General features: G+C 40.0%; 1 protein-coding gene across 1 annotated transcript; it reads right to left on the bottom strand.

Annotated features, from left to right (window-relative positions):
- Positions 1–29,977: 29,977 nt before the first annotated feature.
- LOC126163127 (probable methylmalonate-semialdehyde dehydrogenase [acylating], mitochondrial) lies at positions 29,978–93,139 on the bottom strand. The gene is made up of 10 exons (XM_049920052.1): positions 92,982–93,139; positions 91,599–91,736; positions 91,328–91,477; positions 91,146–91,224; positions 90,315–90,682; positions 85,398–85,644; positions 74,779–74,960; positions 69,159–69,338; positions 44,534–44,632; positions 29,978–31,653 (listed from the first exon to the last, which is right to left on the bottom strand). The coding sequence occupies exons 1-10, from the start codon at positions 93,015–93,017 to the stop codon at positions 31,552–31,554; spliced, it is 1,581 nt and encodes a 526-aa protein (XP_049776009.1). The 5' UTR covers positions 93,018–93,139; the 3' UTR covers positions 29,978–31,551.
- Positions 93,140–144,179: the final 51,040 nt, after the last annotated feature.

Below are 144,179 nucleotides of genomic sequence, written 5' to 3'. Positions count from 1 at the left end.
TATGTATTTAATGAAAGAAACATAATGTAACCTTCTGTTATACATCATTACAAAGAGTATTTAAAAAGGTTTTTTTTTCACTCAAAAACAAGTTCAGAGATGTTCAATATGGCCCCCTCCAGACACTCGAGCAATATCAACCAGATACTCCAACTCGTTCCACACTCTCTGTAGCATATCAGGCGTAACAGTTTGGATAGCTGCTGTTATTTCTCGTTTCAAATCATCAATGGTGGCTGGGAGAGGTGGCCGAAACACCATATCCTTAACATACTCCCATAAGAAAAAATCGCAGGGGGTAAGATCAGGGCTTGTTGGAGGCCAGTGATGAAGTGCTGTCACGGGCTGCCTGGCGGCCGATCCATCGCCTTGGGTAGTTGACGTTCAGGTTTCATAACTAACCTTTTTCGTAGGACTCTCCATACAGTTGATTGTGGAATTAGCAGCTCTCTGCTATCTCTGCGAGTCGATTTTCCTGGGCTGCGAACAAATGCTTGCTAGATGCGTGCTACATTTTCATCACTCGTTCTCGGCCGTCCAGAACTTTTCCCTTTGCACAAACACCCATTCTCTGTAAACTGTTTATACTAACGTTTAATACACCACCTATCAGGTGGTTTAACACCATACTTCGTTCGAAATGCACGCTGAACAACTGTCGTCGATTCACTTCTGCCGTACTCAATAACACAAAAAGGTTTCTGTTGAGTGGTCGCCATCTTAGCATCAACTGATGCTGACGCCTAGTCAACAGCGCCTCAAGCGAACAAATGTACAACTAAATGAAACTTTATAGCTCCCTTAATTCGCCGACATAGTGCTTAGCTCTGCCTTTTGTCATTGCAGAGTTTTAAATTCCTAAAGTTGTGGTATTCTTTTTGAATCACCCTGTACATGCTGTACCATGCTGAAAATGATTTCCATGTGCCTCAACACGTGTGTATGTGCTGTGCCATGTTCTGTCTCACACGGTCACATCAGCCAGGCTGCACCCAATAGTATCAAAGTGAGTACGAATATGTTGCTCCAGTGTCTTCACATATGTAGTGGGCTCTGCGTACACAATACTTTTGAGATAGCTCCATGTAATCTTACCCTCCCACACATCACTATTAAAATTCTCTTTCTCTGCACAAGTTTTGAAAGCTTCTTGAAGCATAACATATATCAAAGAAAAACTTATTACTTATTTTCATTTTCTCTTGTTGGCTCCAGTTCTTGCATCTAGAGTTCCATTCTTCCAGCTGAAATTTTGACTTGCTGGGTTCCAGATGACTAAGTAACTGATGAAGTACTATCTGCTGCTATGAGTTACTTTTTTCATCCCAATCTTTTATATCACACTGACTTCACAATGTCCATTTTCATACAACCATCAATTACATTGTTGTTGACAAGTATTTCCATCAGAGGCATGCCAACTACTTCCAACATTCTGCGGTACTCACAATATTCCAAAGAGTTTACAAAGCAAAAGAGTTTACATACTTTCTTGACAAAAGAAGAATCTTCAAGTTATGTCATCATTCTATGAATGAATCTAGAAATAAATTTAATAATTTGCATTAGATTGGGCAATTAATAATATGAATTTTAAGTATGCCAGGTATTTCATAATTTCAAATACTTCCAAAAGAAGAGTAATTTTGGCTGTACAGATAGAGTGTAACATATTAATTTCTTTTCATACATTTTAGTCTGAAATATAATACATTGTATACAAAATCATATGAAATTATTTTAGTTAAACAGCTGAGATAATGTCCACCTACACAAGAATCGATGGAATAAATGGTGTTGGTTATTTCTATGTAAAAAAAGTAATGTTAGAAAAGGGTGTCCCATTACAATATCCCCCTCACGAAATTTGGAAGCAGTGTGTTTACAATATTTTGTGGCAGACTATAAGCTTTGCCAGACAGTGTACAAAATGATGCCTAGGATAGAATATAGATATATAGAAGTATCTGATACATAAGATGTTACAGAAAAAACAAGAGAAATATCTACCATACAAGAAGTAATCAATACATATATCAGGATATGTCATTTAGGTTTTCATATCTGTGGAACATACTGTCACAGACAATTGATACAAAGTCAAAACTTCAACATTACACCACTAAACTATAGAAATAATTACAGAGACAATGTAAATTACTAGAATTATAAATTGTGAGTTTAATCCATACAATCAAACCTTCAAAATCTTCAAAAGAGAAGAGAAAAAATTTCAGAGCCTAAGTGTAGGATGAGTGAACCGACTCGAAAAACTTACAACATAGGGTACAGACCAGCAAAAATATACTCAATCGTGAGTAGGAGTCAATCGGCAACATAATCCAGAGTATTTAAGGATATGTTGACTTATGAAAGGGCAAAGTAATGGAAAAATATTAGGGCTTGAGTTTGCAATGTGGGGACCAACCCATGAATCCAAACCACACCGGGTACAAACCAGCACAAAATGTTTTGTCACAACAAAATGAATGAAGTTCATAATCATATCAATAAGTTCAATCATATGCAATGAGTAATTGTAAGAAGCATCTAGCTTCAATCAATGGTTGTACACTTTACTTGAATACACACACACACACACACACACACACACACACACAAAGTTGTGATGAGCAGGGGTACCGAAAACAGAGCTAAGTACGAATCTGTCCACAATTCACATTCCAATCAGATAAAATATTGCTATACTCAGAATAAATGCAGGTAAACAGTGTCATAAATTAGCTTTGAATGATGACACAATCCAGTAGCTTGAAAACCAAAATCAGAGTATGAAATCAGACATGTGTACATCTTGACATACTGTTTATACTAGTAGATGTCTTCCACACTATTTGCTAATTGTCCATACAAACTAACATATGTACATAAAAGCCTAGAACATTCATTTACATATGATAAAAATGTACATACTCATTTATAGTTACATAATGTATTGGAAAGTCAATCCCCCTACTTGAAAAAAACATGCATCTATGCAGAATAACGCTGTCTTTAGCTGAGGTGGCTGACAATTCACAAATATCATACACAACACAGATGAAGTTGACAGATGCTTGAATACGTTATCCAGCACCTATGATTAGTAAGTCGACTGATCCGACAGGTTACAGCCATACAGCAGTGTGGGGAGTGGATCCGCCCATATCTTTCAGTTTCCTCCTTAGAGTTCTCATCACATGCTCCAATGGGTAGGTAACTTTCTGTCTAGCATTCACATCAAATCCTGAAACATTGTTTTGCATACTAAACATTCTGTACAAAACCTCATTCACACCACACAAGGTATGCTCTCCTTAGTCATTTTACAAAGTCAGTTATGTAGGATTTATGTCAGGTGAGATTAAAAAGTGTTCACATATGAACATTAATAAACAGAGTTAAATGCAATAAAAATGGATGAAAAGGTGTTACACACAATCTGTGTTACACACACTATCTGTGTGTAACACCTTTTAGTCCATTTTTATTGCATTTAACTCTGTTTATTAATGTTTCATATGTGAACACTTTTTAATCTCACCTGACATAAATCCTACATAAATGACTTTGTAAAATGACTACGGAGAGCATACCTTGTGTGATGTGAATGAGGTTTTGTACAGAATGTTTAGTATGCAAAACAATGTTTCAGGATTTGATGTGAATGCTAGACAGGAAGTTACCTATCTGTTGGAGCATGTGATGAGAACTCTAAGGAGGAAACTGAAAGATGTGGGTGGATCCATTCCCCACACTGCTGTATGGCTGTACCCTGCCGGACCGGTCGACTTACAAATCATAGGTGCTGGGTAACATACTCAAGCATCTGTCAACTTCATCCGTGTTGTGTCAGATATTTGTGAATTGTCAGCCATGTCTGCTGAAGACAGTGATTTTTTTTTTTTTTTTTTTCAAGTTCAGGGATTGATGTGCTATTCCTAATTTTTGCAGTACAAATAATGAATGTGATATGTGATTTATTCATCTCATTGCCTACAATTTTCAAATCATTTGATTTGATGTACAGGAGACATGTCAAGGTTTACAAAAGAAACTTTTTTTGCTTTTTAAAAAGAAATACAGAAGTTTACATTATATTTTACAATTCTAAGTTACAGCTACACATGTACATAAAATAATACATATAATACAATCCCTGTGTTCAGACTGTGAAGCTGCCCTCAATGAATTCATTGACAGAATAATAACAGTTTTCCACCAGAAGAGTAAAGAGCAATCTTTTCAGCGAACCAAGCTCCATCTTAAATATATTACTGCCTTTTATTTTATTGAAAAATTTTAACCCCATATACTCTGGTGGTTGGGCATAAAGTTTTAAACGATGTGTTGGAAGTATGAAGTTATCTCTGTGGCGAGTGCTGTAGTTGTGGTCAAAACAGAAAGTGTCTCGTGTATGTTGATTTTTATATATGTAAAGTGAGGGGATATATAGTATTTTTAAATTTTTTAACAGTGGTTAACAGGATTCCCATTTTTTTTGCAACACACATGTTCCTAATTACTTTCTTTTGTAATACTAGGAGCCTAGTGACATTTGCTTAATTTTCCTAGAAGATTATGCCATAACGAATAACTGACTCAAAGTAGCAGCGATAAACTACCTTTCTGGTATCCATGTTTGTGGCACCTGACAAAATACACATTGCAAATGCTAAGCTGTTCAGTTTATTTGCTAAGTAATCAATGTGTACCTTCCAATTTAAATTTTTGTCCCATTTCAAAACTGTAATAAGATCTACTCATCTACGGTAGTCTCATGGCAAATATGTATCAAATTCTAAAGCACGTATCTATTACAGAACACAACTATAAAGTGTATCATAGATTTTAACTCAGTCAGTAGATAATACAGAACTTTAAAAATCACATCATCTTACATACTAAATTCCAGACAAACAAAACACAATTATATAGTTTTATGAATCTACAAATAGATTTAAAACCAGTCAATGGATAAGACAGAACTCAAGAAACTACATGATCTTACATACTACATTCATGGCAAACAAAACACTATTACATAGTGAATATTTTCTTCTATACTAAGGATCATTATGCATTCATCTTCATAGGTCTTGTCCTCTATACTAAATGTTAAAAGCACTTAATATTTTACTAACTTGCTTTGCTTACCAGTAGCTCCTCTTATCTTTAAACATGCAATGGAGATTTCCACAAAATTCTTTCTATACTTAATCTTGTCTCTAAACTGTTCAGTTGTTGTTGTTGTGGTCTTCAGTCCTGAGACTGGTTTGATGCAGCTCTCCATGATACTCTATCCTGTGCAAGCTTCTTCATCTCCCAGTATCTACTGCAACCTACATCCTTCTGAATCTGCTTAGTGTATTCATCTCTTGGTCTCCCTCTACGATTTTTACCCTCCACACTGCCCTCCAATGCTAAATTTGTGATCCCTTGATGCCTCAAAACATGTCCTACCAACCGATCCCTTCTTCTAGTTAAGTTGTGCCACAAACTTCTCTTCTCCCCAATCCTATTCAATACCTCCTCATTAGTTACGTGATCTACCCACCTTATCTTCAGCATTCTTCTGTAGCACCACATTTCGAAAGCTTCTATTCTCTTCTTGTCCAAACTAGTTATCGTCCATGTTTCACTTCCATAAATGGCTACACTCCATACAAATACTTTCAGAAACGACTTCCTGGCACTTAAATCTATACTCGATGTTAACAAATTCCTCTTCTTGAGAAACACTTTCCTTGCCATTGCCAGTCTACATTTTATATCCTCTCTACTTCGACCATCATCGGTTATTTTACTCCCTAAATAGCAAAACTCCTTTACTACTTTAAGTGTCTCATTTCCTAATCTAATTCCCTCAGCATCACCCAACTTAATTCGACTACATTCCATTATCCTCGTTTTGCTTTTGTTGATGTTCATCTTATATACTCCTTTCAAGACACTGTCCATTCCGTTCAACTGCTCTTCCAAGTCCTTTTCTGTCTCAGACAGAATTACAATGTCATCGGCGAACCTCAAAGTTTTTACTTCTTCTCCATGAATTTTAATACCTACTCCGAATTTTTCTTTTGTTTCCTTTACTGCTTGCTCAATATACAGATTGAATAACATCGGGGAGAGGCTACAACCCTGTCTTACTCCTTTCCCAACCACTGCTTCCCTTTCATGCCCCTCGACTCTTATAACTGTTCAGATATACCACAAAGTGGGCTACCTGTTTCAATCAATCAGTTACCTTCCCACTGATCAGTCTTAATCTTAATGTAAGGCCATCCAAAATCTGAATCATCATCTTTGTTACTTGCCACTTCATGTAAGAGATCACTTTCAATTTTATCAAATGCTACATCTACACTGTTTTTGCAGGGTTTTATCAACTTTACTTGTATCACAGCATTACTTTGCTTACTTGTGTTGTCAGGTAAAGATTGAACACACTGAATGGATTCCATAGCATAACTAACATCACTTACTACAGAAGGAACACAAAATATATTACTGTCAAAATTACATTTCCTGCTTAGATCTTCTTTCACTTCATTCCACAAACATGGATACAAATTTTGACTAAACACAGCTAACTTATTACAGAATGCACATTTATCTATATTAGCATCAATCTGGTCCCATACAAATTTCAAAAACTTTTTGTCTTTGTTCTCTAAGGGTACAGATAACTCACCTTTACTGTTTGGATCATTACTCTGCATGACATTGAGGAAAAACTCCTTTGACTGGACCAGTATTCCATGACTCCCACTTACATAATCACAAACATCACTTACCTTATCTGTATTCACAAATAACTCTGAAACTTCATTATTTATAACTTCACAAAAACCAGTTACTCATCATCATCATCATCACATTCTTCCAAAATTACTTCATCAACAACATCATTAACAACACAAGTCTCTTCTCCATCAAAGGCACACATGTCACCTACATTCATTTGCAATAATCTAGCAATCTCAGACTTACCAACCTCAGCCATTTCACAGCTCTCATTCACTTCATCAAAAATACCACCTAGTTTAGATCCAATACAGTCATCACCTGTTTTACATACATCAATAACACTGTTTCAGACCAAGAGAAGAAATCATTAGTACACACTACATCAAAATTCACATTACTCTCACATTCTGGTTTGTGATTAGCATCTCGTGGGTTTGATTCCCGGCGGGGTTCGGGATTTTCCCTGCCTCGAGATGGCTGGGTGTTGTGCAATCTTCATCATCATTTATCACCATTACGTTTGCAGGAAGGCAATGGCAAACCACCTCCGCTAAGACCTTGCCTAGTTGGCACTGTGGGTCTCCCCTATGCTCCTCGGAGTATGTGAGCTCATCATAATCACCTACATCAATATAATTAAACACAGTATTCCAAAATTTTGATCAAAATATAAATGAGAAATCTGATGTTCCTTCTGTCCAACTTCAGATATCTGTGCCACTTTATTTATACAGTTATTATTGTCTAATTGCAGGTGCAAATTGGGGGTCCTGTAGTTGTTGTGTTTCCACGCCCCAAAACAGATTGCTAATGAGAAAAAGTTTCATAAAGGTTTGAAATTATGTGTAAAGTTTGTTGCAAATCACAAAGTTCTCTCTACCTCAAATAATGGATGACTAAAGTAAGGGTATATGGCATCTCCTGGGTTACAGTGCTTCTTGACCTTCACCCCCATCACTTCTATAGGTAGGTGGCCCTTTCCAGACAATAAGTAATATGCACCAAATTTGGTTGAAATCAATTCATTGGTTTAGGAGACATGGAATGTACATATACACATATGTAATATGTACACCTGTTTTTATAATACGTATGGATACAGTATACAGATTAAGTGTCCGTACATCTTTGTTTTATGTTAATGTATTCCTTGACTCGTTCCCTGTACCTGAAGGTTCTTCTTCTTCATTGAATCTATGGTACATGATGAATAGATATATACAGCACTATACTAAATGCACACATTCCTAGAAATGTCTTTCTCAAATTAAGATCATATTTTAGTTAGTTATTTTCATGCCCATGGGTCATTTTGCATGATAAATTTTAACAATGTGGGATGAGGCATCGCAAATTACTTTGTAAATGTGGCTACATGATGCTGAGCATTTATAAGACTACTTTTCTTGTTTTAAAATATAGAGACGTGAGTTAGTAATCTCTATGTACCACCTCTTTACACATGATGATAATAGATATTCTTCCATGGAATAGAAAAAGTTGTCAAGGAGAAACTTTTTGTTTCTTTTCACATTTTATTTTACTGTCTGTCAGACATTTTATATCATTATGTAAGTGATCAAAAATTTTTGTTGCAGCATTGCGCCTCCATTTTCATGCCAAAGACAACCTTATCGTGGAGTAATGAATGTCACTTTTTCTTCTGGTATTGTAATTATGTACACCATTGTTCCTTTTGAACTGTAGTGGATTATTTACAACAAACTTCCTGATGGAATAAGTATACTGTGAAGTAGTAGTCAGGAACCCAACTCCTTAAATGGATGTCTACAAGATGATCTTGGGTGAGCTCTACATATTATTCTTACAGCACATTTTTGACCAATGAAGACTTTCTTTCTTAAAGATGAGTTACCGCAGCACAGCATATGACATTATTGAGTGAAAATATGACAAGTTACTGATTTTTCTCTCCCCAAGATTTGCAGTGATCCTAAGTGCAAATGTGGCTAAACTAAGTTGTTTTGGGAGTTCCAAAACGTGATTTTTTACAGTTCAAATTCTCATAGGTATGTACACCTACTAATGTTGCAGTTTCCACCCTATTTATTATATCATCACTATGTGTTACATTTATCACTTGTGTAGTACCCCTAGATGTGAAGAACTGAATATGTTGTGTCTTTTTAAAACTGAGGGTGAGACCATTCACAGAAGACCTGTCACTGATACTTTTAAGAACACTGTTAACCATTTCTCATGTTTTTGTATGTATGCTTGGATTGCTTACAATACTGATGTCCCATGCAAAAAGAACTAATTCCTCTCGTTCTATGTTAGATGGAAGATATTTTACATATATGAGTAACATCCTTGCTACCCTCCCTGTTTACCTTTCCCTGTTGCTTCATAACCTGGGTTGTGAGTAACTGAATCCACATTCCCGTCTTCCCTTTTTTCCCCTCTCTCCTCCCTGATGAAGGAACAAAGTTCCGAAAGCTAGGAATGCAAATTTTCTGTTCTGTTTTGTGTTATCTATCGGCTGTACTGAGCTGAGGTAAGTACTGGCCAGCCCCTCTATCTCTTTGCTAGTATTTGTTTCACATCTTTATATGAGATTTTCCATTAATCGTTTTTAACAATAGTGAAACTAAGACTGAATCTTGGGGGACCCCACACGTAATTCCTCCCCAGTTAGAATTATGTCTGCAGACTATATTGGTTGAATTACTAAGTATAACTAAGTACCTGTAAGTACAACACTGGTAAAGGTCCTGTTTGCCTATGCTGCTCTGCTTCTTATACACCCCTCACTTTGCCCAGCATGTATTGTTTTGTTTCCAAAGTAGCGTAATTACACGATTTCACCTACTAGATGGTCCCCTATTTTGAATTGAAGTTTATTGCTAATATTACTTAATTACTTTTGTCCTCCTTTCACTTACTTACTATCTATATCGTATGGTCAGTAGACTCTGTATTCCAGTAAACAGGTGATGTAATTCATATTCATTTTCAGAGAGGACAGTAACATCATCAGTAAATCTTATCATTTATATCCTTTCATCCTGAATTTATGTCATTACTTTTTTGATGTTAATGTTACTATCCTGGTTACTGAGTGGATGACTTTCATCAGAATGTCCAGTGGTACGTCTTCAACATTATAGATTCTACACCATGAACAGCCATGAATTCGTCATGCATATGGAACACTTGCACACATGCATAGCTCTCTCCCCTGGCTGCACATTTCCCCCAACTGCTACAACATGCTGAGGGGAAAGAGGGGAACTCTGTGAACACACCACATTCAGATGGGGATATAATTACACTGCCTGCAGATTGAGTTCTTGACAACACTGATCACAAACAAAACAAATTTTTAATATTATTTAATTATTTTTGCCATGCTGAAGACATAATTTTTATATGGTACAGACTTTTGGCGTATGGAAAGATGCAGACAATTTCACAGATATTTGCACTCGTGTTGCCATGTAATCATGACTTATTTAATTTTGTAATCAAAAACAGCTTTTGACACACACATTGGTCAAAATATTTTATCATGTTCACAGTCTCATTATGGAGATGTGGAAACTCTTCATGAGAGAAACAATGTAGACCTCCTTGACAGTTTTAACATATGAGAATTTGCATTTTAAACAGGAATTACACTGCAAATCAACAAGTTCCATCTGTACATGCACAGGGGCACTTTCAACTGAAATGTCAAATGCTCTCAAAAACAGATATAAGACTGGCAGTGTTCTCAAAACGTTTAGGAAACTATTCCTTGTAATTCTATCAAGGCAACAATGAATTTACAAAAATCACATCTTTTTTAATGCCAGTGAGATTAGGGAAACTGATGGTGTTTTTTGTCATAATTTGTCCATTGCACAGTGTGATTTTCTTTTTTTAATTGCATCCCAAATGAACCAGAAATAAGTTGTTTTTGACCTTGCAGTGTCTTACTATAGGCACTATGTAGTCATGAACACTTAAAATGCACCTGCAATCCATTACAGATACTCTAATTTTCATTTTTACTTTCATTTTTCCATTAGAAATTCAATAATAGTGAATCTAAACTCAAAAACTAATTCCACGGATCTTGACATAACAAATGTACTTTGAGGTAATATATACCATCTCCATACTCTTCTTCCCGGCGGGGTCAGGGATTTTCACCTGCCTCGAGATGACTGGGTGTTTGTGTTGTCCTCATAATTTCATCATCATTCATGAAAGAGGTGAGATTGGGCTGAGCAAAGGTTGGGAATTTGTACGGGCGCTGATAACCATGCAGTTGAGTGCCCCACAAACCAGACATCATCATCATCATCATCACCCATACCCTTCATTCAAACCAATTAAAAACTATTGCAACTGATAATGTAATGATGTGTGCAACTTCAGTACATTTATTAGTCATACCACCAATTTTATCAATTGCTCCATGCTTGCAAATACAGACAAGGTACAGAACATTGAATCCCATACAAATCATCTGTCAATAGTAATTTTCTGCACTTTCACCAACTAAATTCTTCCTGCATGGTGTTATGTCATTCCACAGCAAATTTGTGATACCCATCGATTACATAACCACATAATAAATACTTCTGTTCTGTCATTCCCATTCAACTTTAAACACTTGTGAAAACAGACAACTAGGTTGTCTCTTTTTGTGCAAACAGCCACTAGGCCTATGAACTTTCTTTATACTGTGAACAAAAAGTGAAGGATAAACATCACTGACACAACTATTCTGCCAAACTGAAGAACTTTGTTTGAATCAAACAATGCCGCTCCGCAGTGTTAAATAAAAACTTCAAGCTCTACCAAGTACTTCTGAGAAGAAACAAGCAAAATCACGACAGGTCAAGCCTCAGCCTGCACACATGTATCCCATTGCGCTCTTGTGCAGGTTTTCATGCCATGGCTGACTCTGTTCTACACATTAACTTGAATAATCATCTGTTTGCCACTTCTGCCAATGATTTAGAAATTTTGATGGCCTGTTATCCATCTCTTCTGCCTTCTTTTACCACAGTTCTTCCAAAACCCTGACTCTTATTATACTGGAAACTACTTGTTTTCCACATCAGTATCCATTTCTTCTTCTATCATGTCAACAGACAGATCTTGCTCCTACTATTGGCCTCCACCTACCTGGTCTGTCTTAATGTATTTAACAGCATAATTTCTTTAGTGTTCTTAACATAAATACTTTTGCTTTTAGTTTCACCAGAAGCTTGTTTCTACAGGGGTTGGACAAATATATGAAAGACCAAAAACACAACACATTACACCCCCCCTCCCCCCTGTGCCCAATATAATGTAGGAAAACCATTGGCATTTACAACTGCTCCCAGTCTCTTAGAATGGATAAATATGGGACTCACATGGTTTTCAAGGGAATCTTATACCACTCTTTCTACAAATTAGTGACAAGTTCTGATATTGATGATGGAGCTGATTAGTGATCATGCAACCTTCTCCCCAAAGCAATCACAAAGGCTCAATAATACTGAGATCCGATGCCTGTGGTGGCCAGGGGAGATGCAGCAGTTCATCCTTGTGTTCACAAGACCAGCCTTGGATGATGTGAGCTGCATGAACAGAGGCTCCGTTGTTTTGGAACACAGCATCACAATTGGGGAAAAAACATTTTATCATGGGATGGACCTCATCAGCCAAAATGGCCACATAATCCTTTGAAGCACTGTGACCTTGCAGAGTAACCATGGCACCCACGGAATACCAAGATTTGGCTGCCCAAATCACCACCAAACCCTCACTATGACTCATGCTTGGGCTAACAGAAGTTGAAAACAGTGTGAAACAAGACTCATCTGACCAATTACTTTTTTCCTCAGCTCCATTGTCCAGGGTTTATGGCTTGGGCACCATGTTTCCCTGTTACAGGCATTTGCATGGCTGATGAGTGGCTTTGCAATTTCAGCTCACAGTGCAATTCCCTGCTTATGGAACCCCCTTCATGTTGTTTTGTTGCCAACAGTGTACACGAGTAAAACAATCAGTTCTGCAGTGACATTTGCAGCTGTCATCCTCTTATTTTTTGTCACAAACCTCTTCAGAGACTGTCTGTCATGATCACTCAACACACATTTTTGTCCATGTTGTGGCTTAGTGATGTTTTTCCACTTTCCCTGTACGTGGTATAAATCTTTGATACAGTGCTTCTTGAAACACTTGGGCTTCCTTGTTTACACAAGTACCCACCATATGAATAGCAACGATTTGCCCACATTTGAAGTAATTTATCTCTGATATAATGCACCCACAACTACACATCACTACTCTGACCACAACTGATGCTTACAATGTACTGAGGACACTGGGTAGGTGCTATTCATGGCCAAATACAAGGAACCTGTTTGTTTAGCTAGCATCAGCATTTATGTTTATGCGCGCATTTCTCATGACATTTCCATATTGTTGTCCAAACCCTGTGCATTCTGACTCTGTCTTTCTAACAACTGTTTCCTTTCTGATTTCTTCACATTTTCCCCCCAAAAATTTTCCTTGGTTTCCCTGCATTTCCTACTGATTTCATTCCTAAATGACTTATATTGCTGTATTCCTTTCATTTCCTGAACATTTTTGTAATTCCTCGTTTCACTTAAGTCTTTCTTCTTTTGCCCAAGGTTTTATTCCTGTATCTTCCTTGTACCAATATATTTTCTGTCCAACCTCTGTGACTGACCATCTTAGAGATGTTCATTTCTCTTCAACTTAACTGCTTATTGTGGTACTCTTTATCACAATACTAGATCAAAAATCAGGCATTGCCCAGGTGTTCATTTTGCCAATTTTATATTAGAAATGAAAACCAAAATGAACTGTGTTTTTAGTGCAGTATCAAAAAAACTTTCATTTACATTATAACGAAGCAGGTGGATTTTCCCCCTGTTATGTTTTGCTTCCTCCCAGAATTTTTGTTTTCTTTGCAAATATCTCCAAGATTATCACTTATATGGCATGTGCACAGTACCAAAAAACTAAAAAATATTAACTCAGGACTTAGCCAACTTGACTTTATCAACAAGTACATTTATTTAATTAATCAGACTCTATTAGTATAATTAAATTACCTATAAACTGTGCAACTGCAAAATACAAGTAATATAAAACTTAGTTATCATTGCATATACCCAGTTGCTAATCTTCAGATAAAGTAGATCAAAAATATATATAGATAAGTGAAGCATTTATTCAACTAATGCTGGAAGTATATTAGTAACTTTTGCCTTCATTTAGTTTTAGAGTAAACAGCATTAATATCAAAAACATTGTTACTGGAATAGAAAACTATGGTTTGGCAAACTAGACAGCACAATTCAATAGCAATTGTTTTATCTAAAACTCTTCAGTCAAACAGATTGTAACCTGTACAAAGATAGCAAATAACAATATCTGAGAACAGTGTTAATTACTGTAAACCTATGAAAGAAACATCCGAGGACCCATTTTAGTAAGTCTATGGAAGTGTATCATGTGAGCAAGATCTGTGCCTGACATTGTCGCACAATGTACTGCAGCTGAGTTATAACACAATTACAACTTGTATAGTGTGCCAGGTTTTATCTAAAATTCATGTCTGAGAGTTTACACAATGACTGTTTTTCAATGATTGACTGTGAACTCACAATCTCATGTACTGTGTTAAGTTTTCAACAATTCATTCTGTTGACTGTGACAATAGGATCAGATTGTGCAAAGCATTATTTCTGAATTATAATTGCTGTGCACAGTGTGTTCATTTTGATAACACTACATCCTTGGAAGGACAGTGTAACTATTCAACAATTATCATGATTTACGGGGAGAGATGCCACCCATTCCACATCAAACGGTCCCTTCCCTACAGCCTAGGTCTTCGTGGCAAACGAATCTGCTCCAGTCCGGAATCCTTGAACCATTACACCAACAACCTGAAAACAGCTTTCGCATCCCGCAACTACCCTCCCGACCTGGTACAGAAGCAAATAACCAGAGCCACTTCCTCACCTCCTCAAACCCGGAACCTCCCACAGAAGAACCCCAAAAGTGCCCCACTTGTGACAGGATACTTTCCAGGACTGGATCAGACTCTGAATGTGGCTCTCCAGCAGGGATACGACTTCCTCAAATCCTGCCCTGAAATGAGATCCATCCTTCATGAAATCCTTCCCACTCCACCAAAAGTGTCTTTCCGCCGTCCACCTAACCTTCGTAACCTCTTAGTTCATCCCTATGAAATCCCCAAACCACCTTCCCTACCCTCTGGCTCCTACCCTTGTAACCGCCACCGGTGTAAAACCTGTCCCATGCACCCTCCCACCACCACCTACTCCAGTCCTGTAACCCGGAAGGCGTACACGATCAAAGGCAGAGCCACGTGTGAAAGCACCCACGTGATTTACCAACTGACCTGCCTACACTGTGAAGCCTTCTATGTGGGAATGACCAGCAACAAACTGTCCATTCGCATGAATGGACACAGGCAGACAGTGTTTGTTGGTAATGAGGATCACCCTGTGGCTAAACATGCCTTGGTGCACGGCCAGCACATCTTGGCACAGTGTTACACTGTCCGGGTTATCTGGATACTTCCCACTAACACCAACCTGTCAGAGCTCCGGAGATGGGAACTTGCCCTTCAGCATATCCTCTCTTCTCGCTATCCGCCAGGCCTCAATCTCTGCTAATTTCTAATTTCAATTTGCCGCCGCTCATACCTCACCTGTCTTTCAACAACATCTTTGCCTCTGTACTTCCGCCTCGACTGACATCTCTGCCCAAACTCTTTGCCTTTACAAATGTCTGCTTGTGTCTGTGTACGTGCGGATGGACATATGTGTGTGTGTGTGTGCGAGTGTATACCTGTCCTTTTTTCCCCCTAAGGTAAGTCTTTCCGCTCCCGGGATTGGAATGACTCCTTACCCTCTTCCTTAAAACCCACATCCTTTCGTCTTTTTCTCCCCTTCCCTCTTTCCTGACGAAGCAACTGTTTGTTGCGAAAGCTTGAATTTTGTGTGTATGTTTGTGTGTCTATCGACCTGCCAGCACTTTTGTTTGGTAAGTCTCATCATCTTTGTTTTTAGATATATTATCATGATTTACTACACACATGTAAAATTTTGGGTCACTACAGTGTCACGTCACTCCAATTAAACAGTTTCAATACAGAACATCAATTGAGTGTAGTCTGTGGCTTACCTTTTATGTGTGCATAAATTATAGTAAATGAGACTTGAGCTGGCCATAAACCATAGGTGAGTCAACATCAAAGTGTTATTAAAAGTATTTGAACTGTAAACTTGTATAGACTATATCATTTGAAATAGCTTACTTGTGACAATCACTTTTCAGCCAGATCTGACTGAGGCACAACTACTGATGGCATGTTTATACAAGTAAATACGATAATGTTATAACGTGTTCATGAAAACACCTTTGAAATTATGAGACAGATGCACCAAGAAATATGCATAATGTACAAATGTACAAGTATAGTATCCAAATTAAGAAACATAGCTTCTGTATGGGCGCAGCTGCTTCACATGTCTGCAACGCAATTTTGGAAATATTTCTAAGGCAACACCTCTTCATAGCTGTATAGATGGGTACAGCCATTTGCGCTTCACAGTTGAAAACTGTCGATAGCACTGCCACATGTCAGAGATTTCCCTAAGTTGACTAGACTGTAGGAGTGTCTTAGTAGTAAAGAATAAATGTATTAAAGCTTCATGCATGGCAATGCATTTTTCATGCATCTCAATGTTTATTACATCATATCTCTTTAACTACAACTTGTACAGTAATATTTTTGTGTACGTTCAATCAGTGGGATATGTGCATACTGTCTGCAAAATGTGTTGTGAATAGCTTTAGTAGCAAAGTAGTAATAAATTTAAATGTCATGCATTATGCAGCAGTTTTTCATGCATATCATTGATTAGGATGTCATATCTCCTGAACTATGGTAGGTAGATGGTTCTTATCCTGACAGCCATTGTTGCCTGACAGTAAGGGACATGTGTACTCTGGCCATCACCACCTTTTTATAACCCTAAATTGATTTATTAATTTTGAAATAAGTTTAAATTTGGGCAGCTCATCACATTTTCACAGCACATGGCACACTGAGATAGTGACACACTGCCCAGAGATGTAACAATGGTAGAATTTAATTAAACAGTTTTTATAGTACTCATTTGATACTGTCCTTTATTGTTGAAAGTTGTAGGCTCATATACCATACAGTGCATATTTTGTCTTGATGCTGAACATTGCTGAGACTGTGTGTATTATGTTTGTGGCCACCTGTGGTACTTCAAATGATGCCATGGAAGTGTCACGGTCATGCTCAAAGGAATGTTTTACTACTACTGCAGGAATAGAACCGTCTTCTAGTCCTTCTACTCATTCTGTATCCTCAGGTCTCCTCTTGATCTGCTTGTGATGTCACTTTTGGTTTATTCATCTCTTAGTGAACATATGTAACTTTTTATAGCAGAGATGTTATTTAGTTTGCTGATTATTCTTACATTTTAACTTTATACCTACCATATAAAGTGCTTCAGTCCAAGTAATTGTACACGTAAAGCAAGCATTTGAGTCAAGTGTTTGCTTGGGGATGCATAATAAAAACTAGGTTTTGGCTGTAAACATTGGTACACGAAGTACCCTCTGCCACACACTATGAGGTGGTTGTGAAATACAAATATTGTGTAAGGAATTTTTTTAAATCTTGTAACAGATTAATGATACTAAGAGTAATGATACTAAGCACTATAACTTGTTTCCTGCAAAACTATCCAAAACATATGAAGACATGCTACCCTCTTCCTATTGCACTACATATAAAATTCATGGAATGCATATGTGGAATAATCCTCCTCAAAAGACAAGCATATTACAAAAGCAATTTGCTGAAGCAACTTCATTCAGCTGGGAAAAAAACATCAGCGGAGGAGACATAAAAAGTGGTAGAATCAAGTAATAAATGCTTCTGGAGTCTCTACGCATTTTGGAAATAAAAGTCACAATCTCGAATTTTCAGCCTTCTCTGTTTATTGACACTGTCTAAGTAATTAATCTGCACAAATCCTCAATGTAAATATGCCTTCATGGTACAAAAAATTTGATATCTCAAAAAAAATAAGTTTTTGAATACTTGCTGAGCATCTAAAATAGATGACTGCTTAGCATTTTACTTTATTTGATTCAATTTATTTTTAATTATTCTGAGTAATTTTTATGTATAATAAATACCACAGTCTGTGACATACATTCTTGTAAACACAGTTACCAGTGATTTGTCTTCTATGCAACTTCCAGAGTCAAAGTATCTTGCTATTCAGATACATTTTGTAATTCATGTACATGAAAACTGAACAGAGGTAAATAAACGAGGAAGCAACTAAGTAAGATTAACACAAATTAAATCAATCTAGCGTCCACATCTATACTCCACAAGCCACCTTGTGACTTGTGGCGGAGGTACCTAGTGTACCACTGTCACTTCTCCACTTCCCATTCTAACTGCAAATGGTTTAGAGAGAGGAAAATTGTTGCTAAGATTCTGTATAAGTTCAAATCTCTAATTTTACCTTCATGAGCTTTTCTCATAATGTGCACATGAGAAAGCAGTATACTGGTTGATTCTTCTAGGAATGTATGCTGTACTTGTGCTGACAGAACCCCTAAACATACATATCAAAAGTTCTATCTGCACCACTGACCTGCAGAGTGTAGTGTAACAGACCAAGGTTCACTTAGTGTAATACGTGATACATGTGCTTAGTAAACAACACAATACATTGAATCTGCTACTACTACTACTACTACTACTACTACTACTACTACTATTATTATTATTATTATTATTATTATTATTATTATTATCTTCTTTCCTTTCTCAGACCTTAGGTCTGGTTAAAAATGGAAAGTGACGCGGACCTTGATCAAGCGTGACTTCCTTTTAACTATACGGTATATGTTATATTGCATTTAGGAAATTTCGGGTGATTGAACATGTATCAATAATTATGTATTTCTGTAGTTGTATATATAAGTTTGGATGTAGCTGTATTGCATTGATGTACTGGTGGATATGGTGTGGTATGACTCCAGTTGTTGATAGTATAATTGGTATAATGTCAACTTTATCCTGATGCCACATGTCCTTGACTTCCTCAGCCAGTTGGATGTGTTTTTCAATTTTTTCTCCGGTTTTCTTTTGTATATTTGTTGTATTGGGTATGGATATTTCGATTAGTTGTGTTAATTTCTTCTTTTTATTGGTGAGTATGATGTCAGGTTTGTTATGTGGTGTTGTTTTATGTGTTATAATGGTTCTGTTTCAGTATAATTTGTATTCATCATTCTCCAGCACATTTTGTGGTGCATACCTGTATGTGGGAATGTGTTGTTTTATTAGTTTATGTTGTATGGCAAGTTGTTGTATTATTTTTGCTACATTGTCATGTCTTCTGGGGTATTCTGTATTTGCTAGTATTGTAAATCCGCTTGTGATGTGATCCACTGTTTCTATTTGTTGTTTGCAAAGTCTGCATTTATCTGTTGTGGTATTGGGATATTTAATAATATGCTTGCTGTAATAACTGGTGTTTATTGTTTGATCCTGTATTGCAATCATGAATCCTTCTGTCTCACTGTATATATTGCCTTTTCTTAGCTATGTGTTGGATGCATCTTGATCGATGTGTGGCTGTGTTAGATGATACGGGTGCTTGCCATGAAGCGTTTTCTTTTTCCAATTTACTTTCTTTGTATCTGTTGATGTTATGTGATCTAGAGGGTTGTAGAAGTAGTTATGAAATTGCAGTGGTGTAGCCGATGTATTTATATGCGTGATTGCTTAGTGTATTTTGCTAGTTTCTGCTCGTTCTTGAAAGAATTCTCTTAAATTGTCTACCTGTCCATAATATAGGTTTTTTATGTCGATGAATCCCCTTCCTCCTTCCTTTCTGCTTAATGTGAATCTTTCTGTTGCTGAATGTATGTGATGTATTCTATATTTGTGGCATTGTGATCGTGTAAGTGTATTGAGTGCTTCTAGGTCTGTGTTACTCCATTTCACTACTCCAAATGAGTAGGTCAATATTGGTATAGCATAAGTATTTATAGCTTTTGTCTTGTTTCTTGCTGTCAATTCTGTTTTCAGTATTTTGTTAGTCTTTTGTCTATATTTTTCTTTTAGTTCTTCTTTAATATTTGTATTATCTATTCCTATTTTTTGTCTGTATGCTAGATATTTATAGGCATCTGTTTTTTCCATTGCTTCTATGGAGTCACTGTGGTTATTCAATATGTAATCTTCTTGTTTAGTGTGTTTTCCCTTGACTATGCTATTTTTCTTACATTTGTCTGTTCCAAAAGCCATATTTATATCATTGCTGAATACTTCCGTTATCTTTAGTAATTGGTTGAGTTGTTGGTTGGTTGCTGCCAGTAGTTTTAGATCATCCATGTATAGCAAATGTGTGATTTTGTGTGGGTATGTTCCAGTAATATTATATCCATAATTTGTATTATTTAGCATTTTGGATAGTGGGTTCAGAGGAAGGCAGAACCAGAAAGGACTTAATGAGTCTCCTTGGTATATTCCACGCTTAATCTGTATTGGCTGTGATGTGATATTGTCTGAATTTGTTTGGATATTAAGTGTGGTTTTCCAGTTTTTCATTACTATGTTCAGGAACTGTATCAATTTAGGATCTACTTTGTACATTTCCAATATTTGTAGTAACCATGAGTGGGGTACACTATCAAAAGCTTTTTGGTAATCAATGTATGCGTAGTGTAGTGACCTTTGTTTAGTTTTAGCTTGATGTGTCACCTCTGCATCTAATATCAGTTGCTCTTTACATCCTCGTGCTCCTTTGCAACAGCCTTTTTGTTCTTCATTTATAATTTTGTTCTGTGTTGTATGTGTCATTAATTTCTGTGTAATGACTGAAGTTAATATTTTGTATATTGTTGGTAGGCATGTTATGGGGCAATATTTAGCTGGGTTTGCTGTGCCTGCTTGATCTTTAGGTTTCAGATAAGTTATTCCATGTGTAAGTGTATCAGGGTGTCTGCAATGTAACTGTTAAATAATTTAGTTAAATGTGAATGTGTTGAGGTGAATTTCTTTAGCCAGAAATTTGCTATTTTATCTTTTCCAGGGGATTTTCAATTGTGAGTAGAATTAATTGCTTGGGTGACTTCATGTTGCAAAATTATCACTTCAGGCATTTGTGGTATCATCTTCTATGCATCTGTTTCTGATTGTATCCACCGTGCATGCCTGTTATGCTGTACCGGGTTTGACCATATGTTGCTCCAGAAGTATTCCATGTCTGTTATGCTTGGTGGATTGTCTATTTTAATGTGCATGTTATCTATTGCCTGGTAAAATTTCTTTTGTTTTGTGTTGAATGTTTGGTTTTGTTTCCTTCTATTTTCACTTTTTTTGTATCTTCTAAGTCATTTGGCCAATGCTTGTAATTTTTACTTCTTTTCATCTAATTGCTCTATCGCTTCTTGTTGTGAGATTTTACCTAACCTTTTTCGTGTTTTGTCTGACATCTCATTTCTTATAAATTGTGTTAGCTGTCCGATGTCTTTCCTCAGTTTTTCTATTCTGGTCTGTAGCCTGTGTTGCCATGCCAGTTTTGTGAGTTTCTTCTGTGTGTTGGTTGGTTCTGATCTCTGCCTAGTGTGTATATTTAGTGTTATAAGAGGTGGAGCCCCTCCACGCCCACACCGGCATGATGGCCAACACAAAAGGTCTACTGCCATCTCTGCATAAGGGTTAGTATTCACTAAAGTGAGGTGTCGCAGGATGTGGGTACTGCGATGTTTGCGTACGTCTGGTTAGGATTAACCATTAATACGCGCTCATCTGGAGATAGATTGGTCGAAATCTGACGAAGGGTAGCGGTTTGAAGGGCAGAGGAAAAAAAGTGCCAAGGCAAGAGCCAAGGGAAAAAAACCTCTGCGAAAGTTAGGTCGGGCGGCAAGAGCAGTAGCGGTTATCTTGCTGCCTGCGATAGGTTGTGCAAGGATAGGCTTTGTTAGTAGTGGGTATCATGCATGTCGATACCTTGACGTTGTGCGCTTATGCTGCTCGGCGGCTGGCGCTGGGTGCTGGTACAGAGTCCTCGTTCAGCGTCCTGCAACCTGCAACATTTATGTTTGTTATCGGTCTTGTGTCCGATAGGTCATATACCGGAGGCACAGTGTGAGGGAGTGTTGGGAGATTGTTCGTGCGTCTGTGGGCGAGCTCGTCGGTGTCCCTACTGTGGCCTGTTGGTCGGCTCTAATAGCAGCTGGTAGTTGCCAGTCAGTATTGCTGATATGCAGGGGCTTACCGGCGTTTGTCGCTGTTTGCGTATGTTAGTTTACCATAGGTGGTTATGCCCTAGCTAGCAGTGTCTTTGGACGCTTGTGTTTCCACCTGTGGTTGTGATCGTAGTTTCCCAGAGTGAGGATGAAAGGATTGTTCGAGTGTCTCGTGTTCCTGTATAGTCGTGTGGCGTATTTCTTGAATACTTCCTTGAGGGTATCAAGGCGGTATTCATGGTGAAGATCCACGGTGCGTGTGTAGCGTGGAGCATTGCTAATGATTCGTAGCACTTTGTTCTGTATGATCTGCAGGCGGCGCAGTCACGTGGGAGCTGCATATCCCCAGACGGGAGCTGCGTACGTCATCAGAGGTCTAATCAGTGTCGTGTATAAGGACCTCGACACCCTCCTATTCAGTGTGCTTTCCCTGTTGAGCATTGGGTACAGCTGTTTGAGCCTTGCGTGCGCTCGGTTGGCAACGTATTCGATGTGGTCCCCCCATGTAAGTTTCCGGTCCAGCCAGACACCAAGGTATCTGACTTTCTCTCGGAAACGTATTGGGCGTGTATGTAGTGTTATCGGTCTACAGTGTTGGTGTTTGCGCAGTAGTTTCGGTCTGCGTGTGAACAGAACTGCTTCGCACTTGTCGACGTTTACTTTAATACGCCATCGCTCCAGCCAAGGCTCAGCTGTTCTGAGTGCTGTCTGTATTCGTGAGTTGATGTTCGACGGTTTCCAGTCTTGCGCGAGGATGGCGGTGTCATCCGCGTAGACGGCTAACGTCGTGTTTCGTGTCGCTGGGTAGTCATTAATGTACAGGTTAAACAAGATGGGCCCCAGGATGCTTCCCTGGGGTACTCCAGCTTGGATACCGTGTTGTGTTGATTGTTTATCCTGCACGTTAGTGTTGAAACATCTGTTCGTGAGATATGAGTGTATGAGACGTACGAGTCCGTCCGGGAAACCAGCTTCGCTTAGTTTGCGTATGAGTCCGTTGTACCAGAGACGATCGAAAGCCTTTTCGATGTCTAGGAACACGGCCCCTGTGGCTTTGTTCATGTTGTAGCCGTGTGTTATATGTTCGACTACGCGGAGGAGTTGTTGTGTTGTCGAGTGGTGATTCCTAAAACCGAATTGCTCCGGTCTTAGGGTGTCGTTGGCGATGCAATGCCTAGTGATACGTTTTAATATTACCTTCTCAACAATCTTGCTGACCGAGCACAGCAGACTGATGGGTCGGTAATTTTGTGGGAGGGAGTGGTCTTTCCCTGGCTTCCTGAACATCAGGACCTTGGCCGCCTTCCAAAAGTCAGGGAAGTGTTGGTGTGTCAGGATGGCATTCGTTAGGTGTGTGAGGTATTCTACAGCTTTATCCGTGAACTCCTGGAGGACACGGTTTTGAATGCCATCAGGCCCAGGGGCTTTTCTAGCGTTGGTGTGCTTGATAGCCCATGTGACTTCATTTGTGCTAGCACGTCTGATTTCGTCGCGCGAGGGCTGGGCTACAAGTCGTGTAACCTCCTGGTCCGTTTCAAGTGTGAATGCTGGGTCTGAAGGAACCAGATTCGGCATGAAGGACGCTGCGAGTGTTGTGGCCATAAGCTCTGCCTTCTCCGTCGCGGAGTAGGCTGGGCCGTCTGGTCCTTGTAACGTGGGAATGTAATGTTTCTCCCTGGTGAAGTGTCTGGCCAGCTGCCACACGCCAGGACGTGTGGTATCCAGCCGAGAGAGTTTCTGTCCCCATTGTTCGTTTCTGAATGTTTGGATTTTATTCCGTATTATGCCCTGGAGTCTGTTGACGTGCAGTTTATAGAACGGGCGCCTGGTACGCTGCCAGTATCTCCTGAGGCGGTTCCTCATTGAGATAAGGCCCAGGATTTCCTGGGTCAGGGCCGTCGAGTGTTGTCTTGGTGTTGTAAATGGAATGGCGTCAGTCATTGCGTCTTGGACGGCAGTTGTGAGAGCCTCCACAGCCTCATCGATTTGCTGTGTGTTGTTAATTTCGTGGGTGTCAGGAATGCGACTATCAAGCGTTTCCTTGAACAGTGTCCAGTTCGCACGCTTGTAGTTAAGCATCCTGCGTGGTTCGATGTCCTGCAGTGTCTCTTCCATGTGCAGTATTACAGGCATGTGGTCTGAGTGTATATTTAGTGTGGTGAGTGCTCCTATATAAACCAGTAGTTGTAACTCTTCCATAGTTGTATTTTCATTTATTTTGTTTTGTTGTTTATGATTGTGTTGATAGTTGTTGTTGTTTCGACTTGTGGGTTATTTGGTGGTCTATGCAAGAATGGTCTAATGTCTGTATTTGTGTCTTTGTATTCTATATATGTCAGCTGAAATTTTTCTTCTACATCTAACATGTGTGTCACTTCGTGTTCTATTTGTGCTTGTTCTGGTGGCTGTCTTAAGATTTCATTTTCATCTGATTGTTTAATTGATGCATGTTGTTCTTTGTTTGTTTGCTCTGGGATGTTTGAGTCAATTACTGTATTTTCTTCTTCTTCTGATTGCACATTATATTGTTCCAGTATTTGTTGTACTTGTTGGTTGATGTTTTCTAATTCTGAATGGGGTATCCTGTTATTTTTGATTATCACACGGATCTGATCAGCTAGTCGTTGTTCTGTTAAAAATTTTAATTCTGGGTATCTGGTAATAAATGATGTGTATACTTGTGATCTGTATCCAGTTGTGTTGGTTCCTAGGTTTGTTGCTTGGTAATAACAGAACATGAGGTGTCGATTAACTTCTACATCTACATCTACATCCATACTCCGCAAGCCACCTGACCATCTCATCCTCTGTCTTTGTTTTCCTTCTAGGGTGGTTGCAGGAAGCATATCCTGCAAAACACCTCTATTTGGATTTAAATCATTTTCCAGTTGGCTAGCAGTGTCGTTACCATTGTGGGCGGGCATAGGGTTCAATCGTCGCCCCGACCATGACGGCGCTTGTCCGAGGCTTCTTTAGTTCTGTCCTGAACCAAGTAATCACACTAACAGGGGGGTTAGCCCTATTAGTGGTTTGTTCTTTTCGTCGCCTTTTACAACTGGCAGAACATACCGGATGCCTATTCTTTTCCCGGGCCTCCATGGGAATTATTATTATTATTATTATTATTATTATTGACTTTTTTTCCTCAGACTTAAGTCTGGTTAAAAATGGAACGTGACGCGGACCTCGGTCAAGCGTGACTTCCTTGTAACTGTATGGTATATGTTATATTGCATTTAGGAACTTTCGGGTAATTGAACAAGTATCAATAATTACAGATTTTTGTAATTGTATATATATGTTTGGATGTAGCTGTATTGCATTGATGTACTGGTGAATATTGTGAGGTATGACTCCTGTAGTTGATAGTATAATTGGGATAATGTCGACTTTATCCTGATGCCACATGTCCTTGACTTCCTCAGCCAGTTGGATGTATTTTTCAATTTTTTCCCCTGTTTTCTTCCGTATATTTGTTGTGTTGGGTATGGATATTTCAATTAGTTGTGTTAATTTCTTCTTTTTATTGGTGAGTATGATGTCAGGTTTGTTATGTGGTGTTGTTTTATCTGTTATAATCGTTCTGTTCCAGTATAATTTGTATTCATCATTCTCCAGTACATTTTGTGGTGTGTACTTGTATGTGGGAACGTGTTGTTTTATTAGTTTATGTTTTATGGCAAGTTGTTGATGTATTATTTTTGCTACATTGTCATGTCTTCTGGGGTATTCTGTATTTGCTAGTATTGTACATCCGCTTGTGATGTGATCTACTGTTTCTATTTGTTGTTTGCAAAGTCTGCATTTATCTGTTGTGGTGTTGGGATCTTTAATAATATGCTTGCTGTAATATCTGGTGTTTATTGTTTGATCCTGTATTGCGATCATGAATCCTTCCGTCTCACTGTATATATTGCCTTTCCTTAGCCATGTGTTGGATGCGTCTTGATCGATGTGTGGCTGTGTCAGATGATACGGGTGCTTGCCATGAAGCGTTTTCTTTTTCCAATTTACTTTCTTTGTATCTGTTGATATTATGTGATCTGAAGGGTTGTAGAAGTGGTTATGAAATTGCAATGGTGTAGCTGATGTATTTATATGAGTGATTGCTTTGTGTATTTTGCTAGTTTCTGCTCGTTCTAGAAAGAATTTTCTTAAATTGTCTACCTGTCCATAATGTAGGTTTTTTATATCTATAAATCCCCTTCCACCTTCCTTTCTGCTTAATGTGAATCTTTCTGTTGCTGAATGTATGTGATGTATTCTATATTTGTGGCATTGTGATCGTGTAAGTGTATTGAGTGCTTCTAGGTCTGTGTCACTCCATTTCACTACTCCAAATGAGTAGGTCAATACTGGTATAGCATAAGTATTTATAGCTTTTGTCTTGTTTCTTGCTGTCAATTCTGTTTTCAGTATTTTTGTTAGTCTTTGTCTATATTTTTCTTTTAGTTCTTCTTTAATATTTGTATTATCTATTCCTATTTTTTGTCTGTATCCTAGGTATTTATAGGCATCTGTTTTTTCCATCGCTTCTATGCAGTCGCTGTGGTTATCCAATATGTAATCTTCTTGTTTAGTGTGTTTGCCCTTGACTATGCTATTTTTCTTGCATTTGTCTGTTCCAAAAGCCATATTTATATCATTGCTGAATACTTCTGTTATCTTTAGTAATTGGTTGAGTTGTTGATTTGTTGCTGCCAGTAGTTTTAGATCATCCATGTATAGCAAATGTGTGATTTTGTGTGGATATGTTCCAGTAATATTGTATCCATAATTTGTATTATTTAGCATGTTGGATAGTGGGTTCAGAGCAAGACAGAACCAGAAAGGACTTAATGAGTCTCCTTGGTATATTCCACGCTTAATCTGTATTGGCTGTGATGTGATGCTATCTGAATTTGTTTGGATATTAAGTGTGGTTTTCCAGTTTTTCATTACTGTGTTTAGAAAGTGTATCAATTTAGGATCTACTTTGTATATTTCCAAAATCTGTAGTAACCATGAGTGGGGTACACTATCAAAGGCTTTTTGGTAATCAATGTATGCGTAGTGTAGGGACCTTTGTTTAGTTTTAGCTTGATATGTCACCTCTGTATCAATTATCAGTTGCTCTTTACATCCTCGTGCTCCTTTGCAGCAGCCTTTTTGTTCTTCATTTATAATTTTGTTCTGTGTTGTATGTGTCATTAATTTCTGTGTGATGACTGAAGTTAATATTTTGTATATTGTTGGTAGGCATGTTATGGGGCGATATTTAGCTGGGTTTGCTGTGTCTGCTTGATCTTTAGGTTTCGGATAGGTTATTCCATGTGCAAGTGTATCAGGGAATGTGTATGGGTCTGCAATGTAACTGTTAAATAACTTAGTTAGATGTGAATGTGTTGAGGTGAACTACTTTAGCCAGTAATTTGCTATTTTATCATTTCCAGGGGCTTTCCAATTGTGTGTAGAATTAATTGCTCGGGTGACTTCATGTTGCAAAATTATCACTTCAGGCATTTGTGGTATCATCTTGTATGTGTCTGTTTCTGCTTGTATCCACCGTGCATGCCTGTTATGTTGTACCGGGTTTGACCATATGCTGCTCCAGAAGTGTTCCATGTCTGTTATGTTTGGTGGATTGTCTATTTTAATGTGTGTGTTATCCATTGTTTGGTAAAATCTCTTTTGGTTTGTGTTGAATGTTTGGTTTTGTTTCCTTCTATTTTCACTTTTTTTGTATCTTCTAAGTCGTTTGGCCAATGCTTGCAATTTCTGCTTTTTTTCATCTAATTGCTCTATTGCTTCTTGTTGTGAGATTTTACCTAACCTTTTTCGTTTTTTGTCTGATATTTCATTTCTTATAAATTGTGTTAGCTGTCCGATGTCTTTTCTCAGTTTTTCTATTCTGATCTGTAACCTGTGTTGCCATGCTGGTTTTGTGCATTTCTTCTGTGTGTTGGTTTGTTCTGATCTCTGCCTAGTGTGTATATTTAGTGTAGTGAGTGCTCCTATATAAACCAGTAGTTGTAACTCTTCCATAGTTGTGTTTTCATTTATTTTGTTGTGTATGATTGTGTTGATAGTTTTTATTGTTGTTTCGACTTGGGGGTTATTTGGCGGTCTATGCAAGAATGGTCTAATGTCTGTATTTGTGTCTTTGTATTCTATATATGTCAGCTGAAATTTCTCTTCTATATCTAACACGTGTGTCTCTTCGTGTTCTATTTGTGCTTGTTCTGGTGGCTGTCTTAAGATTTCGTTTTCCTCTGATTGTTTAATTGATGCGTGTTGGTCTTTGTTTGTTTGCTCTGGGATGTTTGAGTCCATTACTGTGTTTTCTTCTTCTTCTGATTGCACATTATTTTGTTCCAGTATTTGTTGTACTTGTTGTTTGATGTTTTCTAATTCTGACTGGGGTATCCTGTTATTTTTGATTATTACACGGATCTGATCAGCTAGTCGTTGTTCTGTTAAAAATTTTAATTCCGGGTATCTGGTAATAAATGTTGTGTATACTTGTGATCTGTATCCAGTTGTGTTGGTTCCTAGGTTTGTTGCTTGGTAATAACAGAACATGAGGTGTCGATTTACTTCATCTGACCATCTCATCCTCTGTCTTTGTTTTCCTTCTAGGGTGGTTGCAGGAAGCATATCCTGCAAAACACCTCTATTCGGATTTAAATCATTTTCCATGTGGCTAGCAGTGTCGTTACCATTGTGGGCGGGCATAGGGTTCAAGCGTCGTCCCCGACCATGACGGCGCTTGTCCGAGGCTTCTTTAGTTCTGTCCTGAACCAAGTAATCACACTAAAAGGGGGGTTAGCCCTATTAGTGGTTTGTTCTTTTCGTCGCCTTTTACGACTGGCAGAACATACCGGAGGCCTATTCTTTTCCCGGGCCTCCACGGGGGTTATTATTATTATTATTATTATTATTATTATTATTATTATTATTATTATTATTATTATTACTGTATGACTAAGGCTCACATTTATTTTCCATTAGTTAGTGTTGTTCAAAAGAATGTAATTCAACAAAATTGTGTCAAATTTGAAAGAATACTTATGTGATTTTTGTAGTACAGTTATGTTCATATGAAATTAATGACTAATTTTACTGTAATATTGTGATTAATTACTGAAACTGTAAACAGTTCAGTAGTTAATGATAATAACAAGATAATTAAGCTCTCTAGTGCCGATTTGGAAACATGGGAAGGTAATTGTTCAAAATTACTTTTTTTACTAAATTTTGCACAAAAAAAATCATGTTACATTAAAAATCTGACTGTAAATCATTTACCTTTCTTTTGTAAAATGTACTGTTATGCTTAAGTTTTTATGAACAAGTAATTTTTTGGTTTAACACTGATATGTGGGAATCAACAATGTATTTTTCACTAAAATAGTTATTTTTCCATGTAAGTGCCAGTGTTGGACCACAGCAGTTCTGTTTAGGTGTATTTGGTTTGTGTGAAGATGGTTGTTCAACATTTCACACTATGGGAAATTACATTTGAAATTTTCAGCAAACTGGAATAAAAAATTGCAAGTCTGTCATATGCATCCGGAATGAATAAATTGGAAGACATATAGAAGTACTGCTAGGATATTATTAAATGATCAAGAACCCTGGACCTGTTATTTCTACGTGAAAGGTAAGTATAAATATTATTTTTATTCTAGTGACACGTGATTAATTAATGGCTTGTAGTGATGATGTCTCAGTTGATATACCAACTAAATTAAGTGACAGTTTTGAGTTGAAACAATCACTTAGGTACTGTAGCTATGTTAGGAGAGCTATTGACTGATATGAGAGTGATCTGCATACAGAATGTTCTTCAAATGATGAATTACGCATATTTGTCTGGCAACATTTATACAACAGCATAAATATGACACTGTACTTCTCTTTATGGACATCCGTGAAATATTAGCAGGTCCACAAGTTCATCTTTATTTCTGTCAACAAGCAATACAGCTCTTTCCCACTCACACCAAACAAATGATACAACATAGAGCTCGCATGAAATGACCAAATTTGCATCTTTTGTTGTTTGGCTTTGGTGACCAACTAAATTGCGTACCTTGTTCAATACATATAATCCACATCTCTGTTTATGATTCAGCCTAAGACATCCAAGCCTCTTACTCTCAAGAGTGCCATAGAGTCACGACATCAGATGTGTGCTTACTTTACTGAAAGTCTCATAAGGCATGCTTTACAAGAACTAGAAGTTCAAGACATGAGCTGTCATTTTCCTCCCATTCGCTCAGTTTTTGCAGAAAGAAAATTCAAACAGTGTTCAAGATTAATTAGAATGTTTTGTAGCCCACAGTGTACTCTTTGACTTTTTGGTCATAGCTAAATCTGGAATGTTACAAGAGCATGCTGATTAATCATTAATACTAAGGCCTTTTTTTCTAACCTGTAAGTACTCAAATCTATACAAGTATAAGAAGAGAAGTAGCCTAAGTGCATCTGAAGATACACTTATGCCATGTAAGATCACTTTTAAACATTTTCATGAATGTCTGAGGTAAAGTCTGGACAAATTATTCAATCACTTGTACTTACTTCTTACGAGGAGTTTGCATTTTCTACAAAAATATATTTTTACAAATAAGTGTCACACACTCAAAATTCTTACATGGTTTGTCTGGATACATGAATATAATTACAGTGTCATACTAAATATGTAAATATGATGTACCAAAAATTACATGTTCTGTGGAAAATGTAGGCTAAATGACAAGCATTGAAAGCACTTTCTGTAGAAATTCTGTAATACATTTGGGAACATTATCTAAAACCATTTCATCTTACTTCATTCAATGGGCAGAAACCTCTTAAAAATAATGTTTACTTTTTTCTTACGGCAATAGCAAATTAGTCATTTCTGTAAATTACTTTAAAAATAATTCATTCTTTAACATATTTACAATGGAAGACTGGTTCTTCAGTCTTAAGTTTGCATGTGGAAGACTATTTACTTTTGAAGTTACATGTGCCTCTGAATGTTCATGGCATGTAAGATCATATTACAGTTAAAATCCATATACTTGAGGTAATGCCACTATTTTGAGATGAATTTGTCATATACAACTAGAAATAAGGACTATATGAATAGCCTAAGTAGTTTCATACACTCACAGAAGTTTTAACTTGAGAAGATAAACTTCTGTGAAATTTAACAATACAAATTAAGCGCTTAAAAGCACCGGGACAATATTAAGTCTAAGATAAATAATCAAACATTCACTTTACAGCTATTGATTTGTACATCAGTTTAGGTAAGAAATATTCTGTGGAATGAAATCTTTGTCACAAATATTCTGTGCAAAACTTAAATATATCTTGAAATTCTGAATGCTTAGGTAAAACCTTTCTAGTAGTGTGAAACAACAATGAGAATTCAGCTTCTAAATTAACAATTCTAGATTCACTGAAGCTGAAAATTATTTCAAGTAGAAATACTTTCTATCGCATGACTGGGAATGCAACAGAAGGCTTGCTGTGTGTGACATCACTCTGATGCCACAACTGGGTAACAGTCTTCACTTGCGTGTAGAAGTTGACACCCTGTTAAAAAACACATGAAATCAGTTGCATCCAGTCATAAAAACAATGATTTCTTGAACTTATTTCTTTTTTGCAAATTGATGTAAATAAAAACATTTCACTATTGTCTGAATGAATTCAGAACTATGCATACGAGGAGAACAAGGTTTAATGTTCCTGGATTACACAGAAGTGTAACTGATGTCAAATTAAATTGAGTTTGCTATGGTAGTACATATTTTGTGATAACTTAAAGATTCCGAATAATCTGTGGAATATTTTTGTTTATCACACTTTCTTTAAAACTGTTTATGTGTGTCATTCACTTGGAAAACTGTGTTATTGTGCTACCAAAAAAGATATGATCTGAAAAGAGAAATTCATCCCAGGTTGGCAAGGATTGACAAGGTATCTGCTTCTTAATTTTTGCATTTAAGAAATAGGTAGCTGAATTTAATTTTAATTCCACTTTTCTTTAAAATTAGCCACACGAAAGACATTCCAACACTGCAACTACTTATGTCAACACCAATAAAGTGTCTATGACAGACAATTAAAGCTGTATGAAACAGGTGCCAACAGGCACATCAAAGCATGAATATAGTGCATGCAAAATGAAGAATTAACTGTGAGAAAAGTTTAGGTACGATGGGTACCACATTTGTTGAATGTTAGCAAAAACAAGAATAATAAAGAATTTGAACAATCTTTTGTGTGCAGCTAAATAAGAAGGCAGTCCACACAAAAAGCTAAATAGAAAATAATGTACTGAAGTCGGAGGCTCCGTATAAAAAGAAGCAATAGTGTATTTCATCAGCTAGGGAGGTTATGGTAAGTGTTTCCTGGAATGGAAAAGAGAGTGACTTATAAATTTGCAAAGAGTAGCTGTTAAACACAAAGCATGTCTTCTGGGCCAGACAGGGAAAAAATTTTCGAAGAGGACTGGATGAAAAATGAAGTCATTTTCCATCACCTGTCCACAAAGGTGTTATGGCAGTTGGAAACTGAAGGATCTTAAGTGCGAATTATTGAAACGTCTACACTATTCATGTGATTCTGCATCTTCAAACTGTAACCATTCCCAGAAAATTGAGTCCTATATAGAGGTTATGGAAACTGTAGATAGATATTTCAGTATTCTCAGAATTGCACTGACAGAAGAGCCAAGTGCACTAAAATTTAAAGGGGTTATAATAATAAATCCAGCAAGACTGACAAATTTTTGCTGTAATATGTAAAACACTTTTTAAATTTCACTTTATGTATAAAGGAACTTGCAGTGCTGTAAGACGACTGTGTTTTTAATCTGGAACATAATGAGAAACAAATCAATATACAGAGCTCGTGGATCTTATTAATATACATCAAGCTATTCCACTCAAAACAGACTGAAGTAAATAATATGAATGATTAAATTAGTTATTCAAAACTTTCAGGTTGTTGTCTTCCATCCTATGAACATGATCTACAATAAGGTAAAAAGTAAGAACGGCAAAGAAACAGGTACTTACAATCATTACAAACAACAGCAAAATCAGGGATGACTTCGTCCATTCTCTCCTGACTTTGGGTTCTGGGCAACTTTACCTCTACCCCTTTAAGTAGTTATTAATGATTCTGCCAAAGGTTGCAGTATTTGTATCAGGCAACAAGTTTCGAACCTTGCAGGTTCGTTTTTAGCCTGCCCTACTGAGGCTACAAGAAACAGTATAGTCAGTGAACAGTGAATACAAAATGGCATTACAATAAGAAGTTCAGTTGTAACAGAAATTAATGATTTGCATGCAAATATATCAGCACTGACAGTGCAAAGGAAACAAAAGAAAAATTCGGAGTAGGTATTAAAATCCATGGAGAAGAAATAAAAACGTTGAGGTTCGCCGATGACATTGTAATTCTGTCAGAGACAGCAAAGGACTTGGAAGAGCAGTTGAACGGAATGGATGGTGTCTTGAAGGGAGGATATAAGATGAACATCAACAAAAGCAAAACGAGGATAATGGAATGTAGTCGAATTAAGTTGGGTGATGTTGAGGGTATTAGATTAGGAAATGAGACACTTAAAATAGTAAAGGAGTTTTGCTATTTGGGGAGCAAAATAACTGATGATGGTCGAAGTAGAGAGGATATAAAATGTAGGCGCAATGGCAAGGAAAGCGTTTCTGAAGAAGAGAAATTTGTTAACATCGAGTATAGATTTAAGTGTCAGGAAGTAATTTCTGAAAGTATTTGTATGGAGTGTAGCCATGTCTGGAAGTGAAACATGGACGGTAAATAGTTTGGACAAGAAAAGGATAGAAGCTTTCGAAATGTGGTGCTACAGAAGAATGCTGAAGATTAGATGGGTAGATCACATAACTAATGAGGAAGTATTGAATAGAATTGAGGAGAAGAAAAGTTTGTGGCACAACTTGACCAGAAGAAGGGATCGGTTGGTAGGACATGTTCTGAGGCATCAAGGGATCACCAATTTAGTATTGGAGGGCAGCTTGGAGGGTAAAAATCGTAGGGGGAGACCAAGAGATGAATACACTAAGCAGATTCAGAAGGATGTAGGTTGCAGTAGGTACTGGGAGATGAAGAAGCTTGCACAGGATAGAGTAGCATGGAGAGCTGCATCAAACCAGTCTCAGGACTGAAGACCACAACAACAACAACAACAACAACAACATTGCCTGATCTAATAATGAACATCAAAGTGGCAACACATGCTTCATAAATGTTTGCAGAATGAATGCCACAATTCCACATGCCTCTTACCAAGTCAAAATTAAACTGGAGGTTTAACATAAACAGCACCAAGAAACTTTCGATGGCACCTTTATTAAACAATCGCATTTGTTGCTCAATCACAAATTTCACTTTGTGCATGCAGGTAGTGGTCTTCCAAAAGTCTACAGACTTAAATGGTTTACATACATGAGACATTAAAACAATACATATCATTTGTTTAGCCAGTAAGTTTTTTTACAAAACAGTTAAATAGCCATACTAAAGCAGTGTCTCGTGGTACAGAATCATTATATCTCATCACATACGACCACCGTGTTATGTCTCAATGTGTGCATTCGTTCATGCGAGTCCTGTTGTCATAAATCACGGAGGATGAAACTCAAACATTTTACGTAATTCCAAACATTTTTGCATTACAGGTCATGCACATTTCATGAACAACCTTTTTCATATAGTGCTCCTATGATTACATCACCAGTCAGGTGCAAACATCATGACCTGATATCATTTGCCTATGTGATTGCCGTAAGCTTATTGACAACAGTGCATCCTAATTTAAGTTATACAATATAGCACTGAAGATGGTCACTCAGTGACAGAAAAATCGATTTTGCGATAGTAAAAAATATACGACCAATGCTGTCTCTTTTTTCAAGTATACCTGTTATCTGGTCGTAGTGCACAAGACAACATGGAGTCGCCAATCAATAAAATTTGCCAACTAGACGTACTAATCCAATTACAAGTGCACTTCAGTGCTATCCTACAAAACTGTGTTTAAAATTTAAACATCATGATCTAAAGTATTTGCTGGCTTGACGAGCATATCTAATTATGGATTACATTCAAAAGCTATGTTACCCACTACAAAGTGCTTTCATATGAGAGGCTGTGCTACATGTCATATGAGAGCACTTTGTTGTGGATATTGTATCATTTGGGTGTAATTTGTAATTAGATATGCATGTCAAACCAGAAAATATGTTAGATCATGATGTTTGAATTTCAAATGCTGTTTTGTGGGAGAGCATTTAAGTGCATCTGTAATTGGATTAACATGTCTGGTGGGCCAATAATGACAGGTCATGATGTTTGTATTTGACTGGTGGCGTAATCATAGGGACACTAATTGAAAAAGGTGGTTCATGCAGTGTGCATGACTAGTAATGCAAAATTGTTTGGAGTTACATAAAAGGCTTGAATATCTGTATGTCACTATTCATCCTCTGTGATTTATGACAACAGGACTCGCACAAATTTATATACAAGACGCCGTAATGATTCTGTGCCACAACGCACTGTTCTAGGAGGACTACCTAACTCTCTCCCTCTCCCTCTCTTTTACAAAGCGTATTGGCTAAACAAACAATATTTATTATTTTGAAATGTTTTATGTATGTAAACAATTTATGTATGCAGACTTCTGAAAGACGACCATCCATATGTATAACACAAAATTTGTAACGGAGCAACAAATGTGATTTGTTTCTTTGTATTTTATATTAAATGTAACCGGTTAATAAAGGCACTGCAACACCCCCTATTTTCATTTGATGCATCCATTGGCCATGGACGTGCACTTTAACATAAAGTGCTTGTCTTATGTTCAAATATTTAACAGGTACACATGACACTAGTACAGGGTTATTACAAATGATTGAAGCGATTTCACAGCTCTACAATAACTTTATTATTTGAGATATTTTCACAATGCTTTGCACACACATACAAAAATTCAAAAAGTTTTTTTCGGCATTCACAAATGTTCGATATGTGCCCCTTTAGTGATTCGGCAGACATCAAGCTGATAATCAAGTTCCTCCCACACTCGGCGCCGCATGTCCCCATCAATGAGTTCGAAAGCATCGTTGATGCGAACTCGCAGTTCTGGCACGTTTCTTGGTAGAGGAGGTTTAAACACTGAATCTTTCACATAACCCCACAGAAAGAAATCGCATGGGGTTAAGTCGGGAGAGCGTGGAGGCCATGACATGAATTGCTGATCATGATCTCCACCACGACCGATTCACTCGTTTTCCAATCTCCCGTTTAAGAAATGCCGAACATTATGATGGAAGTGCGGTGGAGCACCATCCTGTTGAAATATAAAGTCGGCGCTGTCGGACTCCAGTTCTGGCATGAGCCAATTTTCCGCGGGCTACACGTGAAACTTGCCCGCACGCGTTCAACCGTTTCTTCGCTCACGGCAGGCCGACCCGTTGATTTCCCCTTACAGAGGCATCCAGAAGCTTTAAACTGCGCATACCATCGTCGAATGGAGTTAGCAGTTGGTGGATCTTTGTTGAACTTCGTCCTGAAGTGTCGTTGCACTGTTATGACTGACTGATGTGAGTGCATTTCAAGCACGACATACGCTTTCTCGGCTCCTGTCGCCATTTTGTCTCACTGCGCTCTCGAATGCTCTGGCGGCAGAAATCTGAAGTGCGGCTTCAGCCGAACAAAACTTTATGAGTTTTTATACGTATCTGTAGTGTGTCGTGGCCATATGTCAATGAATGGAGCTACAGTGAATTTATGAAATCGCTTCAATCATTTGTAATAGCCCTGTATTTGTATTTGTGTAATGCTTGTCTATTTGTTGTTGTCATTCACTGTACTGACATCAGGTTTTATGAAGATGCTTAGACACATCCTCATTTAAAACTAAGCATGCCCACTGCCTGCGGATGGGTGCTTGCACGTGAAGCACGATGCTAGTGCCACTGAAATTCCTGGTGCTGTTGGCTATTTTGAGTTCCAGTTTGGTTTTGACTTGGTAAGAGGCATGTGTAGATTGTGGCATTCATTCTGCAAACATTTATAAAGTATGGGTTGCTAATTTGATCTTTCTTATTAAGATCAGACACTGTCAGTGGTCGGTCTGTTTGTATTCATATCATTAATTTCTGTTACATTGAACCTTGTATTGTGATACCACTACTGTATTCACTATTCACTTACAACCACATACTGCTTTTGGTAGCCTCAGTAGGCTAGACTTGAAAATGAACCTGTAAGGTTTGAAACTAGTCACCTAATGTAAGCACGGCAACTGTTGAGGGAATCTATAATAAACGCTATAAGGAATTTAATGAAGTAGCTGGTTCCCTGTCAACAAAGTGTTGAAATGGAGAACTCTGCTCCTTTTCCTAAACTTTACCAGGCCTTTTCCTTCATCACTCTTCCTTCCCTTTCAACCATTCTGCTAGAAGAAGAAGCCACTGGCTCCAAAAGCTTGTGAACTGTCATTCTTTTTGTAAGTGTGTTCTCCTGTTGCCGCTTGGTGAGTAGAATTTCATTGATCCAATTTCGTTATATTTTCAAAAAATGATTATTTCCATTGACTACTAAAATGTTTATCTACATTATATTTTCACAAAAATTTTTTGCCTCCAGAATGAATTTTTCACTGTGCAGCAGAGTGTGCACATTAAAACTATGTGCCAGACCAAGACTAACTCGGCAAAGGTCCTGAGTTTGAGTTTCAGTAAAGCACACACTTTTAATCTGTCAGGATATTTCAATTTTTATTGTTTATTTTTTCTTTTTAATGAATGTTACAGGAAAGATAAAACGATCTGCTTCAGACCAACTATTTCAGATAACAGTCACCAAAAACCTGCTATTGACAAAACACCTAATTTTGCATTCAGTCCTACTGATGTCAGTATAACTTTACCTTCCTCTGAGCTTTTAACTCACTTTTGAAACCATTTGTAACAGTAACACTGAAACCAATCCTCTGACCTATTTGATTCCCCACATCCATACATTCGTCAGTCACTGCCATGTTAAAATACATTAGGAAATGCCTAATGCAACCATTTATCTACCAAATCATCCAGTGAAAATATATTACATTTTATATGAATAGTAACTGTTCGCATTACGATCTCATAAATTCACTAGACATGAACACCTACATTTTTCTTTATTAAGGCCAAAGATGCCCCTCATGTGACACTACGGACTGACTCACATTGACAGTCCATACAAACAGAACTATGCACATATCATACTTTGTTTTTCTAATCATATATACCTACCCCCATGAACCATGGACCTTGCCATTGGTGGGTAGGCTTGCATGCCTCAACGATACAGATGGCCGTACTGTAGGTGCAACCACAACGGAGGGGTATCTGTTGAGAGGCCAGACAAACGTGTGGTTCCTGAAGAGGGGCAGCAGCCTTTTCAGTAGTTGCAGGGGCAACAGTCCGGATGATTGACTGATCTGGCCTTGTAACACTGACCAAAACGGCCTTGCTGTGCTGGTACTGCGAACGGTTGAAAGCAAGGGGAAACTACAGCCGTAATATTTCCCGAGGGCATGCAGCTTTACTGTATGGTTAAATAATGATGGCGTCCTCTTGGGTAAAATATTCCGGAGGTAAAATAGTCCCCCATTCGGATCTCCGGGCGGAGACTACTAAAGAGGATGTCATTATCAGGAGAAAGAAAACTGGTGTTCTACGGATCGGAGCGTGGAATGTCAGATCCCTTAATCGGGCAGGTAGGTTAGAAAATTTAAAAAGGGAAATGGATAGGTTAAAGTTAGATATAGTGGGAATTAGTGAAGTTCGGCGGCAGGAGGAACAAGACTTTTGGTCAGGTGAAAACAGGGTTATAAATACAAAATCAAATAGGGGTAATGCAGGAGTAGGTTTAATAATGAATAAAAAAATAGGAGCGCTGGTAAGCTACTACAAACAGCATAGTGAACACATTATTGTGGCCAAGATAGACACGAAGCCCATGCCTACTACAGTAGTTCAAGTTTATATGCCAACTGGCTCTGCAGATGACGAAGAAATTGAAGAAATGTATGATGAGATAAAAGAAATTATTCAGGTAGTGAAGGGAGATGAAAATTTAATAGTCATGGGTGACTGGAATTCGAGAGTAGCAAAAGGGAGAGAAGGAAACATAGCGGGTGAATATGGATTGGGGGAGACAAATGAAAGAGGAAACCGTCTGGTAGAATTTTGTACAAAGCATAACTTAATCATAGCTAACACTTGGTTCAAGAATCATGAAAGAAGGTTGTATACATGGAAGAACCCTGGAGATACTAGAAGGTATCAGACAGATTATATAATGGTAAGACAGAGATTTAGGAACCAGGTTTTAAATTGTAAGACATTTCCAGGGGCAGATGTGGACTCTGACAACAATCTATTGGTTATGAACTGTAAATTAAAACTGAAGAAACTGCAAAAAGGTGGGAATTTAAGGAGATGGGGCCTGGATAAACTGAAATAACCAGAGGTTGTGCAGAGTTTCAGGGAGAGCATAAGGGAACAATTGACAGGAATGGGGGAAAGAAATACAGTAGAAGAAGAATGGGTAGCTCTGAGGGATGAAGTAGTGAAGGCAGCAGAGGATCAAGTAGGTAAAAAGAGGAGGGCTAGTAGAAATCCTTGGGTAACAGAAGAAATATTGAATTTAATTGATGAAAGGAGGAAATATAAAAACGCAGTAAATGAAGCAGGCAAAAAGGAATACAAACGTCTCAAAAATGAGATTGACAGGAAGTACAAAATGGCTAAGCAGGGATGGCTAGAGGACAAATGTAAGGATGTAGAGGCTTATTTCACTAGGGGTGAGATAGATACTGCCTACAGGAAAATTAAAGAGACCTTTGGAGAAAAGAGAACCACTAGTATGAATATCAAGAGCTCAGATGGAAACCCAGTTCTAAGCAAAGAAGGGAAAGCAGGAAGGTGGAAGGAGTATACAGAGGGTCTATACAAGGGCGGTGTACTTGAGGACAATATTATGGAAATGGAAGAGGATGTAGATGAAGATGAAATGGGAGATACGGTACTGCGTGAAGAGTTTGACAGAGAGTGAAAGACCTGAGTCGAAACAAGGCCCCGAGAGTAGACAACCATTAGAACTACTGATGGCCTTGCGAGAGCCAGTCCTGACAAAACTCTACCATCTGGTGAGCAAGATGTATGAGACAGGAGAAATACCCTCAGACTTTAAGAAGAATATAATAATGCCAATCACAAAGAAAGCAGGTGTTGACAGATGTGAAAATTACCGAACTACCAGTTTAATGAGCCACAGCTGCAAAATACTTACGCAAATTCTTTACAGACAAATTGAAAAACTGGTAGAAGTCGACCTCGGGGAAGATCAGTTTGTTTTCCGTAGAAATGTTGGAACACGTGAGGCAATACTGACCTTACGACTTATCGTAGAAGATAGATTAAGGAAAGGCAAACCTACATTTCTAGCATTTGTAGACTTAGAGAAAGCTTTTGACAATGTTGACTGGAATACTCTCTTTCAAATTCTAAAGGTGGCAGGAGTAAAATACAGGGAGCGAAAGGCTATTTACAATTTGTACAGAAACCAGATGGCATTTATAAGAGTTGTGGGGCATGAAAGGGAAGCAGTGGTTGGGAAGGGACTGAGACAGGGTTGTAGCCTCTCCCCGATGTTATTCAATCCGTATATTGAGCAAGCAGTGAAGGAAACAAAATAAAAATTTGGAGTAGGTATTAAAATCCAGGGAGAAGAAATAAAAACTTTAAGGTTCGCCGATGACATTGTTATTCAATCAGTGACAGCAAAGGACTTGGAACAGCAGTTGAACGGAATGGACAGTGTCTTGAGAGGAGGATACAAGATGAAGATCAACAAAAGTAAAATGAGGATAATGGAATGTAGTCGAATTAAGTCGGGTGATGCTGAGGGAATTAGATTAGGAAATGAGACACTTAAAGTAGTAAAGGAGTTTTGCTATTTGGGGAGCAAAATTACTGATGATGGTCGAAGTAGAGAGGATATCAAATGTAGACTGGCAATGGCAAGGACAGCGTTTCTGAAGAAGAGAAATTTGTTAACATCGAGTATAGATTTAAGTGTCAGGAAGTCGTTTCTGAAAGTATTTGTATGGAGTGTAGCCATGTATGGAAGTGAAACATGGACAATAAATAGTTTGGACAAAAAGAGAATAGAAGCTTTTGAAATGTGGTGCTACAGAAGAATGTTGAAGATTAGGTGGGTAAATCACGTAACTAATGAGGAGGTATTGAATAGGATTGGGGAGAAGTGAAGTTTGTGGCACAACTTGACTAGAAGAAGGGATTGGTTGGTAGGACATGTCCTGAGGCATCAAGGGATCACAAATTTAACATTGGAGGGCAGCGTGGAGGGTAAAAATCGTAGAGGGAGACCAAGAGATGAATACACTAAGCAGATTCAGAAGGATGTAGGTTGCAGTAGGTACTGGGAGATGAAGGAGCTTGCACAGGATAGATTAGCATGGAGAGCTGCATCAAACCAGTCTCAGGACTGAAGACCACAACAACAACAGTAACAGTATCTTCTATCTGAAATGCTTATCACACATGTTTCTCTTCCCTCTGAGACTACACTCCACACAAATACTGCCAGGAAAGATTTCTCAACACTTGAATTTACGTTTAATGTTAATGAACTCCTGTTTTTCCTACAGCCAGTCTGCATCTTATATATCCCCTAATTCAGCCATCATCAGCCATTTTGCTGTCAAAATAACAGAACCTGTCTACTACTTTTACTATCTTATTTCCAAACATAATCCCAGAGAAACCCAATTCAACTGACTAAATTGCAGTTTTTTAATATTAATCAACTAATCTCTCTTCAAGACACCATGCATTCCATTCAACAGCTCTTCCGAAGTCCTTTGCTGTCTGACAGAACTCAAATATCTTTGGCAAACCTAAAAGTTTTTATTTCTTCTCCCTGAACTTCAATTTCTTCCCCAAAATTTTTCTCTGGCTACCTTTATTGCTTACTCAATACACAGATTGAATAACATCAAGGACAGGCGACAACCGTGTGTCACTCCCTTCAGCTACTGCTTCTCTTTCATGTCCTTTGACTAACAACTGCACTCTGGTTTTTGCACAAGCTGTATACAATCTTTTACTTCTTGTATTTTATCCCTGCAACCTTCAGATTTTCAAAGAGTGTATTTCAGCTTACATTGTAAAATTGTGAATTGTCAGTCAACTGTGTTTGGTTTTTCCGACATTTGTTTCTGGATCAATGAAGACTTTCTAAGTTCAATCACATACTGGTACCCACTAGAGGAACATCACATCTTCTGAATTTAAATGTTGACTGATTGATTGAGGTGGAGGGGTTATGGGAGTAAACTTCAAGATCAGTTCTGTGATTCAAAAGTTTGTGTAGGATAGAGGGGCCACTAAAAGTGGGTGGATCCAGTCAGAGGGGTCAAACTATAAAGCAAGGAAGTTAAAACACACACAGTAGAAAGCATAAAAGGGTAGGCCAGATCTAAAAAGTGGAAAACAGAGAGATAAAAGAGCAGACTCTGCATGGGGGAGTGGCCATGGCTCCCAGACCTACAAAACACTAAGAGAGGCCCCAACCACAGCCACTCCGCCCCTCCCCCAGAGTAAAGCAAAACCTTATAACTGAAAATAAAAGCAACCTTCACGTAGGAAACTGAGGACCAGTTCAACAGTGTTAGTTAGTTCACCTCTGTAGGACAGGTTTCCTGTTTACTGAATATAACCACACTGATCACAAATGAGACAACTTGTTAACACTGTGTAACCTCAAATCTAGCTGTAATAATAACCTCAGTTCAGTAAAGGAAGGAGTCCCACTGTTTCTCCAGATATGTAGCATCCAGCAAAAGCCTCTCAATTAGATACCATATAGTTAACAAACTGCAAAACTGTTCCAAGTACTCCCAGAAATTTTCTACCGGAGTTAGATCAGGTGAGTTTTTGGGCAGTTTAGATGTGAGAAGGTGTTTGCATTCAACAAACAAGGAATGTATGCACGCAGTCTTTGAACATGGATGTTTTCTTCAAACAAAGGAGTCCCCAAAAATCATGACACTGTAAAAAAAGGCAATAGTGGCACTAAGAATGTTGGAACAAACATCCTGTTCACTTTCATAGTAACCTGAACTAGTTTGCCTAATTAATGATATGAAAAACATCCCCAAAACATCACACAGATCCGCCACCACACTAAATTACACAACCTACACACTAAGGATTAAACCCTTCATCAGGCCTCTCTGTGTGCTCTATGCTTTGCATCATTTGAAAATAAGCAAAACTATGAGTCATTGGGTCATATGACAACCTCCAATCATTTACTGTCTAGTTTGTGTCGTTTAACACATTACTGATGTACAGGTCAGTATGCAACTGTGAGTATGGGCTTTTGTGAAGTAATCTACTAAAATTCTCATTGCATGAGGTTCTCTTTCGCATTGTTTGGGCCTGCATTTACTGACAGCAGCACTGAAACCACTGGTCGTTGACAATCATGGGTACTGTTATCTGGGCTCTAACCATTAAGGCCATTTTACAAACATTCTTCATATGCTATATTACACTGCCCTGAGTGGTCACTATTCCTTGTGTGACTGTCCACACTGATGTATCAACAAGTCAGGCTATTTCATTCACAGTGGCTTAACGAGCCCATGAAAACCCCTCTCTACCACGATATCATATTCATCTTTCTTCCTGAGTTGATTACATATGACTGACTGGTGCAAAGATATCACTTCAATGCCATGACTTGTGAAAGTGATGGATGATCACATGATCATCTGGTACCAGTTCTAAACCATTTACAACACTACTTAAAAACTGCTGACTAATATTTTGTCTAGTGAGCTTAGATTACAAAGAGGATGTGAAGTACTAAGGAAAACTGAATTCTAGAAAACAAACACCACTACAAAGTAACAGCTGCTGTAGTGACTTCACTGAGAAACTGTTACAGCTGTGATTAGCAAAAAGCTTAAAAATATGCAAGGGAAACTCTTTGAAAGCAAGTTCAGGTAAATTAGCATTCTGGCAACCAATACTATCAAATTAAATCATATTCTTATGGGGAATACTATACTCTTTCTTAATACAAGAACCTATCTTAAACAAGCTTTTTGTGTCTAAGCTATCATTTCCTCTATTCTACAGTTATCGTAGAGTATTTACTTCAGATACATTGAGATATCATTGAAAATTAACCACAGCCTTATCACAGCTATTTTTTGGGGAAAAAAACCTGTAAATGCTTAAATAAGACGCAATTATATTTTCAGCTGAAGTATGTACTAAATCTCAACTTCCATCAATAAATATTGACTGTTTAAAAACTTACAGTAATTACTTACCTGTTTACCATAGAAGTGTGCATCTCCAAGAAATGACCCTCTCGTACCAGTGAAGGAGAACATTGGCAGTGGGACAGGTATTGGTACATTGACACCAACCTGAAAAATCATTCAAGATTGAATCCATATTTTAAAATATATTAGACTGTATGCACACACACGCACTCTCTCTCTCTCTCTCTCTCTCTCTCTCTCTCTCTCTCTCTCTCTCTCTCTCTCCACACCCTCCCTCACCCAACAAAATAGATTTCAGAAGTGGCTTACTCATCACTTTAAAAAAGAGCCAACCATTAACAAAAAGCAACTCCTCCCTACCACTTTAGGAAAATTTCTGATAGAGAGCAACTAAAACTAGTAGGACAAATTATGTGTTCAGTACATTAAATAAAAGAGGCAATACTGTTTTATCTTGAGTGCAAACCTGAGGCATTTACCTCTGATCTTGATTACGTACAGTAACTTCAGGTGATGTTTAGACACCATAGCATGTTGATACAGGAGCTAGAACAAAATGGTGCAACTCATTTGTTTAGCATTCATTTTTGGCAGAAGCATAACTGTTGCCACTATGTCTGGGCAATCCAGGTGGCTTCTTCAAGGCATTAAAATTTATTATGGTTAACAGACAGGCTAACAAACGCACAATTCCTTTAGGCCCTGTGCCAGTTTTTCAATTTTACTGAGTTCAGCAATAGGTCAGTGCCACTAGACTTCAGTAGCATATGAGAATGTAACTGAGCAGCACTCTTCATTTCTAGAGGAACTTATGAAGTGGAATTTAGCATCTTCTTTACTTCCCTGAATTTCAGTTCTTGTGTCATTATTCCAGTGACCGGCAGAGAAGGTTGACAAGACTAGCGGTTCTCGTGGGGTTTCAGTGAAGCGCACAGTGTGCAGCAGTCGCCAGAACTGATCAGGGCCTCCTAGTTTTCTGCCAAGTAGAAGGCTTCAAACAGATGCTCACAAGGTTATGTGGCAAGCTTGTCTGCATTTTCTTAGGTGTGCACTTAACTTTAGTGTCATTAACAACACACTAAATTTGTGTTTACAGAGAGATTTTTCTGTAATATTCTGTAAAGAGGTACGCTTAAGACTTCACAATGTGACCTCCCTTTCTCTCTTTGCTCCATTTCTTTCACTGATCTTTTCTTTCTTCCTTCTTCGTACTGTGGCTACTATATCTCAGGTTTTTCAATGCAGAAATGTAGTGAGAAGTAGGCACATGTGTATGGTGGTTCACGATATCGTAGTGCTGTGAGGGGGCGTCACTCGTGCCTCTGGTTTGAGAAGACTGATGACTGAAGTACAAACATATCTCGAAAGAAAAACAGGTATGTGCTCACTTTTCTTTTAAAACTATAAATAGTAGTGTAGCTAATACCATCTATTGTACTACTAAACTGAATGAGCACGACAACATTGATGAAGTTTGAACCTCGAAAGAAGTTTATTAATACCAATTAGCTGAAATAAAAAAAAAAACTCTTCCAATCCAGAAGTCACTCACAATTAGAGCAATTAGTTTCTGATGTGTGTGTGGTGGTCATTGATACTTAAAAGAGCGTTTCAGTAATTCTATCACTGTCTGTTTACGAGTTGCTGAGCAACTTATCAACAAGCTGACTACGCACTGATCAATATTTGTCATATCCTGACAGTAAATCGCTTCTTACTTGCTTTAAGCATCGAGACGATTACTATGACGCTCATATACGTCTTTGATAGTTATTATCAAGCTAATGTCCATGAATTGTGGTTAATGTTACTGAATCCTAAACATGACGATAACACCCGATATCCAGCCACGTATCTTAAACTCCGTGCCAATATTTGAGAATTCATGCGCGATTTGTTTGCACCAAGGCGGGCCATGGTTCCCTAGAATAATTTTTAAATCAACTCCAGGTTGTAAATTAACAATTCTATGCCCATTCACGAAAGTTACAGAAGATCCGCACTCTATGACTACTTGATCATGCACTCGAGCAACATGGAAGTTTTTGTTCTTACAAAGAGAAAACATATCATGCATAATGCGACAACATGATTTGCTATGTCAAAACATATTTATATCTATCTCATTAAAACTCATTACCTAGTAAATGTTGTACATAATTAAATTCTTTACTCTGCAAATAATTAATAAAATTTAGAAATGAATTACATGTACAAAAGAAAATCTCAAGTTGCTATGACCTCATGGGTCACTACTTGTTTCGACTCCCCTACACACACGACACAAAGTAGATCAGACTATATTGGACATACTCATGTAATGCTAGAACACATTTCTCTTTAGAGAGCCAAATGTGTTTTATTTATTATTTCTCTGTCTATAAAACTATGCTCCATTTCACACTATAAGATCAGTAGTCCTACTTCTAAAGAAGTTTAACAGACTCTGTACACAGTGGAGAGGGTCTTCACATCATGAACTGCTTTACTAGGTACATATCTGTTCAGTGATGGTTAAATATTCTTCTAAACTTGAGCCACAGTTTCCAATATTCTCCTGCTCAGAGTTAAATGTTTTGAGATCCTCTTAAATATGTGGCACTACTGTCCCTTTACCTAGTTTATTTTACATTGTATATCTACTTGTATTAGTTGCCCTTTGTACTGTGATAATACTGTTGCTGAAACTGCTTAATGGTCAATGGTACAAGTTTCAATCTGAATTTTCTAATTGAGGACAGGTCTATGTATTGCCTAATGTACATTGCCTGATTAAAAAAAAAGTCAAGCACACAAAAGTGAAAAAGGAAATGAAATACAGCTCCACAGTCAGAGGGTATGTGAAGTTATTTCAGTGATTACAAACAAAGAACTAGGCAGTATCAGCCCGTTTACGACAATAACGTTGCAACCCCTCTGACACAGGTACGTTGGGGAGGTTGTCAGAACTGTAGTATCCTCTCTTGAGGCAAGCTGGCCCACAACCAGTGTAAATAGTTCTCAATATCTGAAGGGTATAGAGGAAAGACAATGGTACCCCTCAAATTTGAATTTTTCAAACCAAGTACAGTAAGACAAAGGTAACCCTGATCTACACTAGGTGATGTACCAAGTTCATCTTACTGATGACAGATGGCAGCACGATGTTGATTTGTTTCTGTGGGAATCCACATACGCTGGTGGGAAACAATGGTAACCCACAAATTCAAAATGGAGGCAACAGCAGATTGCAGTGAGGGAAGTTGTGACATTTTTGTGATTTTAAGTGAATTGTGTGGTAATTTGACTGTTTTGATGATGACGTTAATGATATAGATTTCAATTTAAATGAGGAGATGGAAGATTCTACTTACATTAATTCTACTGCAAGTCAATTAAGTTTTGTTTTCCCCATCATGTTGTTTTTTTGCTGGCTACCATTATCTTTGTGCTAGCTAGTTAGGCTACGTATTTTATTTCCATATTCAACTTTTTTACAGTACCTTGATATGAAGATAGAGTCAACAGGTCTTTTAATGCAACTATATTGTCCTCTGTAAATCTGGGATGTTTACATAAAGAAATATTCTCATATCTGTGGCCTACCAATTTATTCATCTTATCATTAATGAGGTTATTATCGGTTAACAGCACTTTTTTAATATTACACTATCTATACAAAAAATATTTTTTTAATAGAATGAAGAAGATCACAACAGAACTGACCCTGGGAATAAAGACGTCATAATGAAAACATCACAAAAAAGATAAAAGCTAGTAAACAAACAACAACAACAGAAGAAACTTTGAAAGAATGGTGGAATTGAATGTACTACAAAAGAAAGTACAGTGATCCAAGAGAGAAATTTAGTTGGAGCTTCCCGCAAAACATTCTAAAAAGTGTTTTGAATGGATTGAAGAGAAGCTTATACAGAGTATAAACAAGTCATTCTGAAACATTGGGGACTTCAATATACAAAATACTTTGTTTGGTTCCATGTGGCTAGAACCATAAAAAGAAGATATACAGGCAATGAAATTACAGTGTTATAAAAGATGGCAGCAGCACTGTTGTCTGTAAAGTTGCATTTTTAAGCATCCATGATTTGCAGCACAACAGAGATAGAATAGAAAAACTACCCAAATTTGTGAACAGGGGCTACTACTCCACCAGAAGATAGAAGAGGCAAACACAAGAACAGATCCCATGCCTACTCAAAGGAAGACGTGCAATCAATCAAAAAACATATTGAAGGTATTCCAAAATACAAATGTCTACAGCAGAAAAGATAATGGTGAAAAACTGTGTTTCGATGGAATATTCCATACAAAGTTGCTGCAACCATTATAAAGATGAATACTGTCCTGATATCAAAGTGAAGCCTGTATGCTTTGATAAATATTATTGAATTTTCATTCAAGATTTCAGTATTTCATTCAAACTACCAAAAGCAGATACTTACCCAAGATGCGATTCAAATGAAATTAAACTGATAGAAGCAAAAAACGACCAGAAAAAATTAAGGGAAATAAATATACAGAAAGAGTTACATCTCAGAAAATCCCAGGCGGGTGAAGATGATATAAAAGTGCAAACAGAGAAGGGGTGTTTCATAAAGACATTCATGTAATAACTTCTACAACAGGCATTGCCCACTCCTAACCTCTCTACAGGTCCAATGTTCTATAAGAGGAAACCGTGGACATAAAACTTCAGCGTTCATCCCTGTAATTCATTACCAGGTCATTTGTTTGTCTGGGATGACACAGCAGCATCAAGGGCTTCAAGGAAATAGGCAGCTGCTTACTGAAGTATTCTGAAGATCACAATATATGAGTGAATAAGTTGATTGCAATTTCAGGCAACTGCTCAGAGCAAAACAAAAACTGGAACATTGTGTTTGTTCGGACGCTGCTTATAGCAAAAGGCAGATTTTCCACCATTGAGAGCCACTTCCCACTTCCTGGACATTCCATGTTCCCAACTGTTCAATATTTTGCTGTTGTGGAACAGTATGTTTGCGGAGATGCAGTTTGTAAATGCCCCTCAAGATTAGGTGGAGATCGAAAAAGTGTGACCATGTTATGTCATCAGTAGATTTTGTATGAATCAGTGACATGAGATCTACATCTAATCAACAGAATATCTCAGTAAAATGGCACAAGATGTTACGCTGTACAGCTCCTCCTCGATGCAGATCATCCAGGAATCTCGTTCGTATCAAATACATTTCATGGGGAAGACTGGCAGAAAGTCATTTTACACAAACGAGATTGTCCTACAACCTTAGAAGGAACCAGTCTCCAAAAGAAGTATTCCGGGAAGTTCCAATTGACTCAAAGAAGAAACAAGATCTCATATCCACACTGAACTGGATACCACCTATTTATCACAAATTCTAAAAATCAATAAAAACTAAGAAGACACCGAAAAATTAGGATGAGTATGTAGATGCATCTGCAAATGAAATGTGAGGATTTTCAGCTGTCCTGTGTGTGTTGCACGAAAATAATGGTATGCCACATAATATGTTCACCACAGCTAGGAAAAGACAGCGTTTTTGACATTATTAAATCAAATTTTGTATTTTTTAGATTGATTTGTGTGCTTAAGATGTTGTGCAGTGACTACCAGTTGCATAAAAAAATATTAATAACTTATGTGTGAAATACTTTTTTAAACTTTTCCAATTGAATATCTCCATTCATAGCTAATGTGTGTTACCATTATATTTCCCCATACTTTTCGTCTTGTTACTGGCACTGGGATGGAGTTTATGTCCGAGCTGGCCCCACCCATCACACTGGGGATATCTGGGGTTCTGTGAATGAACACTGTCATCCAGAATGAGGTTTTCACTCTGCAGCGGAGTGTGCACTGATATGAAACTTCCTGGCAGATTAAAGCTGTGTGCCGGACTGAGACTCGAACTCAGGACCTTTCCCTTTCTGTCAGAAAGTTTCATGTTAGCACACACTTCGCTGCAGAGTGAAAATCTAATTTTGGAAACATCCCCCAGGCTGTGGCTAACCCATGTCTCTGCAATATCCTTTCTTCCAGCAGTGCTAGTTCTGCAAGGCTCACAGAAGAGCGGCTGTGAAGTTTGGAAGGTAGGAGACGAGGTACTGGCAGAATTGACACTGTGAGGATGGGTTGTGAGTCATGATTGGATAGCTCAGTTGGTAGAGCACTTGCCCAAAAAGCAAAGGTCCCGAGTTCGAGTCTCGGGCCAGCACACAGTTTTAATCTGCCAGGAAGTTTTATATCAAGACTGTCACATGAGAGGTAACATGAGGATGCATGATGTCCTTGGCATTATGTTGTGGCACTGGAGTTTTCTCAATCCCTATCAGCTGTGACCTAAAGTCAGACATGATGACTCCCCAAACCATGACATCAGAAGTGACATTGCTGCATCTCGCCAAAACATTGGAAGAATGGGGCTCTCAGCAGGTTACCATTATACTCACAGCCAATGGTCATTGAGAGTAGTGCAGAACAGCAGTTCATCACTGAACACCATGTGATGCTATTCATCAGCAGTACATTCTTCCCAGTCACAGCTCTACTCCAAACATAACCACTGGTGCTGTTGTGTGTATGGCAGCCTACGCATGGGATGGTAATTTCCTAGTTTAGCTGCTGCTAGTCTCTGACCAGTGATGTGGGATGACACAATTCTGCAAAGAATGCATTCTCTGTCTCTGATGGGAGGTGGTGGTGGTGGTTGTTGTTGTTGTTGTTGTTGTTGTTGTTGTTGTTGTCGTCTTCAGTCCTGATACCGGATTGATGCAGCTCTCCATGCTACTCTATCCTGTGCAAGCCTCTTCATCTCCCAGTACCTACTGCAGCCTACATCCTTCTGAATCTGCTTAGTGTATTCATCTCTTGGTCTCCCTCTACGATTTTTACCCTCCACACTGTCCTCCAATGCTAAATTTGTGATCCCTTGATGCCTCAGGACATGTCCTACCAACTGATCCCTTCTTCTAGTCAAGTTGTGCCACAAACTTCTCTTCTCCCCAATCCTATTCAATACCTCCTCTACCCACCTAATCTTCAACATTCTTCTGTAGCACCACATTTCGAAAGCTTCTATTCTATTTTCGTCCAAACTATTTATTGTCCATGTTTCACTTCCATACTTGGCTACACTCCATACAAATACTTTCAGAAATGACTTCCTGGCACTTAAATCTATACTCGATGTTAACGAATTTCTCTTCTTCAGAAACACTTTCCTCGCCATTGCCAGTCTACATTTGATATCCTCTCTACTTCGACAATCATCAGTTATTTTGCTCCCCAAATAGCAAAACTCCTTTACTACTTTAAGTGTCTCATATCCTAATCTAATTCCCGCAGCATCACGCGACTTAATTAGACTACATTCCATTATCCTCATTTTGTTTTTGTTGATGTTCATCTTATACCCTCCTTTCAAGACACTGTCCATTCCATTCAACTGCTCTTCCAAGTCCTTTGCTGTCTCTGACAATTACAGTGTCATCAACGAACCTCAAAGTTTTTATTTCTTCTCCATGGATTTTAATACCTACTCGGAACTTTTCTTTCGTTCCCTTTACTGCTTGCTCAATATACAGATTGGATGGCATCGGGGAGAGGCTACAACCCTGTCTCACTCCCTTCCCAACCACTGCTTCCCTTTCATGTCCCTCGACTCTTATAATTGCCATCTGCTTTCTCTACAAATTGTAAATAGCCTTTCTCTCCCTGTATTTTACCCCTGCCACCTCTGAAGGTGGTGATGGGAGGTACAGATGTGAAAGGGGGTGTGACGTGCTTAGTGCCCAACACAGTGATACTCCCTTGTGATGGTTGGACTTGGTCAACTGGAATCTTTATGACATGCATCTGAAACACCGCAAATTTTGATATTGCACAATTAGACCAGCCAGCCAAATGGAGACCCGAAGGAGGCCCCTTTCGAACACTGGTCAGGTGCTGCAAAAGCTGTTTCATGTGAGTATGTGGCACCTTCATGTCCTTCAGAGTGATCACTAAACATCTTACTGTTCACACCCCTTATACACCAAAACAGGTTTGCTAACAAAACTATACATGGATACTAATGCACCTCTTGTGGAATTATATTTTATAACCTTAACCAGATTTCAAAGAAAGAATTTTGTATGGGTTCAAAGGATGGCTTATCAGCCCCACCACTTACAAGCCTTATCATCCCAATCGTTTGTTGGATGATTACAGTCTCTTCCGATGATTGTAGTATGATAGGGGAACATACACACTACTAAACTGAGCTTTCCTCTGATTTTTTTTTTTTTTAATTTCGAAGTGAATTTGGTGGTTGATAAAAAGATATAATTACAAATGTATGCACATCCTTGTTACTGAGTGCTGATCAAATTATCTCACAGCTTTAATTTCAGTCCCAGAGAATTTGAATTGCTTATTGCATCTGATGTACCACCTCTGTAACCCACTTGCTTACCCTTTCTATAATTACTTATATTTATCCGAAGTTCTTATCCTGACAGTTCTGGATTTCAGCCAGCTTTCTGTACCAACTAAGTGAGTTCTGATGCATTTTAGGAATGCTTCAAACTCCTGGACTGCTGTGAAAGCTTTGTATTGATCGATAGCATTGTAGTTGTTTAATCTTCAGGGTGATATTATTATCTGGACTCTACAGACAATTGCTTTATCTAATAAACTCTTGTGTACATCATGCACAATTACCTCTATAGCAGCCTCTGATGTACAGTGCACCCCTAACCAATTAAGGGGGGACCTACAATTCTCTACTTTATGGGACACACCTAAGAAAACGCAGCCAAGCTTGCCACATAACCTTGTGAGCATCTGTTTCAAGCCTTCTACTTGGCAGAAAACTAGGGGCCCTGATCAGTTTTGGTGACTGCTGCACACTGTGCACTTCACTGAAACCCCATGAGAACGGCTAGTCTTGTCAACATTATCTGTCGGTCACTGGAATGATTCAGGTGACAATGAATGTTTGTGTCCCACAACTACTGATGGTTGCACTCTGTTCTGCTAGAATAATCTGACCTTAGCAAGGTAACATGAAGGTTGGGACAGATGATCACCTGCAGGAAACTGACACTGGAAAGCACCCAATGGCACTATGCAAAAGGTGGTCAAATTTCAATAACCCTGAGAATAAACAGCAGGAAGAAACAAAAACAGTGAAGGAATGATACAGGATGAAGAAGACAAAGTCAGCCTTCTTAATTACCAGAGATACACACCATAAAAAGAATGTATCTATGAACACTGAGATTAGACATTACAAGGCAACACTAAGGAATGTGGTACAATATGTGGCTGAATCATTAACATTAGGAAGGCATAGTGCAGAACAGCTAAAGAAATAAGACAAAATACTGGGCACTAAAAGAGGTGTTGAGAGATGAATGTGAAAACCTAGGGAAGAAATGTACAGGACTACATGGACAATAAGAGAAGAAATGTGACTGAAGAGGGCAAGAAATGCAGGACTTTTTATCAGGATGATTGTCGATACATTGCACAAAGAGTGTACGAAACAGTTTTTAGGACATGTGGATTGTTAATATTACTGCTTTTTTCATAGGAATCTGTGAAAATTCTTATTCAGTCTGACTCATTTTTCTCTCAGTATCTTTGGAGTTTTGGGACAGCTTACAATGCAATAACATAATAACTTACGTAGCATGAATCATCACTGCTGAAATATCTAAAATGTTGTGATCATTTGAATAAACACGCAGTATGTCATTTCATTACACAAGTTGTGTGTGGAAATTAATTTTGTTTGCCATATTAGAAACCTATGGCCAAAGTTCAACAAACTGCAGCATTGTTAACCTATGAAACAAAAATTTATGTAGGTTAGATTTCAGAACTGTGTATTAATACAGACAGAAGGAGCAACACAATTTCATTGAATTATCATTGCTGTTAGTCTTCAGCTCCCCATGTCCCTGTGCTTTCCAGGACTTTCCATCTCTTCACAACTACTGCAGCCTATATCCCCTTGAACCTACTTATGTAGTGAGACCTTTGACATCTGCTACGATTCTCACCCCAACTTGCTTCCATTTCCAGTTTCTCACACTGCACCACTAATGCAGGTTGGTGGGAGGCAGTGTTATGCTATGTGGCCATTCACCTCAGCTTCCATGGGACCTGTGACACAAATCAGACTGCACAACAGCTGCGGACTACATGAGCATTATTGCATTCTCCTGCATCCTCTTAGGCTTAATGTCTTCCCTAGCAGAATGACAGCCACCAGCAGGGAAACTGTTGCTGTCACAAGGCTTTAATCATGCTACAGTGATTTCAGGAATGTGATAGTCAACTCATGTTGGTTTGTTGTCCTCCCAATGGAATGCACTTGGGTCACTGGCACCAACTTCTCACTCACAAACATAACGTAAGTGTATTTAGTCACTTTTGCACACACATCTGGTGCCACATTCCTCCGAACCTTCTTGTCAAATCCATGCCACTAAGAACTGCTCCAGTATTGTATTCTAGATATGGACAAACACACTATTAAGCATGTGGTCATGATGTTTTGGCTCATCAATGCATTTCTCTTTCGCAGTATTGGCTACTGTTAGTTATTTTACTCTCTTGATAGCAAACTCATTTAATACTCTTAGTGTCTTGTCGTAATGTGAAATTTTACCACAATTTTACGTGTCTCCTGTACCTGAATCAAATGATTTACATTATGTACATTATGAGACAAACCACAATCCACAATGGGTTCTGGTGATATTGCCACAACAACAATGTTCCTGAAATTCATTTTTAATGAATCCCCTTTAAGAGAAATACCTTTTTTACGAAGAAACACCAAACAGTTTGCAAAATGAAATCCAGTTAGGTCAAAATTCCTAAGATTTTTGGTGAGATGCAGGAAATAATTTCTGTAATTTACAAAGTATTCTTACTGTCAATAGTATGTTATAGCTTTTTGCTGGCAATTTCAAATAAGTGCCGATTTCCAGTCCCATAAAATACTAGTGTTTTGTGCATTGGTTACATTGTGTTGACGAAAGTGTTGACTACTATATTGTGGAAGTTTCAGCGGACAGCAGAACAAGAACGTTTAAGATTCAGCAGAGATGACAAGTATTTGTGATGTTGAGCACAGTCAAAATATTAAACCCTGATATGGCAAAGAAACACAATTTGGCATAGTCTTCTTCATGTCCTATATACTAGCAAATGAGCAGGCATTCGTGAATGTTAAATTTTCTGTCCTGCTGCATTAAAAAGGGAGAACGTGTGTTCAAAGATGCCTAACACCTTTGTTTAGCTGCACACCTATCTGTTCAAGACTAAATCTGTATGGTTGTCTTGAATGAAGCTTTGTAGGCTACATTTGGTTTTACCCTTCAGTTTTACCAATTCTGGCAGGTTCATGATCACATGACAATGGGGAACAGAAAAGGGTAGCTACAGTTTGTTATATGGTTGCAGCTGTGCAGCTTTCTATACTTTTTTTCTGATATGAAGGGCAAAATTTATTTAATTTCTACATTACAATATTGTGAGTAATCTCGGGCCTCAGAAAATTTCAGTTCTTCTATTAAACATTGTACGTTGTTGCTGTGAAATGCATCCTATATACTGTAACTGGATGGATTAAAAAACTACTCATCAAGCAGTGGCAGGATGACACACACACACACACACACACACACACACACACACACACACACACACACACACACACGAAGGTAGTAAAATTTGCTAGGTTTTGAAGTCAGTGGCTCCTCCTCCTGGCAGAAGGGTTGAAGGGATAGGAAGAGGGGTGAAGAATAATGATTGGTGAGGTCTAGGAAAAGGGAAATAGTTTGGAGAAGTCGCCCAGAACCCTGGGCCATGGGAGACTTATCAGATGGCATGAGAAGTAAAGGCTGATTGTTGGGACCTGCACCAGACAAGAGTTGAAAATCTCATCTGGTGCAGTCCCCCCCACAATCAGTCTTTCCTTCTCATCCAATCTGGCAAGTTCTGGGTGACTATTATGAAATCTATCGCTTTTCCTACAGTTCACCAATCCTTTTCCTTCGCCCCCCTTTCTTCCCCTTCTATCCTCCTGCCAGAAGAAGGAGCCACTGGCTAAGAAAATTCTCCTGTCTCCACTTGCTGAGTAGACTTTAAAAAAATCTATCCAGTTACATTTTATTTTATTTTAAAATAATAGTTTTCATTGATAGATTCTATGCACCAATATTCAAGGCAATTCCAGAAGACAATAAAATTTGGGATTGTGTCTTTTTCTCATAAAAGTAATGATTTACCATCACTAAAGACTAGTATCTTGCAAATGTGGATGGCCTGCCTGAAACGAGAACACTACTACCATGCACCTGCAATTTTATTAGCAGTGCCTGGATGACAGCTGAAATATGTACAAAGCTTCTAAGGAGTTTAGATGCTAAGATGGGTGCAGCAGAAAGAAACATTATTTTCATTACTGACAGATGCCCTGCACACCCACAGGTAATGACATTCCTGAGAACATTTGTTATGCATATTTGATTGGTACAGGCCATGCTGCTCCTGACTTGACATCACAGCTTGAATTGTTGTACAGCAAAGAAAAAGGCAGATATCTCAATCTCTTTGAGAAGATGGAGATTTTCTGTAGTTTGAAATCTTGAAATTGCATGTTGTTTAATGACCAGACAGTTACAAGAAGCATGCCCATTTTTTAAAGCACTTTGAGAGCTGCCTGGTGCATGGCAGGAAGGCCGTCCACAGGGCCAGCAAAAAGATGAAAGATTAGCTGGTGTGATGTCTTGTACAGTGCAACACGCTGATTTACGATATGAGCATAGACTTTGTGTGCACTTAGACAAGCATTTTCTTCAGCAGTTTTTTGTTAAGAGGTGGTTATCAGGTTTCCTAACAACAAACAGTGGATATTATTTTTATTTTTGAGCCCTATTTGCAATGTACTGGGTGACAGTTATTGAACTATATGAAATAAAATTGTCATAACTTCTGAATGGTCTGCATTAGGGCATTCAAATTGGATGGTTGGCCACAGGGCATGATGGGAATTAGTATGTGCATGTGCATGTGCCTCATTGTTGCTGGCTATCTGCAGGTACAGCATGCATAGTGCTTGTGAAGGCCTATGTGAGCAATAACCACGCAACAGCAGCTAAACCAGTTTCCTGTCAAGTTCAAGCTGAAGACAACTGGTCCAAGGGAGCTAACAACCAAGAATTTGACTTGCAAGATTGAGAGAACAGATAGTGTTTGTGATGACAGTGTCGGCAATGTCAGTTGTCCAAAAAGGGTGAAAAAGCCTGAAAACATCAAGAAGACATGCCCTGTGTTTCAAATCAGCCAAAGGAAATCAATCAGACGAGCTGCACAACAGGTGGGAATCAACTGGGAAACACTGCCACAAATTACTGTTTAAGACCTTCATCTCGTTCCATACAAAATTCAAAACCATCAGCTATTAAGCCTCAGGGCCGCCGAATAGTGGTTGCGTTTTGCCCATACTATTAATTGATGAACAGGACTTTGATGCGAATGTTGTTTGTTTTAGCAATGAAGCCCAGTTTCATTTGAATGGGTTCGTCAATAAGCAAAATTGGCGCATTTGACAAGTCTCTTCACCCTCAACAGATGACTGTGTGGTGTGCAATGTCCAGTCATGGAATATTCAGTGTGATATTCCTTGATGACACCATGACTACCAAACACTACATGAAGGTTTTGTAACATTACTTCATCCACATTATCCAAAGTGACCCTGTTTCAACAAGATGTGGTTCTTGTAAGACGGAGCTCGACCCCATCAAAGTAGGAAAGTGACTGATGTCCTGGAGGATCACTTGGGGACTGCATTCTGGCTCTGGGGTACCCAGACACCACTGGTGTGGGCCTCAATTTGCCGCCATATTCTCCGGATCTGAATGCATGCAACAATGCAACAATGTTTACAGCAATAACCCCAAAACCATTGCCGAGCTGAAAACCGCCATTCAACACGGATGCTCTAACACTTCAGTGGTTCATGCAGAATTTTGCTTTTCGTCTGTGCCCCATCATCGCCAATGATGGCAGGCATATTGAACATGTAACGTGTCTAAGTCTGAATATCTGTAGTGACACTTACATGCTGAATAAAGTGTGTGCATGTGGAAGTTTGTAACTAATTTACATGTTTTTCATATAGTTCAGCAACTGTCACTCCTGTACATTTGGCATATGCCTGTTTATTCATTGAATTACCACAGTCACGAACTTTGTCATTATTGAAATTTAACGTCAATTGGTCACATGAAAAATAGCAATATTATGGGTCCAATACATCATATAGGAGACCGTTGTATTGTTGTTAATGTCTTGTTATTACTTTTTGTAAATGCCTTTAAGAATGTTTGCTGATAATGTCAGTCATTGAGTTGGTCAAGTTTTTGAGGACAATAAGAGAGGACATAATGTCCCATTGCAAAGGTTAGTGTTTTCACATTCAGTTGATGTATTTGAAACTGTAAAAAGGCTGTTTCTGATGCTAAGTTTTCAGATTTGAAAAATTACTGTGTGCTTTTACATTCGGTGTATTCCTACACATTTTACCTTGACTTTGTGTCAGAGGGCGTAGTTTATTTGTTCTTTGTTATGCCTGTGGTGCATTTTTTGACAGTTTAGTTATGGTAAAAAATAGTCATTTGATTTTAAAGGTTATTTTTATGTAAGCTTTGGTTTTTTCTATTAACGGTATTTGCTGTATCTGATGTCTGCATGTTGTTTGCTTTGCTTTGAAGAGGACACTATAATGCTTGGTTTGCTATACTGGGCTTAGATAGTTGGCTGTGACAGCTAAAAGCTCACTGTATGTTGCAGCGACAGCTGCTAAGATCACAAGGTAGGTTCTTTTGTAATTTCAAAATTAATGTATACATTAAAAGTGAAGATATCTGCTGGAAGTAATCATCACAGTAAATTTTACAGTTCACAGAAAATGTTGTGTTGTTATGATATGGGCCTGCAAGGTTCAAGTAGTTTGGTATGTATGAGAATCTGTATATTTATATATATCTCACACACACACACACACACACACACACACACACACACACACACACACACAAGCAGACAAGCAGACAGTCACATGCCTACTTGTGACTGTGTATGTGAGGATGGATGTGTGTGTGTGCGCGCGCGTGTGTATACCTGTCCTTTTTTCCCCCTAAGGTAAGTCTTTCTGCTCCCGGGATTGGAATGACTCCTTACCCTCTCCCTTAAAACCCACATCCTTTCGTCTTTCCCTCTCCTTCCCTCTTTCCTGATGAAGCAACCGTTGGTTGCGAAAGCTTGAATTTTGTGTATATGTTTGTGTGTCTATCAACCTGCCACCGCTTTCGTTTCGTAAGTCACATCATATTTGTTTTTAGATATATTTTTCCCACGTGGAATGCTTCCCTCTATTATATTTGTATATTTGTATGTGTTTCCCTATGTTCTTTTTGATGGTGGTTATAAATAGGGCCATATGTGTGTTAAGATTCTCGTATATGATGGTTATTATGTAACTGAAATCTATCTGTAAAATAAAGGATTTCAATCTTTACGACCTGTGTTGCCATTTATCCAAACCATATTTACACTAATACGTTCCTAGTGCACAAGGTTCCCAATGGAATTAGACCTCAAAAAAATAAATACGCGATACTAATAAGCTACCTCTACTAGTTTTAAAGTTATTTACTAAAAACCATATTTGGAACGAAAATGTCCTTATTCATGTCAGATGAGGTATCACTTGTATTTGAAATAGAAAGTTACAGCAATCAATAACATTTATGCAATAATAAAACCGTACCAGGTTTCAAAACTGTATTACGAATAGCAATGATTACAAGGAATCTTAAATAGGCAGTTCAGAGGTAACATTCTGCTGTCAGTTCCATTCTAAAAATTCTACCCGGTAACATTTAAATGCAGTTAGAGGTCAAGGTAATAGACCATTTTACCTTGAACTTCTGATAGAGGTTGCCTCTGAACTGTTCAAATGGCTCTGACCACTATGGGACTTAACATATATGGTCATCAGTCCCCTAGAACTTAGAACTACTTAAACCTAACTAACCTAAGGACATCACACAACACCCAGTCATCACGAGGCAGAGAAAATCCCTGACCCCGCCGGGAATCGAACCTGCGAACCCGGGCATGGGAAGCGAGAACGCAACCACACGACCACGAGTTGCGGACTCTGAACTGTTAATAATGCTGTTTCTGACAGATATTATTATTATTATTATTATTATTATTATTATTATTATTATCTTTCCTTTCTCAGAAGTTATGTCTGGTTAAAAATGGAAAGTGACGTGGACCTTGATCAAGTATGACTTCCTTTTAACCGTACGGTATATGTTACACTGCATTTATGAACTTCCGGGTAATTGAACATGTATCAATAATTACAGATTTCTGTAGTTGTATATATAAGTTTGGGTGTAGCTGTATTGCGTTGATGTACTGGTGGATATTGTGTGGTATGACTCCTGTATAATTGGTCTAATGTCAACTTTATCCTGATGCCATATGTCCTTGACTTCCTCAGCCAGTTGGATGTATTTTTCAATTTTTTTCCCTGTTTTCTTCTGTATATCTGTTGTATCGGGTATGGATATTTCGATTAGTTGTGTTAATTTCATCTTTTTATTGGTGAGTATGATGTCAGGTTTGTTATGTGGTGGTGTTTTTTATCTGTTATAATGGTTCTGTTCCAGTATAATTTGTATTCATCATTCTCCAGCACATGTTGTGGTGCATACCTGTATGTGGGAATGTGTTGTTTTATTAGTTTATGTTGTATGGCAAGTCGTTGATGTATTATTTTTGCTACATTGTCATGTCTTCTGGGGTATTCTGTATTTGCTAGTATTCTACATCCGCTTGTGATGTGATCTACTGTTTCTATTTGTTGTTTGCAAAGTCTGCATTTATCTGTTGTGGTATTGGGATCTTTAATAATATGCTTGCTGTAATATCTGGTGTTTATTGTTTGATCCTGTATTGCAATCATGAATCCTTCTGTCTCACTGTATATATTGCCTTTTCTTAGCCATGTGTTGGACGCATCTTGATCGATGTGTGGCTATGTTAGATGATACGGGTGCTTGCCGTATAGTGTTTTCTTTTTCCAATTTACTTTCTTCGTATCTGTTGATGTTATGTGATCTAAAGGGTTGTAGAAGTGGTTATGAAATTGCAGTGGTGTAGCCGATGTATTTATATGAGTGATTGCTTTGTGTATTTTGCTAGTTTCTGCTCGTTCTATAAAGAATTTTCTTAAATTGTCTACCTGTCCATAATGTAGGTTTTTTTATGTCGATAAATCCCCTTCCTCCTTCCTTTCTGCTTAATGTGAATCTTTCTGTTGCTGAATGTATGTGATGTATTCTATATTTGTGGCATTGTGATCGTGTATGTGTATTGAGTGCTTCTAGGTCTGTGTTACTCCATTTCACTACTCCAAAGAGTAGGTCAATATTGGTATAGCCTAAGTATTTATAGCTTTTGTCTTGTTTCTTGCTGTCAATTCTGTTTTCGGTATTTTTGTTAGTCTTTATCTATATTTTTCTTTTAGTTCTTCTTTAATATTTGTATTATCTATTCCTATTTTTTGTCGGTATCCTAGATATTTATAGGCATCTGTTTTTTCCATCGCTTCTATGCAGACGCTGTGGTTATCCAATATGTAGTCTTCTTGTTTAGTGTGTTTTCCCTTGACTATGCTATTTTTCTTACATTTGTCTGTTCCAAAAGCCATATTTATATCATTGCTCAATTCTTCTGTTATCATTAGTAATTTGTTGAGTTGTTGATTTGTTGCTGCCAGTAGTTTTAGATCATCCATGTGTAGCAAATGTGTGATTTTGTGTTGGTATGTTCCAGTAATATTGTATCCATAATTTGTATTACTTAGCATTTTGGATAGTGGGTTCAGAGCAAGGCAGAACCAGAAAGGACTTAATGAGTCTCCTTGGTATATTCCACGCTTAATCTGTATTGGCTGTGATGTGACATTATTTGAATTTGTTTAGATATTAAATGTGGTTTTCCAATTTTCCATTACTATGTTTAGGAACTGTATCAATTTAGGATCTACTTTGTATATTTCCAATATTTGTAGTAACCATGAGTGGGGTACACTATCAAAAGCTTTTTGGTAATCAATGTATGCGTAGTGTAGTGACCTATGTTTAGTTTTAGCTTGATATGTCACCTCTGCATCTATTATCAGTTGCTCTTTACATCCTCGTGCTCCTTTGCAACAGTCTTTTTGTTCTTCATTTATAATTTTGTTCTGTGCTGTATGTGTCATTAATTTCTGTGTAATGACTGAAGTTAATATTTTGTATATTGTTGGTATGCATGTTATGGGGCGATATTTAGCTGGGTTTGCTGTGCCTGCTTGATCTTTAGGTTTCAGATAAGTTTAAGTGTATCAGGGTATGTGTATGGGTCTGCAATGTAACTGTTAAATAATTTAGTTAAATGTGAATGTGTTGAGGTGAACTTCTTTAGCCAGAAATTTGCTATTTTATCTTTTCCAGGGGATATTCAACTGTGAGTAGAATTAATTGCTTGGGTGACTTCATGTTGCAAATTTATCACTTCAGGCATTTGTGGTATCATCTTGTATGTGTCTGTTTCTGATTGTATCCACCGTGCATGCCCATTATGCTGTACCGGGTTTCACCTTATGTTGCTCCAGAAGTATTCCATGTCTGTTATGCTTGGTGGATTGTCTATTTTAATGTGCATGTTATCTATTGTCTGGTAAAATTTCTTTTGGTTTGTGTTGAATGTTTGGTTTTGTTTCCTTCTATTTTCACTTTTTTTGTATCTTCTAAGTCGTTTGGACAATGCTTGTAATTTTTGCTTCTTTTCATCTAATTGCTCTATCGCTTCTTGTTGTGAGATTTTACCTAACCCTTTTCGTTTTTTGTCTGACATTTCATTCCTTATAAATTGTTTAGCTGTCCGATGTCTTTTCTCAGTTTTTCTATTCTGGTCTGTAGCCTGTGTTGCCATGCTGGTTTTGTGATTTTCTTCTGTGTGTTGGTTGGTTCTGATCTCTGCCTAGTGTGTATATTTAGTATGGTGAGTGCTCCTATATAAACCAGTAGTTGTAACTCTTCCATAGTTGTATTTTCATTTATTTTGTTGTTTATGATTGTGTTGATAGTTGTTATTGTTGTTTCGACTTGTGGGTTATTTGGTGGTCTATGCAAGAATGGTCTAATGTTTGTATTTGTGTCTTTGTATTCTATATATGTCAGCTGAAATTTTTCTTCTACATCTAACATGTGTGTCACTTCGTGTTCTATTTGTGCTTGTTCTGGTGGCTGTCTTAAGATTTCGTTTTCATCTGATTGTTTAATTGATACATGTTGTTCTTTGTTTGTTTGCTCTGGGATGTTTGGTCGATTACTGTATTTTCTTCTTCTTCTGATTGCACATTATTTTGTTCCAGTATTTGTTGTACTTGTTGGTTGATGTTTTCTAATTCTGAATGGGGTATCCTGTTATTTTTTATTTTCACACGGATCTGATCAGCTAGTCATTGTTCTGCTAAAAATTTTAATTCTGGGTATCTGGTAATAAATGTTGTGTATACTTGTGATCTGTATCCAGTTGTGTTGGTTCCTAAGTTTGTTGCTTGGTAATAACAGAACATGAGGTGTCTGTTAACTACATCTGACTATCCTATCCTCTGTCTTTGTTTTCCTTCTAGGGTGGTTGCAGGAAGCATATCCTGCAAAACACCTCTATTTGGATTTAAATTATTTTCAATGTGGCTAGCAGTGTCATTTCCATTGTGAACGGGCATAGGGTTCAAGCGTCGTCCCCGACCATGACAGCACTTGTCCGAGGCTTCATTAGTTCTGTCCTGAACCAAGTAATCACACTAAAAGGGGGGTTAGCCCTATTAGTGGTTTGTTCTTTTCGTCGCCTTTCACGACTGGCAGAACATACCGGAGCCCTATTCTTTTCCCGGGCCTCCACGGGGTTTATTATTATTATTATTATTATTATTATTATTATTATTATTATTATTATTATTATACTTCATGCATGTGAGTTTTTACAGAATAAATCAATCAGTTAAAACTCAAAATTTTTATTTATAATCATAGTTCCTGATACCACTGAGCAAATACCAAGTATGAAAATTTTATTTCATTGAGCACATAGAGTAATGTGGACTTTCAGACTGGAAATTATGGTCAGTATGTTCTCCATTGCTTTCTGGCTGACCACAAAAATAGTTTTCAGGCTCTTGTAAATGGCAAAGATAGGTGTAAGCAAGGCATGCACAGACAACGTAACGACATAATGAAGTACTGGCCGTCTGATTACTACCCAACACTCCACAGCCAGTCTGCATTTTTTATTCTCTCTACTTTGACCATAATTTTTTGCTGCCTGAATATTGAAATTCATTGACCAATTTTGGTGTAGTTCCCTAATAAAATGTTATATATCAGTATCACCTGATTTGACTACATTATGTTGTGTGGATATTGTGGTCTTGTGGACAGAATGCTAGACTCCTGCCCTGAAGGTATATGGTTGAATCTCAGGTAGAAGCACGTATTTTTCCTCATTCCAGTCCCTCTAGGATGGCCCCAGGTCAACTCAGCATACTACCAAATTGAGTACCAGCCATCTTCCCAGAGATGATAGGCAGCCAGGATGATGGCCTCACCACCCTCTCCTCCCCCTCCTAGTGCCAAGGTATTCACTTTATAACCTCTTTCCAGGTATTATCTATTGTGTTCAACTGCTCTTCCAACTCTTATGTTGTCTGACAGTAACAGTTTCACCAGCAAACCTCAAAGTCTAAAATTCTTCTCCTTTATATGTAATTCCCTCTCCAAATTCTTCCTTGCTTTCTTTCATTGCTTGCTCAATGTATAGATCGAATAACAACAGGGATAGGCTAGAGCACTGTCTCACTTTTCTCAATCACTGCTGCCCTTTCACGTTCTTCGAAGTGTAACTACTTTCTGTACAAGCTGTAAATAAACTTTCACTTCCTAAATTTTGCCTCCGAGGACTACTTTCCCTAAAGATATGTCCACATGATGTGTCTTTCCTTGTGTGCAATCTCAAGTGCATGGGAATAAAATGACATTCACATAAATTTGCAGAAAGAATGCATGTTCACATGTGTTTTGCACCCACATGTTGCCCCATTGCACAAGCAGTCTGCTGTCTACCCCTTCTTTGCTTGGTATCTTGGTGCTGCACTCATTGTGGTGAAAAGTCAATAGATAAAGAGAATACAAAAGTGACTGCGGGTAAAGAAGTATCAAAATAAAAGAGTTAGTAGAAATACAAAGTGACGACAACATTTTGTTTGCAAAAAAATTCAGGTGGTCACAGTAAGCTTTTAGATTTTCTGCTTGGGAAACTGCTGTGATAAGGCTGCAAACAACATTTTATTAAAACTTCCTGGCAGATTAAAACTGTGTGCCCGACCGAGACTCGAACTCGGGACCTTTGCCTTTCGCGGGCAAGTGCTCTACCATCTGAGCTACCGAAGCACGACTCACGCCCGGTACTCACAGCTTTACTTCTGCCAGTACCTCGTCTCCTACCTTCCAAACTTTACAGAAGCTCTCCTGCGAACCTTGCAGAACTAGCACTCCTGAAAGAAAGGATATTGCGGAGAGATGGCTTAGCCACAGCCTGGGGGGTGTTTCCAGAATGAGATTTTCACTCTGCAGCGGAGTGTGCGCTGATATGAAACTTCCTGGCAGATTAAAACTGTGTGCCCGACCGAGACTCGAACTCGGGACCTTTGCCTTTCGCGGGCAAGTGCTCTACCATCTGAGCTACCGAAGCACGACTCACGCCCGGTACTCACAGCTTTACTTCTGCCAGTACCTCGTCTCCTACCTTCCAAACTTTACAGAAGCTCTCCTGCGAACCTTGCAGAACTAGCACTCCTGAAAGAAAGGATATTGCGGAGAGATGGCTTAGCCACAGCCTGGGGGGTGTTTCCAGAATGAGATTTTCACTCTGCAGCGGAGTGTGCGCTGATATGAAACTTCCTGGCAGATTAAAACTGTGTGCCCGACCGAGACTCGAACTCGGGACCTTTGCCTTTCGCGGGCAAGTGCTCTACCATCTGAGCTACCGAAGCACGACTCACGCCCGGTACTCACAGCTTTACTTCTGCCAGTACCTCGTCTCCTACCTTCCAAACTTTACAGAAGCTCTCCTGTGAACCTTCGCTGGCAGAAGTAAAGCTGTGAGTACCGGGCGTGAGTCGTGCTTCGGTAGCTCAGATGGTAGAGCACTTGCCCGCGAAAGGCAAAGGTCCCGAGTTCGAGTCTCGGTCGGGCACACAGTTTTAATCTGCCAGTAAGTTTCATATCAGCGCACACTCCGCTGCAGAGTGAAAATCTCATTCTGGAAACATTTTATTAGCTAGTAACCAGCAACTTTTACACTAATTTGGGCTCTAGTTTGCATTTAAAAACAAAGCATTTCAGTGATTATTCCTGAAACTGTGAAACACTTAAGGAGGGGTTCAGAGTCATTACATGAAGGTTATTAACTTCACTGCAGCATTTATATTTTATTTTATAAAAAAAGTTATTTACGCAATTTTAATCATGAAAGATTATATGTAAGTTTAGCACCCTCAGATTTGCCAAATTTGGGAATTTCGTTGTTGTTGTTGTTGTGGTCTTCAGTCCTGAGACTGGTTTCATAAATGTCAAAATCCACTAGAATGGAGGTTGTATTTTCCAATCTGTATTTTTAACATCATCAATGTCCTTCATTTCGATTTCTAATAGTTTCTTTTCATCATATATCAGGCTTTTCAGATGTTCTCCAAGTCATCATAGCATTAATACTTGTCTACAGTTTTCATATATACCTTTCATAAATTCCTGGATTATTCTTCTCGTTTTCTACTTTGAAACTTACATTGTCTTATTCTTTACAGTAACATGATCATATACTTTTTTTAATAGGTGATGCTTAGGGTATCACATCTCAAATTTTTATTCAAATAATCTTTAGAAGCAGCATTCCATATGGCTTTTCTTTATCTGTAATCATCCATAAATTTAAGTGTGCTTCCTTTGAAGTCAACAGCCATTGCTACACAAATCCCTTCACAGCATAACCTCAACACACTACACAATGAAACACACAGGGCCCCATCTGCCTGTCATCAGCTAGAATGCATGAAGTTCCCACCAAAGGTGGGGAGCAATGTGCTTAACGCACGGCCTCCATTTCCAGGAAAGTACACAAGCTCAAAACCCACATGCGTATTTCCACTGTTGTAAATTATTGCACATGAGCAAAGTTGAATAGAAAATAGGCATTATGTTGAGGCACCTTAATTCTAACAGTGCTACATACCCAGCTTTACCTTTCTGTAACCTATTTTCTAAGACAAATCAGAAGACCAGTATTGCTTCCAGAGCCTTCATTTCTCCAGAACCAAAATTTACCTTCCTGAAAGTTGGCTTCCACCAGTTTTTCTGTTCCTCAGTAAATAATATGTGTAAAATTTTTTTGACACAATGACTTATTAAACTGGTGGTTTGATGGTAATCACACATGTCAGCAACTGCTTTCTTTGGAATTGGAATTATTACATTCTTCCTTAAATCTGAGGATGTTTTGCTGGTCTTATATCTCACACATCAGGTGAAAAGTTTGTCATGGCTGGCACTCCCAAGGATCTCAATAAATGCTAACATGCAAGAATGGTGGTGTCTGGAAAACAACAAGACAGTCCACTTGAGCAAACACGTCTTTGTTCCCATAAGTAATGAGATATTTTTTGGAACTCCAAAGGAATTCTGGCAACAATGATACTCTGAAAGAGCTCCACCTGTTAATGGAATTAGAAATATACTGAGAATATGCCGTTTCTGTAATAAATTGCAGCCACCTTGTTTCCAATAACAGTGTCCTTGAGACTGAACACTGTATGGAGCTTTACTAATGACTGGCCAGTAATTCATTTCTGGATGGGAAAATAGCTGTACAATTATGTTAAGAAGGTGTAAAGACATCTTAAGGTAATGTTAGAGTGCAGGAGTACAATGTCCAATGATGCATCTTTCATTTCCTGCAAAATGAATATTTGTGAATAATACCTGGAGATCCTTCAAAGTTCATGTGTGATCAGTTATTTCAGTGGGATGATGTTGCACATTTACTTTATGCCGACATTTGACTGATCAATGGTTCCCTTTTATTGTTTCACTGCAGTCCAAGTTTAACTGTCTGTAGCTTTTTTTGTATGTGAATGTGCAGAGGAAGAAAGGTTACCAACAGAAGAACTATGGATTAATTGGTTGCAATGGTTACCCCATGCCCAATGTATCACTTAAAATGTTTAAAGCAGCAGTTGCAAGTGTAACATACAAGAAATATGTTGCCAGCAAGTTTTGCAGTAATTAAATGATGTTGAATGAATGAACACTGAACATGTGTAAGATTTAAAATCTAATGAATTCACTCAACTGATAGAGAAAGTTAAGGGTAATTTGAAAATGTAGGTGATAAAACATCCTGTAATAATTTCTACAGCTTCAAACATTCTAATTTTATGTCAGAGCATCAGTAACCATAATTCAATAAAAAATGCTGTATACATACCTGTCCAACATCGATTTCATTGGTGAATTTTCTAGCAGTTGCTCCATTAGTGGTGAAAATTGCTGTTCCATTACCATACGGATTTCTGTTGATCAGCTCCACTGCTTCATCCAGAGTGTCAACAGACAAAATTACAAGAACTGGACCAAATATTTCCTCCTTGTAACATTTCATGTTGGGCTGTAAATTTTTGAAAAATATCTGTAGTGCTAATATCACAGAAAAATCTCGAATACATACACTTTTACCAAAAAATGTCCTTCCCAAATAAAAAGTGATAACTGACAACATCTCAAATAATTTGCTTCTTGAGATAGTGAAAAAGTAATGACAGCAATAAATCTTAGACGTATTTCCAGAATAGATTTTCACTCTGAAGCAGAGTGTGCTTTGATTTGAAACTTCCTGGTGGATTAGAAATGTGTACTGGATCTGGTTTGAAACTGAGACCTTCATCTTAAAGCTGTGATGGCGAGTCATAAGTTGCATTTGGGTAGCTCAGTCAGTAAAGCACTCACCTACAAAAGCTGAAAGTCCCAGGTTCAAGTCCCACTCTGGCACACAGTTCTAACTTTCATGTCAGATGTGGTCCAATTCATATACAGTGTGTCCCACTTGATTCCCCCCAAATAATGTGCCGTCCAGAAGCAAAATGAAAAATGTATCAAATAAATGTTGTTTAACTATCAGGGGCATATTACCCAGCACAACTGCCTCTCTTTTAACTTTTCATCATACAGATGTGAATGGCAGTACTTATTTTTTATATAGCACCCTTATTTTTAATTCAGTAAACCACTTCCTCTCAGCACTGTTGACAAACGTATCACAGTCATTCAGCCAACTGTTTTCCATGTAAGTTAGCAGAACAGTAATGACAATAATGTGACTGAATTGCCCCAGATTCCTGCAATGAGTCAATTGGTTTTGTGTTAAGATTTTAATAACACAGTGTTTATGTGAATAGTACAATGATGCTGTTTAAACATGTCTTGTTGAAAGGAAGTGAATTACTTCATAAAAATATAGGTTGCTATTTAGAAGAGACATACTCCTATCTGTATCTTGGTAATAAACAAAGTTACAAGAAAGGCCATGACATTGGTTAGTGTCCCTGATAAATAAAAAACATTTGTCTGGCATTTTTATTTGACTTCTGAGTAGTAAGTTATTTGCAGTGATATGGGTTAATGAGACACCTTATACAGGGTAAAATGTCGTGTGACTAGGGCCTCCCGTGGGGTAGACCGTTCGCCGGGTGCCAGTCTTTCGAGTTGACTCCACTTCGGCGACTTGCACGTCGATGGGGATGAAATAATGATTATTAGGGCAACACAACACCCAGTCCCTGAGTGGAGAAAATCTCCGACCAAGCCATGGACATTAACAAAATTGACAAACTACAGGGATGGATTCGTGACTGGAAGTACAGGAAAAATGGTGCTATGAACATGTGTCCATAAGGTCATCACTGCCACAGTAAATGGTGCTGACAAACGGCGGGTCCTCTGGTCACATGCTATGTGGTCCTTGTGTGTTGCAAAGGATAGTCTGGTGTTCATGTTGGGAACAAGCTGACATGGTGCTTATGTACAGCCAAGCAAATGGAAACAGTTGAGAGGCAGCACGGTTATAACAAAACAAGTACCCTCACGGATACCAATGACATCTCTCAACATTTCAAGCACCTTTTTGGGCGTTGTGTTATCATGGATCTGCTCAGACAGATGAATATGCAGGGAGGAGGTGGACTAAACGTACACAGGATATTGAGATGAACCCTAGTACAAGTTTCAGGCAAGTGGCCCATCAACATAGTGTAAACCAAGGTATGATTATGTGTATCCTGCATGGCAACTGGAACCATCACTATCACCTACAATCCTGAGGAAGCCAATTTGAACACCTGTTGTGACGGAGATGCGATGCAACACTGTACAGTGTTCTAGGACAATTTGTTGTTGTAGCATGAAGCCCATCCATTTCCAGACACATGTTCATAGGACACTTTGTCCTCCATTTCCAGGCAGGAATCCACCACTGCAGTTTGTTGGTTCTATTAATGTTTACGCTTTATATGTAAGCTAATATGAGAACAAATTATATTAGTATTTATGAGCACGAACCCTTGGTAAAGACACTTTAAAAACCTTTAATATTGTAGTGAAAAAAAGGAAGCTATGAAAGAGTTACTCCCTCAAAGTAATTTTTAATTGGGCAAAAACCTTCAGCAACCAACAACAATGAATAAAGGCATCAACCAAAATGTTTATCAAGATTACGGAGCAGAAGCATGCACTTCCAAATGGTAACTGGAGGACATCCTGCGGTAAGTTTTTTATTTCTCATTATAGTTCAAAAACAAAAAAAAATGCAGGAATCAAAGGTCAAGCAGTAAGTGAAAGTATCATCTTAACTAACTGTTCATTTCTAAACTTGAGCAGCACGTTTTCAAATCGTCTTAGAAAACAAATTAATAGAGGCACTAAGAGAGACCTCTCAATAACTTGATTCCTCTGAAATGTTAGTAATACAATTCAAATTGTAAACAGCAATAATCATAAACCTAAAGATACATAAACTTTTCATAATTTGACACAGAAATGAATAACTTCTGCAGACATAAGAGCATTTATCCACCTCCCAAGTGAATTACAGATAGGGAATCTGACAGTGTTGGAGTGAAACGAGATTGGCATTCCTGCACATGCTTGTGTTCAATGTGTAACTGCTGGAAGTTCCACTGTTGTATGTCTGTTAGTCATTTTTCAGTGTTGTATTGAGTAGAACATGGTGTCAAATAGTGTGCAAATTTCGAGAGAGCAACGTGTCTGCATTACATTTTGCAAGAAACAGCCTGAAATGTGGCAAGACAATTCATGGATTTTGCATCACTATAATACTCCTGCTCATTCATCCCCATTGGTGAGTGACTATTGCACAAGAAAATGAAGCCCGCTGTGCTGCCTCATCTTCCGTTCTCTCCAGACGTGGCCCCTGAGGACTTTTAGTTATTTCCGAAGTTGAAAACCCTGTTGAAAGAATGAAGATTTGTGGCGACAGACAAAAATAAAAGAAAATTCACAGATGGTGCTTCACATGATCGAGCAAGAGGTGTACCAAGACTGCTTCTAGGAATGGAAATGGCATTGGGAGCAGTGTATCAGTTGTGGAGGAGAGTATTTCAAAGGAGACAATGCACAATAAGTAAAAGATTTGCGCAGAAAAATTTTGTGGACAACATTCTGGAAATTTTTGAACACATGCCATATGCATAAATACACACTTTTTTGAAGAAACAATCAATTTATGAAGTTTTTTAAAAATTAAACATCAACTAATATTTTTCTATTATATGTATTTCGAAGGTATGCTATGTGACTAAAATCATTCTCTTTCAACACCTCTTTTGCACGGTTCCCTAATTTAATAATATTTTTAGTCATATTTTCCACTGCAATTCTGGGCACAGTTAGTTGTCCTTAGTTAGTGTCATGATTTGAGGGAGGGTTATGAGGACTGCTGTAAAACAGGAATAGTCAATCTTTTTTTGCTTACTGCCCACTTTCACATCCATAAAATGTTCTTACCACCCACCAGTTGCACAGTAATGGTGATTTATAATGTAGGGAAGTAACTTTATACAATTTACAAAGCAGAGCTACAGGAAGTTAAAGCACGTAGTAGTAATTATTATGCACGCAGTAGTTAATGTCAAAATTTTATGAAAAACTAAAGAAAATGTTAAAACTCTGGCCACCTACCACCCACCGTGAAAGCTGGAACACCCACTAGTGGACAGCAGACACCAGGCTCAAAACTACTGCTGTAGAACCTTAAATTTCCAATTCTTTTCAGTTCCAGTTGTGGTGTAGGAGAGAGTTAGCCTGATGTAGAGCACCATCTCTTGAACAAAGTCCTCTTACAACTGTTTAATGTTGATGGCTTAAACTCCTTCAGCAGTACAATGGGACTATCACAAGAGCTGTTCATATTTTTATCACTGTCCACCATCTGTCCATTCTTTTCCCAGAAGTGGGTGAAAATGGATACTGAAAATTCCTTCCAACCCTGGAATTGACAGTGTGGATTTACCAGACTGCAGCTCGTATATCAGCCAATATCACTGTTTTCAAACATCAATAACTGCCTGCTTTCATTAATGCAGCTTGTAATGAAACTGGACATTGTGTCTCACATTTTAGTTAGGAGCACAGTGCAAGTCAACTGTGGCCACTCGTTACTAGCAGGTCACCTACACGAAGACAACACATGTAAAGCTACTAGATGCTTTTAAAATTTTGATTCAACTTGAATATTATTTACTCATGGAAAATTGAATAAATTGATTAATAATCTAGTCTCATCCACAGCTCGCAGTCTTGCAGAAGTGTTCTCTCTTCCCGTGCACAGTATCCCGGGTTCAATTCTGGGCCGGGTCAGGTATTTCCCCTGCCTCAAGATGACTGGCAGTGTTGTGTCATCATCATCATCACCATCACCATCACCATCACCATCACCATCACCATCACCATCACCATCACATTCTCAAAAATTTACTTCTTGCACATTTAATTAAGGAAAGACTACAATTTGTATAATATTTTCTTTATTATTGAAGAAGTTAATAAATAAAATTTAATTGGCTGTCTTTAAAATTATATTTAGCATGTTTTCTTAGAAATTACTTGGAAGTATGTAGGTACTGATACCACCTGAGTCTTAATGATAAGGCATATATTGTAAGTTTCTATAAGATTGTCTCTGTGCAGTAGCAGAAGTAGTAATTTATGCTGACAAACTGAATGTTGCATTTATTAGCAAAATTTGTTTTATATTGAAAAATAGGAGTCAATCAGTGACTACAGATTGTCATCTCTGGTACTCAAAAGATGCAGCTTTTTGCTTAACGGGAGTGGACAGTTTGTGATTGGACTTTTTCATGCATAGCAGTTTTTGTTGACCTTGGCAATTTAGTGTAATACATCAACAAAGATAACAATAAATGTTCAGGTTTAAGTATTGAATGAAGCTGAATGAGACTATTCGTATAATGGTATATATGAAATTAGAGAACGTGAAAGTCCTTTTTGCAGTGAGAATCAACAAAAGGCTCAGCTGAGCCATTATATAAAGAAGCTTGCTGATGGAAGTAAGTAAAAAGTATAATCACTGTTCTTAAGGAACATAAAATACGTTGTCTAACCAATACTTTAATTTATGTTAAGGTATGAGGAAGTACTCAGCAAACAGTCTCATGAAGTATTGATACCTTACTACTAACTGTTGGTCAATGTGTTAAAGTGAATGGACAGTTGGAAGCTCTCACCATACTTTCACATCACCTTACGATTTTTTTGAGGTTTCATGCTATCAAATTACAATTCTTCTAACTACACACTACTCCTGCCAGCAAACAATTGAAGGTGCCAACACCTTGTTTTAAATCCTTTAATTGTGCACGCCATATTATTTGTGAACATAAACATCCTCTTTAAGCTCGTAGAAGTCTGAATAGACTTGAGCACTTGCTACAGATAATATTGTGTACGTGCTCATTTTTGTGAGAACATTCATATAATGATCTGCAACTAGATATTAACATAAAAATCAAACTGACCTTAACACCACTTAAAATTGTGGGTCCAACGAAATTTCCTTTCTCAAAACCAGGAACCACAATATCTCTGCCATCTAGCAGCAACTGTGCTCCATCATCAACACCAGACTGAACAAGATCACAAATTCTTTTTTTGGACTGTGGGGAGATGACTGGACCTAAATCTGTGCCAGGAACATGACCTGTAAGAAGGAAAATATTAGTTTCATTTGATTACACCAGTTGGTAGTTTATCCATAAAAACACTATTGAGAGAGAGAGAGAGAGAGAGAGAGAGAGAGAGAGAGAGAGAGAGAGAGAGAGAGAGAGAGGGAGGGAGAGAATATGTCATCCCTCCTCTGAATCAAAATTCAGCACAGCATTTTGTCTTTTTATGAGCAATACAAACTACACCATATGGACAAAAACTTGTAACAGAACTGGTCAGTCTTCCTCTATCATCATGTACTGTATAATATTATACTTTGATTAAATTGACATAACTTAATACTTTATTTTTTATAAACAGAAATACCACATGAAATTAACACAAGATTTATTTTTCAGGAAACGTAACTAGTTTTTGTACTTCAAATTTAATTCAGAATTGCAGTCATATTTGAAATTATCAATGTCATTATTTAATTTGACCCACAGAATAATTGTAAGATAATTTGACTGTCTGGCTGTAAAGTCAAAATGTTTAATATTGCTGTAATGTGACTTCTTTTATCTCCATTCATCTTGTCAAAGTTGGCACAGTTATGGTCCAAGAATTTAAGTAGCTTTCATGGAATAGTAACCAAGCAATTAATATGAAATTGTTATGCTCAACTGTGCGGATTCTATACTATGGGAGACCCACCTTTTGTGAGATTACACTGATACAGGAGATAAGAAAAATAAGGGGAATGACAATGAAACGTTCAGATTTTACGAGAAAACTAAAATCATATCACCTACACAATTATTGTTTTCAGCAAGCCATGTTTTCAGTGAGCCTTATGTTTGATTAAGAGATATGAGAACCATGTGAGTACTTAATTTTAAGTATTATTTTGAACTTACTGCTCACTTAAAATTGCTGCCTTGACTTATAATAACTATAAAAGTGCACATGAATAATTTATTTTTAGAAACACAGAGTAGTTCATAATAATGGGTCACATTCAACTAGCTGCACATGTAAGATTCATTTTCTTTTACTGCTGAACACAGGCTCCTCTACAGCAGTTGCTTGTTCTTGTCATCCACCATGTTTTAAAAACCATTAATTGATTCCCCTTGTTTTTCATATCTTTCACAGCAGTTTTCATCTGTGTGTGCTGTAACAGACGACACAGTGCAATGAGCATTCATAAGAACTTCCAACTGTAACAGGTCAGAGCCCATACTCAGATACCTGATCTTTGCAGACATTCTGACGAAAGCAAATTTGCTTACCCTCAGAGTCTGTATCGACAACCAGATCCCATACTTCTTACCTTTTTTAAAATATTTTCATTGATGAAAAAATTGAGTCTATAAATTAATTAAACATTCTTTCCCCCCATGAACCATGGACCTTGCCATTGGTGGGGAGGCTTGCGTGCCTCGGCGATACAGATAGCCGTACCGTAAGTGCAACCACAACAGAGGGGTATCTGTCGAGAGGCCAGAAAAACATGTGGTTCCTGAAGGGGCAACAGTCTGGATGATTGACTGATCTGGCCTTGTAACACTAACCAAAACGGCCTTGCTGTGCTGGTACTGCGAACGGTTGAAAGCAAGGGGAAACTACAGCCGTAATTTTTCCCGAGGGCATGCAGCTTTACTGTATGGTTAATGATGATGGCGTCCTCTTGGGTAAAATATTCCGGAGGTAAAATAGTCCCCCATTCGGATCTCCGGGCGGGGACTACTCAAGAGGACGTCGTTATCAGGAGAAAGAAAACTGGCATTCTACGGATCAGAGCGTGGAATTTCAGATCCCTTAATCGGGCAGGTAGGTTAGAAAATTTAAAAAGGGAAATGGATAGGTTAAAGTCAGATATAGTGGGAATTAGTGAAGGGTTCGGTGGCAGGAGGAACAAGACTTTTGGTCAGGTGAATACAGGGTTATAAATACAAAGTCAAATAAGGGTAATGCAGGAGTAGGTTTAATAATGAATAAAAAAATAGGAATTCGGGTAAGCTACTACAAACAGCATAGTGAACGCATTATTGTGGCCAAGATAGACACGAAGCCCACGCCTACTACAGTAATACAAGTTTATATGCCAACTATCTCTGCAGATGACGAAGAAATTGAAGAAATGTATGATGAAATAAAAGAAATTATTCAGATAGTGAAGGGAGACAAAAATTTAATAGTCATGGGTGACTGGAATTTGGCAGTAGGAAAAGGGAGAGAAGGAAACATAGTAGGTGAATATGGATTGGGGCTAAGAAATGAAAGAGGAAGCCGTCTGGTGAATTTTGCACAGAGCACAACTTAATCATAGCTAACACTTGGTTCTAGAATCATGAAAGAAGGTTGTATACATGGAAGAATCCTGGAGATACTAAAAGGTATCAGACAGATTATATAATGGTAAGACAGAGATTTAGGAACCAGGTTTTAAATTGTAAGACATATCCAGGGGCAGATGTGGAGTCTGACCACAATCTATTGGTTATGATCTGTAGATTAAAACTGAAGAAACTGCAAAAAGGTGGGAATTTAAGGAGATGGGACCTGGATAAACTGACTAAACCAGAGGTTGTACAGAGTTTCAGGGAGAGCATAAGGGAACAATTGACAGGAATGGGGGAAAGAAATACAGTAGAAGAGGAATGGGTAGCTTTGAGGGATGAAGTAGTGAAGGCAGCAGAGGATCAAGTAGGTAAAAAGATGAGGGCTAGTAGAAATCCTTGGGTAACAGAAGAAATATTGAATTTAATTGATGAAAGGAGAAAATATAAAAATGCAGTAAATGAAGCAGGCAAAAATGAATACAAATGTCTCAAAAATGATATCGACAGGAAGTGCAAAATGGCCAAGCAGGGATGGCTAGAGGACAAATGTAAGGATGTAGAGGCTTATCTCACTAGGGGTAAGATAGATACTGCCTACAGGAAAATTAAAGAGACCTTTGGAGAAAAGAGATCCATTTGTATGAATATTAAGAGCACAAATGGAAACCCAGTTCTAAGCTAAGAAGGGAAAGCAGAAAAGTGGAAGGAGTATACAGAGGGTCTATACACGGGTGATGTACTTGAGGACAATATTATGGAAATGGAAGAGGATGTAGATGAAGATGAAATGGGAGATACGATACTGCGTGAAGAGTTTGACAGAGCAGCGAAAGACCTGAGTCGAAACAAGGCCCTGGGAGTAGACAACATTCCATTAGAACTACTGACGGCCTCGGGAGAGCCAGTCCTGACAAAACTTTACCATCTGGTGAGCAAGATGTATGAGACAGGCGAAATACCCTCCGACTTCAAGAAGAATATAATAATTTCATTCCCAAAGAAAGCAGGTGTTGACAGATGTGAAAATTACCGAAGTATCAGTTTAATAAGTCACAGCTGCAAAATACTAACGCGAATTCTTTACAGACGAATGGAAAAACTAGTAGAAGCCAACCTTGGTGAAGATCAGTTTGGATTCCGTAGAAATACTGGAACACGTGAGGCAATACTGACCCTACGGCTTATCTTAGAAGCTAGATTAAGGAAAGGCAAACCTACGTTTCTAACATTTGTAGACTTAGAAAAAGCGTTTGACAATGTTGACTGGAGTATTCTCTTTCAAATTCTGAAGGTGGCAGGGGTAAAATACAGGGAGTGAAAGGCTATTTACAATTTGTATAGAAACCGAATGGCAGTTTAAGAGTTGAGGGGCATGAAAGGGAAGCAGTGGTTGGGAAGGGACTGAGACAGGGTTGTAGCCTCTCCCCGATGTTATTCAATCCGTATATTGAGCAAGCAGTGAAGGAAACAAAATAAAAATTTGTAGTAGGTATTAAAATCCATGGAGAAGAAATAAAAAATTTGAGGTTCGCCAATGACATTGTAATTCTGTCAGAGACAGCAAAGGACTTGGAAGAGCAGTTGAACGGAATGGATAGTGTCTTGAAGGGAGGATATAAGATGAACATCAACAAAAGCAAAACGAGGATAATGGAATGTAGTCGAATTATGTCGGGTGATGTTGACGGTATTAGATTAGGAAATGGGACGCTTGTAGTAGTAAAGGAGTCTTGCTATTTGGAGAGCAAAATAACTGATGATGGTTGAAGTAGAGAGGATATCAAATGTAGACTGGCAATGGCAAGGAAAGCGTTTCTGAAGAAGAGAAATTTGTTACACTGAGTATAGATTTAAGTGTCAGGAAGTCGTTTCTGAAAGTATTTGTATGGAGTGTAGCCATGTATGAAAGTGAAACATGGACGATAAATAGTTTAGACAATAAGAGCATAGAAGCTTTTGAAATGTGGTGCTACAAAAGAATGCTGAAGATCAGATGGGTAGATCACATAACTAATGAGGAGGTGTTGAATAGAATTGGGGAGAAGGGAAGTTTGTGGCACAACTTGACTAGAAGAAGGGATCGGTTGGTACGGCATGTTCTGAGGCATCAAGGGATCACAAATTTAGTATTGGAGGGCAGCGTGGAGGGTAAAAATTGTAGAGGGAGACCAAGAGATGAGTACACCAAGCAGATTCAGAAGGATGTAGGTTGCAGTAGGTACTGGGAGATGAAGAAGCTTGCGCAGGATAGAGTAGCCTGGAGAGCTGCATCAAACCAGTCTCAGGACTGAAGACCGCAACAACAAACATTCTTTCTTAAACATATCTGAAACAGAGCTTCATGGATGAACGAAAGAAAGAACTCTTAGAAGCAGCAATATTTTATTTACAGATTAATTATTCTGTAGTTCAAAAATTTCCTTAATGACAGTTAGATGTAACCTTCAGCAGAATGATTAATTTTCTCAAGCAGGATACTGTGTTACAGCTTACTTGAGAAATGTTGCTGGGAGTCTTTGGTTTTTTGCTAGTATTACTTTTGGTACTCTGGGGGACCAAATGTTGCCTCTGCATATAACTCCTGCTACTTTCCCTCTTAATTCCATCAGTTTCTTACCATTACTTCATTATTTCACTTCATAATACATGAAGCGCCACAACCACAAAGCTCTCTCAGTAGCCCATCCCACATTCTGCCATCTCCAACCCCCTGAAATTGTCAAATATTGTAGTGTGAAACATGCTACTGCCTCTAAGAAAATAACTAAGTTTTATTTGATTAATAATTAGATTTATGCTCTGGGAAATGATATGTACATACACATACATAACACAAAGGCTAGTTTGAGAACAATATATGTTTATAACATAGGAGATGATGTACCACTGCAGTCTTACACATGCTGTGCTTATCATTAGTGTGGCAGAGTGAATTAATAAATATTGTATTGATTTCTGTGTCAGTCTACTACTAAGATATGGTCTGGCAGATATTAAAATATTTTTTTCTCCCTATTTGTGAATTGTAACTGATGTAAATTTTTCAGCTAACACAGACAATTGTCAGAATCTGTAATACTGATGTTCATGAATAACATTCTGTTGAAACAAGAAGTAATAATTGAGTTCTTTTTTTGCATCAAATATTGCAGGTATTTGTCCTCCTTCCTTTTAACTACAGAACACTACGAGCAGGACACGTAGGAGGTCACTTTCAGGATTGAAACCATATTTTGATGATTGATACTGACATACAAAACACACACACACACACACACACACACACACACACACACACAACTTCAATTTCTTAGTGCTGCAAAGAAATTCATAAGTATAATCTAAACTAGTTTTTGTTCTTGAAGAATGGTCAAGAGATTGCAGTTATGATCAAGTAAACAAGACTGGGTACAGTAAATATCAACTTTCTGGAACCAGATTTCTCCAACACGTGATGGAACCATGGAAAATCCATTTAGAAGGCAGGAATAGAATGTGGATTCCAATATAAGTGCTTTATGTGATATGTCCACAGTTTCAGTCCTGTGTTGGTTTTAAACATTGTCACCATTATGAGCATTTTTTAGTTTGACATGTGTCTGCTGCAAAATGTATCATCAGATGTAAAAGCAGCTTGGGTTGTGGTCCAGGGAAGTGTGTTGGGACCCTTGCTGTTCATGATGTCTATTAATGACATTGCAGACAATATTAATAGTAACCTCATACTTTTTGTAGATGACACAGTTATCTATACTGAAGCACTTTCTGAAAGACATTTCATAAATGTTCAGCCACATCTTGGTAAGATTTTAAAGTGCTCCAAAGATTGGCAACTTGCTTTAAATGTTCAGAAATTTAAAATTGTGCACTTCACAAAATGGAAAATGGTAGTGTCCTATGACTATAAAATCAATGAGTCACAACTGGAATCTGCCAACTCAAACACATATGTGGGTGTAGCACTGGACATGAAATGGAATGACCGAATAGGCTCAGTTGTCGGTAAAGCAGTTGGCTGACTTCAGTTTATTGGTAGAATACTGGGACAGTGCAATCAGTCTACAGAAGAGAATGCTTACAAATCACTCGTGTGACCCATTCTAGAATATTGCTGAAGTGTGGGACTTGTACCAAATAGGAATAACAAGGAATACTGAAAGTATACAGAAAAAAGGCAGCACAAATGGTTACTGGTTTGTTTGGCCCACATGGGAGAGTCACAGAGATGCTGAGGAATCTGAAATGGCAGACTCTTGAAGACAGACTTAAGCTATCCCAAGAAAGTTAACTAACAAAGTTTCAAGAACCAGCTTTAAATAGTAACTCCAAGAATATACTACAAACCCCTATATATATCGCTCACAAAGGGAACGTGCGGACAAGATTGGAATAATTACACACTACACTTGAATGAAATGGGAAGAAACTCTAATAACTGGTATAATGCACTTCACAATGGTTTATAGATGTATTATTTATTTGTAATGATTTACATACACCACTGAAATCTTATATAATTCACCATCACACACTAGACATGGAAATGAATGATCCAGCCTGAACTGAAGCTGACATACACTATATAATCCAAACTATCTGGATACCTAGCTGAAAATGACTTACAAGTTCATGGTGGTATCCATCAGTAATGCTAGGTTCAATATGGTGTTGGCCCACCCTTAGCCTTGATGACAGCTTCCACTCTCACAGGCATACGTTCAATTAGGTGCTGGAAGGTTTCTTGGGGAATGGCAGCCCGTGATTCGCCACTCCACACAATGTTTTTTGCACTGTTCAATCGTCCAAAGTTTACACTCCTTACACCAAGCGAGGTGTCATTTGACATTTACCAGTGTGATGTGTGGCTTATGAGCAGCTGCTCAACCATGAAGTTCAAGTTTTCTCACCTCCCACCTAACTCTCATAGTACTCGCAATGGATCCTGATGCAGTTAGGAATTTTTGTGTGATAGTCTGGATATGTCTGCCTATTACACATTACGACCCTCTTCAACTGTCGACAGTCTCTGTCAGTCAACAGACCAGGTCGGCCTGTACACTTTTGTGCTGTAAGTGTTCCTTCACATTTCCACTTCACTATCACATTGGAAACAGTGGGCCTAGGGATGTTTAGGAGTGTGGAAACCTCATGTACAGACATATGACACAAGTGACACCCAATCACCTGACCACGTTCAAATTCCGTGAGTTCCGTGGAGTGCCTCATTCCGCTCTCTCACGATGTCTAATGACTGAGGTAGCTGATAAGGAGTATCTGGCAGCAGGTAGCAGTGCGACGCACATAATATGAAAAACTTATGTTTTTTTTTTTTTGGGGGGGGGGGGGGGGGGGAGGGGTCCAGATACTTTTTATCACATAGTGTATATATTAGCCTGTGAGATAGCCCTCACAATGCCCACCTTTTTGAAATATTATAATCTAGTAATACACTTTACATTTTTAATTTTTGACAAATTATTTATGGATTCTAATGATTTCTTATGCCAAACTCTGCAATGTTTTTTACATGTTTTCAATAAAACTTATCCCAAAAATTTAATGCTTATTAGTGAAAGTCACCTCATGCAGCAAATGTCATTCATAATCTTCAGGTTCTGGGTCCTCCTTAAACATTTATATATTTTTAATAAGCATGTTGTGAATAAAAGTTGATAACAATAAACACAACTGTTTTAATTTTTTTTCTCTTGTGGCATGTCCCTTCATAGTACACATTATGGAAAATTCATTGGTACTGCTAGGGTTAATAGCAGCACAAACTGTTCAGCACTTGACAGACTCATTTGCATTGGATACATTAATTGCATTATACATGGAAGAACCCTGGAGATACTAGAAGGTTTCAGATAGATTATATAATGGTAAGACAGATTTAGGAACCAGGTTTTAAATTGTAAGACATTTCCAGGGGCAGATGTGGACTCTGACCACAATCTATTGGTTATGAACTGTAGATTAAAACTGAAGAAACTGCAAAAAGGTGGGAATTTAAGGCGATGGGACCTGGGTAAACTGACTAAACCAGAGGTTGTACAGAGTTTCAGGGAGAGCATAAGGGAACAATTAACAGGAATGGGGGCAAGAAATACAGTAAAAGAAGAATGGGTAGCTTTGAGAGATGAAATAGTGAAGGCAGCAGAGAATCAAGTAGGTACAAAGACGAGGGCTAGTAGAAATCGTTGGGTAACAGAAGAGATACTGAATTTAATTAATGAAAGGAGAAAATATAAAAATCCAGTAAATGAAGCAGGCAAAAATGAATACAAATGTCTCAAAAATGATATCGACAGGAAATGCAAAATGGCTAAGCAGGGATGGCTACAGGACAAATGTAAGGTTGTAGAGGCTTATCTCACGAGGGGTAAGATTGATACTGCCTACAGGAAAATTAAAGAGACCTTTGGAGAAAAGAGAACCACATGCATAAATTTTAAGAGCTCAGATGGAAACCCAGTTCTAAGCAAATAAGGGAAAGCAGAAAGGTGGAAGGAGTATATAGAAGGTCTATACAGGGGCGATGTTCTTGAGGACAATATTACGGAAAGGGAAGAGGATGTAGATGAAGATGAAATGGGAGATATGATACTGTGTGAAGAGTTTGACAGAGCATTGAAAGATGAGTCGAAACAAGGCCCCGGGAGTAGACAACATTCCATTAGAACTACTGACGGCCTTGGGAGAGCCATTACAGACAAAACTCTACCATCTGGTGAGCAAGACGTATGAGACAGGCGAAATACCCTCAGACTTCAAGAATAATATAATAATTCCAATCCCAAAGAAAGCAGGTGTTGACAGATGTGAAAATTACTGAACTATCAGTTTAATAAGCCACAGCTGCAAAATACTAACACGAATTCTTTACAGACAAATGGAAAAACTGGTAGAAGCTGACCTCGGGGAAGATCAGTTTGGATTCCGTAGAAATGTTGGAACACGTAAGGCAATACCGACCCTATGACTTATCTTAGAAGAAAGATTAAGGAAAGGGAAACCTACATTTCTAGCATTTGTAGACTTAGGGAAATGCTTTTGACAATGTTGACTAGAATACTCTCTTTCAAATTCTGAAGGTGGCAGGGGTAAAATACAGGGAGCGAAAGGCTATTTACAATTTGTGCAGAAAGCAGATGGCAGTTATAAGAGTTGAGGGGAAGCAGTGGGTGGGAAGGGAGTGAGACAGGGTTGTAGCCTACCCCGATGCTATTCAATCTGTATATTGAGCAAGCAGTAAAGGAAACAAAAGGAAAATTTGGAGTAGGTATTAAAATCCGGGGAGAAGAAATAAAAACTTTGCGGTTAGCTGATGACATTGTAATTATGTCAGAGACTGCAAAGGATTTGGAAGAGCAGTTGAATGGAATGGACAGTGCCTTGAAGGGAGGGTATAAGATGAATATCAACAAAAGCAAAACGAGGATAATGGAATGTAGTCTAATTAAGTCGGGTGATGCTGAGGGAATTAGATTAGGAAATGAGACACTTAAAGTAGTAAAGGAGTTTTGCTATTTGGGGAGCAAAATTACTGATGATGGTCGAAGTAGAGAGGATATAAAATGTAGACTGGCAATGGCAAGGAAAGCGTTTCTGAAGAAGAGAAATTTGTTAACATCGAGTATAGATTTAAGTGTCAGGAAGTCATTTCTGAAAGTATTTCTATGGAGTGTGGCCATGTACAGAAGTGAAACATGGACAATAAATAGTTTAGACAAGAAGAGAATAGAAGCTTTCAAAATGTGGTACTACAGAAGAATGTTGGAGATTAGGTGGGTAGATCACATAACTAATGAGGAGGTATTGAATAGAATTGGGGAGAAGAGGAGTTTGTGGCACAACTTGACTAGAAGAAGGGATCGGTTGGTAGGACATGTTCTGAGGCATCAAGGGATAACCAATTTAGTAATGGAGGGCAGGGCAGCGTGGAGGGTAAAAATCGTGTATTCACACTAAGCAGATTCAGAAGGATGTAGGCTGCAGTAGGTACTGGGAGATGAAGAAGCTTGCACAGGATAGAGTAGCATGGAGAGCTGCATCAAACCAGTCGCAGGACTGAAGACCACAACAACAACAACAACAACAACAACAACAACAATTGCACTATATTTATTAATGGAAAACTTTACCTGCATTGACTTTTAATTTCTTTGCTCGGTCCACCAAGTCAGGTAGCCAGTCATTTGCTTCACCCACGAAAACAGCTGTGCTAAGGGCCATGCAACGCTGCCCTGCTGCACCAAATGCTGCCCCCACAAGCTGATTTAGTGTACGTTCCTTATCTGCATCTGGCATAATGACACCATGGTTCTTTGCTCCCATGTTGCACTGTACACGTTTACCATTTCGTGAACCTCGTTCATAAATGTACTTGCCCTATGAAAATATAATGGTATTAATTAGAATGTATGAATTCACAGTTAGCCATTTCATGCCTTACACTGACCATACTGAAATATTTGACGTTCATTTGATCATTATGTTCCACTGACACAATACTCCATAAAGTGCAGAGCTAGTAACACAGCTATTATTGAAAATAAATTTGAAACCAACAACCTTTACTTTCAATGGGCAGCAATTATCCCCTTTACAACAGTTTCTCTAACCCTCCTCCTTCCTCCCTTTGTTAAAGAGAATTGCATTTTATTTTTCAGTATTTGTTGAAACTATGTTTGTTCACAATCGAAAGTCAAATCATTGGACTAGTATAACATTACAAAAGATAGGAAATCATTATCACTGTTACATTCAGGCTGTGTGTATTTGCGTAAGCACATCCGTACATTCAAACAGAAGTTTACAGAAAACTTTAATTACTGACAATCAGCTGCCAACATCATTGCCGCAAATACAATAAATACTTGTCACAACCTATCTAGTCAGCACTATTGTGAAAATTTATAGAAGTTAACAATATTGAGTGGTCAAAGAATGTTTCATATAGCTTTATTGTCAATACTGGACATAACAGGAAACAAAACTGATTTTATACTGTAAGCTAGTCACAAGAAAACGAGAATAAAGAAGATAAACACTTCCCCACTTAATAATGGCAAACAAAAAGGCAAAAACAAAACCTTACAAAAGATTCCACTGCAAACACTACAGTTTCTCCTTGCTGTCATTTTGCATAACACATAGCTTATGAACCAATTGGCCCCCTAGTAATTGGAGATACTTCTGAATGCAGTTAGGCATACCACTTACCACATTGTCCAGATAGGCCTGAGGAAAATTGTTCCATTCCTGTAAGGTCTCTCATGAAATAGGATTGCAAGCCATTGTTCCAATACATTCAACAAATGGGGCCACAATGTGTGCAAGGATGTCGTCCCAATACTTCACACTAATCGTTCTACGTATTGACACAATGGAGTCCTGTGGCCATAAACAATTCCACTCCAAAGTCTGACAGCCACCTCAATAAGGGTGGCAGCCTGTGATACAGTTATGATGTAAATGTTCTCATTGCCTCCACTCAAGTATTAGTATGAGAGCAGCATGTCTCACTTCTGCCTAGTCCACAAAGAGTGGTTTCAAGCACATGTGACACAAGCCCCTCTCTGAACCCGATTTAAGGGAGGAGCCTATTTTATATTGCTACTTGTGGAGCCTATTTTATATTGCTCGTATTGATATCTGCACTCTTACAGCTATTTGGAATTGCCACCATAGACGTCTAGCACTGATTGCTGTTATACGTATGTACTGGACCTGCAGACCTATTTTTCTTCCTTTGGCACTTCTGTGATGGATGGTCCTCAAACTGATCCTGTTGTTAGAAACTTGTTCCGGACACTAGAGGCATCAATTTGTGACTCAGTAACACTCACTGTGATATCCACCTGTCTCATTAACTGTTCCATTAGGGTGAGCATGTGGAGCCTCTGATTGTACATTGTTTTTGTTCAAACCATTCTGAAGCAACACAACTCTTAAAATGGCACATAGCTCAAGCACTACAATGTTGATAGGTGCCACAGTCAACACATAGTGCCATTCACAGTAAAAAACAAGGAATGTCTGCACTAGAATGACATTATAAACAAACCATTTTATTGGTGTAATTTATTTCTGGATCACAACATTCAGTGTTAAAGTTTTGGCAATATGCAACATTTATCTTGACTACTCACATGGAAACCCAGTTCTAAGCAAAGAAGGAAAAGCAGAAATGTGGAAGGAGTATATAGAGGGTCTATACAAGGGCGATGTACTTGAGGACAATATTATGGAAATGGATGAGGATGTAGATGAAGATGAAATGGGAGATACGATACTGCGTGAAGAGTTTGACAGAGCACTGAAAGACCTGAGTCGAAACAAGGCCCCCCGGAGGAGACAACATTCCATTGGAACTTCTGACGGCCTTGGGAGAGCCAGTCCTGACAAAACTCTACCATCTAGTGAACAAGATGTATGAGACAGGTGAAATACCCTCAGACTTCAAGAAGAATATAATAATTCCAATCCCAAAGAAAGCAGGTGTTGACAGATGTGAAAATTACTGAACAATCAGTTTAATAAGCCACAGCTGCAAAATACTAACACGAATTCTTTACAGACGAATGGAAAAACTAGTAGAAGCCGACCTTGGGGAAGATCAGTTTGGATTCCGTAGAAATACTGAAACACGTGAGGCAATACTGACCTTACGACTTATCTTAGAAGAAAGATTAAGGAAAGGCAAACCTACGTTTCTAGCATTTGTAGACTTAGAGAAAGCTTTTGACAATGTTGACTGGAATACTCTCTTTCAAATTCTAAAGGTGGCAGGGGTAAAATACAGGGAGCGAAAGGCTATTTACAATTTGTACAGAAACCAGATGGCAGTTATAAGAGTCGAGGGACATGAAAGGGAAGCAGCGGTGGGGAAGGGAGTAAGACAGGGTTGTAGCCTCTCCCCGATGTTATTCAATCTGTATATTGAACAAGCAGTAAAGGAAACAAAAGAAAAATTCGGAGTAGGTATTAAAATCCATGGAGAAGAAATAAAAACTTTGAGGTTCGCCGATGACATTGTAATTCTGTCAGAGACAGCAAAGGACTTAGAAGAGCAGTTGAACGGAATGGATGGTATCTTGAAGGGAGGATATAAGATGAACATCAACAAAAGCAAAACGAGGATAATGGAATGTAGTCTAATTAAGTCGGGTGATGCTGAGGGAATTAGATTAGGAAATGAGACACTTAAAGTAGTAAAGGAGTTTTGCTATTTGGGGAGCAAAATAACTGCTGATGGTCGAAGTAGAGAGGATATAAAATGTAGACTGGCAATGGCAAGGAAAGCGTTTCTGAAGAAGAAAAATTTGTTAACATCGAGTATGGATTTAAGTATCAGGAAGTCATTTCTGAAAGTATTTGTATGGAGTGTAGCCATGTATGGAAGTGAAACATGAACGGTAAATAGTTTGGACAAGAAGAGAATAGAAGCTTTCGAAATGTGGTGCTACAGAAGAATGCTGAAGATTAGATGGGTAGATCACATAACTAATGAGGAGGTATTGAATAGGATTGGGGAGAAGAGGAGTCAGTCACACAACTTGACGAGATGAAGGGACCGGTTGGTAGGACATGTTCTGAGGCATCAAGGGATCACAAGTTTAGCATTGGGGGGCAGCGTGGAGGGTAAAAATCGTAGGGGGAGACCAAGAGATGAATACACTAAGCAGATTCAGAAGGATGTAGGTTGCAGTAGGTACTGGGAGATGAAGAAGCTTGCACAGGATAGAGTAGCATGGAGAGCTGCATCAAACCAGTCTCAGGACTGAAGACCACAACAACAACAACTATATGATATTCCACAGCTGTCTTCCACAGTAATGCATATTCTAACCTGAGCTATAGTGAAACATTTACCAGTCAATGCTCAACATGTCCTCTAAGCAGTAAGCACTAGAATTACTCATACCACGGTGTTTCACCTGTAATTTTTAATCATTGCATTAGTATCCGATGAATTAAAACATATCAAGTAAGACAGAAGAACTATCCTGTTTATGTATCAACAAAAACGTTGGTCGCTCAGTCTTAGTCCAAACTGGGCAAAGATGAGGAAGGATTTTAGGCATCTTAAGATTGAACCAGTGGATGCAGGGGAAGGCATCAGCTCCACCCCCCCCCCTCCTCTCCCCATTTTTGAAAAAAGCATCAGTGAACCAAATTCACATCCTGACACACTGGAAAATCAATTCATTATCAGTTTGAAGAGAACCAGAACATGTAGTTCTTGTTATTGAATCAAATGTCACCAAGCAAACATCAGTGGGTGCATAAATTTAATCCACAATTGGAGAAATGCCTTCTGTTCACTGAGAAAGGTAATTTGACATGAATTGTACAATTCTTTATTTCTTTTAAGCACTGTTATAGTAATAAAGTTTTAATCAAAGCCAGATCCAGCAATACATTCCCCATATTCAGAAACTTTGGGTTTTAGGTCCTGTTTAGTGTACACACAGTTTACCAAACCCTGCTGAGCACTTATGATTTCTGAAGACGGCCAACATATGGCCAAAACAGTCACTATCAAAAGTTAGTTACTGTGATTGCTCCTAAAATAAATTTAAAAAATTTTACACTGTAAAGTGAGTACTAGTTCCTTTGTTGGGTGTCTGGAAGTTCATTTGGTTTGGGAAATTTCTTTGTGACGGAAAAAATCTTAAGAACACTGGGAACTGAAAATCTGCACAAGAGAGTTTGAGTTACCTGAAATAAAGCATTCTTCCTCAAAAGAAGAAATAATATTATGCTAAATATAATAGTAAAAGATTTAGCTTCTAGACATTCTAGTCAGAAAAGGTGTTGGGAGAGTTAAGTGGAAATTACACAGCTTAAACAATCAGTTTATATCTATCCCACCAAACATTGGAGCCAATTTCCTCTGTCCTCACAAATTAGATTACAATAAATTTGGGAATGTGGTTGATGCAGTAACATCCACAAATCAAATATTAATATCATTATCACATGCAACAAAAAACATTGTTTTTCAACTTGAAACTGGTTACAAAACTGAACATTAATTAGCATTACATACTTACAGCTTGATCAGATCCAACAAAGGAAATGGCTTTAATATCCGGATGGTCACAAATAAAGTTAACTGATTCATGTGCACCATGTATCACATTGACTACACCTGGAGGACAACCAGCTTCATTTAGCATCTCCATCAACATCATACAAGCACCAGGATCACGCTCTGATGGCTTTATCACTGATGTATTTCCCAGAACTGTAGCAACAGGGAACATCCACAATGGGATCATAGCAGGAAAGTTGAAAGGCGTTATTCCAGCAGTTACACCAAGTGGCAAGCGGTAGGAATGTGTGTCCATATTCTTCGCAATGTTGGGTAGTGTTTCTCCCAGTGCCAAAGAGGTCACACTGCAGCAATGTTCCACCACCTCTATTTTAGAGGGAAAAAAAGGATAATGTAGTTAACACTATAAGAACTATTAATCATTGCTACAGTATCTTATACATGGTACTTTTATTCTGTACCAAATTTATATCTCTAAACAGCACACACAAAACGTTACTGAAGATCATCATTTACAAAGATCAAAAACTGAGTGCAACCACGTCAATGTATCACACCACTACTAGCAATAAATGAGTACTGCACATTTTTATGTAGCCTATATAAAACCATTTTCATTTGTGATATAAACTGTCACTGAACGAATAAATGAAGGTGAGTGGATGACACTGGTAAAAATTCAGGGGCAATATGCATGTGCGTATGGTAGCACGGTATATTATAGGTTTTATGAAAGAGGGTAAACACATGATTAAGGGAATGTTTTAGCTTCTGTAACTCTTAAAAGAATATTTACTAGCAGGAAATGCATGCAGCACAATTCACTTACGCAAGCCACGTAGAACGTCACCTTCTGCATCAACAAGGGTTTTTCCTTGCTCTGTGGTAATGTTTTTTGCCAACTCACCCTATAGAAAAAATTGATAAACAGGAAAAAATATTACAAACCATGAAAGAGACTAGTGGAAAGAATTTCTTTAACTGTGCAGGTAGATATTTGTCACCACATACCATATTTTTGCGAATTATGTCTTGATATTTGAACATAATTTGCTGACGAGTTAGTATCGAGGTATTGGACCAGGATTTGAAAGCCTCTTTTGCTGAGGCCACAGCTGCTTCCATTTCATCCTGTGTTGACTTTGGGACTCTAGTAACCACCTACACCAATATTCATATTTTATATGGAAGTATAACAAATCACATTTTTCCAAATATGGCAATTCTTACAAAATAAAGAGCAGTCATTTGTTGTGTTCAGTAACAAATTAGGATAGCCTACCTCATTTGTTGCTGGATTGTGCAAGTCTATCCAGTCTTTTGTTTTAGACTCAACAAACTTTCCATCAATAAATAACTTTGTTGTTGGTGCAGGTGAACTAAAGTATCTCAAAGCAGGATCCCCATTAAACTTCTGAACCTGAAAAAATAATTTTTCAGGCATCTTTATGGAGAACTAAACCCTTAGCAACTGAGAACTGTAAATTGTTTCATATCAAGATTATTAAGTAGCATCAGCAACAAAATGAGTGATCATAAAAATCTGTACTGTAGGTAAGTAAATTTAAACCACTCCACTAGCAGCAATGGTTATGAATAAAGAGATGGGAGATAAAAAGGAATACTGAAATGATAAAGTATAGTCTCACACACACACACACACACACACACACACACACACACACACACAGAGAGAGAGAGAGAGAGAGAGAGAGAGAGAGAGAGAGAGAGAGTCACTTGCTATGGCAAAACAGTTCTTCCCAAGTTCCTGAATGACATGACACTGAATGTCCATGCTATATCCTTCACTTTATTTTTACATTTAAAACGTAAAATACCTTTTCTTTCACTCCCCATGTGTATTACGAATGGCTGTCAATTAAAATTAGATGAGTACAACCTTCAATACCGAGAACAAATATTCCTACGGTACGACGGCCTGCAAGAGATGGATTGTCAGTGACAGTTAATTCACTCGCAAGATCCCTGGAATTTTGCTGGATTGATTGTCCGTCGGCTATTGAATATAGAAATTATGTTCCGAGAATGTATACAAACCCTTGTTAACTCAATGAAGCATGGCACCGCTTGTCAAGTGTTTCCTGAATTGATAGAAGTTAGTATTGACTCTAAAATACTTAATTCCTGAATATATCCGTCAAGTACATTAAGAAAGTAATGGGTTCGAACTGATTACGCTTCATAAACATTGTGTTCGAATGGACTGGTGCCGCCGGTGTTGGTATCTGAAGTATAGAGCAGGCACTTTGAAAGATAGTTTAAATAGTTTCTTATTCGCACTAGCTGCACATCAAAACTATATGTAGACTCAATTTGCAATAAACTGATGTCGTTATGTGACATCAGAAAATACCTACATGTTTGTTGACACTTCATGGCCTTTAAATGAACACATAAAATCCGAAGTTTTACGCCTACAACAGACAGAGCAAAACTTTATCTTCGTACAGTACGGTACAGAAAATTAATGTCAACAACTCGAGTTATTGTACACATTCGGTAGTAAAGTCGCAGAACACGTGGTAATAGCATTTCTCACAAAACAGACGTTGTCGTGCATATGTAACATTGAGCAGAAACTCACCGGCTTTAAAAAAAAAAACAAATGACACACATTACACACGAGAGTTCCACCGATTTTTACCTGAAACCTAGCAATTCTCCCCAGCTTCGTTGCCATTGCTACCGCTTCCTGCGACGGCGCACAGTAACTGCTTACAACACCCAGCGATTACACGCGGCGCTATAAACTCATTCAATCCGACCGCTATCTTCGCGACGTGATGTGCGGTGCCGTGCCCCTCCACTGATTCTATCTCGTTATGTCGCTAAGGGGGAGCCGCTGAAGGTCAACTACGGCCAATAAAGCCTTGTTTAGCAGCTAAATCAATTTACGGACACACTTGGTGTACAGTGTTTAAAAAAGTGCTAACGTAAACAAACCTTCCATAGTACTCTATTCATAGCAACAAGCTTTCATCTTACAACTACATTTTTGCTGCATATGTTCACACTTCAGCAGGCATCTCTACAGCTATCTAACCAACTTTAAGAAGTAGGTTCATTTTTAACACCCGTATATAAAGAATTTTTTTTCTTATTCTGGGACAATTTTCTAACAATTCTGTGTGATTACCAGGTGCTGAACCGCATTTATAGTTTTCAACTATTCATGAACATCAGGCTGAACTGTTAATGGCGTTAACGTAAATGAAATGCATTGTCATCACCTATACCGATAATGTTGTTATTCCCCAAGTAAACAGCTGCTTGCGTTATACCAAATTAATTATTCGCTATTTCCAAAGGGAGATACCTATGCCAAAATTTTTCTGTTAGAAAAATGCTGAAGTTAACAGCAACTTCGTCGTAAAAGCCGTCTAACAGACAAAGATTGAGCACTTGTCTGTTCCGTCGCCACAAAGTTGATGTCCATTGCTTGGTCGATCTGTGTCTCTCAGATCTTCGGGGCTGTAGTTCGGGATTTTCTAAGTTAGTTTTTTCATCTCTCATGCTATTCACGTGAATTTTTAACTTATCACTGTTGCTTCATCATTAATGGGTTTGCCGTTATATTCAGCTCACGTCTGACTGTATCTTTCGTTAGTTAGCTAGTTAGTTACATGTTTCATGGATCATTTAGCGCGATAGATCGCAATGATCTGGAACGAGTGGTTTTACATTCACATCACAAATGAATTTGTACATATGGTTACATTCTGAACATTGCTTAGCGTTTTTTTTATAACAAAAAGAAAAACAGATATACAGATGTGTGTGTGACGGTGTTTCGCCGCTACTGTTAAGTGAAAAATTGTTTTGTTACAATTTATCTCATTATATCGTGAGTTCCCACAACCATGGAAACTGGTCAGGTATAAAAACAAAACAGCTCTGACAGTTACCAAAATGGTAGGGGTATAGCATCTTTCCGGGCCATATATTAGGCACGAAAAGGTTATGAACAAAGTTCCCCGGTTCTCTGACAATTACCATAATGGTAGATGTATAGCATCTTTCCGAGCCACATATTAGGCACGAAAAGATTATGAACAAAATCAGATTTTTTTGCAAACAGTCACATACAAGCGGAAGTGGAATGAAATAAAAGAAATCTATGTTTCTCGGTTCTTCCACGGACAATGTGAGCCACATTACTCTATGTTCTGGTCTTTTAATGAATTGTCTTACGATTGTTAGAGGGATTAGTAGGAGAGAATACATTTTCCCATGCTTGGGTCTTCTTTTTCAGTGTTTGGGCGAAGTAACGCTAAACAAGTTATATCCATCCGCAGAAAGTTGATGAAATCATCAGGTTCTGAATGTAACATTTCCATAAACAGGTTTCCATGCCCGCATCTCGTGGTCGTGCGGTAGCGTTCTCGCTTCCCACGCCCGGGTTCGATTCCCGGCGGGGTCAGGGATTTTCTCTGCCTCGTGATGGCTGGGTGTTGTGTGCTGTCCTTAGGTTAGTTAGGTTTAAGTAGTTCTAAGTTCTAGGGGACTTATGACCACAGCAGTTGAGTCCCATAGTGCTCAGAGCCATTTTTTTTGAACCAGGTTTCTTGTTGTATATTTCGCTCTCATTTTAAACCATTCCCTCGACCATCGTCTTGTTTCCTTCTTCTTTAAACTTAGTGCCAGAGTCACTGTTGTTGTTTTTGTGGTCTTCAGTCCGAAAAGTGGTATGATGTAGCCCTCCATCCTACTAAAAATGCTGTATTTGCATTTGTAGCCATTCCCACTAGTGCCAAAATACAGCATAGACGAAAAGCTTCTGCTTCAAAAGTAAGGTTAAATTGACAGGCTTTCTTGGTACACGTACGGGACTGTTTCCCATATCCGTGGCTAGATAAGAGTGAACTCGGTAGACATGTTCGTTTCTTTAGAGGGCCTTAACAAGTTTTTTATTTTTTTTTAAATTCGTTATCCATTCGAAGAAAGTTGATGTAATCATTGGGTTCTGACGGTCGTATTTCCTTTAGGAGATACTCACGGGCGAATGTCTCATTTTAAGTCATTCCCTGGACCGGGGTCTTATTTACTTCTTCTTCTTTAAACATAGTGCCAAAGTCAATGCCTGGACTGGTTTGTCTGTATTTGTAGCCGTTCTCACTACTGTCAAAATACTTATGAAGACGGACAGCGTCTGCTTCAATGTGAGGTTAAACTGACAAACGTTGTTTGCACATGTGCGGGCTTGCTTGACAAATCCGTGACTACATGAGAGCAATTTTGTCAAACACGTTTATTCGTTTACGTGATTTTACGTGTAAGACTATTAACATGTTGCATGTCGTTTTTTTCGACATTTAGACGATAGTAATAACTTTTTTACGCTTTATTATGATTTCTGTGTTACTATATATGATTTAAAATTGAAGGAACCACGAATAAATCAAAGTTTTCATCATTTATTAACCTTCAAAATAAACAAGGTGTTGTATCAGCGTAAGAATACTCTGAAAGTGTTCCGTCAGAGGAAAAGTTTGGGAATCACAGTGCTCTAGGAGACGAATTGATCACTGCGATATGGAATCAAGTGGAATTACCACATTGTTTCGATGTCATTCTCGGCAATGCAGTGTGGAAGGACAGGAGGGAGACACAACATTTGGCTAGCACGTGAGGTTCTGTGTACTTCACCAGTCTATTCGTTATTAAAGAGGACTGACCAAGTGCTATGTATTTTGTTATAAGACTGCAATTTACCAGTCATAATGCCCTGCGATTAATAATATTCAATCAAAAGCATTTTACTCATGTCATGGATGTATTGATCAGACGACGCGCTACTGTGCTGTAAGGCTGACGCGGATGACAACCAAAGGGATCCTACGATAACATTGGAAGGTGAAGAAGTGAATTAAAATCTGTGCTGCAGGCGGGACTCGATCCTAGGTCTTCTTGCTGAGTAGGCAAATATGCTGACCATTACACCACCATAGCATGATAGTGAACACAGCTGCACGAACTACCCAAGTCAAATACCCTTCCCAGCACAGACTCCCATTCACATCTCCCCTTAAATATCTCAGGGAAAATTTAATTTAAGATCTATACGGTCACATGTAGTACAGCACTTCCCCATTACGTCCAACGCTGGGGTGATATTCCAATGTCGGAGAGCCCTGGTAATAGTGACAATATAAGGGGAGATGTGAATTGGAGTTTGTGTTGGGAAGGGTATTTGACTTGGGTAGTTCGTGCAGCTCTGTGGACCATAAAGCTGTGGTGCTGTAATGGTCAGTATATCTATCTAGTCAGCAAGAAGGCGTGGGTTCGAGTCCTGGCCGCAACACAAATTTTAATTTACTTCTTCAGTTTCCAACGTTATCGTAGATAAATTGGAGACTTAAATTTCTCAGGGAAAATTTAATTTAAGATCAAAGAGATCCTGTTATAAAAAAAAAATGGCACCGCAGACCATCACTCCCGATTGGTGGGCCGTATGGCTGGCAAGGTTCAGGTTGTTATCCCACTGCTGTCCAGGGCATCACCAGATATGTTTTCACTGGTCATCTGGTCTCAGTTTCAAACAGGACTAACCACTGAAGAGAATTCTTCTCCAGACAATGAGATTTCAGATCGGAGACGTGTCTGGAGATTTCCCGGAGAGCAGTAGGATAACAACATGACTGTCATGCGCCATATGGCCCGACAGCCAAGAGTGATGGTTTGGGGGGCCACTTCTGTGCATAACAGGACCTCTTTGTTATTCACGGCATCATTACAGCACAGCGGTACGTCGACGATATTCCACGTCCACATTTCAGCCAGATAATGTGATAGTTTCTGCTGCTTATCTTTGTGCTTGCCAAACCCTACCTTGACCAGCAAGGTTGCGCGGATCTCTCCCCCCCCCCCCCCCCCCACTCAGAACTTTTGGGCCATTACGGGCAGGAACCTCCAACCAGCTCAGGGTGTTACGATATACCGCCCAATTGGATAGCATTTCGCACGGTATCACGCAGTAGGACAACCAACAACTCTAACAATCAAGTGCCAAGCCATAATTGGACTAACGCATTATTGACTTGCTCAATTTGTAAAGCTCTTTCTCTTGAATGAATCATCCAATTTTTCTGAAACTTTAACCGTTTGTTTGTCTGTACATGTACATCGCGTCCACTGATGTCCGTCCCAGTCGGATAACTTTTTCGTCGTGCATCGATTTTTTTAAAATCTTAGAGCGGTTTTGCACCAAGCTTTGAGCCACAAAAGATTTATTATTTACAGGGTGTTTCAAAAATAACCGGTATATCTGAAACGGCAATAAAAACTAAACGAGCAGCGATAGAAATACACCGTTTGTTGCAATATGCTTGGGACAACAGTACATTTTCAGGCGGACAAACTTTCGAAATTACAGTAGTTACAATTTTCAACAACAGATGGCGCTGCAAGTGATGGGAAAGATATAGAAGACAACGCAGTCTGTGGGTGCGCCATTCTGTACGTCGTCTTTCTGCTGTAAGTGTGTGCTGTTCACAACATGCAAGTGTGCTGTAGACAACATGGTTTATTCCTTAGAACAGAGGATTTTTCTGGTGTTGGAATTCCACCGCCTAGAACACAGTGTTGTTGCAACAAGACGAAGTTTTCAACGGAGGTTTAATGTAACCAAAGGACCGAAAGGCGATACAATAAAGGATCTGTTTGAAAAATTTCAACGGACTGGGAATGTGACGGATGAATGTGCTGGAAATGTAGGGCGACCGCGTACGGCAACCACAGAGGGCAATGCACAGCTAGTGCAGCAGGTGATCTGACAGCGGCCTCGGGTTTCCGTTTGCCGTGTTGCAGCTGCGGTCCAAATGACGCCAACGTCCACGTATCGTCTCATGTGCCAGAGTTTACACCTCTATCCGTACAAAATTCAAACGCGGCAACCCCTCAGCGTCGCTACCATTGCTGCACGAGAGACATTCGCTAACGATATAGTGCACAGGATTGATGACGGCGATTTGCATGTGGGCAGCATTTGGTTTACTGATGAAGCTTATTTTTACCTGGACGGCTTCGTCAATAAACAGAACTGGCGCATATGGGGAACCGAAAAGCCCCATGTTGCAGTCCCATCGTCCCTGCATCCTCAAAAAGTACTGGTCTGGGCCGCCATTTCTTCCAAAGGAATCATTGGCCCATTTTTCAGATCCGAAACGATTACTGCATCACGTTATTTGGACATTCTTCGTGAATTTGTGGCGGTAAAAACTGCCTTAGACAACACTGCGAACACCTCGTGGTTTATGTAAGATGGTGCCCGGCCACATCGCACGGCCGACGTCTTTAATTTCCTGAATGAATATTTCGATGATCGTGTGATTGCTTTGGGCTATCCGAAACATACAGGAGGCGGCGTGGATTGGCCTCCCTATTCGCCAGACATGAACCCCTGTGACTTCTTTCTGTGGGGACACTTGATAGACCAGGTGTACCGCCAGAATCCAGAAACAATTGAACAGGTGAAGCAGTACATCTCATCTGCATGTGAAGCCATTCCGCCAGACACGTTGTCAAAGGTTTCGGGTAATTTCATTCAGAGACTACGCCATATTATTGCTACGCATGGTGGATATGTGGAAAATATCGTACTATAGAGTTTCCCAGACCGCAGCGCCATCTGTTGTTGAAAATTGTAACTACTGTAATTTCGAAAGTTTGTCTGCCTGAAAATGTACTGTTGTCCCAAGCATATTGCAACAAACGGTGTATTTCAATCGCTGCTCGTTTAGTTTTTATTGCCGTTTCAAATATACCGGTCATTTTTGAAACACCCTGTATTTACCTGTAAATATTTCAGTTAAAATTGTACTATACAGGATGGATCCCATTTTGTTACAGAAACGACACTGGAGAAAGGATACGATAACAGAAGCAAGAACGTTCCAGTAAATACGGATCCGCAAGCGAGCTTTTCACGAGATAATTGTGAATGTGAAGTTACGATCAGCAACTGATTTCAGTATGGAATGTTGTCCTGGTTACTAAAAATGTGTTTGAAATGTAAACATTTTAAAATAAAGAAAGCTTCAGATGTCAAGTTTTTATTGCCTTGATCGCATGTAGGCACACTGAATTACTAGTTTCGGCAGTGTACTGGTTACGCTATCATGCTATGCGATAAACCGCTAGTTTTTTTTTGTACCGCGGTAAGAAACGTACGGTTTATCGCACAGCAATATTTCGTAACCTGTGCACTGAGGATCTGAAGATGGCAGCTTAGCCCTGCCGAAACTAGTAATCTAGTGTACCTACATGCGATCAAGGCAGTAAAAACTTCGTATCCGTAGCTTTCTTTACAATGAATTCACGATCGCTCTTCAGGTGACAATATCAGACATTTATTGTAACATTTTTCGATTAACTCCCCACTGGCGGTGCGTGACCACAAATTCGCAGACATCTGGCAAACGGCTCGTCTGCGGATCCATATTTACTAGATTATTTTTGATTTTTGCTGCCGCTTGCGTCGTTTGGGCCTTAAACTGGCCTTGTCCCTGTTAGTCCGATCTGGTACAAGTCCCATAAACTTGAGCAGTATTCAAGTAGACGCCGTACAAGAGTTCTGTATTCAGACCCTTTTGTAGAAAAACTGCAGTTCCCCGATCTCTTACAAGCATCTCGGTCTGCGGTTTGCTTTACTTACAACCACGTCGTATCTCCACAGTGATACTTCGAAATTATGTATATGACATGACTGGCTGCAGTGGTAACTCATTAATCATCCTATTGTCATGGAACAATGACGTAAGCCAAGAAATGGCTCTGAGCACAATGGGACTTAACTTCTAAGGTCATCGGTCCCCTAGAACTTAGAACTACTTAAACCTAACTAACCTAACGACATCACACACATTCATGCCCAAGGCAGGATTCCAACCTGCGACCGTAGCCGTCGCGCGGATCCAGACTGTAGCGCCTAGAACCGCTCGGCCACACCGACCGGCTACGTAAGCCAGTGTGGGTCAGGGTTAGATGTCCCATAGCGATTTTTCTTAGGCGATATCGGTGTGGAACTGAATCAAAAGCACTTTGAAAGCGTATAATCATGGAATAAATTTAGTTTCCTTCATTTATGACGCTGATGATGTCGTGTGTGAAGAGCAGAACCTCACGGAGAAGTTTATTTGTTCCGTAAAAGGCATTATGTTTAAAGTCTTGTGTTCTTGTGTTTTGCTATTCACTGACAACAAAAATCACAACACTAAAAAATAACTAATGGAAAGTAATGTAACTTCGAATGTAAATTTGTCTAGGCAACATACTTAAGTGATTAACATTGTAAGGTCATCAGGTTAATGGAAGCTCGATATAAGCCATTGCAAATGTGAAATGTTGGCACATTAATAACCGGTGCAACTGCCAGAATCTTGAATGCAAGTATGAAAAGGTGCATGCATCGTTCTGTACAAGTGCCGGATGTCAGTTTGGAGCTCTATGCCGGTTCCACTTGGTCGGCCATTACAGACACAGTTAATGCTGGTTGTAGATGACACTGGAGTTGTCCAATGATGTCCCATATGTGCTCGATTACAGACAGATCTGGTGCTCGAGTAGCCAAGGCAACGAGTCGAAACTCTTTAGAGCATGATGGGTTGCAACAGCGGTACACGGTCGAGCGTTATCCTGTTGGAAAACGCCCCTGGAATGCTTTTCATAAATGTTAGCTCAGCAGGTCGAATCACCAGGCTGACTGCAAGTCAGGGTGCGTGGGATAATCACGAGAGTGCTCCCGCTGTCGTACGAAATCGCATCCCAGACCTAACTCTAGGTGTAGGTACAGTGAGTCTAGCATGAAGACAGGTTGGTTGGAGGTAATCAACTGGCCTCATCACTTGCACCGAGGCACAACCAACTTTCATCACAAAACGCAACATACCTCCACCTAGCCCTGCAATGAGCTCTTTCTTGACACCAATGAAGTCGCAAATGGAGGTGGTTTGAGGTTAGCGGAATGCACGCTGTAGGACGTCTGGCTCGGAGCTGTCCTTGAAGTAATCGATTTGTGACAGTTCGTTGTGGCACTATGGTGCAAACTACTGCTCAAATTACTGCCGCAGAAGCCGCACGGGTCGCCAGCCCCGTAAGCTGAACACGATGGTCTTTCCTCTCGGTATTGCCGCGTGACCGTCCAGAGCCCGGTTTTCTTGCGATCGTACATCCCCTTGATTACCGCTGCCAGCGTTCATGTGCAGTGGTTACATTCCTGACAAGCCTTTGTGCAGTATTGCGGAAGGAAGATCCAGCTTCTCACATCCCTATTAAATGACCTTGTTCAGACTCATGAGGTGTTGGTAATGGCGTCTTTGTCGCCTTAAAGGCATTCTTGAGCTAACATCAGCGGAGAGCGTTCAATCTCAAAGGCAACTAAAGCTCACGATCGTTGCAGCGTGTATTTCAAGTGCACCTGATTTACATCCTCACAGTGGTGGATGGCCTCTTCATCTGATGAGTCTTAGGGAACAGAAGCAAGTCACAGGGGGCCAGGTCAGGTGAATAGGGGGGATGGGTAACACTCGCACTTTTTCCTTCTCCAGAAAGTCCATCGTTCTGGCAGCCCCGTGCGCAGATGCATTGTCGTGATGCAGCAGAAGGTGCCCACTCCTGGACTTTGGATGCTGTGACTTCCATGTGGCGATGACTTTTGGAAGACAATCGTTCATGTACCATTCAGCATTGACTGTACGACTTGTGTCCAAGGTCCCAGAGGTGAGATGCGCGATCCTTGTGAAAAAAAGTTGCCACCATCTTTTTACCACACAGAAGACTGCCTCTTCGTTTCAGGGTCATAATGGTAGACCCACGTTTCATCACCTGTGACGATATTGTAGGTGTCTTGGGACTTCCGTCCATTGAATTTGGACTCGCATTCGGCAGGACGACGGTTCAATCCCGTCTCCGGCCATCCTGATTTAGGTTTTCCGTGATTTCCCTAAATCGCTTCAGGCAAATGCCGGGATGGTTCCTTTGAAAGGGCACGGCCGATTTCCTTCCCCATCCTTCCGTCACCCGAGCTTGCGCTCCGTCTCTAATGACCTCGTTGTCGACGGGACGTTAAACACTAATCTCCTCCTCTCCTCCTCCTCCATTGAATTTTTCGAGCATGAAACGACACGGCCGGCCGAAGTGGCCATGCGGTTAAAGGCGCTGCAGTCTGGAACCGCAAGACCGCTACGGTCGCAGGTTCGAATCCTGCCTCGGGCATGGATGTTTGTGATGTCCTTAGGTTAGATAGGTTTAACTAGTTCTAAGTTCTAGGGGACTAATGACCTCAGCAGTTGAGTCCCATAGTGCTCAGAGCCATTTTTGAAACGACACCAGTCCACTCTCGCCTCCTTTTGGCTTTCTGTCAGGGAATGTGGCACCCAACGGGCACATCTCTTAGTAAGGCCTAAGTGACTATGAACGATGGTCTGTGCTGCTGTTGATCCAATATTTAGGATCCTTTCAATGTCGCAAAATGTAAGATGTGGATCTTCTTTGATCATTTTCCTTACCTCATCAATGTTTTTAGGAGTCACAGCTGTTGCTGGCCGATCGGGACGAGGTTCATCTTCAACTGACTGCCGACCCCTCGAAAACTCACGAAACCAATTTCCAACTGTGGCCCTAGAAGGGGAAGCTTCACCAAAAACACGCAGCAAAGAAGAATGGCATTCTTGGGCACTTAAACCATTTTTATAATCGTAAAAAATCGTGGCGCGAAAGTCGCGGTGCGACAGCTCCATCCTGCACCGTCTCTGACTCAGGACTGCCTGCGCTTTCTTACCGCGCTGTGGGGGGATCACCGCTAGCCAGGGGCTGCGTGCGCACGTCCCAAGGTCGAAAAACATCGCTCTTTCGAATGAAAACAACCCCATTGTCCTCCACCTTACGGTTTACGGGCTGCCAAAAACTTTCGGCATAGCCCTCGTACTAGCGCCACTCTTCTGAGACAGGCGCAAAATCTGAACAGACATCATCTTTCCGATATAGAAACACACCCACCAACTTTTTTTTATATGCCGAAAACTCGTTCCTAGTATTGCGATATTTTTTCCGTCAGTATAGATGTGACAGTTGCGAGGTGCCGGGGCAAGCAGTGTATTTAACACTAAATTCTTCTAGAATCTACATATGTAAATGATGCTCTAAGACCCCCCTATTCTAACTCCGACTTTTGCTGTTGCACATGGATAAAAAATATACGCGAAGTGACTGTAATCAACCCTGCAAGTGGAGTAGATAAGAGTTTGGCACCTGCAATAATTTAATTTGATAAATAAGTTAAATAAAGGAAGGTTTCATTAACGTAGTGAGAAATGATGGGTTGCTCTACCGATTAACAGAATGAAAGTTCTGTCCAAAATAACAATAGGATTTATTAAGACTAAACACAAAATAATAAACAAAAACACATGAAACATTTATAATACATCAAATTGGGTCAAATTGGACACTCAAACAAACGCTGTGAAGGTGAAGTTGTCCCTAAACTAGATTTTGAGGTTTAAGACGAAGTGGTATGTGGAGCCAATTCCTTGCCACTCAAATCTTAAGAGACACACACAACTAACCCAACATTAATTGCTGCTACTAAAGACAGAACAAAGTAAGAAAAAGACGAACAGGCGCGCTCTGCTGAGCTCTGATTATCACCTAGGAAAATCCCTATCTGCTGGTGCTGCGGACATACATTACCAAACTGTCTTCTTAACTGCCAGTACACGATCTGGCGTACCGGAGGCGATGGCTGGTTGCTTCGACGTCCTCGACCGAAAGGCGAGAGCCGACTACCTAGAGCACCCGTACAGGCCGAACACACAACATTCCCGCCCGCACGACATTGGCCGTGGTTAAACGTTCCAATCAGCAACTCGAAAACCGGCGGAAAATTCCACTCTATTGCTGGAGCACTACCATTCCACCAATGGAGATTCTTGGCGCCAATTTCTGCGCTGATTTTGCTACGTCACGGAGCTATGCCCTGAGCAAGCCAATCACAGTTACTATTTTGCAGAAAGCGCGGGAATTTTCCCGCCACAACTGCCTGGGTACACAAGTCATTCCCACGCCTCGCTGGTAGCCCGCCAGAAAGTGTTTTCGCTAAGTTTCTGCGAAGTAACGGAACCTCTAGCCCAGCCGCTACTTCAGACCCCTCCGGGCGTGTCTTTTGACAATGTCGGCGTCTGCAAAGCATTCACTCGACTTCCTCACACCCGTCGGCTTAACGCTTTCCAGATCAGCAGAGCCCACCTGTCACCGGACCACCCGGGTGACGAGAGACGCTGCGTGGTAAGTCCACGTGTGAAGGAATAGCGACTTTTCACTGCATGCAATTAGAGAGGAAAATCGTAAGATAGAAATATGAGAGGGGGCTCACGCCACCTCTCACAGTCTATAGAAGGACTTCGTCACACATCCGCTGAAGGTAATTGGGTACTGGGTACACGGCTGTGGTGAAAAGAATCCTGTTTAGTGGTGGAGCAGAGTAGGTGACGGGATCTATGAGCTGGGTAGATGAACTGGCGAATAGTCCTTCACTTCTTCGTAACTGGAACAATACTGACACTACTCAGACGTTCATAGGTGATACACTCGAATTATAGTGAGGGAAGTAACTTTTCAGGGGTGCAGCTGGGCCAGACTTACTCGCCAGTGTCGATAACGTCTCTCCACTTGGGACTGTTCCGACAGATAAATTTTAGAGTAGGTAAAAATATCCATCTCGTCGACTTCATTATGAAGTATCTGGATCTGATCACATACAGTAGGGAGAGGAAATTCAGCTCATTATTCGGCTCGAATGGCTCTTTCACGACTTCCTCTGTAATGGGGTCGACTGCCGATGCAACTTGTAGTCCACAATTAACCTCCCCCCACTGACAAGCTTCTCGCTGCATTTGATCTTCCTGGCAGACCCAAACTGTGTCACATCAGTATTCGAACCGCGATCGTCATTTTCTACTCCATCGGTGCAATCTTCCGACAACATGCAAGGCTCAAATACTGGTAAAGGACACGGCTTGGAATTCTGTAGAACGTTTGTTGATTTACAGTTCGGAAGGTCACACACAGTACCCGGACGAGTCAACGCCAATCTCTGGGAACTCATACACAACTCTGCCCCACCTATCTGTTTCTTAAAAGTAGTCGTACAAGACTGGCGTTAGCAGCTTAATACTTTTACCTCTGTTGTTAGCTGCACACGGTAGAGGAAGTTCCCTTTGCAGATACGTTATCTCACTAACGACCTCTGTGACTGCCTGTTAACGCCGAGGTACGCAACACATAACCTGTTAATATCGAGCGGTGACGTCTGTCTACGTGGGCGAAAACGCACTGAGGAGAAGAGAAACTTTATTCTACAAATGCATCTTTGCGAATCACTGTAAAGTGAGTGCCACATACCGGGATTTCTTCCCGTTCTATTCACAGACAGAGCATGGGAAGAATGACGGCTTGTACACACCTCTGTACGAGTTGTTATCTGCCCGATTTTATCTACACGACCTCTGCGAGATGGATACGTATGGGTGAGAAAAATACTCATAGTTTCGTTTCTGTCTTGAAGAAAGACACTAAATATCTCGCGAGAACTGGCTTAGTTGCCAATTCTTGCGAGATACGAGGACTATTCATAAAGTAACTTCCGTTTATATATACATATGTAAGAAAAATAGAAACAAAGAAGAAAAATTGGCCAGGAGTGAGTAGGATTCGCGCAGGGTTCCGTAGAAACTTAATTATGTATAAAGAGAGTCTATCCATCGAGAATCTCGACGAGTTTTGTCTGTTACCGACGTTGATACTGGCAACTATAGGTCCCAGGGATTCCAAGACTTCTGGAAATGTTTTCATTTCAAGTTTCAAAACGGATAACAATGACAAAATAGTTTTTTTCGTCTGATGTCATTAATGATTCACAATTTTCGCTTTTCCCCCTTACTTGTACAGTGAATCGTTGCTTCTTGCCAAATTTCATGATTCTAGACCAACTGGAAGTAGCCTGTAGGTTTTGATGAGTGAGTCTGCAAGTATCAAAATATGTGACGTGTCTTTTGATTGCACTGATTTAGAAGCTACCGCTTATTGGATCGCCAAAGGACTGTACATCCTAGTGTGTGAAATAAACTTAAACTTAGTACGTATATCCGTTCCTGGGAGAACTGGGTCTTAACAGATGGGATGACAGACAGATAGTCTGAAAACAAATGAAAAAAATATTTTTCATGTGATATTATTAAAAATTCACCATTTTCGTATTTTTTCTTTGGTTGTATTGTGAAACATTGCTTCTTGCCAGATTTTATGACTGTAGTGCAACGGGATTTTCCCTACAAGTTTTGAGGAGAGAGTTTTCGAATCTCTGAGCCGCAGCGCCATTGAATAAGTAGACTGTTCTGTCTGGGGCCACTGGCTCAGGTGTAGTATCAACTATCCCTCTGGTTTCCCATTGCCAATATCTATGAGGAAGAGTTGGTATCTGGGGGATGTGCCCTTCGAAGGTCTTTGCTTGCCGATACATATACGGGTTTAGCTCGCCCTAGAGGGAGGCACGAAGTCCTCCCTCTGGGAGGAATTGGAGAATGGGAAGTTGGGCATTGGCGGTAGCGTCGCGACAAGGGGTGGTCACGAGGTCCAAGCGGCCGAAGCCACCAGCTGCGCAAGGAGGGCCCGCGCAGAGCTAAGATACTGGAGTACTTCACCGGGGTCAGCGTCGACTGCAAGCAGCAGGCCGACATCCTGTCGGTTGGTTGGCAACATTCGTGTCGAACGACCGCTCGTGGCCTGGATGCCCTCTTCTACCTGGCTTTCATCGGCACCACTCAGTAACCGGTGATACGCACCGTGGATCTATGGAACTGCTTGCTGATAAAGGAGAGTAACATTCTGTAATCCTCGTGGTGATTTGTGTCATTGTCTACCTGTCCTCCTTATTATTTTCTGGTTTGTACCCGACCCTCAGACTTTTACTCGGTCGGCTCTTTGGTCGTAAATATAGGCCGTAGTATTGTACAAAGACACTAGTTGTCGTTTGAAAATTTGTCCCTGGAACGAAACGCGCTGCTCTTCTTTGGATCGTCTGTATTTCCTCTGTCACCGAGATGACGCAGTGGTTAGCACATTGGACCCACACTCTACATCTACATTTATACTCCGCAAGCCACCCAACGGTGTGTGGCGGAGGGCACTTTAATGCCATTGTCATTACCTCCCTTTCCTGTTCCAGTCGCGTATGGTTCGCGGGAAGAACGGATATCTGAAAGCCTCCGTGCGCGCTCTAATCTCTCTAATTTTACATTCGTGATCTCCTCGGGAGGTATAAGTAGGGGGAAGCAATATATTCGATACCTCATCCAGAAGCGCACCCTCTCGAAACCTGGCGAGCAAGCTACACCGCGATGCAGAGCGCCTCTCTTGCAGAGTCTGCCACTTGAGTTTGTTAAACATCTCCGTAACGCTATCACGGTTACCAAATAACCCTCTGACGAAACGCGCCGCTCTTCTTTGGATCTTCTCTATCTCCTCCGTCAACCCGATCTGGTACGGATCCCACACTGATGCGCAATACTCAAGTATAGGTCGAACGAGTGTTTTGTAAGCCACCTCTTTTGTTGATGGACTACATTTTCTAAGGACTCTCCCAATGAATCTCAACCTGGTACCCGCCTTACCAACAATTAATTTTATATGATCATTCCACTTCAAATCGTTCCGCACGCATACTTCCAGATATTTTACAGAAGTAACTGCTACCAGTGTTTGTTCTGCTATCATATAATCATACAATAAAGGATCCTTCTTTCTATGTATTCGCAATACATTACATTTGTCTATGTTAAGGGTCAGTTGCCACTCCCTGCACCAAGTGCCTATCCGCTGCAGATCTTCCTGCATTTCGCTACAATTTTCTAATGCTGCAACTTCTCTGTATATTACTGCATCATCCGCGAAAACCCGCTTGGAACTTCCGACACTATTTACTAGGTCATTTATATATATTGTGAAAAGCAATGGTCCCATAACACTCCCCTGTGGCACGCTAGAGGTTACTTTAACGTCTGTAGACGTCTCTCCATTGATAACAACATGCTGTGTTCTGTTTCCTAAAAACTCTTCAATCCAGCCACACAGCTGGTCTGATATTCCGTAGGCTCTTACTTTGTTTATCAGGCGACAGTGCGGAACTGTATCGAACGCCTTCCGGAAGTCAAGGAAAATAGCATCTACCTGGGAGCCTGTATCTAATATTTTCTGGGTTTCATGAACAAATAAAGCGAGTTGGGTCTCACAGGATCGCTGTTTCCGGAATCCATGTTGATTCCTACATAGTAGATTCTGGGTTTCCAAAAACGACATGATACTCGAGCAAAAAACATGTTCTAAAATTCTACAACAGATCGTCGTCAGAGATATAGGCCTATAGTTTTGCGCATCTGCTCGACGACACTTCTTGAAGACTGGGACTACCTGTGCTCTTTTCCAATCATTTGGAACCTTCCGTTCCTCTAGAGACTTGCGGTACACGGCTGTTAGAAGGGGGGCAAGTTCTTTCGCGTACTCTGTGTAGAATCGAATTGGTATCCCGTCAGGCCCAGTGGACTTTCCTCTGTTGGGGGGAGGACGACTGTTTAAACCCGCGTTCGGCCATCCTGATTTAGGTTTTTGTGATTTTCCTACATAGCCTAAGGAAAATGCCGGGATAGCCCCTTCGAAAGGACACTGCCGAGTTCCTTCCCCATCCTTCCCTAATCCGAGCTTGTGCTCCGTCTCTAATGACTTCGTTGTCGACGGGACGTTAAGCACTAATCTCCTACTCCTCCTCCGCCATTTCCTCTGTCAATTGTGTCTGTTACAGATCCCATACTGACGAGCAGTATTCAAGTACTGGTTGAACGATGGTTTTTCAAGCTACCCACTTCCCCCCCCCCCCCCCCCCCCCTTTGTTGATGGACTACATTTCTTGAGGATTCTTCCAATGAATCTCAGTCTGGCATCAGCCTTTCCTGCGATTATTTTTATGTTGTCGTCCCACCTTAAGTCGCCCCATACGCATAGTCCTAGATATTTTATGGAAGTAACGGCTTCCCGTGATTGTTCTACAATCGCGTGATGATACAATAATGGATCTTCTTATGTACACTCAGTACGTTACATATGTTTACGTTGAGGGTCCCTTCACAAAGCGTCGATCCTCTGCATGTCATCCTGCATTTCTCCACAATTTTCAAGCGCTGTGCCTTCTCAGTACAGGCATCATCACCCGCGAAAAGTCTCGAGGAACTTCCGATGCTGTTTACTGTTTCGTTTACATACATGGTGAAAAGTAATGGCATATTGTGGATTTGAATCCGAACATCGCCCCACACCCGTGGCGGATCCACATTCGAAGACTAACTCGGGTGTACTCCAGGTCATGGGAACCATCTGCGACACATGTACAGATATCCAGAAAATAGAGCAAACTCACTGCAGCTGTAGAATAAGCGGTTGGCGGTGACTGGATGCATTCGAGAACAGTGCTGTACCACGCCGCCCGATTACAAAAATAGTACATTTGCACTAGGTGTTCACAGCTACACTACATTTACAGTCAGTTTTAGAATACGTGCCCAGAAGTGATGTCATGCTCCTATGGGCAGAAGTGACATAAAATCTATAAAATTACGAAAAATACGTGTAAGTTGTTGGAAAATACACCAAAATGCGGGGGCAGTTGAGAGGAATGAGTGGATACATGCATGTCTTCTGCTTGGTGCAGGAAAGTTCTTGTGCATGGGAACGAGTATGCGACAGCAAGAGGAAGACGAAAAAAGTGATATGAGAACCCCTGGGAACAGGGAAACAGTCATTGTTTTCGTCTACAGCGATAAGACGGTTGGGATAGAATGTTAACGTCTCTGACCATCAAATGCAGAGTAATAAATCTATATATGTCGGGTCAGCAGCCCAAGTGCGAACCCAAAGTTATCGGCAGCCGCCTGATAAATTTTCATAAAGTGTCCTTAGCTAAAGAGTGCTGTATTACCAGCTGGGGTGGCTGAAAATTACAACTACAGAATGGATCGCGTGTTTGACACTTTGCAGGACTGTTTACGTGTCTTAAACTCTAACAAACTGTGTTTACAATGTGCTTGACTGCGTTTTCCACTAACCACAGTCACGCGATGTGAGCTAACAAAAACCTTACAAACAGTTGCTACGTGGCTTTTTTTTCTTTAGCAACATTCAGCTGTATGTTTATTAAGTTAATAGTGATCATGGAAGTTGACTGTTGTCTTTGATGTTGTCCTGAAAAAAAAAAAGCCGTCTGCCTCTAAACTGACATGGATCTGCGTTAAAGGATGATACAAAGTTTATGCATACTAGGGAGAGGGGAATGTTACTGCATACATTTATCACGCATTTAACCATTTTTTTTCCCGTTGTTCTCTCGGGGTGTATCAGCTGTGTGGTATAACCTGCGACTGACTAATATACAATTGCGTGTTCTGTGTGTGTGACTTAGAGCTCTATCTACCTGCGATCGATAACAGCAAACGTTTCCAAACCACAGTCATCAGAGAGCTTCCAACGCATGCGTGATGATGAAACATATCCATCAACGGAAAACCTGTTTCGGCACCCTCGTTTAGACGAACGAAGATGTGTGGGATGTACTCCACGTCTCTGTCACATCTTGGACATACATCGAGTCTTCAGTTTCATATACACTCCTGGAAATTGAAATAAGAACACCGTGAATTCATTGTCCCAGGAAGGGGAAACTTTATTGACACATTCCTGGGGTCAGATACATCACATGATCACACTGACAGAACCACAGGCACATAGACACAGGCAACAGAGCATGCACAATGTCGGCACTAGTACAGTGTATATCCACCTTTCGCAGCAATGCAGGCTGCTATTCTCCCATGGAGACGATCGTAGAGATGCTGGATGTAGTCCTGTGGAACGGCTTGCCATGCCATTTCCACCTGACGCCTCAGTTGGACCAGCGTTCGTGCTGGGCGTGCAGACCGCGTGAGACGACGCTTCATCCAGTCCCAAACATGCTCAATGGGGGACAGATCCGGAGATCTTGCTGGCCAGGGTAGTTGACTTACACCTTCTAGAGCACGTTGGGTGGCATGGGATACATGCGGACGTGCATTGTCCTGTAGGAACAGCAAGTTCCCTTGCCGGTCTATGAATGGTAGAACGATGGGTTCGATGACGGTTTGGATGTACCGTGCACTATTCAGTGTCCCCTCGACGATCACCAGTGGTGTACGGCCAGTGTAGGAGATCGCTCCCCACACCATGATGCCGGGTGTTGGCCCTGTGTGCCTCGGTCGTATGCAGTCCTGATTGTGGCGCTCACCTGCACGGCGCCAAACACGCATACGACCATCATTGGCACCAAGGCAGAAGCGACTCTCATCGCTGAAGACGACACGTCTCCATTCGTCCCTCCATTCACGCCTGTCGCGACACCACTGGAGGCGGGCTGCACGATGTTGGGGCGTGAGCGGAAGACGGCCTAATGGTGTGCGGGACCGTAGCCCAGCTTCATGGAGACGTTTGCGAATGGTCCTCGTCGATACCCCAGGAGCAACAGTGTCCCTAATTTGCTGGGAAGTGGCGGTGCGGTCCCCTACGGCACTGCGTAGGATCCCACGGTCTTGGCGCGCATCCGTGCGTCGCTGCGGTCCGGTCCCAGGTCGACGGGCACGTGCACCTTCCGCCGACCACTGGCGACAACATCGATGTACTGTGGAGACCTCACGCCCCACGTGTTGAGCAATTCGGCGGTACGTCCACCCGGCCTCCCGCATGCCCACTATACGCCCTCGCTCAAAGTCCGTCAACTGCACATACGGTTCACGTCCACGCTGTCGCGGCATGCTACCAGTGTTAAAGACTGCGATGGAGCTCCGTATGCCACGGCAAACTGGCTGACACTGACGGCGGCGGTGCACAAATGCTGCGCAGCTAGCGCCATTCGACGGCCAACACCGCGGTTCCTGGTGTGTCCGCTGTGCCGTGCGTGTGATCATTGCTTGTACAGCCCTCTCGCAGTGTCCGGAGCAAGTATGGTGGGTCTGACACACCGGTGTAAATGTGTTCTTTTTTCCATTTCCAGGAGTTGTGCCTGTGGTTCTGTCAGTGTGATCATGTGATGTATCTGACCCCAGGAATGTGTCAATAAAGTTTCCCCTTCCTGGAACAATGAATTCACGATGTTCTTATTTCAATTTCCAGGAGTGTAGTAGGGGTCAGCGAAATGAAGTGGAAGGAAGACAAGGATTTCTGGTCAGATGAGTATCGGGTAATATCAACAGCAGCAGAAAATGGTATAACAGCTGTAGGATTCGTTAATGAATAGGAAGGTAGGGCAGAGGGTGTGTTAATGTGAACAGTTCAGTGAGCGGGTTGATCTAATCAGAATCGACAGCAGACCAACACCGACAACGATAGTTCACGTATACATGCCGACATCGCAAGCTGAAGATGAACCGATAGAGAAAGTGTATGAGGATATTGAAAGGGTAATGCACTATGTAAAGGGGGACGAAAATCTAGTAGTCACGGGTAACTGGAATGCAGTTGTAAGGGAAGGAGTAGAAGAAAAGGTTACATGAGAATATGGGCTTGGGACTAGAAATGAAAGAGGAGAAAGACTAATTGAGTTCTGTAATACGTTTCAGCTAGTAATAGCGAATACCCTGTTCAAGAATCACAAGAGGAGGAGGTATACTTGGAAAAGACCGGGAGATACGGGAAGATTTCAATTAGATTACATCATGGTCAGACAGAGATTCCGAAATCAGATACTGGATTGTAAGGCGTACCCAGGAGCAGATATAGACTCAGGTCACAATATAGTAGTGATGAAGAGTAGGCTGAAGTTCAAGACATTAGTCAGGAAGAATCAATACGCAAAGAAGTGGGATACGGAAGTACTAAGGAATGACGAGATACGTTTTAAGTTCTCTAACGATATAGATACAGCAATAAGGAATAGCGCAGTAGGCAGTACAGTTGAAGAGGAATGGACATCTCTAAAAAGGGCCATCACAGAAGTTGGGAAGGAAAACATAGGTACAAAGAAGGTAGCTGCGAAGAAACCATGGGTAACAGAAGAAATACTTCAGTTGATTGATGAAAGGAGGAAGTACAAACATGTTCCGGGAAAATCAGGAATACAGAAATACATTTCGCTGAGGAATGAAATAAATAGGAAGTGCAGGAAAGCTAAGACGAAATGGCTGCAGGAAAAATGTGAAGACATCGAAAAAGATATGATTGTCAGAAGGACAGACTCAGCATACAGGAAAGTCAAAACAACCTTTGTTGACATTAAAAACAACCGTGGTAACATTAAGAGTGGAACTGGAATTCCACTGTTAAATGCAGAGGAGAGAGCAGTTAGGTGGACAGAACTCATTGAAAGCCTCTATGAGGGTGAAGATTTGTCTGATGAGATAGAAGAAGAAACAGGAGTCGATTTAAAAGAAATAGGGGATCAAGTATTAGAATCGGAATTTAAAAGAGCTTTGGAGGACTTACGGTCAAATAAGGCAGAAGGGATAGATAACATTCCATCAGAATTTCTAAAATCATTGCGGGAAGTGGCAACAAAACGACTATTCACGTTGGTGTGTAGAATATATGAGTCTGGCGATATACCATCTGACTTTCGGGAAAGCATCATCCACACAATTCCGAAGACGGCAAGAGCTGACAAGTGCGAGAATTATCGCACAATCAGCTTAACAGCTTATGGATCGAAGCTGCTTGCAAGAATAATATACAGAAGAATGGAAAAGAAAATTGAGAATGCGCTAGGTGACGATCAGTTTGGCTTTAGGAAAAGTAAAGGGACGAGAGGCAATTCTGACGTTACGACTAATTATGGAAGCAAGGCCAAAGAAAAATCAAGACACTTTCATAGGATTTGTCGACCTGGAAAAAGCGTTCGACAATATAAAATGGTGCAAGCTGTTCGAGATTCTGAAAAAAGTAGGGGTAAGCTATAGGGAGAGACGGGTCATATACAATACGTACAACAACCAAGAGGGAATAATAAGAGTGGACGATCAAGAACGAAGTGCTCGTATTAAGAAGGATGTAAGACAAGGCTGTAGCCTTTCGCCCCCACTCTTCAATCAGCACATCGAGGAAGCAATGATGGAAATAAAAGAAAGGTTCAGGAGTGGAATTAATATACAAGGTGAAAGGATATCAGTGATACGATTCGCTGATGACATTGCTATCCTGAGTGAAAGTGAAGAAGAATTAAATGACCTGCTGAACGGAATGAACAGTCTAATGAGTACACAGTATGGTTTGAGAGTAAATCGGAGAAAGACGAAAGTAATGAGTAGTAGTAGAAATGTGAACAGCGAGAAACTTAACATCAGGATTGATGGTCACGAAGTCAATGAAGTTAAGGAATTCTGCTACCTAGGCAGTAAAATAACCAATGACGGACGGAGCAAGGAGGACATCAAAAGCAGACTCGCTATGGCAAAAAAGGCATTTCTGGCCAAGAGAAGTCTACTAATATCAAATACCGGCCTTAATTTGAGGGAGAAATTTCTGAGGATGTACGTCTGGAGTACAGCATTGTATGGTAGTGAAACATGGACTGTGGGAAAACCGGAACAGAAGAGAATCGAAGCATTTGAGATGTGGTGCTATAGACGCATGTTGAAAATTAGGTGGACTGATAAGGTGAGGAATGAGGAGGTTCTACGCAGAATCGGAGAGGAAAGGAATATGTGGAAAACACTGATAAGGAGAAGGGACTGGATGATAGGACATCTGCTAAGACATGAGGGAATGACTTCCATGGTACTAGAGGGAGCTGTAGAGGGCAAAAACTGTAGAGGAAGACAGAGATTGGAATACTTCAAGCAAATAATTGAGGACGTAGGTTGCAAGTGCTACTCTGAGATGAAGAGGTTATCACAGGAAAGGAATTCGTGGCGGGCCGCTTCAAACCAGTCAGTAGACTGATGAAAAAAAAAAAAAAAAAAAAAAAATATATATATATATATATATACCGACAAGGGGTGTTAATCTCATCAAGATACGTGCATCTGGAGAGATCTTGTTCACTTGTATGGGCGCTGTGAACAGTCTTCGCTGAACAGCAGTTACTGTCTCGGTTCGTTCTGTTGCATAGTGTGCGTACAGTAGCCACCTACTTATGGTCAGCTGGAAATTAAATCGGTGGCAGAATTTCAGGGAGGGTTGGTCAGAGACAATGCAGGGAAATCTCTCAATCTACAACTTTATCCTAAGAATGCAAAAACGCTCTGTGACTCTCAGTCATGTAGGGAAAGTTGGCGAATTATAATCGTAAATAACGCACAATGATCGAGGTACTATAAATATGTAGATCAGTATAGGACGCTGTCTTATATATATATATATATATATATATATATATATATATATATATAGGGTGAGTCACCTAACATTACCGCTGGATGTATTTCGTAAACCACATCAAATACTGACGAATCGATTCCACAGACCGAACGTGAGGAGAGGGGCTAGTGTAATTGGTTAATACAAACCATAAAAAAATGCACGGAAGTATGTTTTTTTAACACAAACCTACGTTTTTTTTAATGGAACCCCGTTAGTTTTGTTAGCACATCTGAACATATAAACAAATACGTTAGCAGTGCCGTTTGTTGCATTGTAAAATGTTAATTGCATCCGGAGATATTGTAACCTAAAGTTGACGCTTGAGTACCACTCCTCCGCTGTTCGATCGTGTGTATCGGAGAGCACCGAATTACGTAGGGATCCAAAGGGAACGGTGATGGACCTTAGGTACAGAAGAGACTGGAACAGCACATTACGTCCACATGCTAACACCTTTTTATTGGTTTTTTTCACTGACGCACATGTACATTACCATGAGGGGTGAGGTACACGTACACACGTGGTTTCCGTTTTCAATTACGGAGTGGAATAGAGCGTGTCCCGACATGTCAGGCCAATAGATGTTCAATGTGGTGGTCATCATTTGCTGCACACAATTGCAATCTCTGGCGTAATGAATGTCGTACACGCCGCAGTACATATGGTGTAATGTCGCCGCAGGCTGCCACAATACGTTGTTTCATATCCTCTGGGGTTGTAGGCACACCACGGTACACATTTTACTATAACGTACCCCACAGAAAGAAGTCCAGAGGTGTAAGATCAGGAGAACGGGCTGGCCGATTTATGCGTCCTCCACGTCCTATGGAACGCCCGTCGAACAACCTGTCAAGGGTCAGCCTAGTGTTAATTGCGGAATGTGCAGGTGCACCATCATGCTGATACCACATACGTCGACGCGTTTCCAGTGGGACATTTTTGAGCAACGTTGGCAGATCATTCTGTAGAAACGCGATGTATGTTGCAGCTGTTTGGGCCCCTGCAATGAAGTGAGGACCAATGAGGTGGTCGCCAATGATTCTGCACCATACATTTACAGTCCACGGTCGCTGTCGCTCTACCTGTCTGAGCCAGCGAGGATTGTCCACGGACCAGTAATGCATGTTCCGTAGATTCACTGCCCCGTGGTTTGTGAAACCCGCTTCATCGATAAACAGGTAGAACTGCAACGCATTTTCTGTTAATGCCCATTGACAGAATTGCACTCGATGATTAAAGTCATCACCATGTAATTGCTGATGTAGCGACACATGAAACGGGTGAAAGCGGTGACGATGCAGTATGCGCATGACACTACTTTGACTCAGTCCACCGGCTCTCGCAATGTCCCGTGTACTCATGTGTGGATTCATGGCAACAGCAGCTAACACACCAACTGCATCCGCTTCTCCTGTGACGGGCCTGTTACGGACCCGTTTGCGTGCTACGACCATACCTGTTGCATACAGTTGGCGGTAGATGTTTTGCAATATGCGGCACGTTGGATGCTCTCTGTCCGGGTACCGTTCTGCGTACACCCTGCAGGCTTCAGCTGCATTTCGTCGACACTCGTCTTTTCAGAGTTCGAATACACCATGGTCACAGTTCCTACAACACTACACGGTCACAGACGTCTGGTAACACGGTGTACTACAGTTGGTCTGCGTGCGGAGAGGAATGCAGAATAATAATAGCAGCAAGCGCTACATGCGGACACTGCGACAACTAGACCAAACCAGAACAGTGCACTACAGCCACACTCGTAAACACGGTCGTCATCGTAAACATGTCCCTGCAGATGCAGCTCGCCGACCGTGGCCCGTGTTTGTTACACACGCAACTGAACGTCGGAGGTTTCAAGCGTCAACTTTAGATTACAATATCTCCGGATGTAATTAACATTTTACAATGCAACAAACGGCACTGATTACGTATTTGTTTTTTATGTTCAGATGTGCTAACAAAACTAACGTGGTTCCATTTAAAAAAAACGTAGGTTTGTGTTAAAAAACATACTTCCGTGCATTTTTGTATGGTTTGTATTAAACAATTACACTAGCCCCTCTCCTCACGTTCGGTCTGTGAAATCGGTTCGTCAGTATTTGATGTGGTTTACGAAATATATCCAGCGGTAACGTTAGGCGACTCACCCTGTATATATATTTATCCGAGAATTAACAATGAGTGGATGGACTGCACAGACATTTATCTACATTCGCAGTCTTGTATATGCTACTCGCAAAGTAGTGGAGGGGTGGTTTAGCGATGATACAGGAACTGGGAAGCACGCTGCCGCCTCATTGGTCGGTGTTGAAATTACAGTAAAACTTGCAAAATTGCCAAAACTGGTCGCACTTTCAACTGTGGTGTTTATTACAGTAAATAGACAGCGTCTTTTTCATCCAATTAGTCCACTGGTATGCTGTTGATTAGTACATGATGATTGTTTGAGAGGGTGAGAGTGTCTTAGTGGGAGCAACTCTCTTCGAGGATGATCTGCACTGAAGCAGTGATCATATACACGACTGCCGTACGGCGGATCAGTAGAAACGGTACATCTAGACATCTGCTACCACATCACTGTGAAAGATGACTTTAAATGGAGTGGTCATCAATCTTTTATTTCAGTCAAAACAAAAAAAAAAAAAATGGCTCTGAGCACTATGGAACTTAACATCTGAGTTCATCAGTCACCTAGAACTTAGAAGTACTTAAACCTAACTAACCTAAGGACATCACACACATCCATGCCCGTGGCAGATTTCGAGCCTCCGACCGTAGCGGTCGCGCGGTTCCAGACTGAAGCGCCTAGATCCGCTCGGCCACACCGGCCGGCTGTTTCAGTCATCCTGTGTGTATCGTGTGAGCAGCAATAGCATAATTACACCATGGGATGTCCAGTTTTCTGTGAGAGCCAATGGACTGAGATGTGTTAAAGTCGGTTTAGCACGTGACACAAACCTCAAAGCCGTGATGAAAAAAAAAAAATGATGGCGGTGTATTTAATTGTATTCACCCACTCCTTGAATGTGTTACAGCAGAAAAAAAGCACTGTATCAAACAACACAGGGACCGTCTCTTGCGACTGATAGTCTGTGGGATATGCTCCTGCTCCAGTTCAGGTGACGAAACTTTACGCTGGTCTGTGGGAGCGAATTCGATCATGAGCCACCTGCTCCAATGAACCAATACCTGTATATTTAGTAGGATCACCAGACATGCTCAATGCCAGCATGCAGACTGCATTTGTTTTCCATGTATCAGAAGACAGGAACGTGTTAATATCTTATCAAGTTCTCTAACGGATGATGTTAGCGAAGTTTTTATAATTTGTAGGTTTTCTCTGTTGGACAGTACTGAGGTGCGGGAGAATGTTTGGGTGACAGACATGAATGCACCCTGAGAGACGCAGATCTCCTTCGGACTGCAGTAAATGCATGTACGTAGTTTGGAGATATGTCGCAATGCAGTGGCAAAATCTTCGTCCTTCTTTCATGCCCTGTATGATGTGGAGTATTCTTAATTTTACTGACAAGAAACACAACCGTAACAGCTCGTACTATCTTTTCTACTGCATCATGTTGCTGGGGAAAGCTTTGTTTGGCACTGGCCTTACACATTGTACGTGGTTGGCGGAGCTACAACAACATGTTCCAGTTTCCACCCAGTGGTCAAAACGCGGTACTGCCGCATCAAGTCAGCTCGTCCTGTTTCCCCACGGGATGATCACAAGGACAAAGCTGCAGGGAGGATGGGGCGGAGACTGAGGAGCAGTTACAAGATGCAGATGGACTGTCTAAAAAAACAGTGCTGGAGTTTTTGCAGTATGGGATTCTCAGCAGATAGGTTCGAAAAAGGTGACTCGATATATGAGATTGGCACGAATATGATGCACCAGTGGCTGTAATCATTAGAAGACATGTATACAGGATCCAATGCAAGTATGTGGTTGAATGGATAGCCTTGATTCCAAATCGCAGACGGCATTTCTACCAGAAAGCGTAACGTTATCAGCGACCTTTGTGTGCCTGTAGACTCAATACCGATTTTTATACAGGGTGACGGTAACATAGTCGCTATGATCATGTTTTTAATAGTACAGTCCTTACATGAAGTGTATGTTGTGGGCTGTAAAATCGCTGTGTGGTCAGCTTCAAATGTTGGTTCTCAATAATGTTCCTCCAAAAGAACATCGTCTTCCCTCCATGGATTCCCATTTGACCTACTGGTTAGTGTAATCTGACTACTCGAAAAAAAAGAAAGAAAAAGAAATCACTTGCCATGCAAAGTGACCATGATTAATTTAATTAATTATCCTATCAGTTTGGTAACAATGACGTGCTGCCTGGTGGGTGGAAGAGATTGCTAGAGCTCCACGGAATGGTTCTTGACAGGCATTTCTTTTCTTTTTTTTTCGTTGCGACGACATCTTTTAACGAAATTTCAATCTCCGACCTACACTGGGCGAGACAGGTTCTCACAATTTATTTCGTAAACGCTAGTACGATAAAGCATCGCATTGATAAAACAGCACGTGCCATAGTGTACAAAACAGCTATGTTCTCTCGAATAACAGCTTGTTGTTGTCAAACATAAAATAATTGTGTTTTTCCCGACATTTGAGCCAATGACGTGAAAGATTGTATTCTCTAATGTTATTTCATGTGTCTGAAATGTTTGTATTACAAACGTACATGACAGATTATTTACAGACACTGATTTGAACGCGAGAGGAATTCTCAGGTTGTGTAATTTGTCCATCAAGCTGAAAGAAATTGCTTAACATAGCTGTTTTTTTTTCTTCAGAGTTCAAATTCTCTATTTCTCTTTGCTCCGATAATAGTTTTGAAGCAACGACGACATTCTGCAGTGATCGGTAGTTTTCGCATCAAAATAGTGGAAGCTTTTTCCCAATTTTATGCAGGGTGGACAGGTCTGTGCTAATCATTTGTAATCGGCGGTGGTGCATTTCGTTGGCTGTCACAAATTAATGAGATGCGAATTGTATTCTGCAGTTGAAAGTAAAAACTATACTGATTTTGCTCATAAACTAATAGAAAATTGACTGCACTACTTCTGTAGCAGGGTATTTATTGTTGTTGCGATTGTGTTTTCCTGTTTTAATAGACGCTTGATTATAGGAGACGTGTTGATGTTAAATGCAAATGTTACAGTGCAGTGATCAGAACAGCGTGGTGGCCGAGTTCGGTAGGAGGTCACGACTGTCCATTTAGACAAACAACCCGTGGTCAGGACAGCCCTCATTTATCACAGTTTTGTTCTGATGGATGCTGGCGTCAGTCTATGAAAATTGCGCCCAGTGAGATTCGCTCCCAACCAGAAACGTGAGGAATCGTGAGCGCTAGGATTTCACCCGAACAAGGCTCGCCCATTCACCCCCGGTTTTCCCGGTCTTTGTTCGGCGCCTGGGCATCGTTTCAGTTGTCCCACGTGGTTTAGCGCGTTCGGCTGCACTTGGAGGGAATGTTAAATTAATATATTGCTAGGTCTTAAATTTTGCCAAACAGTTAAAAAGACATGTTACAAAAAACGTGCACAATTGGCCTCAGCTGTGCCAGGTGTGGTGTCACCGCCAGACACCACACTTGCTAGGTGGTAGCCTTTAAATCGGCCGCGGTCCGTTAGTATACGTCGGACCCGCGTGTCGCCACCACAGTCTAACATAACAGTCGCGACACTTCTGCTGTAAAAGTTGTTGCCGTTTGACAGATGGAGCGACACTAGCGCTCCAAGCGGCAGGTAAGGTGAACGTCAGACGCGTCGTAAGCATAATGTTTTGTTTTCATCCATTTCCTACGTAAATTCCGAATTATTTGAGTTATTTTCTTGCCTCCAAGGGTTTGTGTAGTATCAGAAGGCATATATGTTTCTAAAAATGATTCTAAAATAAGCGCAAGTATGGACAAAAACCATGAATAGAGTGGCAAGCTACAGCACCTTCGTGAAGAAACACTTGTGACATTGGACAGAATTGCAGCTTACCACGTTGATATCAAAAGAATATAAAAACACAGATTCACATGTAAGAAGTACAGACATGCACCTCTACATGCAAAAGCTATCGACAGCCCGTTTATCGTTCTGTAGGCCTACTGTGTTTGTCATTGTCGCCTGTTCATACAAGTACGAGCTTCATCTTTGTATTATTCTAAGTGGGACAAGCAACTGCCAAACAGTGGGAGAAATATGCTGAAAACATTATAATGAGCTGATTACATTACATTTCATGAAAAACCAAATATTTGAATAATTTTCAAACAATCTGTCAGCGAACAAAGTGCTGACAAAATAATGTCATCACACGATGAAGCAAGGAAAATTGACTAACAACAGAAGTGAATGAAATACATACCAAAGAAATCAGCAGCCCAAATGAGCCAACTTCTTCAGTTTCTTATTTGCTTTCTTGTTGTTAGAAACTAAGTCTTGATTCCAATATTTGAGCCGGTAAACGGGTCTCACTTTAACAAATATCTTGATCAACAGCAGCTAAGTTTCTTCACAACATCCAGGAGAAAAATTTGGGATAGCCATCAACAAGTCCACATATAATTCACCACAGTTTTTCGTGTGAGAATGTTCATCAAAAACTGAAGCCATCTGATTTTCATAATCCCTTATAATAAACAAACATTTTCACTGCAAATAACCAAGCTTCCAAATTTGTCTTCATAACTTTTGAAATGGCAATAAAAACTGTCGAATCTTTGTGGCAGTTTCCTCTTCATCGTCAGTGAGGTGGCTTATTTGGAATGTCAATCAGTGTGGGTGCTGCATTCCACACGAGTTTGTTATTGTCTGCGTTCATGAACTGGTTTTGTTCGAAATGTAGCGAACAAAACCCAATATTATTATACAGGTAAACTGGGTCTTTCTTCATAAGGTCTTCTCGTCTGCTATTAACTAGCCATTTTCTGCTCCTAAAACGAAACATTCATCATTTATACACATATAGTTTGCAAGTGAATCCTTACGATACAGTTTAGTAACATCATGGTATATACCTCTCAGGATCCTTAGGAAACCTAAAAAAAAAGACAGCTGTGGTATCTTCTTCCTGTTGTTGCTGCAATTTATTGCGCTATCGATGGTAAAAACCATTGTATAAATCAAAATAAACAATCACTATTTGCTTCCACGATCGCGCCAAACTCACAGTTTAATCTACCGGCCGCTTGGGGCGCTGCTGGCGCTGTAGGCAACAAAATCGACACAAAGTGTCGCGACTGTTATGTTAGACTGTGGTCGCCACTATCAGTGATTGCAGACCGAGCGACGCCACACGACAGGTCTAGAGAGTCTTCCTAGCACTCGCCCCAGTTGTACAGCCGACTTTGCTAGCGATGGTTCACTGAAAAATTACGCTCTCATTTGCCGAGGCGATAGTTAGCATAGCCTTCAGCTACGTCATTTGCTACGACCTAGCAAGGCGCCATTACCAGTTACTATTGATGCTGTAAAACATTTACCGTCAAGAGCGATGTTCACCAACTATGGATTAAAGTTAAGTATTCCAGAAGCTACGTACCTTTTTTGCTAGTCTCAATTCCTTGTCCTGTTCCAGACCTCACGCCAGCCTGCGTGAGCTTAAACGCGTGCCTTTCGGCTTTCTTATAGTGGGTTGGCTGTCTTGCCAATCCACTACACCAGGTACTTCCAGAGCAAACATAAGAGAAAACAATTTAGCACTGAATTCTTTAATACGAGAACTCGGTACTCAGATGGATAGCCTATGAAGGAACATACTTCTATGTGAGAAAAAGCACCCAAAGCTAAAACAGGAAAAACGTAACCTCAAAAATAATTTGCTTGGAGAAAGAGGAACCACAGTATACTTGACACTTGAGTTTCAGAACTCAGACAGTATATGTGAAACAAGCACCAGTGTTCACTATACTTCCAGAGGGCATCAAAATTACTTTGTTCTTGCTAGATCGATCCAAGCTGTTTTTGCGTGTTATTCATGAATACGTTTGCTGAAAAGTTTTAGAGGTGGAAGGAGAGCAAGCACAGCATGAAGAACGTTTTACAGCCATGAAACACTGCAGCATTTATTTCCTCCATAACTGCTCTGTGACAAATATACACATCATTATTATTTTAAAAAAATGGTTTGGATGACATTTATGAAATTAATAAATCTTTTGGTTAAAAACAGATAGGACAAAGAATAACGACAGATTATTTTTCGGAGACGTTTGCAACAGCATATAGGACACTAATCACACAGAAACAGTCACAATTCTTTATAACCTCGTTTATAATGCGTAGGTATGACATTGTAAGAATTTACAAGTTAATTTCACCCATTAACCATGCAAATACTAACGAAATATGTCATAGGCAAATATCTTACTGTTTTCATTAGACATTTCTACTTTATGGCATTCTTATATTCTTTAATTTTCGTAAGCTACTATGAGGGCCAACAGAAACAAAACGACTTTGACTTATTTCTATATAACGTTGATTTTAGACAACAGAGGTATTCGACTGCATCCGTGGCTCTACTACCGACATGACAGATTTAAGACCATTGTTTTCGCATTGTATGTTTGCTCTGCTGTTTCCCTCAAATAAACGTATTATAATAAGTGAATTAGTTAATGAAAATTTGTCCTTATTGCCCTTAAAGAACATCAGGTTATTTTTTTCTTTTCTATTGCTGGCGATGCTTTCAATTCCCTATAAAAATTTTTATTTCTTTAATAATGCACATTATATTACTATCCAGAAAAACGTAAATTTCTTATCATTACTGAATTTCATCACAGTGTAACGGACTGTGACGATAACAACTTTTCATGTAGCTTCCAGTTTGCGGAACTGGCGCCTGTTTAGGTGTGGGCCTTACGCTATGGATAGGCATGGTGGGGGGTAAAGGGGCGGGACTTGTTCCGGGTGAAATTCTAGCGCTAATCGTACGTAGAAATGTGTGAGATTCGCGCCCAACACCTGCTCCCTTTGTGCTCGGCTTACCCGCGCCCGGGCCGTCCTAATCACCCTAAACCACCTGCTCCTCGGATACAGGGAACTGCCCCCCCCCCCCCCCCCCCCCCGTACTAGGCACAGCCGCCGACTGTCTGATACACAAACACAGACTTAGTGCCGCTCTGGCTGTCGAAGAGTTCACATCGCGCGATTCGTGTATTTTTGACAGAGTAATTCAGATATGGAATTTTCAACCAGTAATCACGGTAAGCCATGTGGACACTACGAAGGTTATTCTTACATAGTGAAGAGAACTAAAGAAGATGGAACAGTAATGTGGCGCTGTTCAAGACAGAGAGCAAACCACTGCCGAGGAATGCTGAAAACGAAGGATTCGACACTGCTTTTTTCATTCGAGCATCAATGTGGACCTCCGGATGTCGCTCGGTTGGAAGTAAGGAAGACTTTGAACCACGCAAAGAAGAGGGCAAGAGACGAAGAGACGTGTATTTCAAAAATATATTCAGAGGAGCTGGGTTGCCTGCATAATCGAGGCTATGATTTTGTGACTGAAATGCCAGAGCAGCAAACAACGAAGAGAGCTTTGGACTACCAGCGGGCAAAATCACAGGGAAATGAGAGAGATCCACCGACAAGAGAAGAAATTGACCTAAAGGCAGATTTACTAGCTATGAACGATGGCAGCAGTTTTCTGTTTAGCGACGACAAAGTAGGAGAGAGGTTAACAGTTTTTAGCAGAAGGGCAGGAAGAGAGGCTCTAAGGAGTAAACAAGACTTTTTTTATGGATGGTACGTTCAAGTGCTGCAGCAAACAGTTTTCGCAAATATACACCATTCACGCCGACTTTGGGAGTGCAAATAATGAGACAAACATCTATCCAGTTGCCTTTGCACTACTGCCAAACAAAAGAAAAGAGACGTACGTCCGTCTTTTCCGAAATTTGATGGAAAAAATTCAAGAATGGAAACCTGCAAACGTGACCGTACACTTCGAATCAGCTAAGATTTCGGCAGTTAATGTTGTATTTGCGACAGCTGAAGTGCATGGATGTTATTTCCATATGAAAAAGTGTCTCTGGAGAAAAGTTCAAGAGCTAGGACTTACTGGTGAATACAAAGAAAACGAAGAAGTGAGACAACATGTTCGCATGTGTGCTGCGCTGGCGTTTCTACGGTCTGAAGATGTATGTGATGGTTGGCTGGAGATACATTCACATGCACGGGATATCCCCAAACTTTCTGAATTTTTTGACTACTTCGTAGATAGATGGTTGGAAAATGAAGAAACTCCTATCAACCTTTGGAATTGCTACAAACGGCGCCGCCGAACAACCATCGCTGTAGAAGGTTGGCACCACAAAATTAATAACATGCTTGCTAAACCAAATCCGAAAATTAATGATGTTATTAGGTGTTTGAAAAGAGGAGCAGAAAATTCAGCGTGCGCCTTAATGAGGGAAGAACTGAGTATGGAAGGTAAACGGAAAAAACAGTCTACACGAAACGTGATGAAAGGTTGGGAAAAATAGTAAAAAAATACGAAGAGGATGGTAAGATCAAGGGTTGCTTCAAAGCCATATCCTGCCTGCAGAAACTTGACTGAATTTATCAGAAGATGTATATAGATACAATAATGTTCAAATGTAAATAGCAACTTATATAAAAAAATAATAAAAATTTTAAAAAATATTGACTATGCTTATAAGCTGATTTTAAACACGCCTAAATGACTTTTGCTATTTAGCCAGTCCAAAGCCTGGATAAAGTGTGATGGAAATCAGATTATTTTTAAAATACAGGATATTTGTTTTACAGTACACCAAAACAAAAGCGAACCCTTTTCAGAGTCAACCATTTACAATTATACTTCTCATTCAAGAGTCACCACCCCAATTCCTCGCTAGTTTTTACAAATTAAGAGTTAAAATTAAGTGACATTACTAATCTCCAAGTATAGAGTCACTTGATATTTCTGAGTATTCAAGAAGTGTGAAACGTCCCCTTAGAACAATTGTACACGACTGTGCTTAAACTGACACACAATATTTTTTAGCGCAACGCAATCTGACTTTCAAAAATCCCTGCAAAAGAATGGCCCTGACTAACATTAATCTATACCTTTCACAAATCACTTACCTCACCAAAAATTTCCGTTACTCGAACTACTGCAATACAGCGAGCGCCACTACCGCCAGCTAAATAAAAGATTCAAACTTACCTTTCACAAATCACTTACCTCACCAAAAATTTCCGTTACTCGAACTATTGCAATACAGCGAGCGCCACTACTGCCAGATAATAAAAAGATTCAAACTACGGAAGGCACTAACTACTGATAGGCATAGTTAGCAAATGAAAGATTTTAGTAGAGAACAAACAATGTATTTACCTTAATAATCATAATATATATAGCAGTTCATGCCATTCAGTATTACAAATCTCAAAACTCCGCCATCTCTCTCCCCACATCCACCACTGCTAGCGGCTCACCTCCAACTGCGCAACGCTATGCGCTGTTAACATCCAGCTGCCGCTGCCCAACACTACAATGGCAGACAACAATGCAAACTAGCACACAGAGCGCTACGTAACGTTGCCAATAAGAAAACATAAACAGCCTACTTACAAGTGTAGTTGTTGTAATGAAAATGATATTGATAATGACTGCTGAATGGTACTGCAAGTGAAGCAAAAGAATGTAATCTCTTGTAATTACTTCAGTTTGAAGTGGTGTGTGGTAGAAACTTAATTCTCTCTCACTCTCTCTCTCCAGCTGGGAAACCTCCAGGTAGCGTCCCTCAACTCTCTTGTCTGCCGGGCAAGGGGGTTGGCGGACCCGTCCTCGACCCATTCTGGGCGCGAATCTCACTGGGCGCGTTTTTCAGTACACCACTGGCGTCGCGCTCTGTTGTATGTGTAGCTTTATTGTACCGAAGGCATTGTAGACAATCTGGACTGTTCTCTTAAATTTCCTTGTTGTTCCAGAAGGTTCCAGTTTTTCTAAGAAATATATTTAAGGGGCTCCGGAACGCCTTATACTTGCAATGTTAAAATAACGCTTATAAATTACATCTTTCCTCACAAGGTATTTGAGGTAGGAAGTTGAACTTTTTACAGATTATTTATTGGAATATGGGCTACAACTTAACACAGGGATTTTACAAAATTTCAGTTCAGTTATTAAAGATGATTTTTTTTCAATTGTAATGAAAATTCACAACATTTTTTTTGCAATTTTTTATTTATATATTCAAAAATATACAGTTTTTTGGAAAAAGGCTGTGTTAAATTATGCAGAAGGTACTGTGTAACATTTACTGAAAGTTTGAAACAAATATGTTTGGAAGATCCTTAGAAAACATGTAATTAGTATGAGAAAATAAAAGTTTTGGGAATCGAGCGACAAAGATTGGATTAACTTTTTAGTGCATTCCAGGTCCATAGGATGGATTATCTTCATCGTCTGCAAACTCCTCCTCCAGCTTCCTCTTGTTCCTCCTCCTGTCTACTCTTGCTTGTATTTCTAGACTCTTTACAGCCCTGTCTGCAGCCCGAAGGCGTTCCTTGTCTAAAGCAAGCATCGCTCGTACCATGTTAGAACCTATCTTCATTCCCATATTTCTAAATACCTTGCACCTTACAATGTTGCCATCATTGAAGGTCGCAACAGCATCATACACACCAAAGTAAAGTCTTTCTATTCCAACAAATACAGTCTTGGGGATTCTCGACCATATAACACTATTTACACTTTCATTGGGGTTTTGAGTTTTTCCGTGAATACACTTTTTCAACAGTTCAGGTGCTAACCATCGCAGGTTAGCCACAACACATACTTTATCTCACATCACTAAAATGTACCTGATGAACACGGACGTTAATAATAACACCATTTGACAGCAGTTTAACAGCGCCACAGTGGGTCACGCCCATGTAGAACACATTTAAAAAAAAATTTAAAAATAGTTGTAGTCTTCGGAATTGAATAAATTATATATCTATTAAAAGGTAATAGTCTGCAGATTCAGAAAACGCAAAAAAGTAAAAATTGAACTTTTCATGATTTTGAGCCTTTCCGGAGCCCCTTAACAGAATGCAAGATAGAGTTGCATTGATGTTAAATGAAAGTGTTTTCTATTGCAGAACGACAGGCATTCGGGGCATGCCTAATCTGTGTCAGGTCGCAGCCGCATTTGCGCTCCCTGACCATTAGGGGCGGCGTGTGGGGGTGAGACCACGTCGCTATACTTTAGATGAACAAGTTGCACTTGGAGTTGCCGTTCTTTTATCTCCCTTTGTTAGCTGACTATACATGCTTTTGTGTTGACGAAGGACAGTCGCCTCAAGGCAGACGGCGACTGTGCCCAGCTCTTGCGCGCCATAAGGGCTGTGGGCTGCAGAAAAGCCAGTGCCCTCCCTTAGGGTGATGGAAGGACGGAGGGTTGGATGGGAGGAATGAGGGGAGGTAAGAGGGCCTTGAATTTCGGGAGTTTATGAGCACCTATCAAGGAGAACACACGTTCAGCTATTGCCGCCCCTGCTGTCTTTTGGGATGACGATTTTCCCTAGTACGTGTGTTGCATTATGATCCTTCATTATGAGTGCTGGTTTTTGCACTTCAATTTAGAAGTGTAATTAGAACAGTGATGTATTTTTTTCCATCAGTTGTGGTAGCACGTATCGGCTTCGATTACCTAGGCTTCAGGGTTGTTTTTGAGCAGGTGTCTGTAGTGATAGATACTGTCCTCAGCAGTATGCTTACAGGAAATACACTTCTTAAACTCCTCTCTGTCCAACACCAGCACCTCATCAGTTGAACATATTTCCTGCCAAAAAGAATAAAGATAGTACGTTACACACCAGCCTTTTTCCTGCCAGCTTGTAGGTGAAGGGTAAAGTTTGAGTGTGTCCATCACTAGTTTCAAGTGGTATTGCGAAATTTTTTTCACAGCAGGGTAACACCAATTGTACAGCATAGTTAATTTTTGAGCTGTATTGCGATTTTAGGCAGTCCTTGTGTAGCACTGTGCATGCAGTTGTATTATTAGGGTCGATCTTTATATTAATTATGTAATTAGTGTTGATATTTATGTGTTTCCCGACCAAAGTAAATAAAGTACACTGGCCTAACCTTCCTCTCCTGCATCTGGGCCGTGCAGGGTAGTTGTGCGGTCTGAGGCATCCTGTCACGGTTTTCTCGGCTCCCCCAATCGGAGGTTCAAGTCCTCCCTTAGGCATGGGTGTGTGTGTTGTCCTTAGCGTATGTTAATTTAAGTTAGATTAAGTAGTGTGTAAACGTAGGGACCAATGACCTTACCAGTTTGGTCCCATAAGATCTTACCACAAATTTCCTGCATCTGTGCAGTTTCCATGTGTTGGGGGTGCACTTGGGCTTTCCGTCCAGAAGGACCAGGGTTTGAGTCCCAGAAAGGGCACCGCCATTTCTAATTTCCCGCCAGTTCCAAGCACATCTGGTGGTGTAATTGTTTTAGAGGGGGAGGGGGCACTTGGGCTTTATGTCCAGGAGGACCAAGGTTCGAGTCCCAGAAGGAGCACCACCCTTTTTAATTTTCCGCCAATTCGTGGGTGGTAGATGGGGTGGGACGTCAGCACAGCCCTGTGACAAAGAAATTCGCACAAAAATTCGAAATTCCCGCCAAAATTCGAAATTTCCACAAAAATTCGAAATTCCTGCTAATAGGGTCGTTGGGGGAGCGGGGGCGGGTTGTGGGGAGAGGTGCGGGAAGGGGGGAGGGGGCTGGGACCCACGTGCAGGCTTGACGAAAAGACATGACGTCGCTTGGGGTGGAGATGGGCGTGATGGTGGGGGAATTATTTGATTAATTTAAGTAATTTCCATATCAATTTGGTATCAGAATTTCACTGAAAACCCAATTACTCTGCTACTTACGGTGTCAAGAAATTTCGTGTTTTTTTGCATGGGAGAAAATTCCACGAAACATTGATTTCTATATCCAGGCTTCGTTCTAAGCTCCTGGATGAGGTGGTGCAACGTCTGCAACACTGGCCGGTACCACAACGAAATTTATTTTCGCCTCACCACCCAATAAGCCAAAATAGACGCCATGCCCCAACTTCTCCTTATCCCTGATGCGGAATTGGAATTGGATTGACTGTTTTGCCCAGGATTAACATGAATCAATAAACTTGACTAATTGCACTAACAGAGGGCGAGCTAGCCTCAGCGTCGTCTCATGATGCGGTTCTGAGGAATATTCTGTCCAGAAACGATCGGCAGAGTCTGTTTCCTATCAGCCCGATCCTGCTCTCCACGACTGCCAGCTCAATGATACATGAGCGTCTTAATGTTGCGCCGTGTGTAGGGGTGATGCCATTGAACAGGTTTTTAAGGGAGATCGTTTTGACTTTAGTAACTCACCACGTTCAGGAAGACCTTTGGGATTGATGAAGATCATTTTAAGTCATTAATTCTCAATGATCCATGTCAGTTACTTGAGAACTGGCAAATGTGATGAACTATGACCATTCCACCATCGTGCGACATTTGCTTGCAATGGGGAAAGTTTAAAAATCGGGCGTGTGAGTACCGTATGCTCTAAACCAAAATCAAAAAAAATCAGTGGGTGGCAATATGTAATACACTAAAGAGCCAAAGAAACTGGTACACCTGCCTAATATCGTAAAGGGCCCCCGCCAGCACGCAGAAGTGCAGCAACGTGATGTGGCATGGACTCGACTAATGTCTGAAGTAGTGCTAGAGGCAATTGACACCATGAATCTTTCAGGACTGTCCATAAATCCATAAGAGTACGAGGGGGTGTAGACCTCTTCTCAACAGCACGTTGCAAGGCATCTCAGATAAGCTCAATAATGTTTATGCCTGGGGAGTTTGGTGCCCAACGGACGCGTTTAAACACAGAAGAGTGTTCCTTGAGCCACTCTGTAGCAATTCTGGACGCGTGGGGTGTCGCATTGTCCTGCTGGAATTTCCCAAGTCCGTCGGAATGCACAATGGACATGAATGGATGCAGTTGATCAGAGAGGATGCTTACATACGTGTCACCTATTAGAGTCGTGTCTAGAAGTATCAGGGGTCCAATATCATTTCAACTACACACGCCCCACACCATTACAAAGCCTCCATCAGCTTAACAGTCCCCTGCTGACATGCAGTGTCCATGGATTCATGGGTTTGTCTCCATACTCGTCCAGTTCCACCCACTCGATACAATTTGAAATGAGACTCGTCCGACCAGGCAACAAGTTTCCAGTCATCAACAGTCCAATGTCAGTGTTGAGAGGCCCCGGCCAGGCATAAAACTATATGTCGTGCAGCCATCAAGGTACAGGAGTGGCGCTTCGACTCCGAAAGCCCATATCGATAATGTTTCGTTGAATGGTTCGCACGCTGACACTTGTTGATGGCCCAGCACTGAAATCTGCAGCAATTTACGGAAGGGTTGCACTTCTGTCACGCTCAGTGATTCTCTTCAGTCGCCGTTGGTCCCGTTCTTGCAGGATCTTTTTCCGGCCGTAGCGATGTAGGAGATTTGATGTTTTGCTGGATTCTTGATATTCACAGTACACTAGTGAAATGGTCGTGTGGGAAAATCCCCACTTCTTCGCTACCTCGAGAGATGCTGTGTCCCATCGCTAGTGCGCCGACTACAACACCAAGTTCAAACTCACTTAAATCTTGATAATCTGCGATTGTAGCAACAGTAACCGATCTAACAACTGCGCCAGACACCTGTTATGTTACAGAAGCGTTGCCGCCCGTAGCGCTGTATTCTGTCTGTTTACGTATCTCTGTATTTGAATACGCATGCCTGTACCAGTTTTTTTGGCGTCTCAGTCTATATTGCTGCGTAGTCGTGGAAAAATATTTTTATCATGATTACGTTAATGTTTGAACAGAGCATCTGACAGTAGTAAAGACGTGGATGGGTGTCGGGAACAGATAGGCAAACTAATTTGTCGTGTGATAAGTTTTTGCGGTACGGCAGTCATTGGCTGGCGTATTGTGTTTACCGTGTATCCTAGTATGGTGCTGCATGGCAAAGGAAGAAATAAAATAACGTTCGTGATCCTAAATATAATTGCCTTCATATTGGAAGGTTCATTTTGTCATTCATTATGAAGCTATAACGTAAGTGGACAGTATGGCTATCGAGAGAAGAGACTGTACGCTGTTAGTGAACCTTTTTTATGTGAACTGCAGCAATAACAGCGCTGAACTGAGAGAATATCGCCCACTGAAAGATCTGAGGAGAGGCCCGATGTTATTAAATGGCTTAAAGAAAGTGATAAAGACATTCCAAAACACGGGTGAGCATGGTATAGCACCTGGAAGAGAAAGGCGTCCATCACGGTGGTAGTTATTGACGAGGTTGCTGTTGGTGTAACTGACCATACAGCACGTACCCCAGGTAGTGCTGGTCTTCGTGCAGTGTCCTGACAATTGTCCGTCCATTGGTCAACAGTATGGAAAGTTTTGGGGTCTGTTTTACGCTGATAACTGTACAAGATCCAGATGGAACAGCAACTGAAATCTCATGATCCGCAGCAGCGTTCTGAATTTCCTCTTCAGTTTCTGGCAGGCATCGAAGTTGATGACATATGGCCAGGCAATATTCTGTGGAGAGACTAGGCACATTTTACACTACAGGTTGCAGTTAATACACATAACTGTCGAATTTCGGGTACTGTTAAACCGTGTGTTGTGGACGAAGAGCCATTGCACTCACTTTACGAGACAGAATGAACACAGAGATTCTTTCAGGGTAGCGCGACGTCTGCGCGTTATCGCGACTGCCTCGTCAAGCATGTGATTCCTGCTTTGGAAGAGCGCAACTGAGTGAAAACCACAGTTTTCATGCAAGGTGGGGCAACGCCTCATGTCGCTAGCCCAGTGAAAGATCTGCTGAGCGCAACTCTCACGAACACGTTATCTCCTGATGTTTCCCAGACGCAGGGCCTGCAAGATCACCTGATATAAATCCATGCAACTTTTGGCTCTGAGGACACGTTCGGTCTCTGTCTGATCTGAAGGCCAGTATACAGAAACACGTTGTCAGATCCCACCGGAAATGCTGCAAGCAACTGTTGATGTCATCGCTTTTCGGATTCAGCTTTTCGTCGGCGTCTCCGGTGCTCATACTGAACAAATTGTGTAAGCAGCGGTTAATAATAAAATAAACATTATGCTTTTCTCACTTGTTTGGCCTTTTCTCCCCACCCCGTTTCCAATACATTACATATGGAAACATTTCTACGAGGTGTGGCTAGAAAAAAACCGGACTAGTACTGGTGAAACAATAAAACTAATGCAATAAGGCTGAAAGTCACGTGGCCTGTCACGTGACTCTCGCTCCGCCTACTGCTCGAGTTTCATCTGCCTCCTGCACTCAGTCTGCCCATGGCGTCTGTTTTAAGTAGTTGACGTTTTGTCTGTGCGTCGGAAAATGTTGAGTGTACAGAAAGAACAGCGTGTTAACATCAAATTTTGTTTCAAACTAGGAAAATCTGCAAGTGAAACGTTTGTAATGTTACAACAAGTGTACGGCGATGATTGTTTATCGCGAACACAAGTGTTTGAGTGGTTTAAACGATTTAAAGATGGCCGCGAAGACACCAGTGATGACACTCGCACTGGCAGACCATTGTCAGCAAAACTGATGCAAACATTGAAAAAATCGGTAAACTTGTTCGACAAGATCGCCGTTTAACAATCAGAGCAGTGTCTGAGTTAACAGGAGTTGACAAGGAAAGTGTTAGGCAGATTCTTCATGAAAGTTTCAACATGAACAAAGTGTGTTCAAAAATGGTTCCAAAGTGTCTCACAATTGAACAGAAGGAACGCCGAAGAATGATTTGTTCTGACATCCTGGAAAACATTGAAAGTGATCCCACCTTCTTACAAAATGTTATTACTTGCGATGAATCGTGGTTTTTTACTTACGATCCCGAAACTAAACGCCAATCGATGCGTATGCGTCTTTCTTGCATTGAGAGCTCCAAATGTGAACTTGGTGGTCAAAACTGGAACTAACTTTTTTCCGGTATTAATCCGTTCCACATTAACGCATTAGAATATCTACCAAATTTCTCTGCTGTACGATAATTACAGCCCACAGTGGACCTCCCTGAGAAGCTGCGATTTAGTTTTAATAACCTGTTACCATCGTTATGTCGCCCGAAGGGAAGTCGTTTAGCGAAAGTGATCGTAGCAGTGAAGCTGGATTTAGTGCACAGAGGTCAGAGGCCAGAACAGGTATTCGCTCAGGACTGTGCGTTAATTCAGCCTTATCGTTGACTGAATAATGCAGCTGCTCAGACAGGCGAGGAGAATAATGAACGGAGCCGTTTGCATACCGGCCGAACGCGGACAATCCGGAGCGCTGGGAGCGAGAGACCCGTGACGTCCAGCTCGTTTGCAGGTGTCATAAATTATTCAAACCTCTGACGTCTCGTATTAATTCCGGTCTTCGCTAACAGACCACGGCTCTGCGTCCTCTGCAAGAAGTTTCTGCTGTAACAGTTAGTTATGTCAGTATAAAGAGATCGTTTCCTGCTGCCATGGCACCAGCAAAAAAATTAATGAAACCGGGACCACCTGATAAACTGTCTCACTGTGCGCAGACCCATTGTACCGTGAAAAGACTTGGTTGCGCTCATGGTCTTATATGGGTGGTTACGCATAAAGTAGTCTAGAGGTCCCCATTCGACCATCTCCGATTTTGTTCAAATTTGGTTGCAGGTTTTCTAGAAGAGCAAAGAAAATTTTCTACTTACTAGCTCCGAATTTTTAATGCTTTGTGAGTAGGGGCCTTTCAGTGAAGGGTCCAAGCGTCCCTGCGACATTCCAACAATTTTATCCATCTTTGAAGTACTGTAATTGAGTGGATAACTGTCATGAAGCTGCAAAATTTGGCTTGGCAAGACAGTTGATCAGTCGGCATTATGCACGTTCACTGGTTCCCTATTTTTTCTTGAAACTGGCACTCAAATTTATCAATAAATTTTGTAGCCACATAATTCTTCCGAAGTTGAACTTGCTTGTTCTCCTTGTGTAACTGGTTTAGAAACCCCACCTTTTGTGACCTTGTTGCCTGGTAGCTTGTTTAAAAAACTTTTATGTTTTATCACTTTTTGGTTCATAATTTATGAGAGAGGCAGCGGTGAAGCCGGCCATAAAAAAAAAGCTGCCAAAGTGAGTGATCCTCGAACCCTATATATTAGAAATGATGCCTCATCCTTACTTGTGTTAACTACCATTCGAAAGAGCATCTTTTTGTAAGAAATATGAAGTTCTTACGAATACGTTTTTCCTAGAAGGTCAACAATTATCCTTTATAAACTTCTTATGCAAATAACTATTGGGTTATTCCAGAGAAATATGGACGTAAAGATGAAAAATAAATTTTTAGCAAACTTAACGCTCTCTTACATCAAATCGGTGCTAAAGCTCTGTCTTTTAGTTTTTGCTATCAATTTCTCGCAGGAACAAGTATTTTTCTGAATAACACTTGGCGAATACGAGCTATAAGAGATAACCAAAAATGAAGAAATATTTACATGTTGCTAGTAAAAATTGCTGATCTCCTTTGTTCTTGAGTGGTGAAACAATCAAGAGCTTTTGCAATAATATGAGAAGTATTAATTGTTTTCTCAGGTGCAAAAATTGTAGCTATTTTTGCTCAGTCTATATTTCAGTGTGTGGTGTCCCACATGTAACATAAAAAGTGTAAGTATTTGTGAAACATTAGGCTTATTCTGTGATGTTTAAACTTTCTAGAACTATTTTACACGAGAAAAAAGCATTCGTCTTTAAAAATTTAATCAAATGTGAGAGTGAGTTAATGTAGGAGTTGAGAGTGAGCGGAGTTCATACCTTCTGGCCATTTGCATTTAAGATTTTCAGGGTTTCCCCAAATCATCTCCTTTCTCTTCTTCGCTTCACGTATTAGGCAAACTGCCTGTTACGCTATCCTTGTAAGGTCTTCCTACATTTCTTCTTTCAGCGCATTTATAAGTGAGAGCCTTTACCGGGAATATTTCTCCAGGAATACGGTCTAAATGTTCCTTCCACTTTCTCCTATTTTACTTCAATTTTTTGTTTAGGTTATATATTCCTACATCCTTCCTTATACCGTCATTTTTTTCGATCTTCTTATGTACATCCTTCCGCTCTCACTAGAAATTTCATTTCTTGAGCCTGTATTCTACTTTCTTTGCGTCTTGTTGTTGGCCATGCTTCACTTCCGTAAGTAAGAGTTGGTACCGCTATTCTTTAATAACACTTCAGCTGCTTTTCTTTTGGATCTTTATACTGCAAATTTTTTGCGTTGGTTCCACATAGGGAAGTCAATTTATTTAATTTTTGGTCGACGTTATTGTCATATTTGCAAGTGATGTCACATCCTAGATATTCAAAATGTTTTACTTGTTAAAAGATTTTGTTATTCAAGGCTATTTTAGATATTATTGGTTGTCTGCCCTGAAGTGCCACCACTTTCGTTTCGTCTGCCGACAATGTTACGTTGTGATCTGAGGCTCCTATCTGAAGGTCATAGGAGCTAGGTCGTCTGTACATAAAATTACATTTAGTCTAGTGTTACGATCATTTGTATTTCCCATTTCTATAAAAATTTCGGCGTTTGTGTATAAACTCATGCTTAAACCCTTTCAGTCAAATGCCAGGATAGATCTTTTGTAACATTCCTTGTCTTCAAGAAGCTATAACGTCACAGTTTTGTGCCCGAAATCCAGGCGCTCATAGTGACGTCCTGCGCACGAGAATAATTACGGTATGTATTTCATCACTGATCAACGTTCCTGCTTGTATTGATTAGTGGACAGTACGCTAGCTTGCGGGACAGGGTGGTGATACAGACGGGCTGACAGCGGGCTGGTACATTAGCCAACCTGAGTGTGGTTTTAGAGGGTTTCCTATGCTCGTTTAAACAAATGCTGCGCTAATTCCGAAATTCCTCATCACTTAAAATAGGACAATATACAGAGCAAATTTTACACGATTAACAGACAGATGGCGCCCAAGACTAACCTTAGACTGCTTTGACATCTATGGCGACGGGAAAAGTTTCCGGTCAGAAAGTTAAATAATAAAAGAAAATTTGCAAAACCTGAAAAAGCGGACCACGTACTAGACAGGAAAAACGTTAGAGAAAAGAAATTAAATTTTCTGTTGTTGAGAAATGAGAAGGAGCGACCTGTTGACTTGGTAAAAAAATTTGCACAGAAAAGATCGCATAAATACTTTCTTTTTTAGAATGAGATTTTCACTCTGCAGCGGAGTGTGCGCTGATATGAAACTTCCTGGCAGATTAAAACTGTGTGCCCGACCGAGGCTCGAACTCGGGACCTTTGCCTTTCGCGGGCAAGTGCTCTACCATCTGAGCCACCGAAGCACGACTCACGCCCGGTACTCACAGCTTTACTTCTGGCAGTACCTCGTCTCCTACCTTCCAAACTTTACAGAAGCTCTCCTGCGAACCTTGCAGAACTAGCACTCCTGAAAGAAAGGATACTGCGGAGAGATGGCTTAGCCACAGCCTGGGGGATGTTTCCAGAATGAGATTTTCACTCTGCAGCTTCTGTAAAGTATCCTTTCTTTCAGGAGTGCTAGTTCTGCAAGGTTCGCAGGAGAGCTTCTGTTAAGTTTGGAAGGTAGGAGACGAGGTACTGGCAGAAGTAAAGCTGTGAGTAGCGGGCGTGAGTCGTGCTTTGGTAGCTCAGATGGTAGAGCACTTGTCCGCAAAAGGCAAAGGTCCCGAGTTCCAGTCTCGGTTGGGCGTACAGTTTTAATCTGCCAGGAAGTTTCACTTTTTTTTATATTTGACAATTATTGTCCATAGATTTTGTTGTCATCTTCTGGTCTTAAAAATTTTATTTACAAAACGTGTTCATTGTGAGTTGGAACCTCATGCCAAGTTGTCATGTTAATGGGTAAAATGCAGCACTTCCAACAAAGGTTTGTCAGAAATAATATATTTACGTTATTATCATCAGATGGCGAAACACCCGAAAACCGGTTCGTGAAACAAACACGCTAGTGTTCTGCGTGTTTCATTCATGATGTGCAAAATATTCTACCGAGAACCGACGGAACAGTCACTCAATGCAAAACACTTACAGTTAAAGAGCTTCTTGTGCATATGGCCACGTCCGTTGAGTTGTACCGCGTATTACACGCACCAACAGTTGACACTCGGCGCGGTGGCTGATGGGAGCGACCGTAAAGCCATTTCCCGTTTACAGTCGTTCCCATCAGCCACCGCGCCGAGTGCCAACTTTGTTTGCGCGAGTTAATATGCTGTCTAAGGTTGATCATCAATGAATGGAACATATCAAGCTAACGTAAGCAGACGTGCTGATGTGTATTTCGCGGTATTTTGTGATTTTTTAAGACTTGAAAAATCACGTGTGAGCGCTACGTACTCTGAGGTGACAAAAGTCATTGGATACTTCCTAATATCGTATCGGACCTTCTTTTGCCCGGCGTAGTGCAGCAAGTCGATGCGGTATGGACTCAACAAGTCGTCGGAAGTCCCCTGGGAAGTTATACCGGTGCAGAAAGCTGTGCACGAACTAACCAACCCCCCAATTATGTTCCACCAGTGTTTGAAGGGATTCTCATAACAATCGCGAACAATTGAAGGCCTGTGACCTCTGGCGTGCCACAGGGGAGTGTTATGGGACCATTGCTTTTCACAATATATATGAATGACCTAGTAGATAGTGTCGGAAGTTCCATGCGGCTTTTCGCGGATGATGCTGTAATATACAGAGAAGTTGCAGCATTAGAAAATTGTAGCGAAATGCAGGAAGATCTGCAGCGGATAGGAACTTGGTGCAGGGAGTGGCAACTGACCCTTAACATAGACAAATGTAATGTATTGCGAATACATAGAAAGAAGGATCCTTTATTGTATGATTATATGCTAGTGGAACAAACACTGGTAGCAGTTACTTCTGTAAAATATCTGGGAGTATGCGTGCGGAACGATTTGAAGTGGAATGATTATATAAAATTAATTGTTGGTAAGGCGGGTACCAGGTTGAGATTCATTGGGAGAGTCCTTAGAAAATGTAGTCCATCAACAAAGGAGGTGGCTTACAAAACACTCGTTCGACCTATACTTGGGTATCGCTCATCAGTGTGGGATCCGTACCAGATCGGGTTGACGGAGGAGATAGAAAAGATCCAAAGAAGAGCGGCGCGTTTCGTCACAGGGTTATTTGGTAACCGTGATAGCGTTACGGAGATGTTTAACAAACTCAAGTGGCAGACTCTGCAAGAGAGGCGCTCTGCATCGCGGTGTAGCTTGCTCGCTAGGTTTCGAGAGGGTGCGTTTCTGGATGAGGTATCGAATATATTGCTTCCCCCTACTTATACCTCCCGAGGAGATCACGAATGTGAAATTAGAGAGATTAGAGCGCGCACAGAGGCTTTCAGACAGTCGTTCTTCCCGCGAACCATACGCGACTGGAACAGGAAAGGGATGTAATGACAGTGGCACCTAAAGTGCCCTCCGCCACTCACCGCTGGGTGGCTTGCGGAGTATAAATGTAGATGTAGATGTAGATGTAGACATCGTTGTTTGCGAACATGAAGTCCATGAGCGACTGAAAATGGTCTTCAAGTAGCCGAAGACAACCATTTCCAGTCAATGATCGATTCAATTGGACCAGAGGTCCCAGTATATTCCACGTAAACACAGCCCGCATCATTATGGAGCCATCGCAGCTTGCACCGTGTCTCGTTGACAACTGGGGTTCTGTTTTTTTTTTTTTTTTAGTAATTTAATTGAAAGCTTTGTTGCTTAAATAAAATTGGTTCTTTTTGTCGTGACAGAATAAATTACTATTAATCACACCAGATTTGTCGGAGAACAGCAGCAACATGTGTAATTGATCCAGCTTTAAGAAATTCTATTACCTTTTAGCGGAAAATTCGTGCGGTACTCTCCGACGTTAGAAAAGTCGTGGTGTTCCGTTCGGAGCAGGAGGCGGCTGTCTTTTCTCATTCGCGATATCGAAAATTACTAAAAAATGAACTGAATTTTTTTTTTTCGGAGAAAGATCGTGCGGAGAAAACAGACAGAAGTTACATGAAGGAAACCTAAGGGACCAACTAATTGGATTTGTACGAATATATAAACGGAACTGAAAGAACTTGGAATAAATACTATAACGATGTCGTCACGACAGCCTCCTGTTCCGACAGAACACACGCTGGATCATAAGCTGCATAAATCTTTTAAACAGAAAAGATTATCACAAGTATAATTAATGAAAATAAGGTTGAGAGATTTTCTTTGAAATTAAATAAACTTCAAGGCTTAAAGTATTATTTTATGAAACGGAAACTTACATTAACATGGCCACCCATTGTGGCGGTGGAGCGAATTTTCATGATACACATTCTCGCTTGTTTGTGGCTACATATACTTTTAATCACTTAAACTCTTAAATTTACAATAAAATGATTATATCAGTATGGAGCACAATACTTTTGCGTCCGACCTCGCAACACATTCACAGAAGAACAGCTAGAGAGCGGCGCGGCTCCCTGCAGAAGTAAAAATTGGCAATTGTTATTTTGAAACATAGGTTTTTGCTGATCGATAGCAGCGTATAACAGTTTATAGCTATCGTGATATTTTGCGCTTTTCAGGAGCGCGGCAAAGATATCTGGTTACAACATTCATTGGTATATGTTAAAAGTTCGCACATACTGACGCGAATACAGAAAAAAAAACTTTTACATGTTAAAAATCGCAGTGATAAAGGCTGTAATGTCACGGGTCCATGTCTTTGCGGGATCTGCGCCATACTCGAACCCTACCACCAGCCCTTACCAACTGAAATCGGGACTCATCTGTTCAGACCACGGTTTTCCAGTCGCCTAGCGTCCAACCGCAGGAAAGGCGCTGCAGGCCACGTCGTACTGTTAGCGAAGGCATTAGCGTCGGTCGTCTGGTGCCATAGCCCATTAACGCCAAATTTCGCCGCACTATCTTAGCGGTTACATTCATCGTACGTCCCATACTGATATCTGCGGTTGTTGCACGCAGTTGTGCTTGTGTGTTAGCACGGCTCTACATAAACGCCGCTGCTCTCGTTCGTTAAGTGAAGGCCGTCGGCTACTGTGTTGTCCGTGGTGAGAGGTAATGCTCGAAATTTCGTATTCTTTGCACACTTTTGGCACTGTGGATCTCAGAATATTGAAATCGCTAACGATTTCCGAAATTGGGTCTCCCCTGCTTGTAGCTTGTAATGGTCGCCTGGTCGTAGATATTGCTAATTGCTATAATCGCACTATTTCACTCCCATTTACGGAGCTTGTTAGCACTTGATGTTAGGTTGGCGCCATTAAAATGCATTGTGTTGTGGTAATCGCTGCTACTTGCTGGATCGCTGCTGTCTCTCGATGCTGATGCTGGCTCTACATCTGGTTGTGTAGGGTTAAAAAACATGAGGTCCCGTGTTTTTTATGTGCTTTTGATGATAAAGAACGAGCGAAACCAACAAATATGTAAACTTCAAATATTTATTACTCTGGTGGCCATCTTAATTCCACTGTCCACCAAAGACCATGACTCTACACAAAGTAGTACTTCCGTTACATGTTCTTTGCATTGTTTATCCACCTCAAACAATAACACACAAACACACTTTACCAAAGTGACATTCCAACTGCCTCCCGACCGTTCTTGCTGCTTGTATTTATAACATTGTCAAACAACTACTAAAAAGAGATATAGTTTACAAGTCACATGTACATCTGTTATCATAATTTGTGCAGAAAAGTTATTAATTTGCATCGAGTGACATAATTTAACATGTTATTAAAATGACAGACAGATTTGTTGACTTGACAGAAGAATTCTTTGTTAGAAAAAGGCCGTTTTTTAGAAGTTTGTCAATTGACTTCTCTAATTTCCATAAATAAGTAAATAACATGAATTATTAAGAATTACATTGGTTTTTGTCTAAAATAAGATTGGTTTCGTGAATACTGACTGAAACCGCTCCTAGTGAACAAATAGGTTTCACTGGGTGAATTTTATTTAAGGAGATCCAAAATACCAAAGTTGGCCACTATTTTTCGTACTTCATATTAATTATTTAAGATGAACTTAGTGTTTTTACATGATGACATTTGCTGTATCAGTGATCAAGTGATATAAACTTTTGTGTGGGTCAGTTACTCAGTATGATTTAATGGGTTGACTGTTTATGCAGACATGTTATGCAATCATTGTTAACATACACAATACCTTTGCTATAATGATAAATACTCGTTAAACTGGTTGAATTTGGAGGCTATCGCATACTTCGGTACAGTAAAGCCTTTAATATGTTCCGTTAAGCTCCAACTACCACTCCGTGTTCAAAGTAGGTTAATTCCCGTCGCGGGGCCATAATCACGTCGGAAATCTTTTCAAATGAATCACCCATGTACAAATGATAGCTCCGCCAATGCATGGCCCTTTTATACCTTGTATACGCTATACTACCGCCGTCTGTATATGTGCATATCGCTGTTACGTGACTTTTGACACCTAACTGTATACGGACAGGGCCATGTGCACAGGTTGCGTTTTGACTGTAAATGTTTTATTTCTGAGAAACTTTTGAACACTGTGCTACATTTTATCCACTAATAAAACATCTTAGCTTGAGGTTCCAACCCACAATCAACACGTTTTGGAATACAACATACCTACCTGGAAAGCGAGCTTGGCAAAGTGACGATGCTACGTGGCACTGAAGGCAACAGCCAGTAGACAAAATGAAAATGCGACTCTAGGCTAAAGCAAATGTTTTTCTGATTCTTTTCATCGCTGTTCCAACCCACAGAATGACAGGAATATCTAACGACGGAAAGTTTTATTTTTGGACATAGATCAACTTTGGCAATCAGTGTCACATGACAGTCACTTATCGCTGAGCTATATTTGCCTATTTTTCTGCTCATCTCTTGGATATTGTTTAGGAGACTGCTAAGCTTCCGATTATCTTGTTAAGGAACTAATGGGCCCAGGTGTTCACCCCCTTGTCTGGCTTGACCACTGCAGGTCAGTCACAGAGGCTCTAGGGAGGGGAAGCGGATCCCCAGGCCATTGTAGTTCTCTGATGCGGTTGTCAAAAGCATCTCCTCCACACTTTGATGGTTGTAATGGAACATATTAAAGGCTTTACTTTACCGAAGTATGCGATACCCTCCAAATTCAACCAGTTTAACGAGTATTTATGATTATAGAAAAGTTATTGTGTATGTTAACAATGATTCCATAACATGTCTGCATAAACAGTCAACCCATTAAATTATACTGAATAACTGACCCACACAAAAGTTTATATCACTTGATCACTGATACAGCAAATGTCATCATGTAAAAACACTAAGTTCATCTTAAATAATTAATATGAAGTACGAAAA

This window comes from Schistocerca cancellata, chromosome 2 (genome assembly GCF_023864275.1).
Source record: "Schistocerca cancellata isolate TAMUIC-IGC-003103 chromosome 2, iqSchCanc2.1, whole genome shotgun sequence".
NCBI classification, from domain to species: domain Eukaryota; kingdom Metazoa; phylum Arthropoda; class Insecta; order Orthoptera; family Acrididae; genus Schistocerca; species Schistocerca cancellata.
Note: the sequence above shows the minus strand (reverse complement) of the source record. Positions and strands in the feature narration are given on the sequence as shown.

Bases quoted from the DNA above. Each gene is read 5' to 3' on its own strand.
- LOC126163127 (XM_049920052.1), bottom strand. From the start codon at position 93,017: ATGGCAACGAAGCTGGGGAGAATTGCTAGGTTTCAG. The intron at 90,683-91,145 runs GTAAGTGAATTG...CCTCTAAAATAG, and splicing joins TGACGTTCTACGTGGCTTGC to AGGTGGTGGAACATTGCTGC. The intron at 44,633-69,158 runs GTATGTATACAG...ATGATTTTTCAG, and splicing joins ATGAAATCGATGTTGGACAG to GTTGGTGTCAATGTACCAAT.